Source organism: Coregonus lavaretus (genome assembly GCF_964263955.1).
Source record: "Coregonus lavaretus genome assembly, chromosome: 15".
Taxonomy (NCBI): domain Eukaryota; kingdom Metazoa; phylum Chordata; class Actinopteri; order Salmoniformes; family Salmonidae; genus Coregonus; species Coregonus lavaretus.
The window spans coordinates 45,931,044-46,075,222 of NC_140002.1; the positions used below are offsets into that span (position 1 = coordinate 45,931,044).

At 41.9% G+C, this 144,179-nt stretch overlaps 2 protein-coding genes across 2 annotated transcripts; both read left to right on the forward strand.

The window, feature by feature from the left end:
- The first annotated feature begins 8,903 nt into the window (after positions 1-8,903).
- Positions 8,904-79,461, forward strand: LOC311142048 (LHFPL tetraspan subfamily member 6 protein). The gene is made up of 4 exons (XM_084177596.1): positions 8,904-9,172; positions 9,903-10,443; positions 78,228-78,326; positions 78,548-79,461. The coding sequence occupies exons 2-4, from the start codon at positions 10,059-10,061 to the stop codon at positions 78,664-78,666; spliced, it is 603 nt and encodes a 200-aa protein (XP_084033722.1). The 5' UTR covers positions 8,904-9,172; positions 9,903-10,058; the 3' UTR covers positions 78,667-79,461.
- Positions 79,462-123,724: 44,263 nt separating this feature from the next.
- Positions 123,725-126,833, forward strand: LOC311142049 (uncharacterized protein). The gene is made up of 4 exons (XM_084177597.1): positions 123,725-123,788; positions 124,848-124,897; positions 125,363-125,686; positions 125,983-126,833. The coding sequence occupies exons 2-4, from the start codon at positions 124,864-124,866 to the stop codon at positions 126,063-126,065; spliced, it is 441 nt and encodes a 146-aa protein (XP_084033723.1). The 5' UTR covers positions 123,725-123,788; positions 124,848-124,863; the 3' UTR covers positions 126,066-126,833.
- Positions 126,834-144,179: the final 17,346 nt, after the last annotated feature.

Here is a 144,179-nt window from a genome sequence, read left to right on the forward strand (position 1 = left end):
TTTTGTATGAATTATTTTTAATAAAATATTTGTATGTAGTTGTCATGTATTCATTATCGTATTAATGCCATGTTTCTAGCTAAACAGGTGGGGCTCTGCACCCGCCACTGGTCATGGACCTTGCATAGCCACGGGGCAGGGGACAGGGGTTTGGGTAAAGCCACTTCTGAGACAGTAATTTTACGTTCCATTTTTATAACCTAACAGCCAACAGGTCTAGCCACTAGCCTCTACAAGGTGAACAAGTGGTAGCCTAAATTAGCGTAACCTATAATGGAGACGATGCATCTTTTGGGATAACCTATGCATCCTTCATTCCCATCCTTGAAGACATCACCATGTGAAAGGATTTTTATGGTAGGCTACCAACCAAGTCATGTTAGATCAGTGATTATTTATTTATAACCTACAGTGGGGAGAACAAGTATTTGATACACTGCCGATTTTGCAGGTTTTCCTACTTACAAAGCATGTAGAGGTCTGTAATTTTTATCATAGGTACACTTCAACTGAGAGACGGAATCTAAAACAAAAATCCAGAAAATCACATTGTATGATTTTTAAGTAATTAATTTGCATTTTATTGCATGACATAAGTATTTGATCACCTACCAACCAGTAAGAATTCCGGCTCTCACAGACCTATTAGTTTTTCTTTAAGAAGCCTTCCTGTTCTCCACTCATTACCTGTATTAACTGCACCTGTTTGAACTCGTTACCTGTATAAAAGACACCTGTCCACACACTCAATCAAACAGACTCCAACCTCTCCACAATGGCCAAGACTAGAGAGCTGTGTAAGGACATCAGGGATAAAATTGTAGACCTGCACAAGGCTGGGATGGGCTACAGGACAATAGGCAAGCAGCTTGGTGAGAAGGCAACAACTGTTGGTACAATTATTAGAAAATGGAAGAAGTTCAAGATGACGGTCAATCACCCTCGGTCTGGGGCTCCATGTAAGATCTCACCTCGTGGGGCATCAATGATCATGAGGAAGGTGAGGGATCAGCCCAGAACTACACGGCAGGACCTGGTCAATGACCTGAAGAGAGCTGGGACCACAGTCTCAAAGAGAACCATTAGTAACACACTACGCCGTCATGGATTAAAATCCTGCAGCGCACACAAGGTCCCCCTGCTCAAGCCAGCGCATGTCCAGGCCCGTCTGAAGTTTGCCAATGACCATCTGGATGATCCAGAGGAGGAATGGGAGAAGGTCATGTGGTCTGATGAGACAAAAATAGAGCTTTTTGGTCTAAACTCCTGACACCATTCAAGGCAAGTCTATTCTCAGGGAGCTCACAATGGCCAACAACGAATGGGACTCTCCCTTGCCTCCAGAAATTGAGGAGCCATGGGTTGCATGGAGAGAGTCTTTGAAAGGGCTATGCAACCTCCATATCCTTAGGGCTTACACTAAGGTCTCACCCCCAGAAGCGAGACGAAGAGATCTATGCATATTCTCGGATGCATCCACGAAGGCAATAGCCGCAGTTGCCTACCTCAAAGTGACAGACGTCAAAGGAGACAGTCACATGGGCTTTGTTATGGGTAAAGCTAAACTGGCGCCACGCCCAGAATACATGATTTGAACTCTGCGCAGCAGTCTTGGCAGTCAAGTTGGCTGAGCTCATCACCTCAAGAATAGACATTGAGCTTGATGATACAACCTTCCACACAGACAGCAACAATGAGGTTACATCAACAACGAGACCCGGCGCTTCTACGTCTATGTCAGCAATCGAGTCCATTGGATAAGGAGATCTACTCGTCCAGAACAGTGGCGCTATGCACCTATAGATCAGATCCCTGCAGATCATGCGACGAGATTCATCCCTGCAGCTTACCTCTGACACAACCTGGCTCTCTGGCCCAGCGTTTCTGACACGCCAGTCTCTGTCTTGAAAGGGACGCTTTTGAGCTCATCAATCCCTCCTCAGATGCCAACGTTCGCCCCCAAGTGTCCACACTGAAGACAACAACTTCACCCAAGCAGCTTGGATCCTTATGCTTTTCAAGGTTCTCCACGTGGAAGTCGCTGACTCGTGCCATCACTCACATCATTCACATCGCTCGTCTCTTCAACAACACTACAGCGGCAAAAGACAGCAACCGTACGGGCTGGCACTACTGTCAGACAGATTTTCTCAGTCAAAGGATATCATCATACGGACAGTCCAAGAGGAAACCTACAGTTGAAGTCGGAAGTTTACATACACTTAGGATGGAGTCATTAAAACTCGTTTTTTAACCACTCCACAAATGTCTTGTTAACAAACTATGGTTTTGGCATGACACAAGTAATTTTTCCAATAATTGTTTATAGACAGATTATTTCACTTATAATTCACTGTATCACAATTCCAGTGGGTCAGAAGTTTACATACACTAAGTTGACTGTGCCTTTAAACAGCTTGGAAAATTCCAGAAAATGATGTCATGGCTTTAGAAGCTTCTGATAGGCTAATTGACATCATTTGAGTCAATTGGAGGTTTACCTGTGGATGTATTTCAAGGCCTACCTTCAATCTCAGTGCCTCTTTGCTTGACATCATGGGAAAATCAAAAGAAATCAGCCAAAAATTGTAGACCTCCACAAGTCTGGTTCATCCTTGGGAGCAATTTCCAAACACCTGAAGGTACCACGTTCATCTGTACAAACAATAGTATGCAAGTATAAACACCATGGGACTATGCAGCCGTCATACCGCTCAGGAAGGAGACGCGTTCTGTCTCCTAGAGATGAACGTACTTTGGTGCGAAAAGTGCAAATCAATCCCAGAACAACAGCAAAGGACCTTGTGAAGATGCTGGAGGAAACCGGTACAAAAATATCTATATCCACAGTAAAACGAGTCCTATATCCAAATAACCTGAAAGGCCGCTCAGCAAGGAAGAAGCCACTGCTCCAAAACCGCCATAAAAAAGCCAGAGTACGGTTTGCAACTGCACATGGGGACAAAGATTGTACTTTTTGGAGAAATGTCCTCTGTTCTGATTAAACAAAAATAGAACTGTTTGGCCATAATGACCATCGTTATGTTTGGAGGAAAAAGGGGAACACTTGTAAGCCGAAGAACACCATCCCAACCGTGAAGCACGGGGGTGGCAGCATCATGCTGTGGGGGTGCTTTGCTGCAGGAGGGACTGGTGCACTTCACAAAATAGATGGCATCATGAGGAACGTAAATTATGTGGATATATTGAAGCAACATCTCAAGACATCAGTCAGGAAGTTAAAGCTTGGTCGCAAATGGGTCTTCCAAATGGACAATGACCCCAAGCATACTTCCAAAGTTGTGGCAAAATGGCTTAAGGACAACAAAGTCAAGGTATTGGAGTGGCCATCACAAAGCCCTGACCTCAATCCTATAGGAAATGTGTGGGCAGAACTGAAAAAGCGTGTGCGAGCAAGGAGGCCTACAAACCTGACTCAGTTACACCAGCCCTGTCAGGAGGAATGGGCCAAAATTCACCCAATTTATTGTGGGAAGCTTGTGGAAGGCTATCCGAAACGTTTGACCCAAGTTAAACAATTTAAAGGCAATGCTACCAAAAACGAATTGAGTGTATGTAAACTTCTGACCCACTGGGAATGTGATTGAAGGAAATAAAAGCTGTAATAAATCATTCTCTCTACCATTATTCTGACATTTCACATTCTTAAAATAAAGTGGTGATCCTAACTGACCTAAAACAGGGAATTTTTACTAGGATTAAATGTCAGAAATTGTGAAAAACAGAGTTTAAATGTATTTGGCTTAGGTGTATGTAAAAGTGTATTTTCAAGTTGTTTTACAAGATCTGTAAGGTGTTCCTGTGAGAGGATAACAGATCATGGTGAAATTAAGAGCGTGTTAGATAATCAAATGTGAGATATAAAGCAGCAACAGAGTAGTAAGGAAGAGTATTGGGGCCAATTATTTTTTTTTTTTAAGTAATGGGTGGTGGTACTTCGATTTATTACTTTTTTTGCATGGATAGTACTTAAAGTGGCAATATTTCGAGAAAAAGTCAAATTTGTTTTAATAAAGTTGACATTTTGACAATAAAGTCGCAGTTATGTTTCAAGATTAAAGTAGGGGATTTTGTTAACTGCATCACTCCCTGGCTCCCTGTTGATGTGTGCGCCACCGTTGAAATGCCTGCAGTTAGATGACCTGGTGAAACTATACTTTAGAGTTAATTGGATTTAGTAACAAGGAAATTCTTTCTCTTTTAGCACATCATAACCATATTTTTTATAAATAGGGCTATTAGGACCTGGAAGAGGTTGTGCCACAGATTCTTTTCAGGAGGAAGCTCATGGACTCCGATGAGGTATTTCATCCAAGTCTGTGTGGTTACATGAAACAATCTCAGACTCAATTCGTGCAAATATGTACAAAACGTATTACAGCAGATTTCGTGTGTGTTTGTCCGTTTTTGTGTGGCATAACTCGTGCGAAAATACACCTTTTTGTGTGACTTCATTATACATTTTTGGGAGGCAAACTTCGGAAAACTCTTTTGAAAGTTATTAGAGGAATGCATGATGGGCAATGGTGTTCTACACTGCCTTTTTTTTGTGTCCCACATTTATTTATATAAAAATACAAATGCGTTAACAACCCAATATTGTTAATGAACCAGGTTGTCACCTAAATAATTATAATATAATAGTAGCCTTATGTTGTTTTTTTATTTTTTATTAATGCCAATACTGTTTTCTATGCTTGTTTTCGCTTAATACTTTGGGATACTGGTGCGCTTGTAGTCAGAAAGGCCCTTTTTTCGTGTAGACAACAGTAGGCCTACACGATTTTCTTCATAAGGCATTTCATATTTCGTGGAGTCTACATTACAAAAATTTATTCATAATGCATTTAATACAAGGCTCCACTTTTTCGTGTACATTACACCATTTCTTTCATAATGCATTTTATACAAGGCCATGTCAAATGCTATGAGGGTTGCCAGATTGGGTATCGATGAAGGTATTTGATTGGGGAATGGGGATACATTTTTATGATGGGAAGTTATAATCACACCATAATACATGCACACAAACAATTAAACACATATACACACACTCACTCATGTTATAGCCAACTCTTGACTTTTGTATGAATTATTTTTAATAAAATATTTGTATGTAGTTGTCATGTATTCATTATCGTATTAATGCCATGTTTCTAGCTAAACAGGTGGGGCTCTGCACCCGCCACTGGTCATGGACCTTGCATAGCCACGGGGCAGGGGACAGGGGTTTGGGTAAAGCCACTTCTGAGACAGTAATTTTACGTTCCATTTTTATAACCTAACAGCCAACAGGTCTAGCCACTAGCCTCTACAAGGTGAACAAGTGGTAGCCTAAATTAGCGTAACCTATAATGGAGACGATGCATCTTTTGGGATAACCTATGCATCCTTCATTCCCATCCTTGAAGACATCACCATGTGAAAGGATTTTTATGGTAGGCTACCAACCAAGTCATGTTAGATCAGTGATTATTTATTTATAACCTACAGTGGGGAGAACAAGTATTTGATACACTGCCGATTTTGCAGGTTTTCCTACTTACAAAGCATGTAGAGGTCTGTAATTTTTATCATAGGTACACTTCAACTGAGAGACGGAATCTAAAACAAAAATCCAGAAAATCACATTGTATGATTTTTAAGTAATTAATTTGCATTTTATTGCATGACATAAGTATTTGATCACCTACCAACCAGTAAGAATTCCGGCTCTCACAGACCTATTAGTTTTTCTTTAAGAAGCCTTCCTGTTCTCCACTCATTACCTGTATTAACTGCACCTGTTTGAACTCGTTACCTGTATAAAAGACACCTGTCCACACACTCAATCAAACAGACTCCAACCTCTCCACAATGGCCAAGACTAGAGAGCTGTGTAAGGACATCAGGGATAAAATTGTAGACCTGCACAAGGCTGGGATGGGCTACAGGACAATAGGCAAGCAGCTTGGTGAGAAGGCAACAACTGTTGGTACAATTATTAGAAAATGGAAGAAGTTCAAGATGACGGTCAATCACCCTCGGTCTGGGGCTCCATGTAAGATCTCACCTCGTGGGGCATCAATGATCATGAGGAAGGTGAGGGATCAGCCCAGAACTACACGGCAGGACCTGGTCAATGACCTGAAGAGAGCTGGGACCACAGTCTCAAAGAGAACCATTAGTAACACACTACGCCGTCATGGATTAAAATCCTGCAGCGCACACAAGGTCCCCCTGCTCAAGCCAGCGCATGTCCAGGCCCGTCTGAAGTTTGCCAATGACCATCTGGATGATCCAGAGGAGGAATGGGAGAAGGTCATGTGGTCTGATGAGACAAAAATAGAGCTTTTTGGTCTAAACTCCACTCGCCGTGTTAGGAGAAAGAAGAAGGATGAGTACAACCCCAAGAACACCATCCCAACCATGAAGCATGGAGGTGGATACATCATTCTTTGGTGATGCTTTTCTGCAAAGGGGACAGGACGACTGCACCGTATTGAGGGGAGGATGGATGGGGCCATGTATTGCGAGATCTTGGCCAACAACCTCCTTCCCTCAGTAAGAGCATTGAAGAGGCTGGGTCTTCCAGCATGACAACGACCCGAAACACACAGCCAGGGCAACTAAGGAGTGGCTCCGTAAGAAGCATCTCAAGGTACTGGAGTGGCCTAGCCAGTCTCCAGACCTGAACCCAATAGAAAATCTTTGGAGGGAGCTGAAAGTCCGTATTGCCCAGCGACAGCCCCGAAACCTGAAGGATCTGGAGAAGGTCTGTATGGAGGAGTGGGCCAAAATCCCTGCTGCAGTGTGTGCAAACCTGGTCAAGACCTACAGGAAATGTATGATCTCTATAATTGCAAACAAAGGTTTCTGTACCAAATATTAAGTTCTGATTTTCTGATGTATCAAATACTTATGTCATGCAATAAAATGCAAATTAATTACTTAAAAATCATACAATGTGATTTTCTGGATTTTTGTTTTAGATTCCGTCTCTCACAGTTGAAGTGTACCTATGATAAAAATTACAGACCTCTACATGCTTTGTAAGTAGGAAAACTTGCAAAATCGGCAGTGTATCAAATACTTGTTCTCCCCACTGTATATAGCCTATCTTAATTTATCTACTAGGCCTATATTTAGATCAATGATTATTTCAAGAGAGGGAGAATCCACCCATGAATATATTCAAACAGCGCCTCATATTAGCTGCTTTGCGCATGCAGGAGTGGTCCTCAGTTGCCTCTCCTCCCACAGACACTTTTGCGTAAAACCCCTGCTTCATTGTTTATTCCTACGCAGACGTTGGATAGGCCTATAATTTACTTTCACTTGCTTACGGTGCAATGTACGATTAGCCTACAGGTTAGGGTACTCAATCTAGTGGGCCGCTATAGGTTTATAATGGGCTGCAAAATAGCGGTGTTGTAGCGAATTTGGAGAGCAGTTTGACATGCGACACATGCACACGCATAGCCCTCTGTCTCCACCAGGATGCCAAGATAATTCGCTTTATTGGGTGTGCTCACGCAGCCTACTAGCCTATAGTCGTTAGAAAGATAGTTGCAATAAGGGGGAAATACTACTGTTAGTAAAGCCCAATGGATAAGTTATTTAATAGTTGCCATTATGCACAGATTAATTACAAAGTGTTCGCATAGGCTATGCAGAAGAAGGTTGTATAGCGAATTCGGAGGCAGACTGACAGGGACTCAACCCTAGTTATTTTCGCTTTCAGTGACCGTCCCAAAAAAGTGTTTTGTTTGTGCTCATAACCAACCATGGCAGTTAGACGAGTGTATGCCTATAGTCTGACATTAAGAGTGGGAAACTTGGTGTGTGCGTGCGAGTTACTGGATCATTAGATTGATACGCGTGAGTGCGCAGTGATGCCTGTTTGAACGAGCGTATTAGATCTTTAGATTGATGGCCATTAGTTTTTTTTTGCCCCTACTTTCAGCCTTGGCTCATAGACTAGACGTAACATAGTAAAAGTTAAGGCGAGAACTAAAATAAACATAATGTGCTATGTTTGGTATGGTTACATAACACAGATGGTTACTTAAGGCAAAACGAAAGTAGAGTGGTTGGTCGGGCGTATAACGTGAACATCAAACAACCCAAAGGTTTGCGAGTTCGAATCTCGTCACGGACAACTTTAGCATTTTTCTAATTAGCAACTTTTCAACTACTTACTACTTTTTAGATACTTTGCAACTACTTAGCATGTTAGTTAACCCTTCCCCTAACCCTAACCCTAACCCTAACCTTAACTTTTTAACCTAACTCCTAAACTTAACCATGACTCCTAATCCCTAGCCTAGCTAATGTTAGCCAGCTAGCTAGAATATCATATCATACGTTTTGCAAATTAGGAAGATATTGTACATCTTGCAAATTGGTAACATATAATACGAATTGTAATTCGTAACAAATACAAAAATATCATACAAATGGGTGATAGACAGCCACATTAATACATATCATACGAAATGTAACAAATCATACTAAATTAAGTGTCTCGGATTTACATACAGAATAATAAGAAATGCTCTGGGACCAGATTGCGACCAACCACCCTCCTTTCGTTTTTGCCTTAACTAACCTTCTGTCTTATGTAACCATACCAAACATAACATATTATATTAATTTGATTATCCCGGATTTACTTTACTATGCTACGTCTAGTGTATGAGACCAGGCTGTTCGTTTTTGCCTTAAGTAACCTTCTGTCTTATGTAACCATACCAAATCTAGCATATCATACTAATTTGATTGTTCCAGATTTCGTTTCTATGTTATGTCTAGTCTATGAGACCAAGCTGCAACCGCGGTAGGCAAACAGGAACCAACCCACATTCTGCTGCTCACAGAATAATTTTATTCAAGCCAACGCCGTCATCGCTCACTTCGAAGCCAAGGAATGTTGCTCTGGTCGCTGCGTTGGGACAGAGGTGTTTTCCCGTTATAGGTCTTCTTCCAGATGGACCGTGTTGCCTACAGTAACTGAGCGAGTTTGACATATTGGATATTTTTTTCGATAAACGAGTGTTGTACCGACAGCGGGCACTTTATTGAGGTCTTGTTGCTCTGCTTTCTCAATTACATTGAACTTTGAAATCCAGCTATCACCTACAGGTTCGGGATCACGTTGAGGAATTTAAACGTAAGATTTCTGAAAACTTTCCCTTGCATTACTAGAATAGAATAGAATGCTCGACACAATGTCTATTTGCTTCGAAATGAAGCACCTATGGTGCCGAGATTAAAGGAAATAGGAACTATCTATGAACACTCGGACATCTATGCATGAGAGTTAATTATTTTTTACTTTTGATATGGAAACAAACTGCAGACTTGTCAGGCCACTACATTCTAAAAATAGCCTTGATCGCCTTGGGTTATTATTAGTAGGCTAAGGCTTAGCACATGTGAATTTTATAGCTCATATGCAGTATTCTAATTATATAGGAAGCTATTATAATTATTACCTATGTAAATAATTACATTTATGTATTGTTCAAATTAATCACCAGTTGAAATGAAGGGCCACTTGCATTATTTAATAGCACTGTAAGTCTTAGCCCAAATGGTAAAGATGTTTCACAATTGTGTGGTCCATAGTTTATGATCCCTTAATCTGATGTTATCCCCCATGCGGTACTAACTTTAATGTATCCAGTGACAGTACAGTTGTTTTTCCTGTCTGTACCTCATAAATCCAACTCTCTCACTTTTGCATTTCTCTCTCTCTCTCTCTCTCTCTCTCTCTCTCTCTCTCTCTCTCTCTCTCTCTCTCTCTCTCTCTCTCTCTCTCTCTCTCTCTCTCTCTCTCTCTCTCTCTCTCTCTCTCTCTCTCTCTCTCTCTCTCTCTCTCTCTCTCTCTCTCTCACCAGGGGTCACTGAACAGAGAAGAGGCAGGACGAGGAACACTGCTGGTGCTAACCTGGACATTATTCATCAACAACAGAGCTGCTGATAAAAAGCAAAGAACTTCCGTGGGATATATTTTTTTTTTTTATCATTGTGGCTGGTCACTGATATACTGAGATATGGGTTCTAGCCTGACATGTGCGGGCGTGGTGTGGGCTCTGCTCTCCTTCCTGTGTGCGGCGGCCTCCTGTGTGGGTTTCTTTATGCCATACTGGCTCCTAGGGTCCCAGATGGGTAAACCGGTCTCCTTCGGGACCTTCCGGCGGTGCTCGTACCCGGTGCGTGATGAGGTTCGCCAGGCCACGGTGATGCTGGAGCAGTGTGGGCGTTACGCCTCCTTTCAGGGTATCCCCAGTTTGGAGTGGAGGATCTGTACGGTAGTGACGGGGGTGGGCTGTGGCCTGCTGCTCCTGGTGTCCCTCACGGCCCTAATGGGCTGCTGTGTGTCTGACCTCATCTCCAGGACCATCGGACGCGTGGCCGGGGGCATCCAGTTTGTAGGGGGTAAGTTAAAATCATTAAGTGCTGTTGGTATTTAAGTGATTTGAAGATTGGATTGTGATAGATGGGTGGAAGGATAGATGGATGGTTTGATGGATAAAATAATGAGTAGACTGACTCCTCATTGAATGATGAATAGAATGAAGCTGGGCTGAACAACAACTCCACAACGTTATATTTGGTTTCACTCTTTGTCTTATTTATCTGACCTTTGGGGTCTGAGGAGAGAGAGAAATTAGGTGGTGATGGTGGGGGCTTCCTTATCCAGATGCTTCCTGGTGTAACACACTCGACGTGTGGTGTGTAGTCCTAGTTGTGTGTGTCCTCTAAAGAAAAATGCCTCTTATAGAGGGAGGGCCTCAGCCTTCTCTTTCCACTCATGCGCTCATCCCCCTCTCCTCTCCTCCCTCTGTATAAAGACTTTGACCGCTCTTTTTATTCAGCCAGTGTGGGGGACTAGGGTTGATTAAGTGTGACCTCTTCATGCTTGCACAGCAGGGCCTCTGAGTCTTCTCTCTCGCTCTCTCTCTCCCTCAAATTCTAATTCAATATGCTTTAATGGCATGAATGACGAGGTCAATGTCGCCAAAGCGAAGTGATACACATAAAAAGTATGAAAATAACAGGGAGAACAATGAGAATAGTAGCTATAATACTAAATATACAGGTTACTGCCAAAATAATGGAAACACCAACATGAAGTGTCTTAATAGGGTGTTGGGCCACCACGAGCCAGAACAGCTTCAATGCGCCTTGGCATAGATTCTACAAGTGTCTGGAACTCTTCCACAATAAATTCCATCATTTGGTGTTTTTTTATGGTGGTGGAAAATGCTGTCCAGAATCTCCCATAAGTGTTCAATTGGGTTAAGACAGCGAGGAAGAGGCCAAGCGAGAGGTTTTACTCCACCCAAAATCTGTCCACAAAAATAAGCCCACAAAGTGAGGAATTTTTGTATGGAGGTCAATGAGAAAGTGTTGAATTTGGTCAACAAAGAAACGTTAAAAACAAAATATTTTTATCTGGGAGTTATGCCTGTTGTCATAGAGATAGATAGAGGACTCATCATGGATAGAACCCTTTTTAGCATGGACATTGCCATTGAGGGCTTCCACCATTTTAAAGTAGTCAACTGGGTGGGGATTCCTATGAGTTGGGAGCAATCAGCCAATGAAGAAGAAGAAGATAGTATGGGCAGCGCCATTGAGGCTGTCGCAGATGCTATAATGGCACAGATACAAATATGGCCTGTTGTTCACACGTGTATCTGTCCTTTCATTGGCTAGAATGGTCCCACCTGATCTCGCCTCCTCCTGCCTGCCTTCCATCTTTGAGGACATGTATTTCCATTGTTAGAACTGTCACTTGACTATCTTGTCAATATAATAGACAATCATTGGTTGAGATCTGGTGACTGAGATGGCAATGGCATATGGTTTACATGGTTTTCATGCTCATCAAACCATTCGTGACCACTCGTGCCCTGTGGATGGGGCATTGCCATCCTATTTTCTAAACAGTTTACCCAATATGGATGGAAATACCCTCAAATTAAAGCTGATAGTTTAACCTTATAATCATTGTATCATCTCAAATCCAAAGTGCTGGAGTACAGAGCCAAAACAACAACAAATGTGTCACTGTCTAAATACATTTGGACCTCACTGTTTACATAGACACATCTGAAATCAGGCTACCTGATGGGACTTAAATAAATGCAGAAAATTGCCAATCAAAATAAACATTCTACCAAAGCAACCATGTTATTTTTGCAAAGCCTATTTGATTCTGAGTTCGGACATATAAAGTTTGTTTGTGAAAACTATTTCTAAGATGCATACTTTCAGTTTTTCCGAACTCACTTCACTCGTGCAAAAGAAGGAGGCTTGCACCACTGGTGCTGGCACATGCACAGATCAAATACACTGCTGGAACTCTGATTAAGCTGTTTACATGTCCTAATAATTAGAAAGATTGCTCAGAAAACCAGGTGTTTTAATCGGCATATGCTTACTTTGATTTCGACCTCACGCCAATCAAGATAGTCATGTAAACACTTTACTCTGCTTATTGCCATACTCGGCTTAATGCCATAATCAGTTTAATATTGAATTATTAGTGTGCATGTAAACATACTGTATCTCTCCCCTCTCTCAGGAGTCCACTGGCCATTTCATGCACGATAAATATCTCCTGACATTTTTCTCTCTGAGATGACACAGTGTCCGTTTATTAATGAAAGAGGAGGGAGACTGTTTATCCTCCTACATTCTATGGTCTGTTCTAAATTCTGGTTCTATGGTCCATGCAGTGGTTCTTACACGCTCAGAAATACACTTCCATTAGGTAATGGCTATAATGCCAGCAGGGGGGATTTTTTGAGATCCTCACTTATGATATCATACAATATTTTATCTCAATTTTTATGGAAATTGTATTGCAATTTTCATGCAAATTCACTTGTTAAGTAACTAATACAGAGTTGCTCTGTATTCAGTTCCTATCAACAAAGTACTGAGTAAAGGGTCTGAATACTTACACTACCGTTCAAAAGTTTGGGGTCACTTAGAAATGTCCTTGTTTTTGAAAGAAAAGCAATTTTTTTGTCCATTAAAATAACATCACATTTATCAGAAATACAATGTAGACATTGTTAATGTTGTAAATGGCTATTGTAGCTGGAAACGGCTGATTTTTAATGGAATATCTACATAGGCATACAGAGGCCCATTATCAGCAACCATCAGTCCTGTGTTCCAATGGCACGTTGTGTTTGCTAATCCAAGTTTATCATTTTAAAAGGCTAATTGATCATTAGAAAACCCTTTTGCAATTATGTTAGCACAGCTGAAAACTGTTGTGCTGATGAGGAAGCAATAAAACTGGCCTTCTTGAGACAAGTTGAGTATCTGGAGCATCAGCAATTGTGTGTTCGAATACAGGCTCAAAATGGCCAGAAACAAATAACTTTCTTCTGAAACTCGTCAGTCTATTCTTGTTCTGAGAAATGAAGGCTATTCCATGCGGGAAATTGCCAAGAAACTGAAGATCTCATACAACGCTGTGTACTACTCCCTTCACAGAACAGCACAAACTGGCTCTAACCAGAATAGAAAGAGGAGAGGGAGGCCCCGGTGCACAACTGAGCAAGAGGACAAATACATTAGTGTCTAGTTTGAGAAACAGATGCTTCACAGGTCCTCAACTGGCAGCTTCATTAAATAGTACCCACAAAACACCAGTCTCAACGTCAACAGTGAAGTGTCGACTCCAGGATGCTGACCTTCTAGGCAGAGTTGCATAGAAAAAGCCATATCTCAGACTGGCCAATAAAAATAAAAGATTAAGATGGGCAAAAGAACACAGACACTGGACAGAGGAAGATTGGAAAAAAGTGTTATGGACAGACAAATCGAAGTTTGAGGTGTTCGGATCACAAAGAAGAACATTTGTGAGATGCAGACCAAATGAAAAGATGCTGAAGGAGTGCTTGATGCCATCTGTCAAGCATGGTGGAGGCAATGTGATGGTCTGGGGGTGCTTTGGTTGTGGTAAAGTGGGAGATTTCTACAGGGTAAAAGGGATCTTGAAGAAGGAAGGCTATCACTCCATTTTGCAACGCCATGCCATACCCTGTGGATGGCGCTTGATTGGAGCCAATTTCCTACTACAACAGGACAATGACCCAAAGCACAGCTCCAAACTATGCAATAACTATTTAGGGAAGAAGCAGTCAGCTGGTATTCTGTCTATAATGGAGTGGCCAGCACAGTCACCAGATCTCAACCCTATTGAGCTGTTGTGGGAGCAGCTTGACCGTATGGTATGTAAGAAGTGCCCATCAAGCCAATCCAATTTATGGGAGGTGCTTCAGGAAGCATGGGGTGAAATCTCTTCAGATTACCTCAACAAATTGACAACTAGAATGCCAAAGGTCTGCAAGGCTGTAATTGCTGTAAATGGAGGATTCTTTGACGAAAGCAAAGTTTGAAGGACACAATTAGTATTTCAATTAAAAATCATTATTTCTAACCTTGTCAATGACTACATTTCCTATGCATTTTGCTATATTTCCTATTCAAACTCATTTCATGTATGTTTTCATGGAAAACAAGGACATTTCTAAGTGACCCCAAACTTTTGAACGGTAGTGTATGTAAATGTGATATTTTAAATTTTAAATAAATGTGCAAACATGCATGCATTTGTAGTCTACCTGTGTGCTGCTGCTATAGCCCCTTGCTTTAGCTACTGTCATGGCGTTCGCTAAATATTTTCATAAAGAAACTGATAAAACACACAGGTGCAAAATCAAGGTGACTTACATAGATGAGGACCAAGAGCAAGAGAGGGAGTGCGGTGATGCAGTGTCCACAACTACAGAATCATTGTGGAATCTGAAAAGACACGTATCCCGAAAGCGTGATGGTGTACTTACTACACGCACATGCTAAAAGAAAGGAACAAGGTGGGTAGATAAGTGTGTCGTTGTAGCAAAGTATTTATAAACAACAAAAACTGATCTCTTAAACGTTTCGTTCATTTTTGTAGGCCATAATTGATTTTGGCCCAGTAGGCATGGTATATTCCCATGTTCAAGAAGCTTTCCGTTTTGATTGTTTTTTTTTGCCTAAAAACCTTTAGGCCTACCTATAAAAAATAATAATAATAATCTGCATCTGCAAGTGTGGAGAGGATATTCTCCACTGCTGGCCTGCTCTCCAGGCACCATCGCATGAGCCTGAAGCCACAGATTGGCCAAACTGGTGTTTCTAAAAAGGAATTCAAAAATGAATTCAAAGGCACTAATAAGTCATCTTTAGTTTAATTTGTATTTAATTATAAGTAAGCCACAGCCTAAATGTATAGACTATAATGATTTAATACAACAAAATGTTGTTTAAATGCTGCACGCTTTATGTCCCTACCAGACTATTGTGTCGCACTCGCAAATTCTTCACAATGTATTTCTTTGTAGGCTATACCCTTGAAATAATATAGCCTAAATAATTCATTTTCATTCCTTCTAAGGCTCCCTGTCTGGCTCTTGACTTATTTAAAGTGTTTATATGCTGTTTAATATGACATGTAGCCTATTTGAAATGATGTGCGCTTCTTACATTAACCTTTTCATGTTTATTAGAATACTTTTCATTCAAATCATATGGTTTGGTTTCAATACTTCAAAACCAAGTAGCTAACATATTCATGCTTCGCCTATTCCTCTCTGATTTAGAAGATAGCGTTGCACAAACAACATGCTGGCCTACACCAGTACTGTTCTGAGGCTGTATTAGCTAGCTATGTTTGCTCTGACTCAGTACATTTATTAGCTAGCTAGCCAGCTAACTAGCGATTAACATAAGCGGCTAACACAATTTATTTTAGCAACTTGCTAAGACAAACTAGCTGTTTGCAGACAGTAAGATACACAAACTAATAGTGTAATTATGGAACACTTGTGGATTTATATTAGCAAGCAAAGTGGAAAGTTGCATCGTTGTCATCAACATATTGTTGCATCTGCTGCATTCATGCAGACTAAAGAGCGAGCGGTCGGCAAATGATCTCATGGTCGAGCAACATCAACTGCAATCATTGAGTGACAGGGGGCGGGGCTTGGTGAGAGAAGGAGAGAGCCGACGCAAGTAGTACAGTCAAATACCGTCAAAAATTTGAAATATATATTTTGGCCATATCGCACAGCACAGCACAGCACAGCACAGCACAGCACAACACAACACAACACAGCACAACACAACACAACACAACACAACACAACACAACACAACACAACACAACACAACACAACACAACACAACACAACACAACACAACACAACACAACACAACACAACACAACACAACACAACACAACACAACACAACACAACACAACACAACACAACACAACACAACACAACACAACACAACACAACACAACACAACACAACACAACACACTGAGCACTACTATGTCTGGACAGGTTAGGGCTATATGTTCTGTTCTGTTCTGCATGGTTTAACTCCTAGTATGAAGGATGAGGTTCAGATGGAGCCTTGCATAGGTAACATTCACTGTTTCAGACGATTTACGAGTTATCCAAATATCCAGAATCCAACAGCAAAAGCTAAACCAAAGCTGTGAAATTGATCCTATTCGCTTGAGAGGCTATATCATTGTATGGTAAAGCACAAAATGTGTGCTCTTGGAAGTATTTCTGCTCTTGGAAGTGAGAGAGAGAACAAATAATAATATTCTTCTGTTTATTTTCATTTCACTGTTTATTGACAGTCTCTCTGTTAGTCTGTTCTTCTATCAATCTATTGCATCATACATATCTACAGGTGCCAGGTGGTACTTGACTGTGCATCTCACACCCAATCCCTCTTGTTCCTTCTCCTAGGTCTCTAAACTCTGGTCTTTTGAAGTATAATACTGTTCTCTCTGCAATCAATCTCCCATTCATTTCCCACACAGGGCCCCATACCTCCAGTCTCCCTAATGTAGTTCATCAAAAGAGCGAGAGATAGGTAGGGGAGGAGAGAGGGAGGGAGGGAGTAGAGAGAGGGAGGGGGGAGTAGAGAGAGGGAGGGGGGAGTAGAGAGAGGAGGGGAGTAGAGAGAGGAGGAAAGAGACAGGAGGACAGAGAGGGGGAAGGAGCGAGGGAGGTAGAGGGAGAAAGAGAAAAGAATGAGAGAGAGAGCATGGAGGAATAGCAGTAGAGGGAATCCGTGACCTGAAGACAGGATGGACTGGATTGGGTCAAAGTTTGGTTCCACAAATAGAGGCTGAACGTGCTGCTGTGGAAATTATACCCTTCTCAACTGGAGACTCACTCATGTAAATATGTCAATTATCCTCCAAGAGAGGTCCTCCTGTCAAAACAATGGGAGATTTGAAAGAAAACAGCAATTTTCACATTCATTGCTAAAACAACAAACACGAGTTTCTTTCCCAATAACCAGATCTGTGCCTTGTTTTGGTGAGAGCTGGCCTGAGTCCAAACTGATCGGGCAAAAGCCACAGTACAGTCATGGTCAAAAGTATTGTCTCCACAAAGTTTGCTGCCTCAGTGTTGATGATGGCAATTTGCATACACTACAGAATGTCATGAAGAGTGATCAGATGAATTGCAATTAATTGCAAAGTCCCTCTTTGCCATGAAAATGAACTTAATCCCAAAATAAAATTTCCACTGCATTTCAGCCCTGCCACAAAAGGACCAGCTGCCATCATGTCAGTGATTGTCTCGTTAACACAGGTGAGAGTGTTGACGAGGACAAGGCTGGAGATCACTCTGTCATGCTGATTGAGTCAGAATAACAGACTGGAAGCTTTAAAAGGAGGGTGGTGCTTGAAATCATTGTTCTTCCTCTGTTAAACATGGTTACCTGCAAGGAAACACATGCCATCATCATTGCTTTGCACAAAAAGGGATTCACAGGCAAGGATATTGCTGCTAGTAAGATTGCACCTAAATCAACCATTTATCGGATCATCAAGAACTTCAAGGAGAGGTTCAATTGTTGTGAAGAAGGCGTCAGGGCGCCCAAGAAAGTCCAGCAAGCGCCAGGACCATATCCTAAAGTTGATTCAGCTGCGGGATCGGGGCACCACCAGTACAGAGCTTGCTCAGGAATGGCAGCAGGCAGGTGTGAGTGCATCTGCACGCACAGTGAGGCGAAGACTTTTGGAGGATGGCCTGGTGTCAAGAAGGGCAGCAGAGAAGCCACTTCTCTCCAGGAAAAACATCAGGGACAGACTGGTATTCTGCAAAAGGTACAGGGATTGGACTGCTGATGACTGGGGTAGAGTCATTTTCTCTGATGAATCCCCTTTCTGATTGTTTGGGCCATCCGGAAAACACCTTGTCCGGAGAAGACAAGGTGAGCGCTACCATCAGTCCTGTGTCATGCCAACAGTAAAGCATTCTGAGACCATTCATGTGTGGGGTTGCTTCTCAGCCAAGGGCGTGGGCTCACTCACAATTTTGCCTAAGAACAGAGCCATGAATAAAGAATGGTACCAACACATCCTCCGAGAGGAACTTCTCCCAACCATCCAAGAACAGTTTGGTGACGACCAATGCCTTTTCCAGCATGATGGAGCACCTTGCCATGAGGCAAAAGTGATAACTAAGTGGCTCGGGGAACAAAACATCGACATTTTGGGTCCATGGCCAGGAAACTCCCCAGACCTTAATCCCATTGAGAACTTGTGGTCAATCCTCAAGAGGCGGGTGGACAAACAAAAACCCACAACTTCTAACAAACTCCAAGCATTGATTAATCAAGAATGGGCTGCCATCAGTCAGGATGTGGCCCAGAAGTTAATTGACAGCATGCCAGGGTGGATTGCAGAGGTCTTGAAAAAGAAGGGTCAACACTGCAAATATTGACTCTTTGCATAAACTGAATGTCATTGTCAATGAAAGCCTTTGACACTTATGGAATACTTGTAATTATACTTCAGTGTACCATAGTAACTACTGACATAAAGATCTAAGAACACTGAAGCAGCAAAGTTTGTGAAGACCAATGCTTGTGTCATTCTCAAAACTTTTGACCACGACTATATATATTAAAGGAGCAGTGCAGTGCGTGATTTTCATGTATTTTTTTTGTAAATTTATTTCCACATTGAGGTCGAAATAACACAGAAATTGTGAAAATGATGATTTTGGCCTTTTAGTGTAAGAGCTTTTTGAAAGAAAGTAAAAAAGGCCTGGAATTTCAGCCTGTTCAGGTGGGATGTTGTTTTTGGCCCACAGCATGACATCACAATCTGATCTGGTTATTCTGACTAATGACCAGTAATCTTTAATTTGTATATGTATCCTCCTTCTTTGAATGGGTAAGCGGGGTAGGTCTAGTCTAGACGATCCTATCCGCCAATCATGGCTTTTTATGTAAATATATACATATTTCTATTAACACGCCCACACGATCAGACTGAGCATTTCAATGGCAAAAGGAGGCTCAGTGAAGTAAATTATATATATTTTTTTCATGAAATAAACACACACAGTGATTTATTAGACATACATTGATGATTTAAAAAATAATTACTGCATGGGGCTTTAAACATCCAGGGCAGTCAAAACGTGATTTTCCTCTGATTGTTTTCCATTAAAATGCTCAAAAAGAAACAAAAATGGCTACTTAGCAAAGTTTCTCAAGCAAGAATTTTGCCAGGACTGTCTGGGAGTGGTCTGAGTGGGGAGGGGAAAACTGAAAACTAGCTGTTATTGGCAGAGAGGTTTGGAATGTTATTTTGGAACGTTCTTTCTTATTGGTCTGTTAACTAATTTAAGTTCTTAAAGAGCCTTACAACGTAAATATTGTAGATTTCTTTAGGGTGTGTTTTTTTAAGGCCCAGTGCAGTCAAAAACTTGATTTTCCTGTATTTTATATATACTGTATATCCACACTATGAGGTTGGAATAATACTGCGAAATTGTGAAAATGCCGGTAAATTAGTTAGCAGACCAATAAGAAAGAGCGTTGTAGATGCAAAAGGAGACTTGGTGTTACCAGATTGAAGAGCTGGCAGTTTACTGTACACATGTTTGAGGGATTGTATATACTGTAGTAAATGGTATACAGTGCCTTTGCAAAAGTATTCATCCCCCTTGGCGTTTTTCCTATTTTGTTGCAGTACAACCTGTAATTTAAATGGATTTTTATGTGGATTTCATGTAATGGACATACACAAAATAGTCCAAATTGGTGAAGTGGAATGAAATAAATAACTTATTAAAAATATTCTAAAAAGTAAATAACGGAAAAGTGGTGCATGCATATGTATTCACCCCCTTTGCTATGAAGCCCCTAAATAAGATCTGATGCAACCAATTACCTTCAGAAGTCACATAATTAGTTAAATAAAGTCCACCTGTGTGAAATCTAAGTGTCACATGATCTGTCACATGATCTCAGTATATATACACCTGTTCTGAAAAGCCCCAGAGTCTGCAACACCACTAAGCAAGAGGCACCACCAAGCAAGCAGCACCATGAAGACCAAGGAGCTCTCCAAACAGATCAGGGACAAAGTTGTGGAGAAGTACTGATCAGGTTTGGGTTATAAAACAATACCCAAAACTTTGAACATCCCATGGAGCACCATTTAAATCCATTATAGAATATGGCACCATAAGAATATGGCACCACAACAAACCTGCCAAGAGAGGGCCGCCCACCAAAACTCACGGACCAGGCAAGGAGGGCATTAATCAGAGCGGCAACAAAGAGACCAAAGATAACCCTGAAGGAGCTGCAAAGCTCCACAGCAGAGATTGGAGTATCTGTCCATAGGACCACTTTAAGTTGTACACTCCACAGAGCTGGGCTTTACGGAAGAGTGGCCAGAAAATAGCCATTGCTTAAAGAAAAAAATAAGCAAACACATTTGGTGTTCGCCAAAAGGCATGTGGGAGACTCCCCAAACATATGGAAGAAGGTACTCTGGTCAGACTAAAATTGAGCTTTTTGGCCATCAAGGAAAACGCTATGTCTGGCGTAAACCCAACACCTCTCATCACCCCGAGAACACCAACCCCACAGTGAAGCATGGTGGTGGCAGCATCATGCTGTGGGGATGTTTTTCATCGGCAGGGACTGGTAAAATGGTTTTGAAGGAATGATGGATGACACTAAATACAGGGAAATTCTTGAGGGAAACCTGTTTCTTCTTGAGGGAAACCTATTTCAATCTTCCAGAGATTTGCGACTGGGACGGAGGTTCACCTTCCAGCAGGACAATGACCCTAAGCATACTGCTAAAGCAACACTCGAGTAGTTTAAGGGGAAACATTTAAATGTCTTGGAATGGCCTAGACAAAGCCAAGACCTCCATCCAATTGAGAATATGTGGTATGACTTAAGGATTGCTGTACACCAGTGGAACCCATCCAACTTAAAGGAGCTGGAGCAGTTTTGCCTTGAAGAATGGGCAAAAATCCCAGTTGCTAGATGTGCCAAGCTTATAGAGACATACCCCAAGATACTTGCAGCTGTAATTGCTGCAAAAGGTGGCTCTACAAAGTATTGACTTTGGGGGCGGGGGTGAATAGTTATGCACGCTCAAGTTTTCTGTTTTTTTGTCTTATTTCTTGTTTGTTTCACAATAAAAAATATTTTGTGTCTTCAAAGTGGTAGGCATGTTGTGTAAATCAAGTGATACAAACCCCCCAAAAAATCAATTTTAATTCCAGGTTGTAAGGCAACATAATAGGAAAAATGCCAAGGGGGGTGAATACTTTCGCAAGCCACTGTATATCTAGGAGATATAAGACATCTCAGGAAATAAAACAATATATATATATATATATATATATATATATATATATATATATATATATATATATATATATATATTAGTTTTTTACACATTTAACCCTTTTTTGGGGTAGGCACAAAACTACCTTCACACTTACATTCATTTTTTAAATGAATTTTACTTTTTTTTTTGCACGGGATTGTATATACTGTAGTAAATGGTGTATATATACAGTATCTGTATGCTTGCTCATATCTCCATGTGTCATGTATTTAACAGTTCATACATGTCACTATCTCGTGGGTGGCTGAAACGTATGTCCATTAACGTATAATCTATCTGAGTGTGTAACTTTTCCTGTTGGAGGCGGCTTGGTTGAGTGGGTCTAAGTGTGTGTATAAGTATGTGTATAATAGGCTTGGCCAGTAAACCGTATATACTGTATACTGGGGTATTTGGAAAAAAACAAAGGATGGCTTATCAATACCGTTTAAACTATTTCTTAGAATATTTTTCATAAATGTGAATATTTGTATCTACTTTTTAAGTAAATACCTGCAGTCAACTTGTGCAATACGTTAGGAGATCAAGAACATTGCCTTCTTCATTTCACCTGTCACATTATTATGTAACTTACGGTAGTCCCCAGTCACGTGTCACGTGGCGTTTGTTTACAAGCACACAACGACTCACTGTCATGCAGCGTGCACCAGGTGATCTAATTACAGTATAGAATTCACAACTAAATGTTTGCCAACTTGATATCTTATAACTATTAAGTTAACTGTCTATAATTTGTTAAATGCTCTGCAGTTGTGCATTTGGTTAGCTAATTTAGTAGCTATTTAGCTATCTAGCTAAGTGGTTAGCTTCTTCCAAAATCAAGCAATCACTTGGTAACAGCAGAGAATCCCGTCTTGGATCAAGAGCCTTGCTGGCTAATATTTGTTTTGTGCGTGCAGCAGTAGCATTTTGAGTGCATTTTTATGGTGAAAATTATCTTAGCCTATAGGCAAGTCGGAAAGAAAAAAGGCATTGTTTCTTATGCTGGGCATCATTCACAAGTGATAATATATAATTCACAAGTGATAGGCTAATATTGTCACCCATCAGACTATTCTTGATTGAATCTTGTCTTTACATATACTAAATAATATGTGTGACTTTTGATTTAGAATGGACCATTATCATGCAGGAAAAAATACATGTAATCTATGCACTTAAATAGCGAATGGAGGACACTTTTTCCCATGGTTTATTTTCATGCCAGCCAGGTAGGCTATACTCCTGTTGTAAATATAAGCAATGTGCTTAATATTAGGAAAGTGGAGAAATAAATATAGTAGACCTAGCCTATAGAAAGACGATGTTATCCTCCTCTTTTAATTAGCCACCATCACTCTGTTTTCTCCCGCAATTGCATAGCTTATAGAAATGTTGCGCAACATGAGCTCATGGGCTCTCGTGAAGTGTTTGATTAGATTTTCGAAGACATTTGCATTGACGTCAGAGTGATTAGAGGGACAATAGAGTGCTGAGTACCAGGCAGTTAGCAAGTTTGGTAGGCTACTAATGACCAGCAGCAGCATCAGAGCTTGGAGAAGCCTAATTACCATGACTAAACGGTCATGTGGAATTTGACTGCCTTCATGACTCGTGACCGCCGGTGTGGCGGTAATACGGTCACCGCAATAGCCCTACAACCATCTCTGCAGCATTCCACCAATCACGTCTTTATGGTAGAGTGGTCAGACGGAAGCCACTCCTCAGTAAAAGGCATATGACAGCCCGCTTAGAGTTGCCAAAAGGCACCTAAAGGACTCTCAGACCATGAGAAACAAGATTCTCTGGTCTGATGAAACCAAGATTGAACTCTTTGGCCTGAATGCCAAGCGTCACGTCTGGAGGAAACCTGGCACCATCTCTACGGTGAAGCATGGTGGTGGCAGCATCATGCTGTGGGGATGTTTTTCAGTGGCAGGGACTGGGAAACTAGTCAGGATTGAGGAAAAGATGAACAGCGCAAAGTACAGAGAGATCATTGATGAAAACCTGCTCAGGAACTCAGACTGGGGCGAAGGTTCACCTTCCAACAGGACAACAACCCTAAGCACACAGCCAACGCATGAGTGGCTTCGGGACAAGTCTCTGAATGCCCTTGAGTGGCCCAGCCAGAGCCTGGACTTGAACCCAATCGAACATCTCTGGAGAGACCTGAAAATAGCTGTACAGCAACGCTCCCCATCCAACCTGACAGAGCTTGAGAGGATCTGCAGAGAAGAATGGGAGAAACTCCCCAAATACAGGTGTGCCAATCTTGTAGCGTCTACCCAAGAAGACTCAAGGCTGTAATTGCTGCCAAAGGTGCTTCAACAAAGTACTGAGTAAAGGGTCTGAATACTTATGTAAATGTAATATTTCAGTTTTTTCTTTTAAATAAAACAACTGTTTTTGCTTCGTCATAATGGGGTATTGTGTGTAGATTGATGTTGAAAAATATATATTTAATCAATTTTAGAATAAAGCTGTAATGTAACAAAATATGGAAAACGTTAAGGGGTCTGAATACTTTCCGAATGCACTGTATGCATGTGTGTCATGGTGTCACTCTCCGTTCCATTCTTGTGGGTTTTGGAGAGCGTGTCAGGAGCCTCTGAGTCTGCCTACAGAATGTTTGGAATGCTTTGGAATTCACTTAGAATGTCAGAGTGCAGGACATTCTAAACCCTCCCCGCTTCCCCCACCACCTCATCACTCCAGAATATAAAGCCACCTACAGCTGCCACTTTCTATGGCAACATAATAGGTTCTGCTCCCTTGCTGTGTGGCTGTGAGGGCAGGCCATGCTCCAGTGCTTAGGGTGGGCTTCAGTATACTGGTCTGGTTGGCTGCTGCCTGCCACCGCTCTCATTTTCACTATCAGACATGAGATCTTGTCAATTCATTCATGTGTGCAGGGAAAGCTGATGTATCTATGGGTACACTCACAATACCGCATCCGCAAAAGATTTAGCTTTGCAGTTTTTAGCGTTCAGTTGGCAAGAAGAAACGGATCTGCTGTGCTGATAAGATCTTCCATTATAGGTTTTTATATCCCTGTGATTTTGCCGTGTTTTTCACTCTTGAGTGTTTCCCTGCCTCATTCTGGTTCTGTTTAATCTGAACATATCCCCCAGACAACATCTTGCGTTTGCTAATACCCTCATTCCTGAGCTGAATTACTGTAGCAGCAGGCAGACTGTGTGAAAGTCTGAAGATAGAAGATATAATCGATACACAAACAAACACCCAAGGTTTAGACAAAGATTCCAATCCACCCTTTTATCAACAGTCTATATAGGAATACATCAGCAATGAGGCCAACTTGTAGCAATCATGGAAATGTGAGATTCTGAGATGTTCTTATATTCCATCATCACCCTTTGCTTAAATCCCAGTTACTTGCCGATAATTAAACAAACATCACACGTTTGGACATTTAGAACCATCTTAACAAGTAAAAGACACAGTAAAAGGGAGAATGGCAAATGTATTGGGACCAGTCTGTTTAGTCCACGGGCACAGTAGGGTTACAGGCAGGCTGGACACAGCCCAGAGGGAGACCTTTGAAAGCTACACAGTCTCCTTTGTTCTCCAGCCTCACGGACGTGCCAGTGGCATTATGCCTCCTCTGAACAAACAACTTCTATGAAAAATCTATTGGCTTTCATTATATTATAGCCAATAAATACAGACAAAACTTTACTTCACTTGATCCCTTTCTCTCTATAACTGTCAAGGTTAGTCTCAGACAAGGAGGTAAGTCTCAGACATCGTTCAGAGCCCTAACCCCGTACACACGCACGCAAGCGAAACGGACAAACACACACCCGCATGCACACGCACACGAAGGCACGCACGCACACACACCACAGTACAGTCATTTAGACATCCAATCCAATATGGAGTAAATCACTGCCTCTCAGGCAGGTTGTTAAATATGCAGAGCGGGTGCGTTGCATAATTAACAGCTGTAAATTGCCTCGTGACCAGCTTTCTCATTTCCCCTCATTTGAAAACCATGCTGCCTGGCGGACTCTGTCTGTCTGCCTGTCTGTCTGCCTGTCTGTCAACACTGCTACTGCACACACTGTCCTGCTTTTAGAAGTCAACCACAGTAGATGTTTTATTATCCTTGGTTATAACAGCTTGGTTGGTGACTGGCTGAAGTTCTTTACTCTGTGGTCAGGGTTCTGTAGGTGTAAGGGTTCTAGAAGGCCAAATGGAATGGTGCTGGGTTGGTTGACTGCTATTCTTACTGTGTGGTAATGGACAGAGTAGGTGTAGGGGTGGGTTGGTTGACTTCTGTGCTGTTCTGACTGTGTGACCATTGGTCAGGGTGGGTGTAGGTGGGTCGTTCAACTAATACATTTTGTACACTTTGCGTCCCTTTGATATTTTAAGTGGAAATTGTGCACCAATATTGCGTGTTAAAAGCCTGTTATATTAGATGAAGTGCCCTTTAATATAGGCCACATGGAAAATTCAATCAATCAGATTGAAGACTTCCTAAAGTGCCAAGAATCTGCATTTTGACACGTTCCTTGTCATGTTTTTACGACTTCTAGGAAGGTTTTAATCCACTTAACCCACACATTTCTAAACTTTACAGTGATGGTGAAAACGTGATGTTCTTGCTTTGACAAGTCATTTCTGAAGATTATTTTTTATTTCATGTGATTAGTGATGAATTTACATCTGTCCCTCAACCCTGTTACGTGAACTGAACTCTCGTTTTAATACGGTGAAATGATTCCTTTTTAAAGAATAGCCAAATCATAGTGTAGGCAGGTGAGCTAGTTCTACTCTTTTTGTACATGTTCTGTTGTTTTGTGGTGGAAAACGAACTGAGTACTTTGAGAATAACACGTCAACCCTGTTGAGCATAGATAGATAGGTAGAAATGTTTAAACAATTTAAATAAAGTGAAGCTTGCATTTAATTGCCCCTCCCTGTTGCACACAAGAAGCTTCCGTTACCCCTGTCACAAGGGCATTTATGGCTGATTTAAGATGAAAACCTCATCCCTTTTACATTAATGGCACTTTATTGGCACTTGCTATAGGCATTTTTTTTATTTAACCCCTTGAGATGGGAAATCATGTTTTTTTATTAAGTTGAACATGTGCTCTTTCTGAAAATGTATATATATATATTTTTTATTTACAAAGTTACACTACGCAAAATGTACTCTTCGTGGAATGACCCAGGTGTTCTAGAAGGCCAAATGTACTGGTGCCACCATGACATCCTGGCTCTGAACATACACAGTCACCACAGACAACACAGACATTAAAGGTATCCGCATACATAGGTTCGGTTTGCGCCTAGCAGAACTTGGCTAGGAGAAGCGACCGTATGTGCTCGCATACTCCCTAAAGATCTTTGCTTGAAAAACTTGAAAAAATAAACGGCAATATTACTGTTGTTTATCTCTCTTGAGCCACCGTGCAACATCATAGCCAGTAATACTTCCTCAAAATAATCAGAATTCATCAATTATAAATCAAGAAATCTGTAGTAAATGTTGACATTTTTGCAGAGGATGTCTTAGTTGCACAATTTTACATCTAGCTAAGATATTTGGTGCAGTATTTCATGAAAACTAGTAGCGCACTGCAGACAGTAGGGCCTAGCTGCTGCTGTGCTCTCTCGTTAAATGACAACAAATACTTAATTGAAGAATCCCGTCCATAGTTCCCACCCCTACTGTTGACCAATCACAGATGAAGGGGCGTAGACTTCGGCTACCGAACGTAGACTTTCCTCAAGTAAAAATGTTGTGTGCGCGAATAGCCGAAAAAAAGAACATGCCTAACACCAAAACGAACAAAAATGTCATCATAATTTAAATGCTCAAACAGTTTCGACTGGGATGCATGCGACAGGCTTTACACAAACGTAGCACACGTTTGCTGTTTTTCTTCCTATGGTTTCTCCTCCCACTTCTGATTTCTCTAAAGCTCATCTTTTGCAGTCTTTTTAATCCCACATAATGAATATCCCTCACTCACTCTTAAACCCACAACCATAAGTCTATATTGCTCACTTTTTCTTACTCTCTGCTCCTTAAAGACCCAGTGGAGTCAAAAACATGATTTTCCTGTGTTTTATATACAGTGTGTATACCAAACATTAGGAACACCTTCCTAATACAGCCTCAATTCGTCGGGGCATGGACTCTACAAGGTGTTGAAAGCATTCCACTGTGATGCTGGCCCATGTTGACTCCAATGATTCCCACAGTTGTGTCAAGTTGGCTGGGTGTCCTTTGGGTGGTGGACCATTCTTGATACACATGGGAAACTGTTGAGCGTGAGAAACCCAGCAGCGTTGCAGTTCTTGAAACAAACCGGTGCGCCTGGCACCTACTACCATACCTCGTTCAAAGGCACTTACAGTAAATCTTTTGCATCTTCTGAATGGCAAACATACACAATCCATGTCTCAATTGTTTCAAGGCTTAAAAATACGTATTTAACCGGTCTCCTCCCCTTCATCTATACTGATTGAAGTGGATTTAACAAATTACATCAATAAGGGATCATAGCTTTCACCTGGATTCACCTGGTCAGTCTATGCCATGGAAAGAGCAGGTGTCCTAAATGTTTTGTACACTTAGTGTATATTTGGAATAACACTGTAAAATTTGAAAAAATTATGACGGTGCCCTTTTAGTTTAAGAGCTGTTTGAAAAGACCACCTGAAATGTCAGTCTTTTATGGTGGGATGGAGTTTTGGCCTGCCTGGTGACATCACCATGCAGTAAATTAGTTAATATACCAATAAGAATGAGAGTTCCAAACTTCTCTGCCAATAGCAGCTAGTTTTCCCCTCCCCAATCAGACTAGTTCCAGACAGTCCTAGCAAAATAATTTCTTAAGAAATGGCTCTTTACTAAGAAGCTATTTTTGTTTCTTTTTAAGAATTTTTAATTGAAAACAATCACAGTAAGGTACTTAATTGTTACCCAGAAATGATTTTATATTGAGATAAAAATGGCTGCTTTGAACCTTTTTTAAAGTGTGCCATGCTTGTGCAGCTCAAGACTTTCTATTCCAAGCTAAATGATGATGAGCTGAAAGCTGATCTTACACTGACTAAGGTACAGTGAATAAATCAACATATGAAGCTGTAACTTAGCTCATTCCTGCCTGCCTAAATGCCCAATGTAGCCATTTTTATATCAATATAAAATAATTTCTGGGTAGTACCTTACTGTAGGGGAGAGTGGGGTAAGTTGAGCCAAAGGGGTAAGTTGAGCACCCTTGTTTCTAGGAAACCATACACAAAATTAGTCATTTGACCAAATATTTAAGAAGTGGCCATCATTTCATGGAGTTTGTGAAGGAAGAAACCACAGGTGCAAAGTGGTAAGCAGGTTAGGTCCAAAAAACGTATTTTTACCAAGTCAAATCAATGTGTGTTAGAGGTTTGATGATGCTTGTATCTAAACCAAAGTAGATAATTAAATATGGTTCTATACATCAGTTAGGGTCTCTATGAGGTCCTAAACCTAGCATGAAAGTGCATCCTTGTAGCTGTGTCAGCTAATATAGTCAGAATGTTTGCCTTGGGTTGAGTTGAGCCAATGGTTGAGCAAGTGGCAAGTTGAGAAAATGTAATTGTTTTCTTCCCAGGCATAATGCAAGGCATTACTGCTGGAATATGATGCAACAACAGGGCCTGGCCTATGTTAAAATTGTTTAAAAAAGTACAAAGTGTTTGTTAGGTGTTAAGCCTGTGTTAAAAGATGCGTAGAATGATTAAAAGAAAAAAAAGCGATTGTAATTGTGTTTAGATTGATTTTAGGAAATAAATGTAGACATGGTTTTAAAAAGGTAGTGGTAATATTTAATTCAGTATATACATTTGTAGGTGGCTTAACTTACCCTGTCCCGTGGCTCAATTTAAGCCTACCCCATACCCGAGAGCACTTTCTTTGGACAAGCTATGTTTTCAAACTGTAATGTTTACATGAATTCTGATTATTTCCAGGGATACACAACATCCTGAAATATATGTAGATATCTTTGTTAGAAAGAATACTATATTTCCCTTGACGGATTGATGCTGAATGTAAAAAAAAATGGCTCATCTTACCCTACCCTGCCCTACTGCTTTTTGTCTAAACTTTAAGTCCCGGCCTCCACCCAAAGTGTTTAAGGAAATGTGATGTCTAGTTCACTTGACTGCCAATGAGCTGTGCAACATACCAGGAGAACCTCTGCTTCAAGCCCACACTTGGAATTAACTAAACATCCCAATCAGACACAGTGTTTGTAATTGTATTATCTGCAAGTGCAGTAACTCCAATACGTTCTGTTTTGAACAACAGTTGTGCAATGTGCTGGAATGTCCAAAGCATTTGATACATCTAGGATCACAAGAATGCTGAATATTATTTGGTTTATGTAAGTTGTATATACAATATGTTCCTATGTTCCAAATCAGAACAGTCCAGACATTGTTTACTTGATGGATATCCTGTGTTGTAGCAACACTATCTAACGTTGTAAATATGTTGAATCATCCTCCACGGTATGATATGAGATAGTCTTTCTCATACAATCATCTAGTATTGTTATTCCCATGAAGCCCTTTATTAAGAATTTTGCAGCTTTGAAATGAATTCATTAACATGCTTGAACACACACGTGCGCTCTCGCATTCACTCACACATCCCACTGTCTCAATCTGAGCTCAGTGGAGTGATTGAGAAGACTATTCTGCAGTGCCTCTGTCTCTCTCAGACTGGCCTTATTGGGGCCTGCTGACAACTGTGATGCTCCTAATCACCTAACATGGACAGATCGATACCAAGGAGCTGAACGCTCCAGTCTAACACAGACGAGTCAATCATAGTCACAACCATACTGCATGATGCTGTAGTCATAGTGCCTGGATTTTGCTTTCTGCATGCAGGCAGTTAAGCCTTACACCAAAGATGTGGTCATATCCCAAAAGCAGACCCCCATCCACACTCAAAAATGTCCCTTTATTATAATTGATCATGCTGAGAAAAAAGGGACATGTGATCGCAGAATCCAGGGAATCAGCAGTGTGTTGCATCTCCAAGGCATAGGAGAGGAGGTGGGGGAGAGAGGAAACGTAAGGTGAGCCAAGACTGTGAGTAGGAGGAGGTTTTTTACATATCATTCATATCAAGTCTTTGGTAGGATTTTAAACCACAACTAGAACAGCAGACTTAATACTCAGTGGAGACAGTATCAATGTCAAATGAGCATAGGGATTGCTGCAAAGGAGGAGAGAGATACTGCAATGGAGGAGAGAGACACTGCAATGGAGGAGAGAGACACTGCAATGGAGGAGAGAGACACTGCAATGGGGGAGAGAGGCACCACCATGGGGGAGAGAGGCACCACCATGGGGGAGAGAGGCACGGCCATGGGGGAGAGAGGCACCGCAAAGGGGGAGAAAGGTACTACAATGGGGGAGAGCAGCCTGGTCTCATAGACTAGACGTAACATAGTAAATGTAAATCCGGGACACGAAAATTAGTATGATATGTTACTTTTGGTATGGTTACATAAGACAGATGGTTACTTAAGTCAAAAACGAAAGTAGGGTGGTTGGTTGGGCATATAACGCGAACGTCTAGCTACCCAAAGGTTGCGAGTTAGAATCTCATCACGGACAACCTTAGCATTTTAGATCATTTGCAACTTTTCAACTACTTACTAATTATTTGCTACTTAGCATCTTAGCTAACCTTTCCCCTAACCTTAACCCTAACTTTAACCCTTTTAGATAATTCTAACCCTAACCTTAACCCTTTAACCTAACTCCTGAACTTAACCCTAACCCCTAGCCTAGCTAACATTAGCCAGCTAGCTAACATTAGCCACTAGTTAGAATTCGTAACATACCATACATTTTGCAAATTCGTAACATATAGTACGTTTCGCAAATTCGTAACATAATGTACATTTTGCAAATTCGTAACATACAGTATAAAATTATAAACGCAACATGCAACAATTTCAACTATTTTTACTGAGTTACAGTTCATATAAGGAAATCAGTCAATTGAAATGCATTCAATAGGCCCTAATCTATGGATTTCACATGACTGAGCAGGGGCGCAGCCATGGGTGGGCCTGGGAGGGCATAGGCCCAGCTACTTGGAGCCAGGCCCACCCAATGGGGAGCCAGGCCCAGCCAATCAGAATGAGTATTTCCCCACAAAAGGGCTTTATTGTAGACAGAAATACTCCTCAGTTTCATCAGCTGTCCAGGTGGCCATGGTTAAACGTGGTCTGCGGTTGTGAGGCTGGTTGGACGTACTGCCAAGTTATCTAAAACAATGTTGGAGGTGGCTTATGGTACAGAAATGAACATTGAATTCTCTGGCAACAGCTCTGGTGGACATTCCTGAGACATCTGTGGCATTGTGTTGTGTGACAAAACTGCACATTTTAGAGTGGCCTTTTATTGTCCCCAGCACAAGGTGCACCTGTGTAATGATCATTCTGTTTAATCAGCTCTGAGACCAGATTGGCGAGAGAGGCACTGCAAAGGAGGAGATGTCAATTCAGACCAGGAGGAAGAAACCCAATTACACACTAAGGGCATGGTTTGAAGATTAAAGATGCTCTATCCAAATCACCCTCCCTATGTGGCTTAGAAACCTATCTGTTCTTCCAATGCTTTTAGGGTTTTGTTGTTCAACCAACATCAGACTGGAGTTGATACCAGTTGAAGCAGTCTCCCTCTTCTTCTTCCTCTTCTCCATGTAAAGAGCTGAGCTTTACAATACAACAACAACCTCTGACAAACAAACAGGTAAAAGCAAGACGCCTCCCTACTTTCATCTGAGCAGCAGACTGACAATTTCAGAATACAACTTCAAAGACTCGCCGAAGGGTGTGAGAAAGAAAGAAAGAATAATGAATATGTATGAGTCATGGTGTTGAGACCTCTAGAGGCACAATAATTAAGAATCCTCGCAGGGGGTGTCCTAATTAAAACAGAACTGTGCGTACTAGATGAGAGTACCTCAACATTGTTTTGACAGACGAGAGGAGTTATGGCTACCTGACTGACTGAAGGACATCTCTTATTATACTCCACTCAGTATTAAACCTGCAACTACATGTTATTCAGTGTTTAGTATTTATGTCGGGATACAATCCCATCGTGCCGTGTTGCGCGCTGGACATTGGATTGAATCCTGCTCTTAGTGTTAGGTTAGTGTTGTGTATACAGTACCCATAACTGGAGTGAGACGAGATAAAGAGAGAATGCTTTAGTAAAAAGGATACCATCCCCATATGATAGTGTAAGAAGTCTTAAACAGTGCCGGATGTAAACACAGAATTTTCTCCTGGCACTTATTTTGCTGTTGTGTTGTGGCCTATGGCACGTCAGAGGTTTGTAAAATATAAGACATCAACACATGCTGTGCTCTGTAGTGCTGCTGCTCAGTTCAGTCAGTCAGTCTTGACCTAATTCTCCCACTCACACGTATCAAACCCAGCCTCTATTACCATAGACTCACTGTATACATCACACTACATTTCCTTTCAGCATAATTACTCTCTCTCTCTCCCTCTCCCATACCTCCTAATCTATGAATACCTCATTATCAGTACAAACTCCCACTCAACACAATCTCCTCCTCACTGCTCTCTCTGGCACGTTGTTTTGATCTTTTCCAGGAGGACAAGGACACAGTCAAACTCCTTCCCAGTAAGTTTTTAAACCAAAATATCTCAATTTTGGTTTGGAAGTTAAACTGTTTACGTACGTCTGATTTCATTATAACTGAAACAGGATACAAGTGGAAAATATAAAGATCCAGTCCATTAAATAAATTGGAGGCCCCTTACACTTCAGTGTTGTGATGCAAAAATGTTAGCAAAATGTATAACGAATAGAATGAAAAAGGTATTGTTGGACATTATTCATTCTAATCAGACAGGTTTTTTACATGGAAGATACATTGGAGATAATATAAGGCAAGTACTGGAAACAATAGAACACTATGAAAAATCTGGGAAACCAGGCCTGCTATTCATAGCTGACTCCGAAAAGGCATTTGATAAAGTACGACTTTCAATTTTGGAGAATCTCTTATAAATTGGGTTAAAATCATGTATAGTAACCCTAGGTGTAAAATAGTAACTTTCTCCGAAAGTTTTAAACTGTCGAGGAATGAAACAAGGTTGTCCACTATCGGCATATTACATTTACATTTTAGTCATTTAGCAGACGCTCTTATCCAGAGCGACTTACAGTTAGTGAGTGCATACATTTTTCATACTGGCCCCCGTGGGAATCGAACCCACAACCCTGGCATTGCAAGCGCCATGCTCTACCAACTGAGCTACAGGAGGCCTACATATCTATTTATTATGGCCATCGAGATGTTAGCTATTAAAATCAAATCCAACAATAATATCAAGGGATTAGAAATCCAGGGCTTAAAAACAAAGGTGTCATTGTACGCTGATGATTCATGTTTTCTTTTAAATCCACAACTTTAATCCCTCCACAGCCTCATAGAGGATCTAGATACATTTTCTAACCTCTCTGGATTACAACCAAATTATGATAAATGTACTATATTACGTATTGGATCACTAAAAAATTAAAAAATTACATTACCATGTAGTTTACCAATAAAATGGTCTGATGGTGATGTGGATATACTCGGAATACATATCCCAAATGAAATAAATGATCTCACTCCAATACATTTTAATAGAAAGTTAGCAAACATAGATAAGATCTTGCTACCATGGAAAGGTAAATACCTGTCTATTTGTGGAAAAATCACCCTGATGAACTCTTTAGTATTATCCCAGTTTACCTATTTGCTTATGGTCTTGCCTACGCCTAGCGAACAGTTTTCTAAATTATATGAGAAAAAAAGATTCCATTTTATTTGGAACGGCAAGCCAGACAAAATTAAACTATTTATATAATGAATATGAATTCGGGGGACAGAAATTATTAAATATTAAAGCATTAGACCTATCACTAAAAGCTTCAGTCATACAAAAGTTATACTTAAATCTGAACTGGTTCTCTAGCAAATTAGTAAGATTGTCTCACCCAATGTTCAAGAATGGCCTTTTTCCCTTTATTCAGATTACAACCTCTCACTTTCAGGTATTTGAAAAGGAAATAATCTCCCAAATATCATTATTTCTAAAACAAGCCATAGAAAGTTGGTTGCAATTTCAATTTAATCCTCCAGAAACGACAGAACAAATAATGCAACAAATATTGTGGTTAAACTCAAATATAGGAATTGATTAAAAAAAACATGTTTTACTTATTTACTTATTTCCCTCATTAAAATGCAAATCAATTCATAACATTTTTGACATGTGTTTTTCTGGATTTTTTTGTTGTTGTTCTGTCTCTCACTGTTCAAATAAACCTACCATTAAAATTATAGACTGATCATGTCTTTGTCAGTGGGCAAACGTACAAAATCAGCAGGGGATCAAATACTTTTTTCCCTCACTGTATAGGTAGGAATAAAGTGACTAGGCAACAGGATAGATAATAAACAGTAGCAAGAGTTAGTGCAAAAAAGGTCAATGCAGATAGTCCGTGCTGTAGAACCTTTTGAGGATTTGAAGGACCATGCCAAATCTTTTCAGCCTCCTGACGGGGAAGAGGTGTTGTCGTGCCTTCTTCATGACTGTGTTGGTGTGTGTGGACCATAATAATTCCTTAGTGATGTGGACACCAAGGAACTTGAAGCTCTCGCATTTTTCTATTAATTCTATAAAACAATGCAAATGCTAATGGCGTCAAATAAGTATTACCTTGTGCTGTATCCTGAAGCTGCTCAGGCTGGCCTTATCATTACCATTGCATTGGCCTGTATTTGGCCTGCATAGCTCTGGCCTGCCCAAAGGTGGCTTTGCACTCCAGACTAGGACTCATCAAAGCCAACTGCAGGGCCAGGAGAGGTGAAATGGCTGGAGGCCTTCCAGCTACCGCAGACCTACTGTACTTCACCCACTGTTGTTCTGCCTACATCATTTGAGGAGCCCCACCGACAGTGGGGCTCCTCACTGTCACTGTCAGAATCAGATTCCTTACGTTCTTACTCAGAATCATTGTAAGAATTTACAAAAATCTCTAGAATTTCTGAATTTGTGAGTTGTCTCCTTTTGAAATACATTGCTATTGCTACAGCTTAGCCCACTAGCACATACATAAACAACAACACTGAATGGCTCCAAGTGAGTGTCAGGGGTGACGTGATTGGCTGCTGGTGTGGTGATACTGATGATTTGTCTCCACAGATGGCAGGTTAGGATAATTAACGTGACAGGTTAGGAGAACGAACACAGCAGGTTAGGTGAATTAACGTAGGAGGTTAAGAGAATGAGGTTATGGTTAGGAAAAGGGTTGGACTTAGCTACAACGCTACAGTTGTCAACAATTGTTGTCCCCGACATGACCACTAGTAGGAGCTGTTGTAGGCCTAAGTCATCAGTTATCATAACACCTGGACGTGCCACTTGTATCAATAAATAACTATCAGAAAATGGTTTGTGTGGTAATCATTTATTTATTTACTGTTTTATTCATATTTTCAAGTACTCTTGACCAATCATGCATTTTGATTTTTGCATAGATTGTAAAGGATAGTAATGGACACTTTTTTGAATGTTGTACTGATTATGATGAGCTAATGCTAAGCTATTTTCCAGCTATGTGTGAAGCCATGTTTGTTGACATCATTCAATGCATTCTGGCTGTCACGTAAATGTCTGTCAGACCAAAGACATTATAGCAAAACGAGGTGAAGGGATGGTTCACTCGTCTTTCAAGTAAACTTCCAGAAAGTAATGAGGGGAAGTGAATGAAGGTAGACAACACACACCCTTCGCCTTCAACATGCATACTGCAAACAAACCCAACTCATCTTGTCACCTCTTCTCATCTTTGATTGACGAAGAAAAACAAACATGGTGGTGTGCATAAACTACCCCACCGCACTTTAAACTTTTAGCAAGTGTTTTATTCAAATATTTTGATCACTGGTGAGCTCACCCGTGATGTGATGAATTGTAAATAGTAATTGCTATAAGCTAATTCATATTATGGTTTCTATCAGCCGAGAGTTGGCTAAATATGACCGCTTGTGTTAGCGCACTTTTTACTCGGTTAGGACTAATGTAGCCTACATTTATTTCAGATTTGGATGAGACTTGTGTTTTGCTGTTGCTACTTCTGTGAATGTCTGAACATTGCATCCAAAAATAAACTGTTCACATTGAGGACATAACGTTTATGTGTAAAAACAGTGTGGCCAGCTCAGACGCTGACTGTTGCGTCAATCGTAACTAGACGTTTTAATGAAGTGTTCTAATCACACCGGTTTGAGCGTACGCTACAGGGACCACTGTAGAATGATCACACCTGTGTGTTCGTACGTGTCAACGGGTTAAAGGTCTTACTCACATCGGAGGTCGTAGCTGGATTTCTTATAAGCGTCCAGATTAGTGTCCCACTCCTTGAAAACGGCAACTCTAGCCTTTAGCTCAGTGCGGATGTTGCCTGTAATCCATGGCTTCTGGTTGTTATATGTACGTACGGTCACTGTGGGGACGTCGTCGTCGATGCACTTATTAATGAAGCCGGTGACTGATGTGGTAAAATCCTCAATGTTATCGGATGAATCCCGGAACATATTCCAGTCTGTGCTAGCAAAACAGTCCTGTAGCTTAGCATCCACTTCATCGGACCAATTCCGTATTGAGTGCGTCACTGGTAATTCCTGTTTTGAGTTTTTGCTTGTAAGCAGGAGTTAGGAGGATATAGTTATGGTCAGATTTGCCAAATGGAGGGTGAGGGAGAGCTTTGTATGCATTTCTGTGTGTGGAGTAAAGGTGATCTAGTTTTTTGGAAGCATTTGGGACGCATCCTCGACAGGCTCTGGCTGACTGGCTGCTCTTCTGTGAACGTATGGCCTCCCAGCTTCATGCCTCAATATTGATGAGGCGAGGGAAGGGGGGATGAATATTACCTTATCTGAGCCTGTCTCTTTCCCCTGGTCCTCTGCTTCCACTGCTCAGTCAGGCCAGCAGGGTTAGGATGTGGGGGCTGCAGCCACAGAGTCATTGCATGTCACTTCAGCAAGTCATTACACCCAAGATCTCAGAATGTTCCGAAATTATTTCTGTAGTTAGGAACAGGTAAGATTGGCATTCCTGAAACACTATTTTGTTGAAATTGATTGCACCCAAATTGGCCATTTTCATTTATAGGATTCAGATCATATTCAATAAATATAGCACCGAACATCCAATTTGGATCCAACTTCTTCCTACCAATGAGTAAGACATGAGGAATCCCCCACATCCCATGCCAATCCCAACCCAACAACCAGTATACAGTATCAGTTCTCTGTGTTTGACAAGTTGTATGCCATTCCTGTTCATTATCTTAAGTTTAGATACTGCATTTAATTTAGCAGAGTTTTTAATTTGCACATTCTTCTAGAATATTCAGAATATTTATTACATATTATAATAATTTATACAACCATATGGCATAATAAGGTATACCACCTTATTGCATCCCAACAATGGGATTTACATAGGCTTTTAGGGAACTCAAACACTTCTGTAAATGTCATTGAAGCTCAACCTTAGTTCAAACTTAACATGTGATAACTATACAACAGAACAGGAATGACATTTACTCTCACAGGTGGCTAAAAATAACTACCTGAAAGCCACACCCCTACTAAACTATGCCTTCAGTCTTCTGATCTGACCCACTGAGTCATATCTCAAAAACCTGGCACCAATAACCCAGCATCAATAACCCAAGCGTGCTCTTTTTAAAGAAAACAACTCAACTAAAGGCTTTCACATGCGACACATCAGATGGAGTCTTTTACAATTATTACATGTCACAATGTGCGACGTTACCAAATAAAAATCTTGATATCAACCTGTCCAGATTGTACGATTTGCTTCAGTTCTGTCATGACATTCTGCGATTGGCTTGGGAGGCTACGTCAGCCGACGTACGCTATATAAACTGCAGCAGTGTATTTGATCTGCGCATGTGTCAGCACCAGCAGTGCAAGCCTCCTTCTATGCTTATGCACGAGTGAAGTGAGTTTGTAAAAACTGAAAGCATGCATCTTAGAAACAGTTTTCACTTACAAACTTCATATTTCCGAACCATATAGGCTTCCCAAAAATAACATGGTTGCTGTGGTAGAATGTTTATTTTGATTGGCGATTTTGTGGTAGGAATGCTGGTGTGGTTAGCTTGCTTTCCAGCAAGCTAGCCACCATCAGCTAGCTAGTTAGAAGCCTCGCAGCTAATGCTAGCTAGGGTTAGCACAGTGTAAACACTACTGCCATGAAGCTATTATTGTGGGCAAGGTATGCTGTAGCTAGCATAGTGCTAGCCAAAGGGAACTGCGTGGGGGCAGTATTCGTAAGGCTAACCAGTCGGTCTAGTTAACATGAATGAGTCAACGTAGGTTTAAACTAGATGCGAGAAGGGAGCTAGCAATAGTACCACAAATATATTTATAACTAACCCAAGATAGTTCATCTGTGTCGTTTTCAATGGGAGAAAATTAAGCATAGTGGCCAAAACAAGCAAGGAGGTAGGCAGAGCCAAACACGAGCTAGCGAGATCCTATTGGCACATTCTAGCATGTATTTGCATATTTCCGTTAGGGAACGCCTTGTCTTTGAAGTGCACATATTCAATAACTCAATTCGCCCTTGCACACCTTCTAAACAACACAATTCTTTTGAAACTTTGACAAAGGGTCACGTCTACAAAAGTTATTGCACTCTGTTCGTATGTTTTGGGAACAGACAAATGTATTGAGATGTGGCTTTTCTTCAATGAGAAAATCAGCAGAATGTTGGCCCAGTTCCATCTTGGTCCATACTCTCCCACAGCTGGCCACTGGGCTTCCTCTCCTCACCATATTTGGTGGGAAGTGGAAATTCCAACCAGATGCTTCAGATTTCTACATGCGGTGAAACATCTGGCTCCTTGTTCTATCTGTGAGTACCATGTTGAATGTAGTAATGTTGGTGTGGTTAGCTTGCTATGCAGCCAGCTAGCCAGGTTAGCTTAAGGCTAGGATATTTTTTTCCCTTAACTATATAAAAAGCAACTTTTACCAGTTTTCTGTAGACACAAATAACACACTTTTGTATAAAAATGTATTTTAGAAATATTGTATACAAATACGCACATGAGGCCATCTCTCATTAAATATGTGCAAATTTGCACATCACGCAAATCAATTTCGCTGAACAATGGATGAATTCAGCCTAAATATTTAGGTTTCATTTTGTTAAGACACTCCAAGACCGGACTTGTCCAGAGAAGCTTGTGGATAAATACTTTTTTCATCTTTCTATCTGTAAAATAATAAATACATTTTTGGCCCATATTTCCAAATAAAATGTTATTTAGAATAGAAAATTGACAACATATCAACAATTCCCTCTGGGCAAATCTGGAGAATATATCTAAGAATAACCACACAATTTGGTGAAAGTGAATGCAGATGCTTCTGAAACTGAGAAAAATGTGTTGGCGTGTGTGAAGAGTTTGACTTTCTGGAAATGGCAGTTAAAGACAAGTACATGGAATTTAGACTACAAAACTACAAATGCCAATTTAGACCCAATCACCATCTCTTCAAAGTAAGTTACTAAATATAGTCCAGTTAGTAACATTCTCTATGAAAAGAGACTTTAAATTATGTGTAATTCAATGTAATGAGCTTTAAATTGATTGATGTACTGTATGTCCATTTTAAGGGGTTAAAATTAATTAACATTTGGATAATGGTAGTATGATAAACTAAAGAAAATATACATTTTCATAAAGGTTTTGACAGTTTTATGTTTACTTTATGAAAATACCAACAAATCTCAAAATTGATAGGTAGATGCAAAAATGTAATTTCAGTCTGTGGTGCCTGGTCTTAATCCTTGCGGCCGGAGCTATCCCTTTGTTAGTGTGTTTAGCGATCTTTGCAGTTATTTAGCCAAGTTAGCCAAAGCCTTATGGCGTGGGCTAACCTAGTTAGCTAATGCCTTGCGGCGAAGACTAACCGAGTCTTGGTAGCTAGCCGTGTGACGCTAGCTATAACCTGAGACTGAACGATTAGAAAATTAAATTTACTCTAAACAAAACGTTCCTTTCGGTTAGTAATCCTTTCCTTTCGGTCAATGGCTTCTGCTACCTAGCATGAGGACGAAAAGGAAAGTTTTCCGAAAAACTAGCAGTCGTTCAATCTTATCGGCGGAACAGTTGGGATAATGGGGCGATTCGGAGTACAACGCATTTCTCATCCCTGGATTGGGTATGTTTTCTGAGGAATATCGTGCGCCAGCTCTGCAGTATCTTAATCTACACAAGAAGTCTGTCCGATCCTAGTGCAGCTGTAAGCAAGCGGGGTCAGATCTGCTGGCTACACTTCCTGTATCTGTGAAATGGCTGGGCCTGGCAGGAAAGTCTATGTTGGCACGGGACGCTGCGTTGTTCTTGTATCCAACGTTTCCATTTGAGCAGGACGGATTGGGCAATTGCGCGCGCCCGTGTGTGTAGATTGGGAAAATACTGGCATCCTGTTTACACACAGTTTGAATCAAAACAACTTCCTCAGTCTCCATTTGTAATCACATTGTTATGTGTAAAAAGATAAACAGTGGCGTGTCAAAGTCAGAGCCAGTTATTGAAGATAAGCCTAAATTCTCTCTTTTCAAAGACACTGATTTTTAATTTGTGATGCAGAGTTCAGATGATGGAAAACAACTGCCAGACCCTGGCCCCCAGAGCAGAGCTTGCTCTCTGGTTGCAGATGGAGTTACCAATGGTTTACTGACTCTTGTATGTGAGTTTCAAACAGGATATTTGCTCAAAAAGTTCAGCAGAGGACCAACAGAGTGAACAGAGAGGGGATCCAGGCTCTGTCGTAGCCGGCCGCGACCGGGAGACCCATGGGGCGGCGCACAATTGGCCCAGCGTCGTCCAGGGTAGGGGAGGGAATGGCCGGCAGGGATGTAGCTCAGTTGGTAGAGCATGCCGTTTGCAACGCCAGGTTTGTGGGTTCGATTCCCACGGGGGGCCAGTATGAAAAAAATATATGTATGCACTCACTAACTGTAAGTCGCTCTGGATAAGAGCGTCTGCTAAATGACTAAAATGTAAATGTAATGAAGTCACAAACAAATAAACATAAAAACTGTCTGACTCACTGCTTACTGGGCCATGAATGACAGCAGGGGTTCCCAAACACACACACACACACACACACATACTGTTTTGCTGAGCCAAACAAGTCTGAGAGGAGGACTAGGTAATGAGTGTAAACAGGAACAGGTGGTAGGAAGACGGCAACCATGTGTACATATGCAGTACAAAGACCTGTTTGCAGTGTGTGTGTGAGTGTGTGATTGGAGGGACATGAGATGACATTATGAGTCTTAAACTATAAGGTGCTTTTTTTTAGCTCCCCTAGCTGTGCCATTGAGGAACTAGAGCAAGCACATTTGTAGTTGTTTTGTTTGGAAGACAACCCTTCATCCCCGCCATCACACAATTCTGTTGTTGTTCACGCGATCCAAAAACAGTCCATTATAAATCGCAATCTGGGTCAGGTGAGCATCATTTGAAAGCTTGTTCTATAGCCAACATGACTAGCTAAGTAATAAAATGCGATCTTAGTGTTAGGCTTTCACAAGGCAATTCAGAGAAACATATTGTAATTTTGTTTTGCATAGAAAGGAGTCATGAGTGCAGCAAGTGCGTGTTCCGCGGCAAATGTTCTTCACAATAGACAAACAAGCTCATTCTGTTCAGAACAACCCAGGGTATGACGCCATGTCATCTTGTAACTGTACATCAAACATAATGATCATAAACGTTGACACTGTATATAAAATTAGTTTTATAATATGGAAATGTGAAGTGCACATTTGGACTCACAGGTGTTTGGCTTGTTTGTTTGACATCAAAGCGGTATTTATTATAATCCTCAACGTCTCATCTTTCAAAATACAAGAGTTTTCTTAAATTACAGCATTTCCCTCTCTCGGACAACAAAAAATGTTGCCCAATTAGCGGGAGGGATGGGGGCAACTTCTTGTCATGTGCGGTCCTGAAGTTTAGAACGGCTGTCAGTCAAAACCCAAACAGTGGTGTGAAGCGCAGAGCCTAAGCTCTGACATAATTCATAGCATGTTATTGTACAGCCACTGAGTTCCAATTTAGGCGGTAATCAGTGCCCAAATCTGCCATTTTCAACCCGTATACGGCTACAAGTGTAAAGCATTAAATAAACATTTACCAGAATTGAATAGGCTATAGGCTGCAAAAATTGCTTATGTTTATTCAGTAGGCTATTGGCTACTCAAACTTTTACCAGCAGCATAGGTTTAAACTTTGTCTCGATTGCAACGAAAAGGCAGAACTTAACCTAATCTTGCAGGTTACCACTGGATATCTTAAAACACTACTAACGGGAGATTACATGCACCTGCGGGCTAAACTAAACTAAACTTGATTACAATGAAAAAACTGCGGAATAAAACTAGTAGACCAACTGATCTGACGCTGTTACGGTGTCAAGTCGGCTTCATACTAGACAGCGGAAATGGCATGGGAAATCGTCATTCTATGCGTTCAATACTCCCGCCCTAATGAAATAACATCCTACCAGGAACACGAAATCCAAAAAGATAACTGGAAGAATATGACATTAACTATTACAACTGAAATAAAATGATTGGACTGGAAATGTAGCCTATGTCAATTATGATGATTTAGTCAACACCTATTTATTGCAGACTTATTACTTAGCCAAATGATGCCTACATCGAGGCTACTCTTCTGCGAAAATAAAGTTATTGAAGACCAACTTTTAATGAATTAACGCATTGTAAATTAAAGGGATCTGGAATGCAGCAACATGTGTGATAGACAATTTAAATATACTATAAAACGAAGCACTTTGCATATGTTTCTTTGGTTAAGATAACTTCCAAATAATAAGAAGGTACTCTCCCTACCACATTTCTTTCCAATTCAGACATGTTTCTTCAATAATGTACAATGTGCCACAGTAGGCCTCCTGGCCTTGTAGTCCTGTAAGAAAATATAAAGGTTCACTATTGAGTGTTATTCTACAAATAAATAAATAATCTCCACTACCCACACAACATAGGAAATCTTAGACTACTCTTATACCAGGCTAACCACGAACGCGATAATAAAACATAATTATAATATAATTTGTGCAACTATAAATAACTTTATCAGAATACAATATAATTTGATTCAAAATACAACACAATCACTATTTAATTTCAAATGTCAAATGTGAAGCCTACAGTTCAGCAATATTTCATTTTCCCCTCTTGATAAGAAATGGCCATATTCGATTCAGAAAAAAAATTCATGAATGGATTAGGCTTACATAAATTGGAAATGATTCCTACACCATGATTTTTCCATTCATGCAATGTGTTGGTTAGGCTGGTAAACGAGGAAATGAAATACTTTATTTCAGTTGTACAGAAAGATTGTTAAATAGATGAATCGCCCTTAGTCAGGTAAAATTGCTGGATCAAATTGTTCCGATGAAAATACCAACCAAAGGGCGACATTTTATTGAACAATTTGGTTGCAATAGCTAGGTTTCTGACAACAGATTTTAATGCAAATATTCTAGAATCTGCATAAAGAAAATATGTGCATTTTCCCACCAGTGGTATGTTTTCACCAAATGGAAGTAGTGCACACAATGTACTTTTTCATGTACAAATAAAAGTCTAAAGTTGAATATGTTTCCATCGCATTTTCAACTCTACCGATAGTTTTGTCACAACAACTGTTGCGTTAAATAGAAAATCTGCCTACTCTGGTCCTGGCACCTGAGCTCTAGCCAACAGCTCGCAGATACAGTGTGGGTAGGCTCTTCGGGTTGTCTAGTCTACATTAAGAGATTATTATGAATAAGAGCGAGGAATATTTTCGTTTGTCAAATGGTAGACAAGCATCGATCATCATGTCACCAGAATAAGACCTTAGATATTTATTGGAAAGCAGCATCAAGCTCATCACCGTGCACCTTCACCACCCTGTCAAGTTCATAAATTATTTAATCTGTTGCCTAATAAACTGCATGGTTTCCCGAGTCATAGTGGGAGTTTCACACACCATATCATCGCGTGACTCCAAATGTACTTAGATATAATAATAATAATATGCCATTTAGCAGACGCTTTTATCCAAAGCGACTTACAGTCATGTGTGCATTTTATAAATGTCGACAGATAATTTGTTCATTCGACATGGCGGGATCTTTTTGTCGGTAAAATGTAACATACGGGAAATGGCGGTGGAAACGCCTTCATGCGTAAGTATTGATATAATAACCTTCATATCATGAAGCGCGTAGTGCGTAAAAATCACGCTTCACGATCTGGCAGTCTGACGGACGAATCTGGGTTTGGTGGATGCCAGGAGAACGCGATCTGCCTGAATGCATAGTGCCAACCGTAAAGTTTGGTGGAGGACGAATAATGGTCTGGGGCTGTTTTTCATGGTTGGGGCTAGGCCCTTTAGTTCCAGTGAAGGGAAATCTTAACGCTACTGCATACAATTACATTCTAAACAATTCTGTGCTTCCAACTTTGCGGCAACAGTTTGGAGGAGGCCCTTTCCTGTTTCAACATAACAATGCCCTCGTGCACAAAGCGAGGTCCGTACAGAAATGGTTTGTCGATATCGGTGTGGAAGAACTTGACTGGCCTCCACAGAACCCTACCTAACCCCCATCGAACACATTTGAGATGAATTGGAACACCAACTGCGAGCCAGGCCTAATCTCCCAACATCAGTGCCCGACCTCACTAATGCTCTTGTGGCTGAATGGAAGCAAGTCCACGCAGCAATGTTCCAACATCTAGTGGAAAGCCTTCCCAAAAGAGTGGAGGCTGTTATAGCAGCAAAGGGGGGACCAAATCCATATTAATGCCCATGATTTTTGAATGAGATGTTCGACCAACAGGTGTCCACATACCTTTGTTCATGTAGTGTATGTCAGCATCTGTTTTCATTGAGTCCGACAATCAGTGAGACTCTTCTTACAACTGCAGGCTTCCCCACTCTTCTCCTTCTATCAATGTGTTTCTAGTTGTGGTGCTTTTGGCTGCACTATCTATATTGTGCGAAGTTAGAGCTTGAGTGTGTCCAGATTTTCAGATGGCTTTTTTTTAAAGAGAAGGAGGCATTGTCCCCCATACAGAGAAGGCCAAGCTACTTTCTAGGTGTGGTGCTTTTGGCTGCACCCCCACGTGTGTTGAAGCTCAAGTATGTCCAGTTGTGGGTTTCTATAGGTACTGGTGGTAAATTAAAGCATTGTACCCCATCATCAAATCAAATCAAATTGTATTTGTCACATACACATGTTTAGCAGATGTTATAGCGGGTGTAGCGAAATGCTTGTGCTTCTAGCTCCGACAGTGCAGTAATTCCTAACAAGTAATATCTAACAAAACTAGTAAGGAATGGGATTTAAGAATATATACATATATGGACAAGCAATGACAGAGCGGCATGGACTAAGATACAGTAGAATATTATAGAATACAGTATATACAGTGGGGGGGGGGGGGGGAGTATTTAGTCAGCCACCAATTGTGCAAGTTCTCCCACTTAAAAAGATGAGAGAGGCCTGTAATTTTCATCATAGGTACACGTCAATTATGACAGACAAAATGAGAAAAAGAAATCCAGAAAATCACATTGTAGGATTTTTAATGAATTTATTTGCAAATTATGGTGGGAAATAAGTATTTGGTCACCTACAAACAAGCAAGATTTCTGGCTCTCACAGACCTGTAACTTCTTCTTTAAGAGGCTCCTCTGTCCTCCACTCGTTACCTGTATTAATGGCACCTGTTTGAACTTGTTATCAGTATAAAAGACACCTGTCCACAACCTCAAACAGTCACACTCCAAACTCCACTATGGCCAAGACCAAAGAGCTGTCAAAGGACACCAGAAACAAAATTGTAGACCTGCACCAGGCTGGGAAGACTGAATCTGCAATAGGTAAGCAGCTTGGTTTGAAGAAATCAACTGTGGGAGCAATTATTAGGAAATGGAAGACATACAAGACCACTGATAATCTCCCTCGATCTGGGGCTCCACGCAAGATCTCACCCTCCACGCAAGATCCCAGAACCACACGGGGGGACCTAGTGAATGACCTGCAGAGAGCTGGGACCAAAGTAACAAAGCCTACCATCAGTAACACACTACGCCGCCAGGGACTCAAATCCTGCAGTGCCAGACGTGCCCCCCTGCTTAAGTCAGTACATGTCCAGGCCCGTCTGAAGTTTGCTAGAGTGCATTTGGATGATCCAGAAGAGGATTGGGAGAATGTCATATGGTCAGATGAAACCAAAATAGAACTTTTTGGTAAAAACTCAACTCGTCGTGTTTGGAGGACAAAGAATGCTGAGTTGCATCCAAAGAACACCATACCTACTGTGAAGCATGGGGGTGGAAACATCATGCTTTGGGTCTGTTTTTCTGCAAAGGGACCAGGACGACTGATCCGTGGAAAGGAAAGAATGAATGGGGCCATGTATTTTGAGATTTTGAGTGAAAACCTCCTTCCATCAGCAAGGGCATTGAAGATGAAACGTGGCTGGGTCTTTCAGCATGACAATGATCCCAAACACACCGCCCGGGCAACGAAGGAGTGGCTTCGTAAGAAGCATTTCAAGGTCCTGGAGTGGCCTAGCCAGTCTCCAGATCTCAACCCAATAGAAAATCTTTGGAGGGAGTTGAAAGTCTGTGTTGCCCAGCGACAGCCCCAAAACATCACTGCTCTAGAGGAGATCTGCATGGAGGAATGGGCCAAAATATCAGCAACGGTGTGTGAAAACCTTGTGAAGACTTACAGAAAACGTTTGACCTGTGTAATTGCCAACAAAGGGTATATAACAAAGTATTGAGAAACTTTTGTTATTGACCAAATACTTATTTTCCACCATAATTTGCAAATAAATTCATGAAAAATCCTACAATGTGATTTTCTGGATATTTTTTTCTCATTTTGTCTGTCATAGTTGACGTGTACCTATGATGAAAATTACAGGCCTCTCTCATCTTTTTAAGTGGGAGAACTTGCACAATTGGTGGCTGACTAAATACTTTTTTTCCCCACTGTACATATGAGATGAGTAGTGCAAGATGTGTAAACATTATTATAGTGACTAGTGTTCCATTTCTTAAAGTGGCCAGTGATTTCAATAGGCAGCAGCAGCCTCTAATGTGTTAGTGATGGCTATTTAACAGTCTGATGGCCTTGAGATAGAAGCTGTTTTTCATTCTCTCGGTCCCAGCTTTGATGCACCTGTACTGACCTCGCCTTATGGATGATAGCGGGGTGAACAGGCAGTGGCTCGGGTGGTTGATGTCATTGATTATATTTTTGGCCTTCCTGTGACATTGGGTGCTGTAGGTGTCCTGGAGGGCAGGTAGTTTGCCCCCGGTAATGCGTTCGGCAAACCGCACCACCCTCTGGAGAGCCCTGCGGTTGTGGGCGGTGCAGTTGCCGTACCAGGCGGTGATACAGCCCGACAGGATGCTCTCAATTGTGCATCTGTAAAAGTTATCCCAGTACCAGAGAGCCTGGCTGTGAGGATCCTTCATGTCTAGTATGGGTAACTCTACCTGCTGCTCAGTGCTCACTGGAGACATACTGTACACTGAGTTAAGAACACCTTCCTAATATTGAGTTGCACCCCCATTTTTGTCCTCAGAACATCCTCAATTCGTCGGGGCATGGACTCTACAAGGTGTCGAAAGCGTTCCACATGAATGCTGGCCCATGTTGACTCCAATGCTTCCCATAGTTTTGTCAATTTGGCTGGATGTCTTTTGTGTGGTGGATCATTCCTGATACACACAGGAAACTGTTGAGAGTTAAAAGCAGCGTTGAAATTCTTGACACAAACCGGTGCACATGGCACCTAATACCATACCTTGTTCAAAGGGTACTTACATTTTTTGTCTGGCCCATTCACCCTCTGAATGGCACACATACACACAATCCATTACTTAATTGTCTCAAGGCTTAGAAATCCTTCTTTAACCTGTCTCCTCCCCTTCATTTACACTGTCTGAAGTGGATTTAACAAGTGACATCAATAAGGGATCATAGCGTTCACCTGGATTCACCTGGTCAGTCTATGTCATGGAAAGAGCAGATGTTCATAATGTTTTGTACACTCAGTGTATACAGACTTCACAGAGAGACATACACAGACATCAGAAATACTGTTCTGTTCACAGAGGCCATCAACATCTGTCTGGGGAGTCTCTTGAAGGCTCAAGTCTACTTTACAGCTGAGTTCTATTTGTGTCATATTCCGTTTCTGAGGGGAAAGCTTTATTTCTGTGGTATTCTAAGGGAGAGAGTGAGTGGTCTTTTGCGAAATTATTTTAATCACAATATTTTTGTGGTAGACTACTTTATGCTTCAATCTCACACACTCTAGTAACACCTCATTATGTAGAAATAGCTACAGTACTGTCTATATTTACAGAAATATACACAGAAGGTGCTTACACTCAATTTCAGGGGGAGGCAGTTTGTGGATGATGTAAAATCCCAACTTGGTTTCAAACTGGAATGCAGCAGTGAATTTATCACAATCTTTTCCCTCACTATCCTTACTTTACATGGCAACAATGTCGGGATTTGTAAGACAGACACAGGAAAGATTGTGATATCCAAGTCATGACAAACAAATGCACTTTCACTACGTTTTATTATCAAGACTGTTCTTTAAAGGGATAGTGGGCCATTTTTGGCAATCAAGCCCTTTTTCTATTTACCCAGAGTAAGATGAACTTATGGATACCATTTTTATGCCTCTGCTTGCAGTTTAAAGGACGTTGAAGGTAGTTTCTGAAGCCATTACTAACTATCATTAGAGCAATGCCTGGAAGTCTACAGGAACAGCTAGCCTGCTATCCCTTTAATAATGCAGTCTTGTAACTTGAGAAGCATTCCAGAATAGAGGTATTCTACCGCTTAATTTGATGGTTTGAATTCACCACATTTTAAAGCAATCGATGGCCCTCTGTGAAATGAGATAGCTTGCATTCTATTTCAGTTCTAACTGTCTGAACAATCTATTGATAGGTACTTGTATGGAGTCAAATCTGATTAAAAAGTTGAATGTGCACGAGATGGCGCACACAAGCAAGATGAAACATTGCTTGAGCAGACACTGCATCGAAAGAGAATTGGTCGAGCGAACGGAGGACGGGTCCCACGAGTGCACAGGCGGGTCGAGAGCGCAAATTAAACATCAGAGCTTGGAAGTGTGACTTTGAGCAAGCAGAACATAATTGTCATAGATCAAAAATAAACATTTCTTAAACAGAACATATAGAACTGTAAGCAAAAAACGTGATTGAAACGTGTAAAAAATGTATTTGAACGCATTCAATTGTCCACCAACAATGGTCACTTGTCATTGTCAAGTTTTCGCTCTAAATTTCTTAAATTGCTCTCTCTCTCTCAAGTCTTGGCACCTTAGGGTTTGGATTTCAGGCTGAAACCTGAAAACCTAGAAACCTTAGATTGGTCACATTCACTGGAGTGTTGGACGAGCTAACAAATTCCCACCCTTGTCCAGTGTTATGATTGGCTATTACAAGCCTTCTGTTTACGATGCACTGTAGAGCCGTCTGTTTAGGTAGCTAGCCGGCTTGAGCATAGTGCAGAGTGCAAAGTCTATGGATGAGAGGATCATCGTGGACAAAGTGGCCAGTTGGTGAGGGCCACGGCGCGGGGGAAGAAACCGTTCAGGTTGTGGGAGGTTTTTGTTGTGATTGACCTGAACCGTTTGCCAGAGGGGAGTCTTTGGAAGAGGGGGTGGAAGGGGTTGGCGATGGAGGGCAGGTTGCAGTCAAGGAGGACCTCAATGGAGGGCAGGTGGCAGTCAAGGACCCTCTCAGCAGACCGGACAATCTGTTGCTGTGATCAAGGAGGTGAGGATGGACACAGCATTCAAGGAGGTATGAGGACAAAACAATACCATGCACTTACTAAACATTGCACTGAGGAAAACATATTTGTTTTATAGTAATTGTCTGATTGGGATCTACCATTTTCTATCAATTACAGAATCCCAAATTATTTCAATTTGGCATTGGAAGTTTTATTGAATACAGTCAATAATACAAGAGTCAAATCACATAGGGAGTCTCATCAGATTAGATATCAGCAAGCCAGAGGCATCTATGGAAAGAGCACAAGTAGAACAAATATATACATACGTTTCCACCTAAAACAATGACATAACCTCTGTCCCAATTAATCTCTGCTCAACTCCTCACATCCTCTCTACTCGCATCCTTCTCAAAACCTATTGGAGGAGGTCAGAGGCGAGGAACCTTGGGTCGTCTCCTCCAATGGGGTTTTAGAAGGAGGCGTGATGGTCAGTCCTTGCATCCATAGCTCTGTCTATGAATTTGAGAATGTTTACATTTCTCCAGCACCATCCCTCAGCTTTTACCAAAACAGGGGTGAGGTTTGGCTTTGTTTTTGTTTCAACTGCTGATTTCCGCTTTAAGAAACACATAAATGAGCATACAAGTATGTTTAAGTATACATGACTGTTGGGAGTGCGGTGTCATACATTTACATTACATTTACATTTTAGTCATTTAGCAGACGCTCTTAACCAGAGCGACTTACAGGAGCAATTAGGGTTAAGTGCCTTGCTCAAGGGCACATTAACGTCATTTAGCAGACGCTCTTAGCCAGAGCGACTCACAAATTGGTGCGTTCACCCTATAGCCAGTGGGATAACCACTTTACAATTTGGGGGGGGGGGGGGGGGGGGGGGGGTTAGAAGGAATACTTTATCCTATCCCAGGTATTCCTTAAAGAGGTGGGGTTTCAAATGTCTCCGGAAGGTGGTGAGTGACTCCGCTGTCCTGGCGTCGTGAGGGAGCTTGTTCCACCATTGGGGTGCCAGAGCAGCGAACAGTTTTGACTGGGCTGAGCGGGAGCTGTGCTTCCGCAGAGGAAGGGGAGCCAGCAGGCCAGAGGTGGATGAACGCAATGTCCTCGTTTGGGTGTAGGGACTGATCAGAGCCTGAAGGTACAGAGGTGCCGTTCCCCTCACTGCTCCATAGGCAAGCACCATGGTCTTGTAGCGGACGCGAGCTTCAACTGGAAGCCAGTGGAGTGTGCGGAGGAGGGGGGTGACGTGAGAGAACTTGGGAAGGTTGAACACCATACCTTTAGCTCCCAGGTGCAGCGGAGCTGACACACTAAAGATGAAGTTGTGGCAGATGTCTTGATCACCCTCTGGCTGTTCTCTAGACAGCGGTAGTGCTGGAAGGTGTCCCAGGCACTGTTTGTGGCCACGTCACCTCCCTCACAACCAGTGAAGATCTCCATGTTCTTACGGTGGAGCATCAGCATAATCTATAGAGAGGGCAGAACAATACAGGAGATGGAATTAGATTTAGCATGGAGTCGAAGTCCCAATTTAAAATCCTTGTACAATCCATAGACATTGGTAAAAAGGTAAACAAAAGTAGGGCACTGGAGTTTGAGGAAGGTGGAGCGATGCATATTTGCTGAGTTGTTTAAGGCATAAGATGAGTTGGTGACTCACTGGTCCAAACTTGAGGTCCTCTGCCTCATTTTACATTTTTACATTTTTAGTCATTTTGCAGACGCTCTTATCCAGAGCGACTTACAGTTAGTGAGTGCATACATTTTTCATACTGGTGTAGTGGTCCAGGGCGATGAAGTAGAAGCCTGACTCCACCTGGTCAAAAGTGTTCTCTACACACACTGACCTGTCTCCTGAGAACAACTGGAGTGAAAGAGAGGAAAATAAGAGGTCAGGAAATGGCACAGACAGAGTTCAATTGGAGTTAAAATGTTTTAACATCTTAATGTTGCATTCAAGGTAACAGTCCATTTTAAGAATGCTGTGGCTGTATCAAAAGAGGCAACTATAGATAATAGTTTAGCCAAATAAGTGATAAAACACGATGTGGAACTGAGCTGTAGGGCAATTCCACAATAACAGAGTGATAATGAATTTTACTTTAAAATGTATGCCAAACAAAAACCAATGATTGAAACAAACCATACAAGGACTACTGTTAACAATTTGCAATCATTGGTTTGTTTGACATACATTTTAAAGTGAAAAATCTGAGTCTCAGCATCACTCTATTTTCATGGAATTGCCCTGTACCAATCTACGCCACTTGTCAGTCAACAAGGCTCAGTATTAAACAGCCTGCTGTAATTTTATGCCCAACCCACCTTGTGGAGAGCTATCCTCCTATAGATTTTCTCTTCATCCCTTACCTACACTACACATATTGTTTAGCAATGACTATCACATACATTCAGTATAGAACCATCCTCTGTATAGAACCATCTTTCTAACCAATAGACAGCAGCTGGTCATCATCATCTCTACATGACAAATGTCCTATACACAATACCTTCATAAAGATTGTGGGGGCTGTTTTGTTAGACTTCAGTGCGGCTTTTTACATTTTGGATCATAGTCTGCTGCTGGAAAAACGTATGTGTTATGGCTTTACACCCCCTGCTATATTATGGATAAAGAGTTACATGTCTAACAGAACACAGAGGGTGTTCTTTAATGGAAGCCTCTCCAACATAATCCAGGTAGAATCAGGAATTCCCCAGGGCAGCTGTCTAGGCCCCTTACTTTTTTCAATCTTTACTAACGACATGCCACTGGCTTTGAGTAAAGCCAGTGTGTCTATGTATGCGAATGACTCAACACTATACAAGTCAGCTACTACAGCGACTGAAATGACAACTACACCTAACAAAGAGCTGCAGTTAGTTTCAGAATGGGTGGCAAGGAATAAGTTAGCCCTAAATATTTAAAAAACTAAAAGCATTGTATTTGGGACAAATCATTAACAAAACCCTAAACCTCAACTAAATATTGTAGTAAATAATGTGGAAATTGAGCAAGTTAGGTGACTAAACTGCTTGGAGTAAACCTGGATTGTGAACTGTCAGGGTCAAAACATATTGTTACAACAGTAGCTAAGATGGGGAGAAGTCTGTCCATAATAAATCACTGCTCTACCTTCTTAACAGCACTATCAACAAGGCAGGTCCTACAGGCTCTAGTTTTGTCACACCTGGACTACTGTTCAGTCGTATGGTCAGGTGCCACAAAGAGGGAATGCAATTGGCTCAGAACAGGGCAGCACGGCTGGCCCTTGGATGTACACAGAGAGCAAACATTAATAATATGCATGTCAATCTCTCCTGGCTCAATGTGGAGGAGAGATTGACTTCATCACTACTTGTATTTGTGAGAGGTATTGACATGTTGAAAGCACCGAGCTGTCTGTTTAAACAATTAGCACACAGCTCAGACACCCATGTATACCCAACAAGACATTCTACCAGAGGTCTCTTCACAGTCCCCAAGTCCAGAACAGACAATGGGAGGCGCACAGTACTACATAGAGCCATGACTACATGGAACTCTATTCCACATCAGGTAACTGATGCAAGCAGTTGAATCAGATTTAAAAAACAGATAAAAATACACCTTATGGAACAGCGGGGACTGTGAAGCAACACAAACATAGGCACAGACACATGCATACACACACATGATAACGCATGGATTTTGTGTTGTAGATATGTGGTAGTGGAGTAGGGCCCTGGGGGCACACACTTAGTGTGTTGTGAAATCTGCTGTGAATGTATTGTAATGTTTTAAAAATTGTATAACTTCCTTAATTTTGTCAGACCCCTGGAAGAGTAGCTGCTGCCTTGGCAGAAGCTAATGGGGATCCATAATAAATACAAATACAGCGTCAAAGAAATGAGAGGAACTCTCAGTACCACTAATGATAAAGTTACAAGGATGATTGGTGGGTGGCATGGTTACCTGCAGGAAGTCCCCAGAGTGCTGTGCATAGAGGAGGGCCAATGTAACCTACTTGGAACAGAATGGACTCCTGTAGCTCCTGTCTCTGTCAGCTGAGCAGAGAAAAAAGTAACCACCACATATTAGTGACAGTGGACCTGCATGGAAAGACGGATGGAGAGAGAGAAATGATTTGAGGTCATTTTCATTTATTGTAACTGCACAAAAACTGACAGAGTAAAAGTTATCAAATCTTTATTTGGTTCGGAGCTTGACCTCTCTTGGCTCCCCCTCCTCAATCACTGACCTCTTCCCCAGTGAGGGTCTTCACTGTCTGTTCTCACCCTGCCTCTCCCCCCTCATCTGCCACCCAGTCATGCTGGTCTTCCAAGTCCTCCTCCTCTACTAAACCTCTCCTCGACTTAGCTACAATGCTTTTAGTTAAACCAGAGAAGGAATAGAAACGAAACCACCGTGGCTTTGGTTAAACCAGATAGTTAAACCTTAGCTAGTTAGCCAATGTTAGTTAGCTTCCTAGCTAGCTGACGTTAACCTAGCTTGCCTCATCAATAGCTTGCTTTAAGAACAGAAGACCAAATCGCTACCTACGTAAATTTCAGTATTGAAATCCTAGTTGGTTAACTAGCTAGTTCGTTGTTTAGCTAGTTTCTCTACTGAAAACGATCAAACTTACTTACTTTATTGTCAGCCATCATTCACCTTTCACCGTCCCCTTTCATCTGTGGTGAAACAAAATCTGGTTAGAGAGCAGTCAAGCCGTGATTGGTCCAAAAACCTGACCAATAGTGTTTCAGTAGACTGCTACAGGCTATGTTCGTTGGCTAGAATTTTCCCGTTCTAAAATTATAGTAAGCAGTTGCGAGGGAAAAATTGATTTTGGAGAACAAATTGGAAAATTGGTGTGATAGGGAGAGGAGACATTGTGTGGGGACGTGGTGTATTTGTGAGAGTTCAGTAATTTCTGAGTCTTGACTTTTTTTACTTTTTCAGGGGAACAAAAATCTCTGCTCTCAAATTAATTTACTGCATGCAGCAATGCAGTTCTGCTCATTCAAAGTCACACTTGCGAGGTCTGAAGTTTAATTTGCTTGCTCTAACACATTTATTTTCTCTCGACTCAAGTGTTTGCTCTGGCAATTATGTTTAATCTTGCTCGCACGCGCCATCTCGCGTCCGTTCAACTTTTTAAATGACTCCATACACTTGTACTACTCTTACTGTATTTGGAAAACAGTATACCTATGCCCTTGCTCTTTAAGGAATGACTTAGCATTTATTTTTTCTCGTTGTTGAGGACGTGGACCTGTCCTATTTATTGAAGAATCCGGAAACTTTAGAAACTTTTTGAAGCGCATCGGGTTTAAAAAAAAGTACTTTTGACAACCCTAAAGGTGTCGCCTCTCCCTTAATAGTCTTTGTTTTAATGCAGCTATCTGCAGCTGCTTGGGTACGTGAGCCAGTGTTTCACAGGTGTCTGGTAATGAATAATGAGAAGGGTAGCAGGACACAAGACTCCCTAGCCTGTTGAAAGGAGTCATATTCAAAAGTTCCCGAAAACTAAATACATTTACATTACATTTACATTTACATCATTTAGCAGACGCTTTTATCCAGAGCGACTTACAAATTGGTGCATAGCCAGTGGGATAACCACTTTACAATATGTATTTTTTATTTTTTATTTGGGGTGGGGTAAGGGGGGGGTAGACGGATTACTTTATCCTATCCCAGGTATTCCTTAAAGAGGTGGGGTTTCAAGTGTCTCCGGAAGGTGGTGAGTGACTCCGCTGTCCTTGCGTCGTGAGGGAGCTTGTTCCACCATTGGGGTGCCAGAGCAGCGAACAGTTTTGACTAGGCTGAGAGGGAACTATGTTTCCGCAGAAGTAGGGGGGCCAGCAGGCCAGAGGTGGATGAACGCAATGCCCTCGTTTGGGTGTAGGGACTGATCAGAGCCTGAAGTTACGGAGGTGCCGTTCCCCTCACAGCTCCGTAGGCAAGCACCATGGTCTTGTAGCAGATGCGAGCTTCAACTGGAAGCCAGTGGAGTGTGCGGAGGAGCGGGGTGACGTGAGAGAACTTGGGAAGGTTGAACACCAGACGGGCTGCGGCATTCTGGATGAGTTGTAGGGGTTTAATGGCACAGGCAGGGAGCCCAGCCAACAGCGAGTTGCAGTAATCCAGACGGGAGTTGACAAGTGCCTGGATTAGGACCTGTGCCGCTTCCTGTGTAAGGCAGGGTCATACTCTCCGAATGTTGTAGAGCATGAACCTACAGGATCGGGTCACCGCCTTGATGTTAGCGGAGAACGACAGGCTGCTGTCCAGGGTCACGCCAAGGCTCTTCGCACTCTGGGAGGAGGACACAACGGAGTTGTCAACCGTGATGGCGAGATCATGGAACGGGCAGTCCTTCCCCGGGAGGAAGAGCAGCTCCGTCTTGCCGAGGTTCAGCTTGAGGTGGTGATCCGAAAGGGATTGGAGCCAGTATGACTGATACTACTACAACTTTTTTTGGGCCCTTTGTGTTTGTCTTTGGCTGATTGAGTGGTATTCAAAAAAAGCCTCAGTCGTTGACTGCTGTTGTAGTGTTTTAGAGGCTTTGTCATGGAAAATTCAGTTGATGGATGATCTTTGTGTATTGCCTAAGAAGGGAAAGGCTCTGAAAAGGGTAGACAAAGAGAGATACTTTGGTGTTACCGCTTTGACCTGAGGCTCTACATTCACTCCTATATAGAAATGGGTAAAACAATCACTTCAACATAACAAAGACAAGGAATTGTAGGTCAGTGGCACTAGAATTCCACACTTGATCTTTTGAGCAGAAAGACATTTCTGTTGTGACGTGAGCAAGCAGGTGTGGAGTTGAGGCCTCACCTATCTAATCTAAAGGGTGTGTGCTCTGCTCTGTGACCGGAACAATTTATGTTTTTGCGGCTGGCAATATACCTCCCTCCCTCATCCCCCCTCCCTCACTCCAATGGGGTGAGATCACCAGGTTCTGAGACAATAGCAAGGTAGGAAGTGAGCTGTTTCGACTGTTCCAGGTCAGCTTGAGGTTAAGGTTGGGCAACAGTAAAGGGTTGCTGCAGCTCCTCTGTGCCCTCCGAATTGTAATGACTTCATGCTTTGTTGGGGGCAGTTCAGTTAGCACGCACAAACACTAAGGTTATCGTAGGTGAGGGTTTGTGAAGTTCAATGTGTCCGAGAAGCACTGTCCTCAGGCCTGTTTTAAAGTAAAACGTCTTTGTAGTCTTTGTTTTAATGCAGCCATCTGAAGTGAGCTGCATTAACAAATGTTGTTATTGTGAATTAGGAGAGAACACAACTGTGCTGTTATTGTGAAACTTACCTCAGTTCTGCTGAATGTATAGAATGTCGCTAATCAAAACAGGCTGGAATTGGAATCCGCAAAGGGAGTTGCTAAGCAGTTAAAATACACATAAGAGCAAGTTAAAAGACTAAGAATGTCACTGGGTATCTTATTCCATTAAGACAAGGTCCTCTTCCTGGAGCCAAAAATAGCATTTGGCAGCTTCAAAAAGGTGCAGCATCAGAACAGCTATGACGGCGTATCAGTTCTTTATTTAAGCTGATTCATACAGTAAGCAGATGGCTGTCAGAGAAATGTTATAGCGGGACTAAAGTACTGCCGTTAGGTGCCTTCGGGGTTCTGTGTGAGCAATATTGTGCACTTTTTCTGTAATCATCTTGTCAAGTTTCGCTTAAGAAGCTGCATGATCTATTTCAGGGAAGCAAAATCTTCAAAGTGTTTCACATTGGCACTGGCATACCTGACAGACCTTGTCTGTTATGGCCTGATAAATTGCCAGTAAAGTTTAGTATTTTGTATGCATTTAGCATATTCTTATCAGGTCGAGGAAATAATTAAAAATGTTCTCCTTTGAAGATTTCTTCCTACCAAATTTGGAGCACTATACTTTTCCATCCATTTATAGAATCCATATTGCTTTTGATGTTCAGCTAAACTATTTTTTCCAGACAGAATTGTGGGGGTTGTGTTTTCCTTCCCTACTTTCCAGCCCTTGGCCCAACCTCATTCCATGTCTCTCCATGGTCTCTCCTCCTAGAGTGAAAAGAAGGTAGTGGGAAACAGTATAATAGACTCGTTGCTGCAGGCAATACCAATAGACAATGCCAATTGACCTTTGATTAGTATTTTAGAAAATCACAGTTTGCACATGAGTCTTCAAAGATGAATCAGCCAACGAGAGATTGGTTGTGGGAAATTACTTTTGCAGCGATGTAGCAAAGCTGAAATGTGTCAGACACTGAGGATGGGAAAAGTCTTACCATAATCACAGAAAGTTAGCCCATCTATTATAATCCTTATCCCTCTAGCTAATTTTCTCATTGTTCTCCACCACATGCTCTCAAAGGCATATCCTTGGTTTGTTATTATCATTCACATAGCTGTGCTTAATACAAACACACTGTATCATTCCCTTATCTTTGAGAGGGCAAAGGAAGAATGTAGAAAGTTTAGTCAGAGTTCATGCTGGATGAAGATATGATCTTGTTATATGGTGAAAAAGTTAGCTTGTGTCAAGTTATTAATAATTCAAGTTGTACAGCTGTATTGAGTAAAAATAATGATCTTTCTCCACCCTGTATTGCTCACTGCATACTATGCATACTATTAGTATTGTGAGTAGAGTAGGCCTGTTTGGGTTAGTTTTATGAGAGGAGGGTGTTGTGAAAGTACATAGTTGTAGCATTCTCTGAGAAATGGCCTGCATGTGTTCTTTAAAGCATCGAGAGACGGGATTCTCTAGGGATGACCTGAAGGTCTTGTGCTGAACAGTCTGTGGCCGCCCCTGTCTGACTGTTTGGGAGTACAAGGTGGAGTCGGTGGTCTATGGTAGTGTTTTAAACGACACACAGTTGTCATTCCAGCTGTCTCTGTGGTGTTTGGGGCTCTTGTGTTGAGTGAACAGTTTTAAGGACCTGTCAAGCTAGTCTTCGACAGCGGGGCCTCTTGATGGTGCGGTGCGCCACCTGTTTCTGTAGAGACGTCAAGTTTAGTGAACAGTTTTAAGGTTTGGTTGTCCTGTCGAGCGACTCCGACAGTGGGCTGCCGACAGCATGCCACCTGTTCTGTAGTGAGATCAGAGAGCTGTCGGTAGGAACTCTCTCTGGGACCCAACAACGGCTCGACATTTTGAACACACTCACTGCAGAGAGGGCAGCTGTTCTAGTGGGTGATCAGGCAGTTCTCCTTCCAAGACTATTCTAATGGGTGCACAGATAACGACTTAACTAGAAGGAATGAACTTGCAAGTCGTGAAAACTGTGATGATTGGAAGGAATGTGGTGAAAATCTGGTCAACGTTTCTTCTAAGAGCGAACATAGAAATCTTATAGATTATAGAAGTCTTATCTAGAAGTCTGAGAGCCAAAATGTAGAAGTCTTCTGTTACTCCGTGTGGTGTGTGTGCGTGATCTCCTACAGAGCGGTAGAGCTCAGGACTCCGGTTTATGTGAGAGTCTCTGGCTGGAGTTCTATGTATTTCACCATCCTGATTAGTAGGGAGCTGTAGATAACAATGTTTGCCAAATCACTCAAGAGTCAGTATAATGTTAATTAGGCCTGACTCTCTTTTCCCTAAACGTTCACATTATGCAGAAACCATTTAAAGGGACGCCACCACTTTTTAACTTCCTATCATCTCAAGCACCATACCAGTGGCTACATAAGTAAAAACGTAGTTTTCTACCTTTTGTAGTCCAAAAGATAAGAAAAGGTCCTAAGAAAATGATTGATTAATTAAAATAGTGAAGTGTCCCTTTAATATTCTGTGATTGTTATCACGTGCTAGACGTCTTTCCGTTCTCTCCCCCCCCCCCCCCCCTCTTTCTTCTTCCCACTTTGGTTTTGTTATCTGTATTATCTGGGGACGTTCACAGACGGACCCTATCTCTCTATTGTATCTCCTTGTTCCTTTATGCATCCCTCAGGGCATGATGACCTATAGGTCATGTTCAGGGTGTGGTTTATTCCCAGACAGGCATTTCTCTCCTACTACTCTCTCCTCCTGCTGTCATACACTGCAGTCATTCTGTGGACATTTCACAAAGCCTTTTAACCCAGATGAAAATGCCTTGAATTATTTGGGATTCGATTGTAAAGTGTCTAAAATGACACATAATGGATTTTCTGGGATCGTATTCATAAGAAATGGAGGGAGACACTTAGGCATGTGTGGAATGTCTATAGAAAAGGATTCGATGCATACAGACAAAAGGGGCTTAGAGAAAGACACGATGATATAGTGGGCCTGGGCCGGCATCAAACTAAGAGGATGATTTGAATACAAGATATAAGACATTGCAATGTAGCTATCTATGTATGTGAGTGGTTTCTACTTGTGTCAGCTGGCTGATTTATATTCGGAAAGTTCTTCAGAAGACTCAAATAAAATACCTATGCATGTACCGCTCCATAAGCTCCCAATGAATTTGCTTTTCAATGGGAGTAAAACATAAATTCTTCTTCTAAGGTCAGGGTTTCAGAATATTCAGAATAAAAGCCATTCCCATAACTATATACTTTGTTAGATACAGTTGAAGTCGGAAGTTTAACACATTTCTTGTTAATAAACTATAGTTTTGGCAAGTCGATTAGGACATCTACTTTGTGCATGACCAAGTAAGTTTTCCAACAATTGTTTACAGACAGATTATTTCACTTATAATTCACTGTATCACAATTCCAGTGGGTCAGAAGTTTACATACACTAAGTTGACTGTGCCTTTAAACAGCTTGGAAAATTCCAGAAAATGATGTCATGGCTTTAGAAGCTTCTGATAGGCTAATTGACATCATTTGAGTCAATTGGAGGTGTACCTGTGGATGTATTTCAAGGCATACCTTCAAACTCAGTGCCTCTTTGCTTTACATCATGGGAAAATCAAAAGAACAGCCAAGACCTCAGAAAATAAATTGTAGACCTCCACATGTCTGGTTCATCCTTGGGAGCAATTTCCAAACACCTGAAGGTACCACGTTCATCTGTACAAACAATAGTATGCAAGTATAAACACCATGGGACCATGCAGCCGTCATACCGCTCAGGAAGGAGACGCATTCTGTCTCCTAGAGATGAACATACTTTGGTCTGAAAAGTGCAAATCAATCCCAGAACAACAGCAAAGGACCTTGTGAAGATGCTGGAGGAAACAGGTACAAAAATATCTATATCCACAGTAAAACGAGTCCTATATCGACATAACCTGAAAGGCCGCTCAGCAAGGAAGAAGCCACTGCTCCAAAACCGCCATAAAAAAACCAGACTACGGTTTGCAACTGCACATGGGGACAAAGATTGTATTTTTTGGAGAAATGTCCTCTGATCTGATGAACCAAAAATAGAACTGTTTGGCCATAATGACCATCGTTATGTTTGGAGGAAAAAGGGGGAGGCTTGCAAGCTGAAGAACACCATCCCAACCGTGAAGCACGGGGGTGGCAGCATCATGCTGTGGGGGTGCTTTGATGCAAGAGGGACTGGTGCACTTCACAAAATAGATGGCATCATGAGGAAGGAAAATTATGTGGATATATTGAAGCAACATCTCAAGACATCAGTCAGGAAGTTAAAGCTTGGTCGCAAATGGGTCTTCCAAATGGACAATAGCCCCAAGCATACTTCCAAAGTTGTGGCAAAATGGCTTAAGGACAACAAAGTCAAGGTATTGGGTGGCCATTACAAAGCCCTGACCTCAATCCTATAGGAAATGTGTGGGTAGAACTGAAAAAGCGTGTGCGAGCAAGGAGGCCTACAAACCTGATTCAGTTACACCAGCTCTGTCAGGAGGAATGGGCCAAAATTCACCCAACATATTGTGGGAAGCTTGTGGAAGGCTACCCGAAACGTTTGACCCAAGTTAAACAATTTAAAGGCAATGCTACCAAACACTAATTGACTGTATGTAAACTTCTGACCCACTGGGAATGTGATGAAAGAAATAAAAGCTGAAAGAAATCATTCTCTCTACTATTATTCTGACATTTCACATTCTGAAAATAAAGTGGTGATCCTAACTGACCTAAAACAGGGAATTTTTACTAGGATTAAATGTCAGGAATTGTGAAAAACTGAGTTTAAATGTATTTGGCTTAGGTGTATGTAAACTTCTGACTTCAACTATATAGCTACTGTTGGTGGCACTGCATTCATTCTTTCATCTGGAACTTCTTACAACCTCCCGAACGTAACAGACAGACAGTCAAAGACAAACAGCATATCACCATACAGACTATCTGTGGAGTTTCTATATTTGACTCCAGGTTATAAACCCAAACCACAGTGCCTGTGTGCGTCCCAAATGGCACCCTATTCTCTATAGAGTGCAATACTTTTAAACCAGAGCCCTGATTAAAAGTAGTGCACTATATAAGGAATAAGGTGCTATTTTGGACATAGCCCCACGTCTTCCTGCCACATGCTCCAGTTGCTTGGACCTCCACTATAATCTCGCCCACATCCTCACAACATCACACCTCCAAATCAAAACGTTCAGTCTGGTTTAGCTACTACCATCACCGTGGAAATATACACAGTTAGTTAGTGGGACATTTACTGCACATAAAGTGAGATACAGTGGTGTCCAACTTTTCACGTGTTTTTAAAAGGAAGGAGTTATAGCATTTCACAAAAACAATCCTGACACCTTTCATGTGGTAAAGCGATAAGCTGCAGCTGGCAGGATCATGCACAATGGGGGAGAAGTACAGTGCCTTCAGAAAGCATTCACACCCCTTGATTTATTTCCACATTTTGTTATGTTACAGTCTGAATGTAAAATTGATTAAATTGAGATTTCTTTGTCACTGGCCTACACACCCCAGAATGTCAAAGTGGAATTATGTTTTTAAAGTTTCTTTTACAAATTAATAAAAAATGGAAAGCTCTAAGTCAATAAGTATTCAACCCCTTTGTTATGGCAAGCCTAAATATGTTCAGGAGTAACAATTTGCCTAACAAGTCACATAATAAGGTGCATAGACTCACTCTGTGTGCAATAATATTGTTTAACATGATTTTTGAATGACTACCTCATCTCTGTACCCCACACATTCAATTATCTGTAAGGTCCCACAGTCGAGCAGTGAATTTCAAACATAGATTCTACCACAAAGACCAGGGAGGTTTTCCAATGCCTCGCAAAGAAGGGCACCTATTGGTAAAAACAAAAATCAGACATTGAATATCCATTTGAGCATGGTGAAATTATTAATTACACTCATGATGGTGTATCAATAAATCCAGTTACTACAAAGATACAGGCGTCCTTCCTAACTCAGTTGCCGGAGGGGAAGGAAACCGCTCATGAATGGTGACTTTAAAACAGTTACAGAGTTTAATGGCTGTGATAGGAGAAAACTGAGGATGGATCAGCAAGATTGTTGTTACTCCACAATACTAACCTAATTGACAGTGTGAAAAGAAGGAAGCTTGTATGGAACAAAAATATTCCAAAACATGCATCTGGTTTGCAACAAGGCACTAAAGTAATACTGCAAAAAATGTGGCAAATAATTAACATTTTGTCCTGAATAAAAAGTGTTATGTTTAGAGCAAAACCTAATACAACACATTACTGAGTACAACACTTGCAATTTTCAAGCATAGTGGTGCCTACATCATGTTATGGGTATGCTTGTAATCGTTAAGGACTCTGTAGTTTTTCAGGATAAAAAAGAAATGGAATGGAGCTAAGCACAGGCAAAATCCTAGAGGAAAACTTGTTTCAGTCTGCTTTCCACTAGACATTGGGAGATGAATTCAGCTTTCAACAGGACAATAACCTAAAACACAAAGCCAAATCTAAACTGGAGTTGCTTACCAAGAAGACCGTGAATGACTTAAATCTGCTTGAAAATCTATGGCAATACTTGAAAATGGCTGTCTAGCAATGATCAACAAACAATTTGACAGATATTGTACAATCCAGGTGTGCAAAGCTCTTAGAGATTTACCCAGAAAGACTCACAGCTGTAAATCGCTACCAAAGGTGATTCTAACATGTATTAACTCAGGGGGTTGAATACTTATGTAATCAAGATATTAGTGTTTTATTTTTCATTAATGTTTTACAAATGTTAGAATTTCTCTTCCACTTTGACATTACTGTTTTGTGTGTAGGTTGTTGACAAAAAATTACAATTAAATCAATTTTAATCCCACCTTGTAACACAACAACATGTTAAAAAAGTCAAGGGCTGTGAATACTTTCTGAAGGCACTGTATGTGTATTTCACACTATGTTGAGTATAATGCTTGTATGGATGTCAACCCCAATACATGTTCATGTCATCATCACCAATCAACTGCATTACAGTTCAAAACTACTTTAAGTACCACCACCGATTTCTCTATGCTACCAGCTTATACGAACGGGAGTTAGCATTTAGCAGTCAGTTCTTCTAAACCTGAAAAGGGACACTTCTAAATGTTATTCAGCGAAAACAGCCAAATATATCAAAATCTGACTTTAGTAACCACATGAGGGATTTCACGATTATCCACTTTGTTAGATCAGATTTGTTGAATGTGTGTTGATCTGGCATCCTGCTTCTATCCCTAATCGTCTGCGTTCCCTTGACCTCTTTACCGCATCTATGCTGGCTTCACTTTCGTCAGCATGTTGGTTATGCCAGAGATACTGTCTATAATGACGTGATGGTCTTGTCTCCGCCCTAACAATGGGAGTTATTGTCTCAAAGGCGAGAAGGCAGCCGGTCTGCTTATCAATTTGCTTATTGGACTGCTTATCGTGGACACATTTTGATGGGAGTAAACCCTCTTGCTTCGTCTCTTCCTCTCTGGTTATGCTGTCCAGTGGGAGAGCGTGTGCGGGGACACTCGCAGTCGCTAGCTAGTAAGTTAGTAGTCTTTTGAGGCTAGTGGATACTGTACTGGACATCGTCACACCGGAGAGGTAAGATGGAGAAGTAAGATGCATTTACGGTACGAAGTAGTTTCTTTGTCTGTTGAAACTGTGTCGGTGCGCAAAAGGTTTAATAATGTTAGCCAGCTAGCTAGTGAGCCAGGTAACGTTAGCAACTAACTTAGTTAGCTACAGTGGCTTGCGAAAGTATTCACCCCCCTTGGCATTTTTCCTATTTTGTTGCCTTACAACCTGGAATTAAAATTGATTTTTGGGGGGTTTGTATCATTTGATTTACACAACATGCCAACCACTTTGAAGATGCAAAATATTTGTTATTGTGAAGCAAATAAGACAAAAAAACAGAACTTGAGCGTGCATAACTATTCACCCCCCCAAAGTTTATACTTTGTAGAGCCACCTTTTGCAGCAATTACAGCTGCAAGTCTCTTGGGGTATGTCTCTATAAGCCCATTCTTCAAGGCAAAACTGCTCCAGCTCCTTCAAGTTTGATGGGTTCCGCTGGTGTACAGCAATCTTTAAGTCATACCACAGATTCTCAATTGGATTGAGGTCTGGGCTTTGACTAGGCCATTCCAAGACATTTAAATGTTTCCCCTTAAACCACTCGAGTGTTGCTTTAGCAGTATGCTTAGGGTCATTGTCCTACTGGAAGGTGAACCTCCGTCCCAGTCTCAAATCTCTGGAAGATTGAAATAGGTTTCCCTCAAGAAGAAACAGGTTTCCCTCAAGAATTTCCCTGTATTTAGCGGCATCCATCATTCCTTCAATTCTGACCAGTTTCCCAGTCCCTGCCGATGAAAAACGTACCCACAGCATGATGCTGCCACCACCATGCTTCACTGTGGAGATGGTGTTCTCGGGGTGATGAGAGGTGTTGTGTTTGCGCCAGACATAGCGTTTTCCTTGATGGCCAAAAAGCTCAATTTTAGTCTCATCTGACCAGAGTACCTTCTTCCATATGTTTGGGGAGACTCCCACATGCCTTTTGGCGAACACCAAACGTGTTTGCTTATTTTTTTCTTTAAGCAATGGCTTTTTTCTGGCCACTCTTCCGTAAAGCCCAGCTCTGTGGAGTGTACGGCTTAAATTGGTCCTATAGACAGATACTCCAATCTCTGCTGTGGAGCTTTGCAGCGCCTTCATGGTTATCTTTGGTCTCTTTGTTGCCTCTCTGATTAATGCCCTCCTTGCCTGGTCTGTGAGTTTTGGTGGGCGGCTCTCTCTTGGCAAGTTTGTTGTGGTGCCATATTCTTTCACTTTTTTAATAATGGATTTAAATGGTGCTATGTGGGATGTTCAAAGTTTCTGATATTTTTTTTATAAACCAACCCTGATCTGTACTTCTCTACAACTTTGTCCCTGACCTGTTTGGAAAGCTCCTTGGTCTTCATGGTGCCGCTTGCTTGGTGGTGCCCCTTGCTTAGTGGTGTTGCAGACTCTGGGGCCTTTCAGAACAGGTGTGTATATATACTGAGATCATGTGACAGATCATTTGATTATTATGTGACTTCTGAAGGTAATTGGTTGCACCAGATCTTATTTAGGGGCTTCAGAGCAAATGGGGTGAATACATATGCACGCAGCACTTTTCCGTTATTTATTTTTTTAGAAGTCATTTTTTTCATTTCACTTCACCAATTTGGACTATTAATCAATTTAAATTACAGGTTGTAATGCAACAAAATAGGAAAAACGTCAAGGGGGATGAATACTTTTGCAAGGCACTGTCTTTTGATTTATTCAAGTAGGACACCATTTTAATCACGATAATCTCCTGTTTCTAATTATGTAAGGCTGGGCAGCGTACTCCGTTGTCATCGATCGCTAGAGCAGAAATAGTCAGAAGTTGCCATTTTTTCCTACTTCCTCGTTATGCAGACATAAGCACAGTAACACCATCGATATGTGGATGTTTACTTTCTACACAAGTTGTTATTTTTCAGTTTCTTCCTAAGAACATATTTTAGTGGTAATATGACAAGGTATAAATGTTTTGGTGCCATTTAGGCGAAATGAAATTCTAAGCATCAATGTAGGCTCTGCGAACGTTCGATTCAATTCATTTGCTATGGGCTCGCACTAGTGTTCCAGCTTAGCCCACGTTCTGTTGCCGTTTCTCAGCCTTGGGTGAATTTTGACTCGTTCTATGGTCCAGCTTAGTTCAATACTTTCAACTTGTGCGTTGCTTTGCTTTACAATGCGGTGGTAAAACGGAAGTACACACACTCCCAACTAGCTAGTTTTTAGCTAGTTAAAAAGCGAAGCACGTGCGTCACGTTCGGAAAATGTGGGCTAGACATCCGGCAAAAAACCCTGCATATGCATCTGGTGGACACGGACAGTGTCATTGCGTTTTGGTTCACCAGAAGTATACGTTACGCTTGTTTACACTGAACTGCACTGGGGTCAGAACGCCATCATAGTTAGATTAAGACACTGCGAGATATGGCTTAGAAAACCAGGGACTCCAACATCGTCCCATTATCCCAACTGTTATACCGGGAAGATTGAACAACTGATAGTTTTCCCGGAAATCTCCCCTTTTCGTCGTCATGCTAGCTAGCAGTAGCCACAGCAGCCATTATGGAATGACACGTTACGTTTAACAAAAAATGGTCTGATTGGCTGACACTGTCATTCCAACATGGCGGCGGTGGCTACTGCTAAACAAAAAGGGTAGTTTTCCGGAGAAACTTGCAATATTTCTATCTTCTCTATCTATTAGTTTGGATATAGGTAACATTTGGAGTACAGTGGCACATCCCATCCCTGCATTGAAGTACGTTTTCTGACCCATATTGCGCGCCGGCTCCGCTGTGTCTTAATCTAACCATGATTGCGTTCCGACCCCAGTGAGGCTCAGTGTAAACACGCATAACGGTACGGTCAGAATCTGCTGGCTAGCTAGCTAACTAGCCCAAACAATGTGGACATTGATAGCCAGCTAGCTAACTATTTAATAAGATATAAAATTCACGTTATAACATTAGCTAGCTAGCCAACACAAAACAGACATCGTTAACAACTGTAGGCTTGCTAGTTAGCCTCACGTCTTTCTGCTAGCTAGCTTGTCAGTGAACGTTAACTAACTTAGCATTAAAGTTAACATTAGCTAGCTAGCTAGCTATACATTGCTTTGACCTTGCTAGCCAATGTTATCAACTAGAGAGACATTCAGCTCGTAAAAATCCTAGCTAGCTTGTCTTAGCTGTAACCTGGGGTGTATTCATTATGCGATTCTGTTGCATTTTGCAACAGAAAACGTTTACTCCAAATTGAAAACGTTTTGCAATGAAAACAATATTTTTTATTGGACAAACTCAGGCGTGTATTCATTATGACTTGCAATGAAATACTTTTACAGTTTAAGAACCAAACAGAAGCAAACTGAACAAATGGAAATAAACGGGGAGAGACCTACCTGAATTTGTCCAATACAAACTCTCGTTTACGTTGCAAAACATTTTCCGTTTGGAGTAAATGGTTTCTGTTGCAAAAGATGGGCATTTTGTAGGTCCAGGCCCCAGATCACTCTGTCCGGTTCAAATAACACCAATTTATAATTGAAGGGGGCCTCTCTTGGCATACAGGGACGAATCCATTTTGTTTGTCCACCTGGAATGACAATGTCACGTCTGCCTGCTGTAAGCAAGCATTCCTTAGTGTACTCTGAGTGGTAAATCAGATTGAGTAGTCTTTGCCTTGCCCTGTCCTATTTCTTGTTACTTTTTGTTTTTACTATTTCTTAAATTGCATTAAACCCAATGATTGGTTTCTCCAGTGGACTAATTTGTGTGTGTGGCATTTGCCGTCTTCTCCATTCCTCACTTATGATGGATACCTGAGCCCCTGTGTCCCATAGTGCTTGCGTCTTTACGCCCTGCATATAACACCACACTTGACATTATTTTCCAATGAGCTGTGCTACGTTACCATGTCCTGGGGTAGCTGGAGTAGTTGGCCCCCACTCTCTCTTTGTCATGGGACCAGATTAGTTGTGGTCTTTCATTTTGCGGTCAGTCTTACATGTACTGTAGGTCGGTCCTGTTTCCTATGATCCTGTTGGCACACTTTGGAACTATGGGCAGTTTTATGGCACAATTAACACAATTTAAACTCTGAGGTTTTCTCTACCTTTGCACTGCAGCCGCTGCAACACTGGATGGAACTAGATGTAGCTGAGGTCACTCCCCGTTCCATGGTTGTGACCCCCAGGCGTTTCCCGATGGCTGTGTGTTGCCCCTGATTCTACATGCTACTGCCCAATGGATATCACTGCTGCATTTGTAGAAATGCTGGCAAGTCTGTTGACCAGGCTCATAACTTTTGCATTTTATTTTCTCTCTGTTGGTTGTACTTGGTTTTCTGAACTGTCACCCTGGCCCTGCACTCTACTAATGATTCTACCTGACAGGTCAGTTCTTTGATTGCTTCATTGCTCACATCAATTTTACTCAGGAGGGGATTGTATTTATTTTGTTTTCGGACTGTGGACTGTGGGGGCTCTGACAGTGCACATTCCTCTCCACTATCCGCATTATCCTCACTCTGTACTGCGTTCACACGTGGGTGTGAACTTACATGAAATCCTGGCCTTTTCAATGCGTTCGCTGTCACGATCGTTGAGAGACGGGTCAGACCAAGGTGCAGCGTGAAAAGCGTACATGTTTTTTAACTAAATAAACATAACACAAAAACAAGAAACGAAGTAATAGATATACATACACGCCTAACAGGAACAAGATCCCACAACTAAGGTAGGCAACGAGGCTACCTAAGTATGATCCCAAATCAGAGACAACGAGCGACAGCTGCCTCTGATTGGGAATCATACCCGGCCATACATAGAAATAGAACCTAGCACTGCAACATAGAAATAGACTAACTAGATCATAAACATAGAATATATAACATAGAAACTCACGCCCTGACCAAACCAACTAAAGACAACAGGCCTCTCAAGGCCAGGGCGTTACAGTACCCCCCCCAAAGGTGCGTACTCCGGCCGCACCAACCTGACTCATTAGGGGAGGGTCCGGGTGGGCTTTCAGCCTCGGAGGTGGATCAGGCTCCGGGCGTGACAACCTCTTCCTCTCTGCCTTCCCGTTGTGCCCCTGGTCTGGTCTGGACCTCGGCGCGATGCTTCCCCTCTCCTTCCTTCCACCATTTACCAAGCCCTGTCTGGACCCTGGTGTGGGAGACCCCGAACCTGGAGAGGGGCTGACGTCTGGGCCTGGATCGGCAATCCCCCCACGATGCACCAAGCCCTGTCTGAACCCTGGTGTGGGAGACCCTGAACCTGGAGAGGGGCTGACGTCTGGGCCTGGATCGGCAATCCCCCCACGATGCACCAAGCCCTGTCTGGACCCTGGTGTGGGAGACCCCGGACCTGGAGAGGGGCTGACGTTTGGGCCTGGATCGGCAATCCTCCCGCGATGCACCAAGCCCTGTCTGGACCCTGGTGTGGGAGGCCCCGAACCTGGAGAGGGGCTGACTTCTGGGTCTGAAGTGGAGTCGCTGACCGGAGCTGAACTGGACCCCGGTGGAGCGGACTGCTCTGGCTCCGGAGTGGAACCGCTGACCGGAGCTGGACTGGAAACCGGTGGAGTGGACTGCTCTGTCTCCCAAATGGATCCGCTGACCGGAGCTGGACTGGGCACCGGTGGAGCCGACTGCTCTGGCTCCGGAGTGGAGCCGCTGACCGGAGCTGAACTGGACCCCGGTGGAGCGGACTGCTCTGACTCCGGAGTGGAGCCACTGACCGGAGCTGGACTGGGCACCGGTGGAACAGGCCGGACAGGGGACATGCACCACTGGTCTGGTGCGATGAGCAGGAACGGGCCCGGCCGGACTGGAGACACGCACCACAGGTCTGGTGCGAGGAGCAGGAACAGGCCTGACCGGACTGGGGACACGCACCACAGGTCTGGTGCGAGGAGCAGGTACGGGGCGTACCAGGCTGGCGACACGCACCACTGGTTTGGTGCGAGGAGCAGGAACGGGCCGGGCCGGACTGGGAAAACTGATTTTTTTTTTTATGGGGCTGTCTCTCGGGCTTCCTCCTCGGCCGGCGTCGTCGGTGTCGCCGTTGCTCCTCTCTAACCCAGGCTTCCTCTGTCTGTTCCCAAGGACGGCGATCCATCCCAGCCTGGATCTCCTCCCATGTCCAAGATCCCTTACCATCCAGGATATCCTCCCATGTCCAGGATGTCTGCTCCTGGCCACGCTGCTTGGTCCTCGTTTGATGGGATCTTTTGTCACGATCGCTGAGAGACGGGTCAGACCAAGGTGCAGCGTGAAAAGCGTACATATTTTTTAACTAAATAAACATAACACAAAAACAAGAAACAAAGTAACATGAAGTCCTCAGGCTATACACATACACGCCTAACAGGAACAAGATCCCACAACTAAGGTAGGCAACGAGGCTACCTAAGTATGATCCCCAATCAGAGACAACGAGTGACAGCTGCCTCTGATTGGGAATCATACCCGGCCAGACATAGAAATAGAACCTAGCACTGCAACATAGAAATAGACTAACTAGATCAAAACTCCTGAGTGGCGCAGTGGTCTAAGGCACTGCATCGCAGTGCTAGCTGTGCCACTAGAGATCCTGGTTCGAGTCCAGGCTCTGTCGCAGCCGGCCGCGACGTGAGACCCATGGGCGGCGCACAATTGGTCCAGCGTCGTCCAAGGTAGGGGAGGGTTTGGCCGGCAGGGATGTGGGTTCGTATCCCATGGGGGGCCAGTATGAAAAAAAAAAAAAAAAAAAACATGTATGCATTTACTAACTGTAAGTCGCTCTGGATAAGAGCGTCTGCTAAATGACTCAAATGTAAATGTAAATCATAAACATAGAATATATAACATAGCAACTCACGCCCTGACCAAACCAACTAAAGACAACAAGCCTCTCAAGGCCAGGGCGTGACATTCGCTTGCATTGCCCTGGGCAATTTGCATTTTCTCAAGCAACAGTTAATCATTGGTGTTAATATTCTGGAGATGCACTCTCATCTCTGCCATGACGTTATCATTTGTTAATCCCGTTACAATGGCCTGCAGGCATTGGCTCTTCACTAACTCTGTTTCATATTTCAGTCCTGGTTGGGCACGAGCTGAGGCTGATAACACTTTCTGTCTCGGGTCAAAAACTCAGACTAGGAAGTCAAGGCGGACTCTCCCGGCTCTTGTGGTGCCTTAGTCAACTTGTGATACAGTTCAGTGGCGTCTTTCTCTGCATAATGTGCCCTCGAGATTTGCCTGTGTGTATAGTCGTGGTCAAAAGTTTTGAGAATGACACAAGTTTGCTGCTTCAATGTTTTTAGATATTTTTGTCAGATGTTACTATGGTATACTGAAGTATAATTACAAGCATTTCATGAGTGTCAAAGGCTTTTATTGACAATTACATAAAGTTTATGCAAAGAGTCAATATTTGCAGCATTGACCCTTCTTTTTCAAGACCTCTGCAATCCGCTCTGGCATGCTGTCAATTAACTTCTGGGCCACATCCTGACTGATGGCAGCCCATTCTTGCATAATCAATGCTTGGAGTTTGTCAGAATTTGTGGGTTTTTGTTTTTCCACCTGTCTCTTGAGGATTGACCCCAGTCCTCAGCAGTCCAATCCCTGTACCTTTTGCACAATATCAGTCTGTCCCTGATATTTTTCTTGGAGAGAAGTGGCTTCCTCGCTGCCCTTCTTGACACCAGGCCATCCTCCAAAAGTCTTCGCCTCACTGTGCGTGCAGATGCACTCACACCTGCCTGCTGCCTTTCCTGAGCAAGCTCTGCACTGGTGGTGCCCTGATCCCACAGCTGAATCAACTTTAGGAGACAGTCCTGGCACTTGCTGGACTTTCTTGGGCGCCCTGAAGCCTTCTTCACAACAATTGAACCTCTCTCCTTGAAGTTCTTGATGATCCGATAAATGGTTGACTTAGGTGCAATCTTACTAGCAGCAATATCCTTGCTTGTGAAGCCAGGTAACCATGGTTAATAGAGGAAGAACAATGATTTCAAGCACCACCGTCCTTTTAAAGCTTCCTGTCTGTTATTTGTTGTGGAAAATAATCACTATACTTTATTAAAAATCAAAGTTCTTGCAGAGTTTTTGTAGAATCGAGATTGACTTTATTTACAATTTCAACAAAGCCAGGCTAGTCTGCAGATTACCCCCCCTCTCTCTTTCTGGCCCCCATCTATATAGTCCCATTCACACACAACCTAACTTAAAATCCCTCCCTCTAAAGTTTCCCGCTCTTTATGGCTCCGCCCACTTCCTTTGTCTATGATGGCAGCTAAATTCGACTTTCATTCAGTTCAGAATCAATAGTAATACAATCAATCAATCCCTTATCTTGCAAAAACACTCATGTTTAGTTTAAACTCCGTTCAACCCCGGCTCTCCCTCCACTTTGTTTGAGGAGAGAGGCAAAAGGCCACAGTCTGGTTTCAGTCTGATAAGGTAGGACAGCCATGGATTTAAGTAAGAGCGAGCAATTCGACCCTAGGTCAGATTCCCACTTCACCCACACACACACAGTGAAATGACCCAATTAAGTTCTTGCCTAGCAACAGAGAATTCTAACTATATGTTTGTGATTAACTCATTTTTATCTCATAGTCCACTAAAAAATATCCCTCATATTCTAACTCAATCAGCATGACAGAGTGATCTCCAGCCTTGTCCTCGTCAACACTCTCACCTGTGTTAACGAGAGAATCACTGACATGATGTCAGCTGGTCCTTTTGTGGCAGGGCTGAAATGCAGTGGATATGTTTTTTCGGGATTAAGTTAATTTTCATGGCAAAGAGTAACTTTTCAATTAATTGCAATTCATCTGATCACTCTTCATAACATTCTGGAGTATATGCAAATTGCCATCATAAAAACTGAGGCAACAGACTTTGTGAAATTAATATTTGTGTCATTCTCAAAACTTTTGACCACGACTGTAGAGTGTCATGTCTGTTTTTCTGTTTTTTCTTTCAGCTCTGATTACGTCTTCTATGATTTCTAATTCACTGCATCCTTTTCTCATTCCATTTTCAATATGATGTTCTAGGCTGCTGAAGCTGGGCTTATCTTTCTTATTCTGATCTACTATCTGTCCATGAATGTTAAAGTCTTTATGACTGGGCATACTCCCTCCACTCTCTCTCTGTGGTGTTTGCTTTCTGCAGCTGGGCCGACCTCTCTGCTGGGCTGAGGGGAGCCCCTCCCTCCTCTTTTCATCCTGCCGCCACTCCTGCCCCTCCGCTGGGTTCACTGTCCACTTGCGTCGTTGACGCCGACTGGCTGGGACTTGTAGGCAGACTTTTCGCAGCATCCACTGAGTCCGATATTCCTTTGATTTCGTCTTTCAGTTGAAGTAGCAAAGACATTCCCTCAATCTCTGATTCCATTCAATCCTCCTTCTTACAGTAATTCTCAATCAGTTTGCACCTCAATGTGCGATGGCTCGTTCCTTTTCCTTCATAGTCATTTACAGCAAAGTCCATAAACGTCTGATGAAACCAAGATTGAAGTCTTTGGCCTGAATGTCAAGCGTCACGTCTGGAGGAAACCTGGCACCATCCCTACGGTGAGGCATGGTGGTGGCAGCATCATGCTGTGGGGATATTTTTCAGCGGCAGGGACTGGGAGACTAGTCAGGATCGACGGAAAGATGAACGGAGCAAAGTACAGAGAGATCCTTGATGAAAACCTGCTCCAGAGCGCTCAGGACCTCAGACTGAGGCGAAGGTTCACCTTCCAACAGGACAACGACCCTAAGCACACAGCCAAGACAACGCTGGAGTGGCTTCGGGATAAGTCTCTGAATGTCCTTGACTGGCTCAGCCAGAGGCCGGACTTGAACCCGATCGAACATCTCTGGAGAGACTTGAAAATAGCTGTGCAACGACGCTCCGCAACCAACCTGACAGAGCTTAAGAGGATCTGCAGAGAAGAATGGGAGAAACTCCCCAAATACAGTTGTGCCAAGCTTGTAGAGTCATACCCAAGAAGACTCGTGGCTGTAATCTCTGCCAAAGGTGCTTCCACAAAGTATTGAGTAAAAGGTCTGAATACTTAAGTAAATGTAATATTAGTTTTAATTGTTAATAAATTTGCAAAAAAAATAATAATAAAAATGATTTTGCTTTGTCAGTATGGGGTATCGTGTGTAGATTGATGAGGGAAATAAACCATTTAATACATTTTAGAATAAGGCTGTAATGTAACAAAATGTGGAAAAAGTCAAGGGGTCTGAATGCACTGTATGTACCTGTTTGAGTTCCTGTTAGACAGATTCGACTTGGTCTGCTGATTTCATGCCATTACGACTCCTACAAGGTCCCTATTTTACAATTACATAATCGAAATGTGTTGAAGCCAAAATAATGGAAAGGGCTGTCTGGTAGCCTCAATAAATAGACATATTTTTTGTGGTTGAACAAGTTATTGCACTACTATATGTACATATCTACTGGTACCCCATGTATATAGTCAAGTTGCTCATTGTGTATTTTTTCCTTGTGTTACATTTTCTTTCTATATGTATATTTTTGTAAGTATTGTGTTCTGCATTGATGGGAAGGGCCCGTAAGTAAGAATGTCATTGTTAGTCCACACCTGTTGTTTACGAAGCATGTGGCAATAAAAATTTGATTAGCGTGTATAGATTTTTCTTTTTACTTGACTTGAGACTTGACTTGAAAAACGTGTGTCTTGACTTGCTCTTAGAATGCACAACTTGGACTTGACTCAACCCGTTCTACTTGGGACTCAACTTGAGACTCGGAGCTTGTGACTTGAGACTTGCTTGTTACTCGAATAATAGTGACTTGGTCCCACCTCTGCTACAGACCATCAGTAACATTTCAACTAACTATCTAACAAAGGAGCTTGTGAACAAAGTAATGAATTTAATTAAATAACAAACCTGATGGACATCTGTCCTCCCGCTCCCTCTGGTCTGGGCTGCTTACTACAGTTCCTCTTCAGCATGTGGAAGGTGGAAAGTATACCTCTGTCAGTGTGGGGTCCAATGCTGGGGTGGGCGAGGAGGCATGCACCCTCCTCAATCTCTGCTAGCAGTCCCTGCCCCTGTACACACTCCTGACAGCAGAGGCATTCCTCCTCTGTGGCCATCACCGGTTAGAGAGGTAGCTATGGCTATAATGTGACTAGCTAGTTGTTGGTCGCTGGGAAGGGACATTCAACTCTGGAGCCTGCTAGCCAACAGCATTTAGCTAGCTAGCTAGCTACCTAGCTACAACATAAGCTAACAGAAACATATTCAATTAAAGCATTCTGATTTGAATTCAATTGTGAATATTGCTAAGAATTGAACAAAATATATTGAGTGCCATTTAGTGTAGACAGGAGAACGACGTCACAGCCCTCAACATAGATCAAATAGATTTCCAATCAAGACATTCTACATTCTCACGTTGGCTGATCTATAAACCTATTTATGTCTATCTTTTCTGTTTCTCCTCCAACAAAAATTAATTATTAGCTTTTAGCATTTGCGTTTCCCCATGTAATTATATTTTTTAAATGGAAAAGATAGCAGAGAAAATATTTGTTTTAATTACATAAACTTTCTTGGATATTCAAACGGAAGGCACTTCTGATATTTAATCTTTCTCTGTGATTTTTTACATAATTTCTTAAATGTCTCCTGAGATCTCGCTTATTGGATAATGATAATATTTCAACCCCCCTTCTTGAAAGAAAACTAGCAAACGGACGTGGCACAATCGGCTGACCATTTAGGGAATGGAGTTCTCAGCTGAGGTGCCAAAGTTTGTTCAGGAATATGGAGTATTGACGGAAAAAAGAGGAAGTGAAAAACTCACTTTAATTAAGATGCATTGCCAATCAAAACATATCGTCACGTCTATAGTAAAAGTGATTCCAAAATGACACTACATTATTTACCATTCATTTCTATTGGGCACAACATAATCCGAAACACAACCAAAACAAACTGCAAATGCATCCAACAAGTTTGTAGTCACAAGCTTGATGTAGTCATTGCGTGCTTGGAATATGGGACCAAATGCTACACTTTTGACTAAATGTAATACACTAATAAGTGTAGTCCAAATCCTTATGAGACCTTCAAATGGGGGGACTAGATAAATAAAGTGCATTCATTTGTAAATGGTAAAACAGATATGTATGAAAATACCCTCAAATAAAAGGTGACATTCTGTACTGGGTCCTCATATAAAATATTTGATCTCAAATCCAAAATGCTGGAGGATAGAGCCAAATTAAAAGTTTTGCCTTCACTGCCCAAATAAATACGTAGGGAAGTGTACGTAAGCTCTTGATGAAAGTACCATTTCAGGAAATCATGTGACATAGTAGAATGTGTTATCTTTTTAGCTTAAGTACATTGAATGTGGTTTTGAATAATGCAAGCTCCACTATTCACTGTATGATGGGTTTGTTATGACATAGCTTAGCACACGCATGCTGTAAATCATTTCTAATGAGACTCTCTCTCTCTCTGTACAGCATTGCTGATTGGGTCGGGGTGTGCACTCTACCCTCTAGGTTGGGACAGTGAGGAAGTCCGACAGACGTGCAGCAACAGATCCAACCAGTTTGAGCTTGGTACGGGTCAAACATCTACACACAGTCGCATCCACATGATAATCAACAAGACATTCAATTTGGTCACAACTCATATTATGCTATGTTAGCTCTGATTCTAATTCACTGTGTGTGTCTGTGTATCTATGTGTCTGTGTGTGTGTGTGTGTGTGTGTGTGTGTGTGTGTGTGTGTGTGTGTGTGTGTGTGTGTGTGTGTGTGTGTGTGTGTGTGTGTATCCAGGTTCTTGTGAGATTGGCTGGGCGTTCTACTGCACGGGAGCAGGGGCAGCAGCAGCCATGATGTTATGTACCTGGATGGCCTGCTTCGCTGGGAAGAGACAGAAGCAGTACCCGTACTGATGGCATCAAGGCAGGATGGCCATGATGACCACCTGAAACAACACTTGTCATCACCAAACATTTGAGACTCAGAGCAAGGGAGAATATCAGGGGGACAGAGTCTGTAGGCTAGCTATGCACTCTGTCATAACGAAAAGTAAACGAGGGGACCACCTTGTGCTGTATTTAATGCTGCAGTAGAAAGCAATACACAACACACGTAATGAGACACTCCATCGTTCTGCAGTGCACTTCAAAGAGTGGAGTCTACATACTTGGTCGTCATTGACAACAAGAGCAAAAACATGTGTTTCCATCTCTCTTCTCTATTTTCCATGTGTTGGTTGCTCCTCTATTCCCCCTCTAGTCTGTCATGTTCCAGACCCTGTACTATAACTCTTCATGGTAACTGAAGTAATGGCACAACCTGTGGTAAAGAGAAATGACTCTACTTTTGATGTTACTTTGTTATTGTGAGTATTTGATATCCTGTATTTAATTAATATGTTATGTACCCCCAAGTTGGCTTAGTGTTGCCTTAAATATATAAACCTTTACTGGTAACTTGCTATAATTTTGAACTGTTATGTCTATTTACAGTATATCTATAAACAGGGATTATTGAAGTCCCTAACCATGTACATCTGTCAAATATGAATGATGTATGTTTTTGTGTATTATGTTTATTGTATTATAATAACATATTCGCACCTTTTGTGTGAAACACTGTCTTATTTGACCTGGTTTTGTAAATACATTGTAAATAAATATTGTTACTTTAAAGTCATAATTAATTAATAAAACGTTCAGCAGTGGAGAAGTTGTAGTTCCACTGTAGTGCCACTTTATCTGAATTGAAGCACTTGGCATGAGCCTATTACTCTTTCTTAAAACTGAAACAGCAATTTTGGTGATTATGGTGATTCAGATGCTTAGTTAATCTTGGTTAGAATCATCTGTCGTGTTTATCTTTATTGATTCAGTGGCTGTTATGAGCTCTGTTGGAGTTTAAAATCAGGCTTTACTATGAACAGCAGGGCAGGAGGGGAATTAACCATTCAACAAATGCTTCTGGAGGTAAATCATTAGTAAGGGTTAACACACACCACTTCACTAGTCCCACAAACCGCTGCTCATGCTCTTTGCAATACGCCTGGCTATTTAGTGAAAAAGTCAACAGTAAATTGGGGGTTAAGGGATTTTCACAGATGGCTTTAAAATTGTTCTATATCACCAAACTGTCTAGAGAGTGTGATGTCATTGGTCCACTGCCAGACCTTTAGTAAACACACGGTTTCATTGAAGGACACAGCCTGCAGCTAAAAGCAATAGAAAATCAATACAACACATGGTCAGTTCAGTCTCTCAATGTCTTATTTTTCACTTCAAATGGTAATTTGGTTAATTGGTACTGTGTTATTTGACTTTCCCTCAGCCTTTTGATGGACAGTGATTACTTTCAGAGCTCACTTTTAGAAAGAGAGAGTAGGGGTTGATAAAGAAAGGGAGGGCACATGTGCTCTCGACAAGGATGGCTGTGTAGTTGAGGACCTTTGACGAACTCGACAGTAAATTGATTTTGACAACGATATTTAGCCATTTTTGGCGCATAATTATACTCATACAAGTGAAAGGCAGCTTTGTTACAAAAAATAACACATTTATATCCGGGATAGCCGTAAATCAAAGCGCGCAAAGGATTCACTGCTGACACAACCACCCAAGTTTAGCAAGAAAATGGACGCTCCTCACAGGCCAGATAGGCCAGCCAAGCCAGATACTGCCACTGGCAAGCCCACACTGAGCATTCTTGCCTCAGAAATTGGAGCAATTTGTGTGTCCCTGCAAAATATTGAACACGAATTGTCAAAAATTAAGACCACAATGGAGAAAATAGAGGGGAAAATGTATACGCTGAGCAACCGCGTTCGTAAAGCAAAGGACCGTATAGCAACATTGGAAAATGTCGCCATCACAACGAAAGAACAGATAGAAGAAATCCAGACGCAAATGCAAAAATTACAGGACCATATGAATAATTTGGATATTAAAATCTTGGGCGGTCCTTAGATGGCAGAAAACAAGGACAGGATACAGTTCCTACAGGAGATTCCGACCATGCTGGAACACCATGGTCAACATGCTGCGTTAGGTGAAGAAGGAGATAACAGATTATTTGAAGGTAGATAAATAACATGTTTCAACAACATTGCTAGCTTAGTTTAACTGTTTTGAACACCAAGCACAGGTAGGACACATGGAAATTAATTTCCTTAGGCATTAATCATGCAACAAAACAAAAGTAATAATATTGTGGTACAGCATCAGTGAGATTTGAACCTATTATCTTCTGTTCTCTATCGTTTGGAATTAGTCCACTGCGTCACCAGGATGGAGCTAATGTGCTATGTTTTATAACTCATACAAAGTTGATCATTTTAGTCTATTCAAACAGAACCCATTTCAAAGGAAATAAGCACTCATTAAGACCAATTAGTAGGAGCGGCCAACACACTTGAACACACTTAACAAGATAGAGGATAGAGAGAGTTTTGTTGATGCCGAGATCGGAATGTATATGTTTTTTAGTTTTTGGGGGGTGGGGGGTGGAGTGAAAGACAGTCTAGGCATACTTTTCCCCTTTCATTTCCTCTGAGTTGTTTATACATATCTGAAGACTAAGTGTATAGTGACATATAAATCAATGCAAATGCCATTGTTCACCAGTAGGCTGTGACAAAGCAGCTATACAATGCTATTTATAGCCTTCTAGTAGGGCCCTGTGTTTTGGTTGATCATTACATGACATGGATTTCAGCGTTTATTTTAAGCCTTTTCCAGAAATGAGAATTAGACCAAAAATGAAAGCAATTGTCTGAGGATGGTGCAGGGCCATCTGTCATATAAAGAAAAGGGGCAAATTTGATGAAAAAGCTTTAAATAAAGTTTAAAATACAGGTCATGTGACATGATCAACCAAAATACAGGGCTACTTATAGGTGACAGAAAGCCTTAAAAAAGCCTACTATAACTCAAATGAATATTACAGTTGCATAGTGTTGGGTTGTCGGAGAGTCAAATTCAGGTGACTCTCTTAAATGTATCAATTCCATTTACAGTGCATTCAGAAAGTATTCAGACCCCTTTCCTTTTTTCACATTTTGTTACGTAAAAAAAAATCCTCTCATCAATCTACACACAATACCCCATAATGACAAAGCAACATTTTTTTTTACATATGTACATTAAAAAAAAATTACATTTGAAATGCTTCATGGTGCCAGGTGTCCTCCAGACGTGACGCTTGGCATTCAGGACAAAGTGTTCAATCTTGGTTTCATCAGACCAGAGAATCTTGTTTCTCATGGTCTGAGAGTCTTTAGGTGCCTTTTGGCAAACTCCAAGCGGGCTTTCATGTGCCTTTTACTGAGGAGTGGCTTCCGTCTGGCCACTGTACCATAAAGGCCGGATTGGTGGAGTGCTGCAGAGATGGTTGTCCTTCTGGAAGGTTCTCCCATCTCCACAGAAGAACTCTGGAGCTCTGTCAGAGTGACCATCGGGTTCTTGGTCACCTTCCTGACCAAGGCCCTTCTCCCCCAATTGCTAAGTTTGGCCGGGCGGCCAGCTTCTTCCATTTAAGAATGATGGAGGCCACTATGTTCTTGGGGACCTTCAATGTTGAAGACATTTTTTGGTACCTTTCTCCAGATCTGTGCCTCGACAAAATCCTGTCTCGGAGCTCTATGGGCAATTCCTTCGACCTCATGGCTTGGTTTTTGCTCTGACATGCACTGTCAACTTTGGGACCTTATATAGACAGGTGTGTGCCTTTCCAAATCATGTCCAATCAATTGAATTGATCACATTTGGACTCCAATCAAGTTGTAGAAACATCTCAAGTATAATCAATGGAAACAGGATGCATTTGAGCTCAATTTCTAGTCTCATAGCAAAGGGTGTGAATATTAATGTAAATATGGTATTTCTGTTTTTTATGTGTAATACATTTCAGAGAATAAAATTACAAACCTGTTTTCGCTTTGTCATTATGGGGAATTGTGTGTAGATTGACGAGGAAAACAATGTATTTAATCCATTTTAGAATAAGGCTGTAACATAACAAAATGTGGAAAAAGTCAAGGGGTCTGAATACTTTCTGAATGCACTGGATGGCTTGGTTTGTGTTGTTTCTCCCCAGCTCCTTAGGTTTGGCTGGGACTTTACTTAGTTTTACTGCTGGATATGTGTACGTTATTATAAGTATTTTCTTATATTTTCTGAAGTACTCGTATCCTGTACAGATAGAACAAATGATTAAAATGACCTCTTTATAACTCAATAATCAGGTTTCCATCCAACCTTTTTATGCGAGTAAAGGGCATGTCGGATAAAAAATGTCATGACAGGGTTGATGGAAACATAGCATTTTTAGGTAAACTGTACAAACGTCGACAAAACAAAATACTTTAAACAAGCTGGGATCTTTTGTGTCTGTAAAATTAATGATGTGCAAAATGTCGGTGGAAATGCTTTTATGCGCAAATATTGATATAATAACCATAATATGGAAGTAAACTTGGAGTCACGCGATGACATGTTGTGTGGTCCTCCACTACGACTCATCGGGAAAGCATGTTTATTAGGCTTAGGTGGTGATTTATTAGGTTTACATGGTGGTGAAACTGCAAGGTGATGAGCTTGATGCTCCTTTCCAGTCAATATCGAGGGTCTTATTCTTATTCTGGTGACAAATGCCGTTTGACAAATAAAAAAATCTTGCTCTTTTGTCCATAATAAACTCATCATGTAGGCTATACGTGCGCTGCAGCCAACAGCATGCAGACACATTACTGTATCTGCGCCCTGCGGGCTGTTGGCACACTCGCTATATAACGCAACATTTGTAGTGAGAAAACCATCAGTAGAGTTGAAAATGCGATGGAAACACATTTAACTTGTATTCTGTATTCGGTAAATGGGAATTTAACCGCAACATACATTTTTATCTGCACTACGTCATCACGCACAGCTTCTTATCTGCAACAAGTCAATTTGATGGAAATACATCTCTGTTGGGAAAATGTGCATGTTGTTTTTATGCAGATGTTTAAATATTTGCAGGAAAATTTGTTGCCATTTGGATAGAAACCTAGCTATTGACAGACAGCTGAATAAAAAAATAGCCAGCTGGAATCTTAAAAAGGGTTAACCATATAATCAAGAAATAGAAAACGTTAGCATATCTCAATTAATCTAAAGCGGATATAGCTTTTGTCCAGGAGACACATTTGAATAAAAGGGAATCGGAAAAACTAAAATGTTCCTGTGTGGGAAAGGCTTTCTCTAGCCCAGGTACAGGTAAAAGCAGGTGGTATCTGTTCTCATACACAAGACTGTCAACTTTACCGAAACTAATGTGTTAACTGAGACGGTCTCTATATAGTAGTGTGTGGGCTCTAGATGGGAACATCAGTTGTTCTATGAAACATACAATACCAGTCAAAAGTTTGAACACACCTACTCATTCAAGGGTTTTTCTTCATTTTTACTGTTTTCTACATTGTAGAATAATAATGAATACATAAAAACGATGAAATAACACATGGAATCATGTAGTAACCAAAAAAGTGTTAAACAAATCAAAATATATTTTATATTTGAGATTCTTCAAATAGCCACCCTTTGCCCTGATGACAGCTTTGCACACTCTTGGCATTCTCTCAACCAGCTTCATGAGATAGTCACCTGGAATGCATTTTAATTAACAGGTGTGCCTTCTTAAAAGTTCATCTTTGGAATTTATTTATTTCTTAATGCATTTGAGCCAATCAGTTGTGTTGTGACAAAGTAGGGGTGGTATACAGAAGATTGCCCTATTTGGTAAAAGACCAAGTCCATATTATGGCAAGAACAGCTCAAATAAGCAAACAGAAACGACAGTCCATCATTACTTTAAGACATGAAGGTCAGTCAATTCGGAAAATGTCAAGAACTTTGAAAGTTTCGTCAAGAGCAGTCGCAAAAACCATAAAGCGCTATGATGAAACTGGCTCTCATGAGGACCGCCACAGGAAAGGAAGACCCAGAGTTACCTCTGCTGCAGAGGATAAGTTCATTAGAGTGACCAGCCTCAGATTTCAGCCCAAATAAATGCTTCACAGAGTTCAAGTTACAGACACATCTCAACATCAACTGTTCAGAGGGGACTGTGTGAGTCAGGCCTTCATGGTCGAATTGCTGCAAAGAAAACACTACTAAAGGACACCTATAAGAAGAAGAGACCTGCTTGGGCCAAGAAACACGAGCAATGGACATTAGACCGGTGGAAATGTGTCCTTTGGTCTGGAGTCCAAATTGGAGATTTTTGGTTCCAACCTCCGTCTCTTTGTGAGACATGGTGTGGGTGAACGGATGATCTCCGCATGTGTAGTTCCCACCGTAAAGCATGGAGGAGGAGGTGTTATGGTGTGGGGGTGCTTTGCTTGTGACACTGTCTGTGACACTGTTATTTATAATTCATGGCGTATCACTGCATTCTGCAGTGATATGCCATCCCATCTGGTTTGGGCTTAGTGGGACTATCATTTGTTTTTCAACAGGACAATGACACAAAACACACCTCCAGGCTGTGTAAGGCCTATTTTACCAAGAAGGAGAGTGATGGAGTGCTGCATCAGATGACCTGGCCTCCACAATCCCCCGACCGCAACCCAATTGAGATGGTTTGGGATGAGTCGGATGGCAGAGTGAAGGAAAAGCAGCCAACAAGTGCTCAGCATATGTGGGAACTCCTTCAAGACTGTCAGATGCCGAGCAGTTGCCATACCAGGCGGTGATGCAACCGGTCAGGATGCTCTCGATGGTGCAACTGTATAACCTTTTGAGGATCTGGGGACCCATGCCAAATCTTTTCAGTCTCCTGAGGGGGAGAAGGTGTTGTCGTGCCCTCTTCAAAACTGTCTTGGTGTGTTTGGACCATGATAGTTAGTTGGTGTTGTGGACACCAAGGAACTTGAAACTCTCGACCCGCTCCACTTCAGCCCCATCGATGCCTGTTTGGCCCTCCTTTTCCTGTAGTCCACGATCAGCTCCTTTTTCTTGCTCACATTGAGGGAGAGGTTGTTGTCCTGGCACCACACTGCCAGGTCTCTGACCTCCTCCCTATAGGCTGTCTCATCGTTGTCAGTGATCAGGCCTACCACCGTTGTGTCGTCAGCAAACTTAATGATGGTGTTGGAGTCGAACTTGCCCACGCAGTTGTGGGTGAACAGGGAGTACAGGAGGGGACTAAGCACGCACCCCTGAGGGGCCCCCATGTTGAGGATCAGCATGGCAGATGTGTTGTTGCCTGCCCTTCCCACTATGGTGTTGAACGCTGAGCTGTAGTCAATGAACAGCATTCTCACATAGGTGTTCCTTTTGTCCAGGTGGGAAAGCGCAGTGTGGAGCGCAATTGAGATTGTGTCATCTGTGGATCTGTTGGGGTGGTATGCGAATTGGAGTGGGTCTAGGTTTTCCAGCATGATGGTGTTGATGTGAGCCATAACCAGCCTTTCAAAGCACTTCATGGCTACCGACATGAGGGCTCAGCGCGGTAATCATTTAGGCAGGTTACCTTCGCTTTCTTGGGCACATGGACTATGGTGGTCTGTTTGAAACAGGTAGGTATTACAGACTCGGTAAGGGAGAGGTTGAAAATGTCAGTGAAGACACTTGCCAGTAGGTCAGCGCATGCTTTGAGTACACGTCCTGGTAATCCATCTGGCCCCGCGGCATTGTGAATGTTGACCTGTTTAAAGGTCCGGAACAGCTGGTGCTCTCATGCATGCTTCAGTGTTGCTTGCCTCGAAGTGAGCATAAAAGGCATTTAGCTTGTCTGGTAGGCTCGCGTCACTGGGCAGCTCGCGGCTGGTTTTCCCTTTGTAGTCTGTGATATTTTTCAAGCCTTGCCACATCCGACGAGTATCAGAGCCAGTGTATTAGGATTCAATCTTAGTCCTGTATTGACGCTTTGCCTGTTTGATGGTTCGTCTGAGGGCATAGCGGGATTTCTTATAAGCATCCGGATTAGTGTCCCGCTCCTTGAAAGCGGCAGGTCTAGCCTTTAGCTAGGTGCGGATGTTGCCTGTAATCCATGACTTCTGGTTGGGAAAAGTACGTACGGTCACTGTGGGGACTTCGGCGTTGATGCACTTATTGATGAAGCCGGTGACTGAGGTGGTTTACTCCACAATGCCATTGGATGAATCCCGGAACATATTCCAGTCTGTGCTAGCAAATTAGTCCTGTAGCATCTGACCACTTCCGTATTGAGTGAGTCACTGGTACTTCCTGCTTTAGTTTTTTATTGTAAGCAGGAATCAGGAGGATATAATTATGGTCAGATTTGCCAAATGGAGGGTGAGGGAGAGCTTTGTATACGTTTCTGTGTGTGGAGTAAAGGTGGTCTAGAGTTTTTTTTCCTCTGGTTGCACATGTGACATGCTGGTAGAAATGAGTTAAAACTGATTTAAATTTGCCTGTATTAAAGTCCCCGGCCAATAGGAGCGCCGCTTCTGGATGAGCATTTTCTTGTTTGCTTATGGCCTTATACAGCTCGTTCAGTGCGCTCTTAGTGCCAGCATCGGTTTGTGGTGGTAAATAGATAGCTACGAATAATATAGAAGAGAACTTCTTTAATATTAGACATTGCGCACCAGCAGTTATTGAAAAATAGACACACACCCCCGCCCCTCGTCTTACCAGACGTAGCTGCTCTGTCCTGCCGATACACGGAGAAGCCAGCCAGCTCTATATTATCCGTCGTTCAGCCACGTCTCGTTGAAACACAAGATATTACCGTTTTTATGTCCCATTGGTAGGAATGTCTTAGTCGTAGATCGTCCAGTTTGTTTTCCAATGATTGCATGTTGGCCAATAATACGGAGGGAAGTGGTGGTTTACCTACTCGTCGGCTAATTCTTACAAGGCACCCCGCCCTCCTCCCCCTTTTCCTCTGTCTTTTCTTCACGGATTTGGGCCTTGTCTTGACAGAGCAGTATATCCTTCGCGTCAGACTCGTTAAAGAATCTTCGTCCAGTTCGAGGTGAGTAATCGCTGTTCTGATGTCCAGAAGCTCTTTTCGGTCATAAGAGACGGTAGCAGCAACATTATGTACAAAATGAGTTACAAAAATTGCGAAAAAACTAACAAAATAGCACAGTAAAACGGCACCCATCCCCTCCGGCGCCATTACCACAAAGCTTGAATGACTATGTATGCGGATGATTCCCCACACTACGTCAGCACCCAAAACCAGTGAGCTTACAGACATTCTAAATACGACGTTTCAGTTAGTATCAGAATGTGTGATTAATAATAAACTGGTCTTATATACATCTAAAACTAAAAGCATTGTATTTGGTTGAAAACATTCTCTAAACCTCAACTGCAGTTGTGCATAAAAGGTGTGACCATTGAGCAAGTTGAGGAAGCTAAACTCCTAGGTACAGTATAACATTGGATGGTCAATTATCATGGTCAAGTCATAATGACAAAGTTGTTGTTAAGATGGGGAGGGGTATGTCTGCCTCTCTTCTAGTTTTCATGAGAAATATATATGAACATTCCAGATTGTCTGCATAATCAAAAAACTTTCTGCTCAGACACCCATACATACCCCACAAGATATGCCACCAGGGGTCTCTTCACAGTCCCCAAGTCCAAAACGAATTCACGGCAATACACAGTATTATACAGAGCCATGATTGCATGGAACTCCCTTCCATCTCCAATTATTCAAGCGAACAGCAAAATTACCTTTAAAAAACGGATTAAACAACATCTCAATGAACGGCGAGGGGACACACACAAACACACGCACACAGACACACTCTAACACACACATCATTTTTGTTGTTGTATTGTTTGTGTTCTTTTTTGTTGTTGTATTTTTTGTATATCGTTGTATTTTACATTTGTATATCAGTGTTTTGTTACTTGTCATGTTTTGTATTCTGCAAAATCTAATAGAGATCCAAATAAACAAATTACCTGTCCCATAGTCAGCCCGATTGAAGAATTACTAACCAAGCCATTAAAACCCCCTTGAGTCGATTCACACATAATAAAAAAAATCCCCATCAAAATCTCAGTTTAAGCTAGAGATATCAGTTTTTTGCAATGGATGTGTCTCAATCCATCACATCCGCCTATGTCGCACTTCCACATCTGTGGTGAAAGGTGGCAGAGCTAGAGCGGTTTTGTCAGACCATGAGACATCCCGAAAAATTGGGTTTCTCACCAAAACGTCTGTAGCATCAGAATGGTTTGACCTACAAACTATTATGACCACTCTATGGAAAGGGGAGACTCTCACGAACACAATGGTGCATTTTGCTCTACGACCCCAACAAGTGTCAGGAGACTCGTCTGAAGTCAGTATCGTTGATGTGCCAACTTCTGTTTGTAGCGTCCAAACCGTTTGGGCTACAAACTAATGTGACCCCACTGTGGAAAGGGGAGATTCTCACAAACACAATGGTGTTCTCCGTTTTGCTCTACAACTGTCAGGGGACTCGTCTGAAGGTAACAGGTTTACATTTTTTTATTGAAGTACGAAGATAGTTTTGTGCCTACCCAAAAAAGGGTTTAAATATGTGTAAAAAAAAACAAGATGTTTACATACACTAGGTTGACTGTGCCTTTAAACAGCTTGGAAAATTCCAGAAAATGATGTCATGGCTTTAGAAGCTTCTGATAGGCTAATTGACATCATTTGAGTCAATTGGAGGTGTACCTGTGGATGTATTTCAAGGCCTACCTTCAAACTCTTTGCTTGATATCATGGGAAAATCAAAGAAATCAGCCAAGACCTCAGAAAAATAATTGTAGACCTCCACAAGTCTGGTTCATCCTTGGGAACAATTTCCAAACGCCTGAAGGTACCACGTTAATCTGTACACACAATAGTATGCAAGTATAAACACCATGGGACATCGCAGCCTTCATACCACTCAGGAAGGAGACGCGTTCTGTCTCCTAGAGATTAATGTACTTTGGTGCGAAAAGTTAAACTCAATCCCAGAACAACAGCAATTTTCCAACAGCCAGCTCTAGGAAGAGTCTTGGTGGTTCCAAACTTCTTCCACTTAAGAATGATGGAGGCCACTGTGTTCTTGGGGACCTTCAATGCTGCAGAAATATTTTTGGTACCTTTCCCCAGATCTGTGCCTTGACACAATCCTGTCTCAGATCTCTACGGACAATTCCTTCGACCTCATGACTTGGTTTTTGCTCTGGCATGTACTGTCAACTATGGGACCTTATATAGACAGGTGCGTGCCTTTCCAAATCATGTCCAATTAATTGAATTTAGGTGGACTCCAATCAAGTTGTAGAAACATCTCAAGGATGATCAATGGAAACAGGATGCACCTGAGCTCAATTTCGAGTCTCATAGCAAAGGGTCTGAATACTTATGTAAATAAGGTATTTCAGTTATTTATTTATTATTCATTTGCAAAAAAATCTAAAAACCAGTTTTCGCTTTGTCATTATGTGTGTAGATTGATGATGACAAAAATGTATTTAATCCATTTTAGAATAAGTCTGTAATGTAACAGAATTTCGAAAAAGGGAAGGGGTCTGCATACTTTCCGAATGCACATAGGGTCTACAGTCGTGGCCAAAAGTTTTGAGAATGACACAAATATTAATTTTCACAAAGTCTGCTGCCTCAGTTTTTATGATGGCAATTTGCATATACTCCAGAATGTTATGAAGAGTGATCAGATGAATTGCAATTAATTGTAAAGTCCCTCTTTGCCATGAAAATGAACTTAATCCCAAAACAACATTTCCACTGCATTTCAGCCCTGCCACAAAAGGACCAGCTGACATCATGTCAGTGATTCTCTCGTTAACACAGGTGACAGTGTTGACGAGGACAAGGCTGGAGATCACTCTGTCATGCTGATTGAGTTAGAATAACAGACTGGAAGCTTTAAAAGGAGGGTGGTGCTTGAAATCATTGTTCTTCCTCTGTTAAACATGGTTACCTGCAAGGAAACAGGTGCCGTCATCATTGATTTGCACAAAAAGGGCTTCACAGGCAAGGATATTGCTGCTAGTAAGATTGCACCTAAATCAACCATTTATAGGCTCATCAAGAACTTCAAGGAGAGAGGTTCAATTGTTGTGAAGAAGGCTTCAGGGCGCCCAAGAAAGTCCAGCAAGCGCCAGGACCGTCTCCTAAAGTTGATTCAGCTGCGGGATCGGGGCACCACCAGTGCAGAGCTTGCTCAGGAATGGCAGCAGGCAGGTGTGAGTGCATCTGCACGCACAGTGAGGCGAAGACTTTTGGAGGTTGGCCTGGTGTCAAGAAGGGCAGCGAGGAAGCCACTTCTCTTCAGGAAAAACATCAGGGACAGACTGATATTCTGCAAAAGGTACAGGGATTGGACTGCTGAGGACTGGGGTAAAGTCATTTTCTCTGATGAATCCCCTTTCCGATTGTTTGGGGCATCCGGAAAAAAGCTTGTCCGGAGAAGACAAGGTGAGCGCTACCATCAGTCCTGTGTCATGCCAACAGTAAAGCATCCTGAGACCATTCCTGTGTGGGGTTGCTTCTCAGCCAAGGGAGTGGGCTCACTCACAATTTTGCCTAAGAACACAGCCATGAATAAAGAATGGTACCAACACATCCTCCGAGAGCAACTTCTCCCAACCATCCAAGAACAGTTTTGTGACGAACAATGCCTTTTCCAGCATGATGGAGCACCTTGCCATAAGGCAAAAGTGATAACTAAGTGGCTCGGGGAACAAAACATCGACATTTTGGGTCCATGGCCAGGAAACTCCCCAGACCTTAATCCCATTGAGAACTTGTGGTCAATCCTCAAGAGGCGGGTGGACAAATAAAAACCCACAACTTCTGACAAACTCCCAGCATTGATTATGCAAGAATGGGCTGCCATCAGTCAGGATGTGGCCCAGAAGTTAATTGACAGCATGCCAGGGCGGATTGCAGAGGTCTTGAAAAAGAAGGGTCAACACTGCAAATATTGACTCTTTGCATAAACTTAATGTAATTGTCAATAAAAGCCTTTGACACTTATGGAATGCTTGTAATTATACTTCAGTATACCATAGTAACATCTGACAAAAATATCTAAAAACACTGAAGCAGCAAACTTTGTGAAGACCAATATTTGTGTCATTCTCAAAACTTTTGACCACGACTGTACAATGGCACTATTCTCAATACTATTTTCAACCATGTTTATTCTCATGATATTGGACCGCCATCTAGTGGCATAAGGTCTGCTCCAACTCTTCTACCGAGACACAGGCAGTAACCTCAGCTCCCTAAGCTGATACAGAAACATATTGTTTTGGCCCACAGCAAAGATGCTCTCCTCTTCTCTAGTGTCAGACTGCACTGTCACAGTACTGGAGCCCTGAGGCATGGGCCCCAGGGACGAGAACAAACATGATGATGTTCCAAAGAGAGATTAATGATTCTATAATAACTTCCTCCAAAATCTGATATGAATGTATATCAACACCAAACTTACCAATAGCATATATACAGTAGATTGTCTGTGAACGTCATGGAAATAAAGTGAAGATGCTGAAATGTGAACAAGACAAAAATACAATTTTTACTGTCATACCTTTATTTCTTGCTATTGCATTTTGTACACATTCAGTGGCAAGAAAGAATGGAGAGAAAGCACTGGTTTGGCAAATGGATGTGTACTAATCACATTCACAAATTCCACTTTGCAAAGCAGTCAAACTACAATGAGATTTCAGTGCATGGAAGACTAGACTATTATTACAGTGATAAAAACAAAAAGGCACAGCACATAGGATAATGCTAAGTAAGGTGTGCCGTATAAGAGAACCAGAATTGTCAGCAAGGACACAGCATCTGATATGAACAATAATAACGCAGCATTCAAAAAGCCTAGGCACTTAAAGCATGTGCAAATAGCTAGTGCAGTGCCAGTGTGAGCTGTGCGTGGGAGCATTGAGAGCATTAGAATGAAAAATAAAGAGACTAGAAGCAGCTAATGACATCTTCAACTAGACATATTTAACCCATCTTTCATTCTGCACATACTATAAACTAACATCAACAAACTATCAACTTACTAACTACTATCAGGACACGTGGTGGTAGTGTGTTTCAGAGACCCTGGTCCATTTCAAGTGCTAATTTCAGTCAGTCATTCTTTGTCCAGAAACATTTAGTTAGTTATGGTAGTAAATCAAATTAACTATCTCATTCATTCACCATCTGATCTGATTATCTAAAGAGCTTTTCTGTAATTTGGGCTTGTCTTAAAACAGCCTCAATTTCAGCGTGGTCATTCTAGACTCTGATCTCATTCACAGTGATTGGAGGTTTTTGAGGACAAAGATCTAGAATGACCTCCATGATGAGTCCCCCCAAAAATTGCTACAATAATTATTACATCTGCAAAGCATATGAAATACTTTTACTTATAATAACCTATATAATTATTTCCTAAATAATGCTATGGTGCAGTGAAAGTACAATTTGGCAAGAGATTAAGATACATCTGTAAGCAATTCCACTTAATCATTTTCTAAAAAATAACATTACCAAATGTTGAATATAATTGTTGCCTATGGATTTAATGCATTATTACAATAACTAATAATGTGCCATGTGAAGCTGAGTATCAAAACATTTAACACAGTAATGGCATGTCTTGAACTCTCAATGGCTAATCAGCAATCGGTAATTATGCAATACAGGGGACATCACTAAGTGTAATGTTTCCTTTGATATACAATTTAGCTAAGCTCAAACTTCTACTGTATGAAACGTATAAGAACATGTGGGGATGACAAAATGTAAACAAAACTTTCAAACTAGAGAGAGCATCAGATTTCTTTGCATCTATGAAAGGTTTCTTAATACTTTGAGATTGGTCCTCTGTAGCTCAATTGGTAGAGCACGGCGCTTGTAACGCCAGGGTAGTGGGTTCGATCCCAGGGACCACCCATACGTAAAAATGTATGCACACATGACTGTAAGTCGCTTTGGATAAAAGTGTCTGCTAAATGGCATATTATTATTATTAAATAATAGGCTCCTGAGAGTTGATCATTAACCAATTATTGAATAGTTACAACATACCACCAGACTTGTAAATATCTTAAGCCAATCAATAGCCTGGGATTGTCAACTTCCAGCTTTCATTTCCATTTAATCCATTATCTTAATGGTAATTCAGAGGAATCTCTAAAGGTGCAATAGGCAGAAATCGCTCCGCCATTTCCTGGTTGCAAAAATTCTAATAGTTCACCTAATTTCAGTTTATGTGCCAAAACAAGCAGTGTTGAGAATCATTGTACCATCTAAAACGCGGTGAAATATGTTTTCAATAATAACAAATATTGTATAATCAGCTGTTTATAGCTGGTGTACAAAACCGAAAATAAAAGATACAAAAAGAAACGTAAGCACGGGAAGCATAGAAATAGTGCACATAGAACAGATCCACAGTTTCTTAGACTTGCTTTTAATGAGAATGGCAGATCTATAACTCACATTTCTATGTGAATGTGGTTGGGTCACCCAAAACGTTACATACAGTTTTGCAGCTTTAAGTGCCTCTGAATCAGGGACTGTGAGCCAAATACAGGGGCTTTGGCCTTACTATTCACCCCCCACTATCTCCTCAATGCTACAGGGTTGCTAATATGGGAATGGGTGGTCATGTCCTAAAGAGATTCACAAAGGCTGCGTTTGCGAACTTGTCTGTCGCCCCTTCATTAAAGACCAAAATTGGTTATTGAAAATTGTGACAAATAAAAAAGTATACCAGTTTCATTTACAGACCCAAAAAATGTACAGCTGTGCCATATACACTGAACAAATATATAAACACAACATGTAAAGTGTTGGTCCCATGTTTCATTAGCTGAAATAAAAGATCCCATAAATGTTCCATATGCACAAAAAGCTTATTTCTCTCAAATGTTGTGCACAAATTTGTTTACATTTCTATTAGTGAGCATTTCTCCTTTGCAAAGATAATCCATCCACCTGACAGGTGTGGCATATCAAGAAGCTGATTAAACAGCATGATCATTACACAGGTGCACCTTGTGCTGGGGACAATAAAAGGCCACTCTAAAATGTGCAGTTTTGTCACACAACAGAATGCCACAGATGTCTCAAGTTTTGAAGGAGCGTGCAATTGGCATGCTGACTGCAGGAATGTCCACCAGAGCTGTTGCCAGAGAATTGAACGTTAATTGAACATAAACCGCCTAAAACGTCACTTTAGAGAATTTGGCAGTACGTCCAACAGACCAGTCTCACAAACGCACACCACGTGTAACCATGCCAGCAGGGACCTCCACATCCGGCTTCTTCACCTGTGCAATCATCTGAGACCAGCCACCCGGACAGCTGATGAAACTGAGGAGTATTTCTGTCTGTAATAAAGCCCTTTTGTTGGGCCTGGCTCCCCAGTGGGTGGGCCTGGCTCCCAAGTGGGTGGGCCTATGTCCTCCCATGGCTGTGCACCTGCCTAAACATGTGAATTCCATAGTAGAAGGCATAATGAATGTATTTCAATTGACTGATTTCCTTATATGAACTGTAACAGTAAAATCTTTGAAATTGTTGCATGTTGCATTTATATTTTTGTTCAGTATATTTTGGGAAGAGATTTTCGATGTACCGATTCCATGGTTTATGAACTGATACATAAAATTACGCTGGATTCAAAACTTAGTTTAAAATTGAAATGATTATACAACCATCCCAGCTCTGCAGATTTTGCTGTGAAGAGTCAGAATCATTAGATCATTTGTTTTGGTACTGTCCATATGTAGCTTGTTTTCAGTCGCAGGTTCAGGAATGGCTGAAGAATTGCAACATTTACCTGGAGTTAACTCTGCAAATAACACTGCTGGGTGATTTGAAAAGTCATAGTCAATCGATCAATAATATAATAATACTCTTAGCAAAAACGTTTATCTTTAATTTACAATCTTTAAAACTATGATAATAGAAAGGTTCAGAACTTTTGTGAAACATCACAGCTGAAATAACTATGGCAAAACGTTATCAAAACCTGAGGGTGTTCAGAGATAGATGGGATGGGTTGAATGGAGCTGAAGGGTGGTACTAAAAACAACATAACTAATGTAAAATATACTGTGTCCGTAAAATGTATATAGGTTCAGAAAAATAAAGGAAAATATATACAAAAATATATATATATGGGGGATTGGAAATGATGCAGACAATTACATTGACGGAAGCCACAATCTATCAGCAATATTAAGGCTGTGTTTACACAGGGAGCCCAATTCTGAAATGTTGCCCAATTATTGACAAAATAGCTAATCTGATTGTTTAAAAAAACAGATTAGTGGAAAAATATCAAAATTGGTCTGCCTGTGTAAACAGCCTTTGTGAATCTCTTTAGGACATGACCACCCATTCCCGTACTAGCATCCCTGTAGCCAAAGGGCTGATAATAGCCTGAAAGTCTGGAAATTCTGAAAGTTAGACTGATATAAATAAGTTGTTTTCATAGGATTCTTACCTGATACTCCAAAAGCAAAGCCTAAATTATAGAGAATAGATAATACAAAATAAGATCTAGTCTGATGGATCAGTTTTTAAGTGATCATTGAAGTGGTCAGAAAACAGTGAATATGGAGCCACAGCCCTCCAATGTACCACTGTTGTGTTTCACACTCATTACACTTGTGAACATGCATACCGTACAATCTTAGTAAATTGTAGTTATTATTGTGTACTATAATAATGATATGAAAATCTGTCTAAAAACATGTAATTACATCTAGCTATCTGTACACTGAAAGGAGGTCAGGGAGAGAGGAGCCCTGTAGTTACAGGAAGTGACATCACAAGGGACAGAAGAAATAGCCCGGTATGGAACATCACGCTGAGGGCTGAGCAGATTGGAAGAATTCCTAGACAGACAAAAACAGACCATCAGATTTAAACACTTGTACACAAACACAACAAATGAACCCATGCAACAAAGAAAATTGCATTTAGAAAAATGTGAATATTGTCAAATATGTATCTTTTTTTATGTGTATAGGTCTACCAAATCAAGAGTGTCATTATTGAAAGATCATGTCATCACACTTATCTTTCAATTATACTTACCTATTAGTTTTTGATTTCATACTTATTTTCCATACTTTTTATAATTATTCAAAATTCTTTCAAAACACACATATGGTTCTTCATCTGTATGGATGTGTAATAACACAAGAACAAATAGGTCTTCATGTATACAAAGAGATAATCCTGTGGTTTTTGCTTGGAAATAATTTCATAATTCCATTCTATCCTACTACATATTTGATAGAGTATATTCATATCTTAGGGCAACCCACTGAACAACTCCAATGCTGTATATATGTTTGCATTGATAACCATCAACTACATTGACTCCCCTTCCCACTCCTATCTCAGTTGTCCCTCCTCCTGCTCATCCCTGTACCCATGATGACTCACGCTGGTGTACAGCCATGCTGTTCTCCTTCCAGGTAGACCCCTGGTACACCCTGCAGGTGTAGGTGTAGGGCTTCTCGTCCGCCATCGGAGCCCAGGTGAGGCGACACACGGTGGGGTTGACCAAGCTCACGTTGGCCCTCCTTCGGTTGTCTGTCGACACCAGGGACACAGCGTTGGGGTAGGTGCTGCCCACCTATTGTAAATTAGATTTTTTTCTTAATTTACTTGCTTCAGTGTTCCACTAGGATTCTTTTCAGCAGCGGTGGCAATGTTAGCATGGTAGTGGGCATTTTAAATCAAATTTCTTGCAATTCTACACATTTTGCCATGGGGTGTAGAGAACATTTTATAGTTTCAAAGCTAATTTCCTGTAATTCTACAAATTTTGCCATGGGGCAGAGAGAACATTTTACAGTTTCAAAGCTAATTTCCTGCAATTTTACAAAATTTGCCATGGATAATGCCATGTTCTTATGCTATCTGAGTGACTCAAACATTATAACAAAATCAATGGGGAATGAAACTGTTGAACGTGAAAAACCCAGCAGCGTTGCAGTTCTTGACACACTCAAACCAGTACGTGCGCCTGGCACCTACTAACATACCCCGTTCAAAGGCACTTCAATATTTTGTCTTGCTCATTCACCCTCTGAATGGCACACATACACAATCCATGTCTCAATTGTCTAAAAAATCATTCTTTAACCTGTCTCCTCCCCTTCATCTACACTGATTTAAAGTGGATTTAACTAGTGACATGTATAAGGGAGCATAGCTTTCACCTAGATTCACCTGGTCAGTCTATGTCATGGAAAGAGCAGGTGTTCCTCATGTTTTTACACTCAGTGTATACATAAGTAAAGAAAGAAAGAAAGAGAAAATAGCAAAGACTGAAAATCTGTCAAAAACAATCAAATCCCACCAGTCGGCTGTCCTGCTTGTACTCGCAGTAGGGGCCTAGGTGTGCAGGGTTGTCTTCCACAGGGAACTCACAGTCCACCCGCAGGTTGTGCTCCATGTAGGTGAGGCAGGGGTACATCTGAGGCCCCCGGGGAGTCCAGAAGAACCCAGATGTTGTAGAGACCAATGCTAGGACACACAGAACAAGAGGCAATAAGAGACATCCTTGAGAATCATGTCACAGGATGTAATGATAAGAAACGTAAACAATAATACAGAGGAAATAGTTCATAGCCAAAGGGAGATTAAAACGCAGGAAATTGGCAACCTCTCTCTGTATGGTGGTGTGAATCACTTTACACAACAATTCCATCTGCCTAATAGTAGCACATGCCAATATGAAATACTGTAAATGCCAAAATGCAATGAATAATGATCCTAAGAACAATACCTGTAGATCCCCCATCATGCATTAAAGAAAACGAGTGGTTTCCTCCTAAAAGGTTTTGTAGACAACAATAATATGCCATTTAGCAGACGCTTTTATCCAAAGCGACTTACAGTCATGCGTGCATACATTTTTGTGTATGGGTGGTCCCGGGGATCGAACCCACTACCTTGGCGTTACAAGCGCAACAAACCCATGTCCTTCAGAGATATAAAACATTTTTAAAGTATTGATAATGACTCCTCTTGAATAATATTGATTACAAAGGTAAGGATTGCCTAATGTAGTCTATTCACCGTCTGTTGGTTGCCATGCAGAGTGAGTGCATTACCTAGGAGGAGATATGCGGTGGTGGAGAGATGCGACTCCATGGCGCCTGCTGGCTCGTGCGTGCTCGGCCCGGTAAACTTAAGAACGTTCAGATGCTCTGCGTGACAAATTTCAACAAAGACCACTCTGAATAGTGCTATATACTACATCCCTACTAAGAACCAGAAGTGCCATAAAAATACCTAAACATTGCATGCCTTATCAAGAGCACACTTCTTCCATGATGATCCAAAGAGGAGAAAAACTCCGCATTGTAGCCATAAGGACAGTGGACATATATTTTGTAGAGTAGGCTAAAGAGCCCAAACAGCCAGCCCAATCCACATAATATTTTCACCTAAACGGGACCCACATAAATCCAAAGAGGCTGCAGGGAGACAAGCCTACGCCCATGCGGTCTAACCTTAAATTACACTGCACCAAACCGGCTTCTATGAAACCGCACGTTTACAGCATAGCTTAATATAGTTTAGCTAGAGGACAGCTTGGAAGCGTCTCGAAAAGGGCGATTTGCTAGAGCCTACTATTTTCGATGGTGCATTACACCCAATTGCAGAATGACAGCATATAACATTATCAAATAGTAAATCAAATAAATCCGTCGCATTTACCTGATGGAACTGGGTAACTCGTGCTCCTTTGCCCTAGGTCAAAACCGTGACGTCCTGTCCTGATACAGCATAGGCTACCCGGCAAGGAGATGCGAAATAGCCTAGCGTGCTGATACCTTCATATATACAGGCATTGGCTGATACAGTCTCAGAGTAGGGAGGGCGTGGGCGATTTCATGGCTGCTGCGCCTGGTCTCATAGATTAGAGGTAACAAAGTAATAATACATACAAGACACTCAAATTAGGGGGGGCAAATATACTTCTCCCATAGGCAAAGAACCTCAAAAGGGGTGATGATATTAATTAACAGTAATTTCGATCCAAATGTGCAAATTGTCCAAACAGATCCGCAAGGTAGATGGATGATTTTTAAATATGTTATTGGACCATAAACAGATATGGCTCATTAACCTCTATGGACCAAATAATGATGATCCACACTTCTCTGACAATATATATAATAAAGTATCAACCCTGCAAGCAATACAATACTTTATTATTATGGTTGGAGATTATAATAGTGTTTTAAATAGCTCAATGGACCGTAAAGGAAATCACACTACAAACTATCACCCTCATGCTCTTAAGGAAATCGAAATCATGAATGTCATGGATACATTAGAATTAGTAGATATATGGAGGCTTAAATATCCTGACCTAGTGAAATATACATGGTGGAGACTCAGTCAAGCTAGTCGTCTTGAATTCTTTCTTATGTCATTCTCGTTGGCACCAAAAGTTTAACAAGTGTTGATAGGGGAAAGAATGCGGTCAGACCATCATATAAGTAGCATATACAGTTGTAGCATATACAGTTGAAGTCGGAAGTTTACATTTACTTAGGTTGGAGTCATTAAAACTCGTTTTTCAACCACTACACAATTTTCTTGTTAACAAACTATAGTTTTGTCAAGTCGGTTAGGACATCTACTTTGTGCATTACACAAGTAATTTTTCCAACAATTGTTTACAGACAGATTATTTAACTTATAATTCACTGTATCACAATTCCAGTGGGTCAGAGGTTTACATACACTAAGTTGACTGTGCCTTTAAACAGCTTGGAAAATTCCAGCAAATGATGGCATGGCTTTAGAAGCTTCTGATAGGCTAATTGACATAATTTGAGTCAATTGGAGGTGTACCTGTGGATGTATTTCAAGGCCTACCTTCAAACTCAGTGCCTCTTTGCTTGAAATCATGGGAAAATCAAAAGAAATCAGCCAAGACCTCAGAAAAGAAATTGTAGACCTCCACAAGTTTGGTTCACCCTTGGGAGCAATTTCCAAATGCCTGAAGGTACCACGTTCATCTGTACAAACAATAGTACGGAAGTATAAACACCATGGGACCACGCAGCCATCATACCGCTCTGGAAGGAGACGCATTCGGTCTCCTAGAGATGAACATACTTTGGTGCGAAAAGTGCAAATCAATTCCAGAACAACAGCAAAGGACCTTGTGAAGATGCTGGAGGAAACAGGTACAAAAATATCTATATCCACAGTAAAACGAGTCCTATATCGACATAACCTGAAAGGCCGCTCAGCAAGGAAGAAGCCACTGCTCCAAAACCACCATAAAATAGCCAGACTACAGTTTGCAACTGCACATGGGGACAAAGATCGTACTTTTTGGAGAAATGTCCTCTGGTCTGATGAAACAAAAATAGAACTGTTTGGCCATAATGACCATCGTTATGTTTGGAGGAAAAAGGGGGTAGCTTGCAAGCCGAAGAACACCATCCCAACCTTGAAGCACGGGGGTGGCAGCATCATGCTGTGGGGGTGCTTTGCTGCAGGAGGGACTGGTGCACTTCACAAAATAGATGGTATCATGAGGAAGGGAAATTACGTGGATATATTGAAGCAACATCTCAAGACATCAGTCAGGAAGTTAAAGCTTGGTTGCAAATGGGTCTTCCAAATGAACAATGACCGCAAGCATACTTCCAAAGTTGTGGCAAAATGGCTTAAGGACAACAAAGTCAAGGTATTGTAGTGGCCATCACAAAGTCCTGACCTCAATCCTATAGAAAATGTGTGGGCAGAGCTGAAAAAGCGTGTGCGAGCAAGGAGGCCTACAAACCTGATTCAGTTACACCAGCTCTGTCAGGAGGAATGGGCCAAAATTCACCCAACTTATTGTGGGAAGCTTTTGGAAGGCTACCCGAAATGTTTAACCCAAGTTAAACAATTTAAAGGCAATGCTACCAAATACTAATTGAGTGTATGTAAACTTCTGACCCACTGGGAATGTGATGAAATAAATAAAAGCTGAAAGAAATCATTCTCTCTACTATTATTCTGACATTTCACATTCTTAAAATAAAGTGGTGATCTAACTGACCTAAAACAGGGAATTTTTACTAGGATTAAATGTCAGAAATTGTGAAAACTGAGTTCAAATATATTTGGCTAATGGGTATGTAAACTTCCGACTTCAACTGTACATTACTTTTACTGAATTTCCACGTGGGCGAGGATATTAGAAATGTAATCAAAACCTATTGGATGATAACTTGTTTCTAACTAGGGCAGAGGAATTCATAACTGATTTCTTCTGACATAACATAGGTCCTGTCACGCCCTGGCTCTGGGGACTCTAATATGTTGAGCCAGGGTGTGTAAAGTCTATGTGTTTTGTTCTAGGTTTCACTTTCTAGTATTGTTCTACGTTGGCCAGTGTGGTTCTCAATCAGAGGCAACGGGATTCAGCTGTTGCTTGTTGTCTCTGATTGAGAACCATACTTTAGCAGCCTGTTTCCCCACAGAGTTTGTGGGATCTTGTTTCTAGTCTGTTTATGTTAGACCGTGATCTGTCACGTATCGTTTGTTGTTTTTGATCGTGTCTCTAATTAAAGAGTATGTTTGCCTGCAACGCTGCGCCTTGGTCCTCATCTCTGTTCGACGAGCGTGACAGAAGATCCCACCAAGACTGGACCAAGCAGCAAGTCCAGGAGCCATCGCCTGAGAGATCTCTAGCGGATCTCCTTCGCCTCCTCGACTGGGTCAAGCCATGTGAGGAAGAGAGGGGCTTGACGTGGAGGCAGAAGGGCGAAAGGCTGGCGAGAAGCATGGAGACCTGGTCCACGGGTAGGAGTGAAGCCCATACATTTTTTAGGGGGGGGCTAACGCCGTGGACGACGGGGCAGCAGGAGGCCGCCAGGTTACGGGAGTCACTGGTCACCAGGGGGAAGGAGGATGTAGAGGCACGGCGAGAGGTACTGGCGTGTGTTGCCAGTCCGGTCCGGCCTGTTCCTGATCCCCACGTAGGGCCAGTGGTGTGTGTTCCCAGTACGGTCCGGCCTGTTCCTGCCACTCGCACCAAGTCTACGGTGCGCGTCGCCAGCCCAGTCCGGCCCGTTCCTGCTCCCCGCACCAAGTCTGTGGTGCGTTTCGTCAGCCCTGTCCGGCCCATTCCTGCTCCCCGCACCAAGTCAGTGGTGCGCGTTGTCAGCCCTGTCCGGCCCGTTCCTGCTCCCCGCACCAAGTCTGTGGTGCGTTTCGTCAGCCCTGTCCGGCCCATTCCTGCTCCCCGCACCAAGTCAGTGGTGCGCGTTGTCAGCCCTGTCCGGCCCGTTCCTGCTCCCCGCACCAAGTCAGTGGTGCGTTTCGTCAGCCCAGCTCGGCCCGTTCCTGCTCCCCGCACCAAGTCAGTGGTGCGCTTCGTCAGCCCGGCACGGCCCGTTCCTGCTCCCCGCACCAAGTCAGTGGTGCACTTCGTCAGCCCGGTCCGGCCCGCTCCTGCTCCCCGCACCAAGTCAGTGGTGCGTTTCGTCAGCCCGGCTCGGCCCGCTCCTGCTCCCCACACCAAGCCAGTGGTGTGCGTCGTCAGTCCGGCACGGCCCGTGCCTGTTCCACCGGTGGCTGGTCCGGCACCGGTCAGATGCTTCACGCCGGAGCTAGAGCAATCCGCTCCACCAGTGTGCAGTCCAGCTCCGGCCAGCGGGGCCAGACCGGACCAGGGGTACTTTGGGGGGTTGGAGAGGGAGCGGGGATCAGGCCCGGAGCCGGATCCGCCGCCTAAGCGGAGTGCCCACCCGGTCCCTCCCCTGTGGTATTTGGTGGGCGCGGTCGGAGTCCGCGCCTTTAGGGGTGGGGTACTGTCACGCCCTGGCTCTGGGGACTCTAATATGTTGAGCCAGGGTGTGTAAAGTCTATGTGTTTTGTTCTAGGTTTCACTTTCTAGTATTGTTCTATGTTGGCCAGTGTGGTTCTCAATCAGAGGCAACGGGATTCAGCTGTTGCTTGTTGTCTCTGATTGAGAACCATACTTTAGCAGCCTGTTTCCCCACAGAGTTTGTGGGATCTTGTTTCTAGTCTGTTTATGTTAGACCGTGAACTGTCACGTATCGTTTGTTGATTTTGATCGTGTCTCTAATTAAAGAGTATGTTTGCCTGCAACGCTGCGCCTTGGTCCTCATCTCTGTTCGACGAGCGTGACAGGTACAGCAAATCCCCTTATTGTATGGGACACTTTTAAATGTGCCTTTAGAGGCCATGCAATTCAGTACTCATCTCGAAAACAAAAGCAATTTAGGTAAAACGAGTCCATACTAACAAAGGAAATAGAAGGTCTAACTTAACAGATATATAGCAATAAAAACTGTAACATAGAGGCTCAGAATAAATTAGAGGAAAAATAAAAAGAAATGGAGAAACTTATTCAAGAAAGATCAAGTGTAAATATTATAAAAAATAAAGCAAACTGGATGGAATATGGGGAAAAATGAACAAAATTCTTTTTTAATCTTCAACATAAAAATGCTACCAAAAATATTTTACTGAAACTGGTTACAAATGATGGAGTCACCCATGATTCACCAAATTATATTTTGAAGGAGGACGCAAAGTACTTTAAGCATATGTTTTCGTTTCAGTCGCCCCCATCTCCTCTAAATGAAGCTAATTGTAGGGATTGTTTTTCTATTGATAATGTAAAATTAAAATTAACAGCCATACAGAAATACTCATGTGAAGGTGAAATTACAGAGGAGGAACTTCTGGATGCAATTAAAGACTTTAAGTCAGAAAACTCCAGGGTTGGATGGCATACCAGTCAAGGTATACCAAACCTTTTTTGATATACTAATAGGACGGTTATTAGCATGTTTTAACCACTCCTATGTAAATGGTGGATTATCAGACACTCAAGAAGAAGGTCTGATTTCATTATTACTGAAACAGGATACAAGTGGGAAATATAAAGATCCAGTCCATTAAAAAAATTGGAGGCCCCTTACACTTCAAATCAAATCAAATCACATTTTATTTGCCACATGCGCCGAATACAACAGGTGTAGACATTACCGTGAAATGCTTACTTACAGCCTTTAACCAACAATGCATTTATTTTTAAATAAAAAAGTAAAATAAAACAACAAAAAAGTGTTGAGAAAAAAAGAGCAGAAGTAAAATAAAATAACAGTAGGGAGGCTATATACAGGGGGGTACTGGTGCAGAGTCAATGTGCGGGGGCACCAGCTAGTTGAGGTAGTTGAGGAAATATGTACATGTGGGTAGAGTTAAACTGACTATGCATAAATAATTAACAGAGTAGCAGCAGCGTAAAAATATTGGGTGGAGGTGGGGGGGGGGGGGGGGGGGGGGGCAGTGTAATTAGTCCAGGTAGCCATGATTAGCTGTCCAGGAGTCTTATGGCTTGGGGGTAGAAGCTGTTGAGAAGCCTTTTGGACCTAGACTTGGCGCTCCGGTACCGCTTGCCGTGCGGTAGCAGAGAGAACAGTCTATAACTAGGGTGGCTGGAGTCTTTGACAATTTTGAGGGCCTTCCTCTGACACTGCCTGGTATAGAGGTCCTGGATGGCAGAAAGCTTGGCCCCAGTGATGTACTGGGCCGTACACACTACCCTCTGTAGTGCCTTGCGGTCGGAGGCTGAGCAGTTGCCATACCAGGCGGTGATGCAACCAGTCAGGATGCTCTCGATGGTGCAGCTGTAGAACTTTTTGAGGATCTGAGGACCCATGCCAAATCTTTTCAGTCTCCTGAGGGGGAATAGGCTTTGTCGTGCCCTCATCACGACTGTCTTGGTGTGTTTGGACCATGATAGTTCGTTGGTGATGTGGAAACCAAGGAACTTGAAGCTCTCAACCTGTTCCACTACAGCCCCATTGATGAGAATGGGGGCGTGCTCAGTCCTCTTTTTTTTCCTGTAGTCCACAATCATCTCCTTTGTCTTGGTCACGTTCAGTGTTGTGATGCAAAAAATTCTAGCAAAATGTATAGCGCATAGAATAAAAAAGGTATTGTCGGACATTATTCATTCTAATCAGACAGGTTTTTTACATGGATAATACATTGGAGATAATATAAGGCAAGTACTGGAAACAATAGAACATTATGAAAAATCTGGGAAACCAGGCCTGCTATTCATAGCAGACTTTGAAAAGGCATTTGATAAAGTGTGACTGCAGTTTATATATAGCTGCCTGGAGCATTTCAATTTTGGAGAATCTCTTATAAAATGGGTTAAAATCATGTATAGTAACTGTTCGGATTTTTCGTTATTTAGCCCTCCGAAAAGGCTCACCAGGAAGCACACAATGTCATGACTCGTGTTTTGTCCTTAATTTTATTTTAAATCAAATGACCACAGGTCATAAACCTGAATTACAACAAACAAATTATGACAATATATTATTCAAATATATAGTAAATATTATTCAAATAATATAATATAATAATAATGTAAATAATGAAAATCAAATAAGCCTACAACACCATCAAAAATGTGGCAAATCTGGCTTAAAACAGCATTGACTACATTACCCAGAACGCCTAGCGCCAGAGGAGCATGCGCACAGTGACTCCGCCGTTGCCACGGATGCTGCCACAGGACACAGAACCCATGCCACCACATGCCTCGTCCAAAGGACCCACACACGCACAAACGCAACACAACGCGGCGCTCCACCATGGATCACGGAACCAAACCACCGCTATCACCACCGCCACCAGAAACCAGCAGAGTGCTCCAAACAATCAGCACAACGCAAATGGCTGATAATGATAGCCTAATGCTATACAGCATCTGGGTCGCTGAGCTACCGCACCCAGCGAGCTACAAGTTACTCTCGGCCAACTAACACCAACACAGTGAGGAAACGTTCAGTGCTCAAACATATAAGTGACTTAAACATTAATGCTAGACTGTGAGTAGTTCGCAGTTACATACCAACGGGCTGTGTGCTCCTGATGATTGTCTGCCGTGAAACAATTACCAGGTGCCATAATTTAAGTCTCTAGTGAAGTTGCGCATGCGCACATAACGTAACATATCCGAGCATCTAAGAAACTTAAAGAAATCACTCGTTCCCCATTTAATTGAACACATCAGACCCATTTGCTTCTCTTTTATCTATTTATATATATATATTTTTATATATTTATTTTCCTGAGTGAGCTAGAAGTCTCAACAGTAACCCTAGGTGTAAAATAGTAAATGATGGCTATTTCTCAGAAAGTTTTAAACTGTCAAAAGGAGTAAAACAAGGTTGTCCACTATCAGCATATCTATTTATTATGGCTATCGAAATGTTAGCTATTAAAATCAGATCCAACAATAACATAAAGGGATTAGAAATCCAGGGTTTAAAACAAAATTGTCATTGTACGCTGATGATTCATGTTTTCTTTTAAATCCAAAACTTGAATCCCTCCACAGCCTCATAGAAGATCTAGATACATGTTCTAACCTCTCTGGATTACAACCAAATTATGATAAATGCACTATATTACGTATTGGATCACTAAAAAATAAAAAATTTACATGACCATGTAGTTTACCAATAAAATGGTCTGATGGTGATGTGGATATACTCGGAATACATATCCCAAATGAAATAAATGATCTCACTCCAATACATTTTAATAGAAAGTTAGCAAAAATAGATAAGATCTTGCTACAATGGAAAAATCTAAATTCTAAATTAAATGAGAAAAAAATGTTCAATTTTATTTGGAACGGCAAGCCAGAAAAACTTAAACGGGCCTATTTATATAATGAATATGAATTCGGAGGACAGAAATTATTAAATATTAAAGCATTAGACCTATCACTAAAAGCTTCAGTCATACAAAAGTTATACTTAAATCCGAAAACTGGTTCTCTAGCAAATTAGTAAGATTGTCTCACCCCATGTTCAAGAATGGCCTTTTCCCCTTAATTCAGATTACAACCTCTCACTTTCAGTTATCTGAAAAGGAAATCATCACCCAAATATCACTATTTCTAAAACAAGCCATAGAAAGTTTATTGCAATTTCAATTTAATCCTCCAGAAACGACAGAACAAATAATGCAACAAATATTGTGGTTAAACTCTAATATACTAATTGATAAAAAGCCAGTATTTTTTAATAAAAAAAAAATATATAGTATAATCTTCGTAAATGATATCATAGGTAGGACTGGTGGAGTTATGTCGTACAGGCAGCTAACAAAAACATATAGAAATGTCTGCTCTACCCAAAATTACAACCAAATAATTTCAGCATTACCGCAAAAAATGGAAGAGGAGAGTGGAAGGGGGAAAAAGTAAGGAACTTGTCTGTCGGCCCTGCATCAAAGAACATAATTGGTTAAAATAAAATTGTGATACATAAAAAAGTATACCGGTTTCATTTAAGAACCAAAGGATTGACAGCTGTCCCATATAGATTGCAAAATAGTTGGGAAGAGAGTTTTGACGTACTGAATCCATGGCATAGTGTTTATGAACTGATACGCAAAACGACGCTGGATTCAAAACTTATAATTTTTCAATGTAAATTATTTTTGCTATCAATGGAATGTTATTTATATGGGGGATACAATCTTCCCAGCTCTGCAGATTTTGCTGCGAAGAGACAGAATCATTAGATCATTTGTTTTGGTACTGTCCATTTGTGGCTTGTTTTTGGACACATGTCCAGGAATGGCTGAAGGATTGCAATTTTTGCCTGGAGCTAACCCTACAGATAGCACTATTGGGTGATCTGAAAAGTCATAGTCAATCGATCAATAATATAATAATACTTTTAGCAAAAATGTTTATTTTCAATTTACAATCTTTAGAAACAACTTGAGTGTTGCTTTAGCAGTATGCTTAGGGGCACTGTCCTGGTGGAAGGTGAACATCCGTCCCAGTCTCAAATCTCTGGAAGACTGAAACAGGTTTCCCTCAAGAATTTCCCTGTATTTAGCGCCATCCATCACTCCTTCAATTCTGACCAGTTTCCCAGTCCCTGCCGGTGAAAAACATCCACCACCATGCTTCACTGTGGGGATGGTGTTCTCGGGGTGATGAGAGGTGTTGGGTTTGCACCAGACATAGAATTTTCCTTGATGGCCAAAAATCTAAATTTTAGTCTCACCTGACCAGAATACCTTCTTCCATATGTTTAGGGAGTCTCCCACATGTCTTTTGGCCAACACCAAACGTGTTTGCTCATTTTCTTTAAGCAATGCCTTTTTTCTGGCCACTATTCCGTAAAGCCCAGCTCTAGGAAGAGTCTTGGTGGTTCCAAACTTCTTCCTTTTAAGAATGATGGAGGCCACTGTGTTCTTGGGGACCTTCAATGCCACATAAATGTTTTGGTACTCTTCCCCAGATCTGTGGCTCTACACAATCCTGTCTCTGAGCTCTACGGACAATTCCTTCGATCTCATGTCTTGGTTTTTGCTCTGACATGCACTGTCAACTGTGGGACCTTATATAGACAGGTGTGTGCCTTTCCAAATCATGTCCTAGCTTGGTGATGAGCTTCAATTGAATTTACCACAGGTGGACTCGAATCAAGTTGTAGAAAAATCTCAAGGATGATCAATGGAAACAGGATGCACCTGAGCTCAATTTCGAGTCTCATAGGAAAGGATCTGAATACTTATGTAAATAAGGTATTTCTGTTTTTTATTTTTAACACATTTCCAAAAATGTCTAAAAACCCTGTTTTCACTTTGTCATTATGGAGAATTGTGTGTAGATTGATGAGAAAAATACATTTTACAATAAGGCTGTAACGTATCAAAATTTGGAAAAAGTCAAAGGGTCTGAATACATTCCGAATGCACTGTATGTACATGAAGGCAGGGTAAAGTGACTAGGCATCAGGATACATAATAATAAGAGTAAAATAAAGAACAGAGTAGCAGCAACAAATGATGAGTGTCAAAGTGTGTGCGAGTCTGCGTGTGTGTGTAATGTGTATGTACTGTATGTGTGTTTGTGTGTGTGTTGTGTGTGTATGTGCGTATGTAGTGTATGTAAATGTCTGTGGGTTTTGTGTGGGAGTGTCAATGTAGTGTGTGTGAGTGTGTGTGTATATGGTGTATAGCTTTTAACCACCTGAGGAACATTGCCAAGGTTTTAAGGTCTCTATGCTGGCTGCCTGTGAGTTTTACAGTATATGTTAAGATTCTTCTATTGGTTTTTAAATCAATACACGATTGGGCACCCCAATACATGTACCCAGTAGGTTCCTCAGGTCCTCTGGCACTGGCCTTTTAACAATCCCAAAGCCTAGGACTAAGAGGCATGGAGAGGCCACCTTAAGTTACTATGTCCCCAGCCTCTGGAATAGCCTGCCAGAGAACCTGAGGGGGGTTGAAACTGTGGAAATTTTTTAAAGAGATCTTAAAACACACCTTTTTAGCTTTGCTTTTCCTTAGGGTGCTTTTTAGTCATTCAGTTTTTTATTATTATTCTTTAGTTTTTTATCCTCTTATGTTTGTTGTGTAGTAAATATTTTTTATTATAATTGTTTTTCTTTTTCTTTTTTTTTTGTAAAGCACATTGTGTTGCATTCCATGTCTGAAATGTGCTGTATAAATAAAGATTGATTTGATTTGATTTATATAGTCTAGTAGTGAGTGTGTGTAGGGTCAGTGCAAGATAGCGTGTGCAGATAGTTCAGGTACCATTAGTTGACTATTTAGCAGTCTGGCTATTTAGCAGTCTTATTGCTTGGGGGTAGAAGCTGTCTCGGAGCCTGTTGGTCCGAGAGCCGACGCTCCGGGACTGTTTGCCGGACGGTATCAGAGTGAACAGCCAATGGCTTGGGTGTCTGGAGTCTTTGGTAATTTTTCGGGCCTTCCTCTGACACCGCCTAGATGAAGGAGGATCTGGATGGCAGGGAGCTCGACCCCATTGATGTACTGGTCTGTCCGCACGACCCTCTGTTGCGCTTTGTGGTCAAGGGCGGTGCATTTGCCATACAAAGTGGTGATGGAGCCAGTCAAGATGCTCTCGATGGTGCGGCTGTAGAATATTCGGAGGATCCGAGGGCCCATGCCAAATCTTTTCAGCCTCCTAAGGGAGAAAAGGAACTGCTGTGCTCTCTTCACGACTGTGCAGGTGTGTGTGGACCTTGTTATGTCCTTAGTGATGTGGACACCAAGGAATTTAACGCTCTCGACCCGGTCCACAACCGGCCCGTCGATGTGGATGGGGGCGTGCTCTCCCCTCTTTCTCCTATAGTCCACGATCAGCTCCTTGGTCTTACTGACATTGAGGGAGCGGTTGTTGTCCTGGCACCACACTGCTAAATCTCTGACCTCCCTGTAGGCTGTCTCATCGCCGTCTGGAATCAGGCCTACCACCGTCGTGTTGTCAGCAAACTTGATGATGGTGTTGGAGTTGTGCGTGGTCAGGCAGTCGTGGGTGAACAGGGAGTACATGAGGGGACTAAGCACACACCAGGATCCAGATGCAGAAGGAGGGGTTCAGTCCCAGGGTCCCTAGCTTGGTGATGAGCTTCGAAGGGTCCATGGTGTTGAACGCTGAGCTGTAGTCTATGAACAGCATTCTCACATAGTAATTTCCCCTCTTGTCCAGGTGGGAGAGGGCAGTGTGAAGTGCGTCATGTGTGGATCTGTTGGGGCGGTATGCGAATTGCAGTGGATCTAGGGTATCTGGGATGATGGTGTAGATATGTGTCATGACCAGCCTTTCAAAGCACTTCATAATTACAGATGTGAGTGCTACAGGGCGATAGTCATTTAGACTCTTGGGAAAAGGGACAATGGTGGTCAGCTTGAAACATGTTGGGATTACAGACTGAGACAAGGAAAGATTAAAAATGTCCATTAAGACACTTGCCAGCTGGTCTGTGCATGCTTAGAGAATGGGCCATGGCATTGCGTCTGGCCCGGCTTTCACACAAGGCACACTGTTATATTCCTTTAAGGGAGCATAAAAGGTATTTCGCTCTGCATCGCTAGGCAACTGATGGCTGGGTTTCCCTTTGTAATCCGTTATCGTCTGCAAGCACTGCCACATACGACTAGCTTTGGAGCTGGGGTAATAGGATTCCACCTTCCTCATATATTGCTATTTTGCATATATGATATATTGTCAGAGGTCGTAGCGGGCTTTATTGTATGCGTCCATGTCCGTGTCCCGTTCCTTGTAAACGGTAGCTCTAGCCTTTAGCCCAGCGTGGATATTGCCATGGTTTTTGGTTTGGATAAATTCTTATAGTCACTGTGGGGACGGCATCATCTATGCACTTATTGATGAAGCCTGTGACTGTTGTGGTAAACTCCTCAATGCTATCGGATGAACCCCGGAACATATTCCAGTCTGTACTAGCAAAACAATGTTGTAGCCTCGCGTCAGCTTTATCCGACCACTTCCGTATTGAGCGCATCACTGGTACTTCCTGTTTGAGCTTTTGTTTGTAAACAGGAAGCAGAAGAATGGAGTCATGGTCAGATTCGCCGAAGGGAGGACAAGGGAGGGCCTTGTATGCGTTTCTGTGGGTAGAATAAAAGTGATTTAGCGCCCCTAGTGGCGCAGGAGACGTGTGGGTAGAAGTGAGTAGGACGGTTTTAAGCCTACCCGCGTTAAAGTCTCCGCCCACCAGAAACGCTGCCTCTGGGTGAGCGGTTTCTTGTTTTCTTATGGCCCTATACAGTTTGTTGAGTGCCAGAGTGGTGTTGGCTTGTGGAGGGATGTAGACAGCCATGATAATTATGGATGAGAACTCTCTTGGTAGATAAAAGGGTCTGCAGCTTACCATGAGGTATTCTATATCAGGTGAGCAAAAGCTTGAGATTTCCTTCACTTGAAGCAGCACACAAGTTTTTATTTAGGAAAAAAACACACTCCTCCTCCTTTCGACTTCCTCGAAGCCGCCGTCCGATCCTGCCGCTGCATGGTGAATCCACTGAGTACTACGTGCATAGCATTATGATCCAGCCACGTTTCAGTAAAGCATACAGTGCCTTCAGAAAGTATTCACACCCCTTTACTTTTTCCACATTTGTTGTGTTACAGCCTGAATTTGAAATTGATAAAATTGAGATTTTATGTCACTGGCCTACACACAATACTCCATAAAGTCAAAGAGGAATTCTTTGGAAAAGGAAAAGCTGAAATGTCTTGAGTCAATAAGTATTCAACACCTTTGTTATGGCCAACCTAAATCAGTTCAGGAGAAAAAATTTGCTTAACAAGACACATAATAAATTGCATGGACTCAGTCTGTGTGCAATAACATGATTTATGAACGAGTACCTCATCTCTGTACCCCACACAAACAATTATCTGTGAGGTCCCTCAGCCGAGTTACAGTTTCACTCCTGAGTGGCCGACTTACAGTTTTGACTTAAATCTGCTTGAAAATCTATGGCAAGACTTTAAAATGGTTAGGCCAGTAGGCCAGTGACAAAAAATATAAATGTAATCCATTTTAAATTCAGGCTGTAACACAACAAAATGTGGAAAAAGTCAATGGGTGTGAATACTTTCTGAAGGCACTGTATATTACGCTACCATCACGATGACACAAGATCGATTGCTTAAAACAGATCAATATCTTTGGTTTTCTGCCTTTGATTTTGTCATATGCGCTGGGGGTCATAGGACTAACGGCCCAGATACACCACGCGTGTCCGTGAGACTTGTGAAATCCATGTCCATGAGACTTGCGTGTTACGGAGTTGATAGAGGCCTACTGTAGTCAATGTTACCTGCTACATCAGCTCATGTGTAAAGCGTATACGTTGCTCAGCTGCTGTAAAATTAGGAATATCTTTCTCGGATCCATGCACGTACACACCATACAAAGTTCCTGAAATAATTTTTGGACAATTAAAAACATATTCACTCAGCTTCATAGTGAAAATGTAATAGAAATATAGTAGGCTACAATACAAAGCAAGTCCTACAGGCTCTAGTTTGATCTTATATTGATTATTGCCCAGTCATGTGATGGGTGATTTGAAGGAGTCAGGCGCAGGAGGGTAAATCACAGAATAACAGAATTTATTCCGGAATACAGAGTTACGCAGTAATGCGTCAAAACAGTCCAGTGCACAAAACAGGCGCACTGGAACCAATAAGGCACACAGGGAAAATAACCCGGCGATACAAAATACAAGGAGCTCAACCGAGCTTCACTATCCTCACAATAAACAATCACACACAAAGACAAGGGGACAGAGGGAACACTTATGCATGTACTGATGAAGGGATATGAACGAGGTGTGTGTAGTAAACAAGACAAAACAAATGGAATGATGAGATGAGGAGCGGCAGTGGCTAGAAGGCCGGTGACGACGAATGCCGAAGCCTGCCCGAACCAGGAGAGGAGGCAGCTTCGGAGGAAGTCGTGACAGACCCGATCACCCGGTACAAAGACCGGGGCCTGCAGTGGTGGTCAGCGTTGGCCTTCTGGCGACGCACAGTGCATTGGAGGTGGACGTGAGCAGCGTTCCACGTCTCCTCCGCACGCCGAAACCAGTCATCCACCGTAGGAGCCTCGATCTGGCTCTGATGCCACTGTGCCAGAACCGGTTGATAACCTAAAACACATTTAAATGGCGATAGGTTAGTGGAGGAGTGACAGAGAGAGTTCTGGGCATATTCGGCCCATGGCAAGAACACCGACCACTCCCCCGGCCGGTCCTGGCAGTAGGACCGCAGGAACCTACCCACATCCTGATTCACCCATTCCACCTGCCCATTAGACTCGGGGTGAAAACCAGAGGTCAGGCTGACCGAGACCCCCAGACGTTCCATGAACGCCTTCCAGATCTTGGATGTGAACTGGGGACCCCAGTCAGACACTATGTCCTCTGGTACCCCGTAGTGCCGGAAGACGTGTGTAAACAGGGTCTCCGCAGTCTGCAGGGCCGTGGGGAGACTGGACAGAGGAAGGTGGCGGCAGGCTTTGGAAAAGCGGTCCACAACAACCAGGATGGTGGTGTTACCTTGAGAGAGGGGAAGATCAGTAAGGAAATCAATACTCAAGTGGGACCATGGCCATTGTGGAACTGGTAAGGGCTGTAACTTACCCGCTGGGAGGTGCCTAGGTGCCTTACTCTGGGCGCACACCGAGCAGGAGGAGACATACACCCTCACGTCCTTAGCCAAGGTAGGCCACCAGTACTTTCCGGTCAAGCAGCGCACTATACGACCGATACCTGGGTGACCAGAGGAGGGGGACGTGTGTGCCCAGTAGATCAGACGGTCACGGACAAGAGCAGGCACGTACTGCAACCCAGCTGGACACTGAGGTGGAGATGGCTCTGTGCGTAACGCCTGCTCTATATCCGTGTCCATCGCCCATACTACCGGCGCCACAATGCAGGAGGCCGGAAGTATGGGGGTGTTGTCCCTGGGTCTCTCCTCTGTGTCGTACAGCCGTGACATTGCGTCTGCCTTCACGTTCTTCGTACCCGGGATGTATGATAGTGTAAAATCAAACCGGGTGAAGAATAGGGCCCACCTGGCCTGGCGAGGGTTCAGCCCCCTCGCTGCCCGGATGTACTCCAGGTTACGGTGGTCCGTCCAGACGAGGAAAGGGTGTTTCACCCCCTCGAGCCAGTGCCTCCACACGGTCAGGGCTCGGACAACAGCCAACAGCTCCCGATCACCAACGTCGTAGTTCTGCTTCGCCGGGCTGAGCTTCTTGGAGAAGATGGCACAGGGGTGGAGCTTGGGTGGCGTGCCCGAGCGTTGAGATAGGACCGTGCCTATCCCTACCTCGGACGCATCCACCTCCACTACGAACGGTAGTGATGGATCGGGGTGGACCAGTACCGGGGCTGAGGTGAACAGACTCCTCAGGTTACTGAAGGCCCTGTCAGCCTCAGCAGATCAACTGAGCCGGGACGGCCCACCCTTCAACAGAGATGTGATGGGAGATGCGACCTTGCCAAAGCACCGGATAAACCTCCGATAGTAGTTGGTAAAGCCAATGAAGCGCTGCACCTCCTTTACCGTGGTTGGAGTTGGCCAATTACGCACGGCTGAAATGCCATCTCCCTCCATCTCCACACCTGAGGTGGTAATGCGGTATCCGAGGAAGGAGACGGACTGTTGAAAAAACAGACACTTTTCTGCATTGGCATAAAGGTCATGTTCCAACAGTCGGGCCATTACTTTGCAAATCAGGGACACATGCTCGGCGCGCGTAGCGGAATACACCAGAATGTCATCGATGTAGACCACTACACCGCAACCAAGCATGTCCCGAAACACCTCGTTCACAAAGGACTGGAAGACGGATGGAGCATTCATCAAACCGTAAGGAATCACCAGGTATTTGTAATGCCCCGTGGTTGTGCTGAATGCTGTCTTCCACTCGTCCCCCTCTTGGACACGCACCAGGTTGTACGCACTCCGGAGATCTAATTTTGTGAAGAAGCGCGCCCCATGCATTGACTCGATCACAGATGGAATGAGGGGTAGAGAATAACTAAATCGTATCATCCCCTTGTTCAGTGATCGGTAATCAATGCAAGGGCACAGACCTCCGTCTTTCTTCTTCACAAAAAAGAAACTCGAGGAGGCTGGCGAAGTGGAGGGACGTATAAACCCCTGCCGCAAGGACTCGGAGACATATGTCTCCATAGCCTCTGTTTCAGCCTGCGGCAGGGGATACACATGACTCCTGGGAGGCACAGCGTCTACCCGGAGGTTTATCGCACAATCCCCCGCCCTATAGGTGGTAATTTGGTCGCCTGTGTTTTGGAAAACGCGTGTGCCAAATTGAGGTATTTGGGGGGAATGCGCACGGTGGCGGTATTGTCTGGACTTTCCACCATGGTTGCACCAACGGAAACACTTAGACACCTACCCTGACACTCTCGCGACCACCCTGTGAGAACCCTCTGCGGCTAAGAGAAGGTGGGGTTGTGGAGTGCTAACCAGGGAAGACCTAACACAACAGGGAAATCAGGAGACTCAATAATAAAAAAGTGACTTGCTCTCGATGAGTCTCGTGCGTAACCATAGTGACTGGTGCTCTAACCTCCCTAACGAACCCGGACCCTAATGGTCGACTGTCAAGTGCTCTTATGGGGAGTAAATGGATAGGGGAACCAATGTAATGCCTAGACTATGTGAAAATGACCTGTCCATAAAGTTCCCAGCTGCGCCTGAATCGACCAGCGCCTAACACTGGGGAACTACAATGTAATCAGGAAAGTGGATGATTAGGGTACAGTGCGCAGCAGAGGGCTCTGAACAAGTGTGGGTGTTCGATTCCTGGGGTGACGCGAGAGTGCTCTGCCTGCCGCCTCCAGACCCAAAAGAATGCTGATGACAGCGTGCAGTGAAATGTCCTCTCGTGCCACCAGAGTGACACTGCCACTGTCGTCCTCTGCACTCCCAGATCGCCGCTCCACCCAGCTCCGTCAGCTTGTGATCCGGGTTGGGGGAGGAACGGGCAGGCCCCCTCCAGGACGTCCTCTGGCCGCCAGCAGATTGTCCAACCGGATGGCCATGTCCACCAGTTGAGTGAAGGACAACATGGTGTCCCGGCATGCTTGCTCCCTTCGGATGTCCTCCCGTAGATGGCACCGGAAGTGGTCGTTGAGGGCCCGCTCGTTCCACCTGGACCCAGCTGCTAGAGTCCGGATCTCCAGGGCGAAGTCCTGCGCGGTCCTCGTCCCCTGCCTCAGGTGGACCAGCCGCTCGCCCGCCTCTCTACTCTCGGGCGGGTGATCGAAGACAGCCCGAAAGAGGCAAGCGAACTCCCCGTAGTTGTCCGCGGCTCCTCCTTCACTCCAGACCACGTTGGCCCACTCCAGGGCTTTCCCCGAGAGGCAGGAGATGAGGGCGGACACCTTCTCCCGCTCCGATGGGGCCGGGCTGATGTTTGAATAGTATAGCTCCAGTTGGAGGAGGAATCCCTGGCAGAGAGCAGCTGTCTCGTCGAATTCCCGTGGTCAGGATATATGGATCCCTCTGGGTGCTGGGGAGTGGGTGGCTGGATCCGGTCACCCAGCTGGTCCTGACAGATCGGGTCCTCTCCTCTCCAGGCATTGGACGACCTGGAGAACCCGATCCATCACTTCTCCCAAGCTGGCTAGCATTGTCGAATGCTCCCGGAGCCATGCCATGACTCCAGGCATGTGCTCCTCTCCTGCTGACTCCATGGCGGGTGTGTGATTCTGTGATGGGTGATTTGAAGGAGTCAGGTGCAGGAGGGTAAATCACAGAATAACATAATTTATTCCGGAATACAGAGTTACGCAGTAATGCATCAAAACAGTCCAGTGTGCAAAACAGGCGCACTGGAACCAACAAGGCACACGGGGAAAATAACCCAGCGATACAAAATACAAGGAGCTCAACCGAGATTCACTATCCTCACAATAAACAATCACACACAAAGACAAGGGGGCAGAGGGAACACTTATACAGGTACTGATGAGGGGATATGAACCAGGTCTGTATAATAAACAAGACAAAACAAATGGAATGATGAGATGAGGAGCGGCAGTGGCTAGAAGACCGGTGACGATGAACGCCGAAGCCTGCCCGAACCAGGAAAGGAGGCAGCTTTGGAGGAAGTTGTGACAAGTCATATGGTCAGGTGCTGCAAAGAAGGACCTAGAAAAACTGCAGTTGGCCCAGAACAGAGCGGCACCTCTTGCTCTTCACTGTAATCAGACTGCTAATATCAATACTATGCATGCCAGTCTCTCTTGGTAAAAAGTAGAGGAGTGACTGACTGCATCACTTCTTGTTCATATAAGAAACATTAATGTGTTGAAAATTCCAAATTGCATGGGACTCCCTTCCATCAAAGATGTGTGACATTTTAAATGTATGTAGTTCTACTCTTGAGCTGTTCTTGTCTATTAATCTTCTGTATTATTTAATGTTTTGTGTGGACCCCAGGGGGTGTCATAGGAAGGCCAAGAAGATCATCAAGGTCTGTTCACCCCACTACCACCTTGAAGGCGGAGACAGTACAGGTGCATCAAAGCTGGGACCGAGAGACTGATAAGCAGTTTCTATCTCAAGGCCATCAGACTGTTAAACAGTCATCTCTAGCCGGCCTCCGCCCAGTAGCCTGCCCAGAACCTTAGACACTGTCACTAACAGGCTACAACCCGATACTCTACCCTGCACCTTAGAAACTGGTGTCCTATGTACATAGAGTCGTTGAACACTGGTGACTTTAATAATGTTTACATACAATTTTACCCACTTTTTATGTAAAGTATACTCAAGCAATGTTTGTGCAATGTCCACATATGGCCTACACCTGTACGGATATTAGTAGTTCTGGGATTTGTCCCCTGGGAAAGATCTAACTGCGGACATAAGAGGAGACGAGACAAAACTAGCCAGTTATAGAACATTGTGTTTTAGGACAGCTGAGCTGACTTAAGACCGGGCATTCAACTCGCAGTTGATACCATTTCCACATTAACATGTCTTTATATGACATGATGGAACTTTGAAACAAAGCTGCAAGGTACTTTCGTAGCAAGGTGTGTCTTACGAAACACATTCCAGACACTGACTCTGGCCATAACTGATTTGACATCCCCAAGCTATGCTAGCTCGCTTCTGTCAGCTTGGCTAAACACATGGTCGGCGCAGGCTTTAGCCTACACATAGAACTGAATTAGCTGACCATCTTGAAATGGCGACTCAGTCAGGAGGGGAGAAGTCCTCAACTTCAAAACTGAATTCTCTCCATAGCAAAGCTAGCTTAGCTTACCTCGCTGTACTCACTACTGCCCTTGTCTGTCGTGATTGAATGGCAAAGACACACCCAAGAATTACCCACATCAAACCACAACCCCAAGACAATGCTCGTCATGGCCGCTACCATTTCTTAATGACCAAGCTTCAAAACAAGGCCAAATCAGGAAATTCAGTCCATCTTTAACTTTTTTCCCAAAATAACTGCCAGGTGTGTGTTTGAAGAGAGTGATGGGTTGTCTGTGTTTACATTTGTTTCTATACTACTGGCTTTCTTGATTGGATTGTCGGTATTTTAGCTCAATGTGCCCCCCTAAACTAATGCACAGCCAGGGATTATTGTCTCTTTGGCCTGTGAGGTAAAGCAACAGCAGTGGTAGAATGGAGGGTAGGGGAAGTCAGGATTTGCCATTGAATTTGATTTGTCTAATGAAAGGCCATGTAAGGTTGGTGTTGACCAGTTGACTAATGGCATTATGCTGCAGATACACAGCCGGGCACGGGTGACTGTCCCACGGTTAGACTCTAGAAATAAGTGGATGTTAGATGCAGCACAACTTTGATCTTGGGGCTTACAATAATGATGACAGCAACTTTCTGTGGTCAATCAGTAGATGTCTACATAGAATGAAAGCAAACAGATGTTTAGCTAGACTGAAACAGGATGATTTTGATAATAGGGAGTTTCATCTTCCTAAAAGATGCGAGATTGTGATGAAGATGACAGTGGTGAAGATGACAGTTGCTTCGTTGGAATTGATATAATCAAAGGTTTTTGGTATCCATTACTGGACGTTACAGGTTTGCCTATACAAAATTCCGTCACAGATTCTTCAGCTAACCTGGTATTGGCGTTATTCTCTTCCTTCTCGATTCTGGAAAACAGTTATCTTATAAATGTTTGTGTCCAGTTGCAGTTGGTTCTACAAACACCAGAGAAGACTCAGAAAGATAGTAAATCCATGTTTTGTACCGTGCAAGGAGGTTCCTTGCCATCTTAGCTGCCGCATATCTAGAATTTCCCAGCACCTTTGCTGGAACTAGTTGTTTCTACTGTATGTGACGCAGCCACGTGTAGAAGTAGATGACAGCGCGTCACACAGTGCGACCAAAACACACATGCAAGAGGCATAGGCTATCTCACTCGATACAAAACATGGATTTACCATCTTTCTGCATTTTCTCTGGTGTATGAATCGTTAGTTCATAAACCATGTGCCATGGAATCGGTACATCAAAAATCTCTTCCCAACTATTTTGCAATCTATATGGCACAGCTGTCAATTTCTTGGTCCTTAAATGAAACTGGTATACTTTTTTATTGATCATAATTTTCTTTGACCAATTTTGGTCTTTAATGCAGGGCCAACAGACAAATTCCTTACTTTTTCCCCCTTCCACTTGCCTCTTCCATAATTTTGGGTAGAGCAGACATTTCCATATATTTTTGATAGCTGCATGTGTGACATAACTCCACCAGTCCTATTTATGATATCATTTACAAAGATTATACTTTTTTTGTGTCTGTGAAAAATAATGGTTTTTTATCAATTAGTATATTTGAGTTTAACCATAATATTTGTTGAATTATTTGTTCTGTCTTTTCGGTTGGATTAAACTGAAATTGCAACCAACTTTCTATGGCTTGTTAAAAAAATTGCGATATTTTGGAGATTATTTCATTTTCAAATAACCGAAAGTGAGAGGTTATAATCTGAATAAAGAGAAAAGGGCCATTCTTGAACATGGGGTGAGACATTTTTACTAATCTGCTAGAGAACCAGTTCTGATTTAAGTATAACTTTTGTATCACTGATGCCTTTAGTGAGAGGTCTAACGCTAATATTGAATCATTTCTGCCCTCTGAATTCATATTCATTATATAAATAGGCCCGTTTAATTTTGTCTGGTTCTCATAAATTTCCCAATCACAAACAATTAGTTATTCTTTGAATTGCTTGGCCTGGCTATAGCAATAAGTAAGATGGCGAACACGACCGAAACTACTAAGGCTAACAAGGCGGGTTCGGGTTCGCAACCATGCCCCAATTAATTAAAATATAGTCATGTTGGTTGTCTTGTATGTCTCGGCGAATGCTCAGGCTGCCCTCGCTCAAATCAGTTTGTGTGTGACAGTAGGGGACAGCTGGCACTGTTCCCCTACTAGTCAGCGGCGCAGGTTCTCGTGGACCATTCTTTAGGGAGCTTTGTGTTTCCGATAGTGACTTCCTCTCCTGGGTGCCTGTACCTCGGCTGTGTTTGAGTGGCGGGACGCAGAGATGGTTTGTGTTGTTGGTCGGGTTGAATGTCTCCCAGCTCCTGTGCACTCTGCCGCCGGTTACGGGAGGCTACTCGAAAAGAGAGGGCAACCAGGTTCTGTGGGTATCCCCCGCTGCCTGCGTCTGCCTTGGTTAAGCACTGCTTGCTTCTCTTTCCAGAAGGGTCCGGGTCCCACCTCGGTGATCCGGTCCTACGTGGACTTTCGAGACCAGACGAGCTAACAAGTGCTGCATAGCGTGCTAGCCAGGTTAGCTATCTCGCCGAGATGACGGAACCTCACCGGGGCCCACCCCCTGGTTGTGCGGTTCCTGAAAGGTATACGTCGTCTCAGACCGCTCACATGGTTTTGGAGGCACTGTTGTGCTGCCCCCTTTGAGCCTCTGGAGTCAGTGGATCTGAAGATCCTCTCCTACAAAACCTCCCTGCTCATGGCTTTGGCCTCTGCTAAACGTGTTGGGGACCTCTACGCGTTTTCTGGTACTCAGTTCGTCCTGGGTGACTCCAAGGTGACATTGGCTATGTCCTACAGGTCCTTAAGCTTTTGAGCTATTTCCCTTTTCGCCTTCTCCTTTTGCTTCTGAAGAGTAACAGCGGTTACATGCCCTGTGTCCGGTGCGAGTTTTATGCATTGAACGGACCAGCTTTTTGACTGTTTTGTAATCCTCCCTAAGCAGCATCTCTCCCACAGGATCTCCCTGTTATATAGCAGCAAAGGGAAAGGGCTATCTAGCCTTGTACACACCCAGTCCACCAGGGGTCTGGCAGCATCCTGGGCGTTGTTTAATGGATTGACTATAGGAGATACAGTGCCTTGCAAAAGTATTCATCCTCCTTGGCGTTTTTCCTATTTTGTTACATTACAACCTGCAATTCAAATGGATTTTTATTTGGATTTCATGTAATGGGCAAACACAAAATAGTCCAAATTGGTGAAGTGAAATGAAAAATATAACTAAACTATAAAGTGGTGCGTGCATATATATTCACCCCCTTTGCTATGAAGCCCCTAAATAAGACCTGGTGCAACCAATTACCTTCAGAAATCACATAATTAGTTAAATAAAGTCCACCTGTGTGCAATCTAAGTGTCACATGATCTGTCACGTGATCTCAGTATATTTCCACCTGTTCTGAAAGGCCCCAGAGTCGCAATACCACTAAGCAAGGGGCACCACCAAGCAAGCGGCACCATGAAGACCAAGGAGCTCTCCAAACAGGTCAGGGACAAAGTTGTGGAGAAGTACAGGTCAGGGTTGGGTTATAAAAAAATATCAGAAACTTTGAAAATCCCTGGAATGCAAACTTAATTTACATTAACTTTTATGTTGCACTTTTCAACATGTTAAATAGAACAATCTGATCTAGTGATGGAGCTTTCAGATATGAAAAGGAAAGGAGTCTATTAACATTGCATCTTGTTTAAAACGTATCAGTAAAGCCTACCATATCTATGCACAAAAGGAACATTTTGGATGGCAAATGAAAACGTCTATGTTGGTTGTCACTAAGCTATACACTTGAACTACCCCATTAGATTCAGGATATTGATTCCAGGAACTATGTGGTGTCTGATAACTAGAGTTGAGTCCCTGTGGGCATACATCATTTCAGGAATGGCCTCTGCAACCACATTATGGAAAAGTAGAAGGCCTTGGTTATAATGACAGTTTACTTCAATAATTTGCTGCACACTCAGGCCAAGTGAGGAAGTTCAGAGAGCTGAAGAGATGGTCAGGGAATTAACATACAATAAGAAAAAATATATATAACAATTGTATTACACAATTCAGGAAATACAGCACAGTCATGTGCTGAATATTTATCACCATGCATGTTGTGGCCAACTGGACATCTAAAATAGATAAATAGACCTCGGTAGACCTGCAGCCTACCAGTGTTCTCCCACAATCCCTCTAGTGTCTAGTCTAAACTCTGCAATGTCATTTTGATAAACGCAGCTGACACACCCCCTGTCCCTCCCTTTTTCTCTGTCTCTCCCACCCCTCTCTCTGCGTCGCATTGAGAGCCGACCTTATCCCCCCCTAACATCACACGACCGAGCAGAGATTCAACTCCTTCAGCTTTAAGGTAAGAGCCATTACTTGTATTATCATCGATTAATAACATCATTAACTCACGTCGGCTAAACCATAATCTGTTTTGTTATATGCTCGAGCACATTGTTGATGTCTGCATTGTATCAAGCAATATTTAACTGAATTAACAATAATAAATTGTTTTCTTTAAAAAACATTTATGAAATGAACAATGCAACTTGGCATAAAAGAAGAATGTAGAAACATTTTGCGTTTTATTCACCTATTACAGTTACTGTAGGTACGAAGTTATGACTTTATACAAGGTTAGAGATGTAATCGAGACCGGGGACAGGCAGAGACTAGTCCATTTTATGGATGGGGAGAAGATGTCATTGGTTGGCTTTTCCCCAAGAATGAAAAATGTATAAAGTTGCACATTGAGATCTACTACACAATATATCTACTACACATATATGTCAACATATTTCTAAAATGGCACATTTGCTCATGGGTGTAATAAAAATATATTGGAACATGTAGGTACCTCTTTTTTGTTTTTATCTATCCTGACCCCACCCTTTGAGGCTTGTGCTACATTTCCACAAACTTTGCTCATACAGACACACACAGATCTCATTTTATCATAACTTGTCGACATAGAGTAGTGAATAGTAGTAGTGAATGAACCTATTGTACATTTACATATTAGTCATTTAGCAGACGCTCTTATCCAGAGCGACTTACAGTAAGTGATTACATATTTTTTTTTATACTGGCCCCCCGTGGGAATCGAACCCACAACCCTGGCGTTGCAAACGCCATGCTCTATCAACTGAGCTATATCCCTGCCGGCCATTCCCTCCCCTACCCTGGACGACGCTGGGCCAATTGTGCGCCGCCCATGAGTCTCCCGGTCGCGACAGAGCCTGGATTCGAACCAGGATCTCTAGTGGCACAGTTAGCACTGCGATGCAGTGCCATAGACCACTGCGCCACTCAGGAGTACCTTGTAATAGGGGAAGTTGTGCATTTAGATGAACATTTGACTAAACTGAACATCTTTTGAGCTTCGATATTCTGCTTTGTATTTATAGTCTTTCTGCTTTAGAGAAGTTGAGAAGATCATGTACATCCTAGCCACAGCTGTCTGCCTGTTGGGTAAGATAACTTTTGATGTTTTCGTCATGAGACTGCAATGCTTTGTCACATGAGATAATAGTTTCCCCTTAATGTCACACTGGTGATATTGAGTCATCATGGATATGATCAATGCTAATATAGGTTATAGCTTTTCTATGCAGTTCTGAGGAAGGTAATCTATGGAAAACAATAGTCCAATTAATATGTTGTTGACATATGATCGAGGGAGAGTTGGAGTGGGAAAGTACAGTATCTGTATGCCATCTCTGTGATTTATGGTTTGCCTTGTCCCAGAAGGTGACTGAGCTGACAAAATAGCCTAAAAGTCAAATGAACATATTGTTGATGATACATTTGAGATAGTTAAAAAACAAGAGTAAAATCTAGGTGCATTGTTGTGCACAGGGTTTCTCTTTATTTATTTTATACATTTGAAAGAGTGTTGGAGTGGTGAAGCATCTTTGTAACATCCTTGTGTTGTAGGTTTTGCCTCAGCCCAGAAGGTGACTTTGCTGAACTCCTGCCTGTCGAAGGAGAACAACCTGAGGATGGACTGTAAATACGAGCTGACAACTGCGTCACCAGTTCCTACTTGCACATACACCCAGGAGAACAATGTGGTGGGAAGCACAGACCCTGCTACGAGTCAGGACCCCACCTTCAAGAACCGTGCTGATGTCGCCATCATGGAAGGCAGCACCACCTGCCGTCTCATCCTCACTGGCTTTTCCGACGACAAGCCCAAGAACTTCACCTGCACCATCAAGCAGAAAGAGATGGTGTCAAAAACCTCCGCTGTGGAAAAGAGTAAGTCTTTTTTCAAAATTATTTCCCTTTCTGCATTCATGAAACGGTGCGTCTACATTGCTATTTGAGAGTAACTGTAAGTTCAGTTTCCTAGTTCCCCTGATATGAAAACAGAAGGGATGATCTATGATGTCATTAGAATGAATGTTTGTGTGGATCATTTGCTTTTCAGAGGAAATAGTGAAGTGATAGGGAAGTAAAAAGGGGCTTTTGATCTAATAGACCAAATATTTGTGTGAGAAAGGCTGCCCCTGTCGAGTCCTCCACTTCAACTTGTGTTTGCTTCTCTCTCTTAGAGCTACTCCAGAAGTGTTCAGCGTGGAGTGTGCATGGCAGCGTGTTGATGTTGACTATGACGTCAATTGTTTTGTTGCTGTGAAGAACCATTATAGAACCATTATAGCTGCTGTTTCCTTTTCCAAAGCTGTTCAACATAATCATGAATAATATATATTATCATTATCTCATTAATGTAGCCTAATTGTACTCACACAGAATTGTGCCTTTTAAATCTAGATCATTAAGAATGCTTAGAATCTGGTCTTGGAATATGGTCTGCTAGTATAGAAGTAAAGAGGTCAATGGAACTCGACCGAAACAATGGCAATGGCAATGGCATGGAAACATGTTAGGGAAACATGCCGTGGGGGAAAGATCCCGAATCTCCTCATTGCCCTCGCCTCTTTACCGCATCTATGGTCTGCAGATATAGGCTAGACGCTTAGAAAAAAGGGTTCCAAAATGGTTCTTAGGTGGTCCCCATGAGAACCCAACAACAGAACTACTAGCATGACGGACCGAGCCTGGACCCTTAGCTCAGTGGTTCTCTCAATTTGTTTTGGTTACTGTACCCCCTATCACATGAATGTACCATTGGGGATTAATAAAGTACTGCCTTACGTTCATTTTATCATTAGACCTATGTTCTTATATTTAGTTTTTTACCCAATACACAATTGTATCTTCTATTTTCAATCAATGTTTGTTGTTTAAGTAAGCATGTTTAATATGTTTAATGCTCTAAAATGTACATTATTTTCATTGTTTAACAGAAGGCTAAATTCAATTAACAGTAATTGAAAGCCACATTCATAATGCTTTTGGTGTAGAGAAAATGTAAGTAAATAAAACAATTGAACGAAGTATAGTTTGTTTCTCAAATCAACATTCTTTCAACGTCAATGAACAGTATTAAAGTGTCAATAGTATAGAAAGATAAATAGTATAAAAAACTGCCCATAAGTGTTTAACAGTAGGCTAAATTCAATTAACAGTAAGTGAAAGCCACATTAACAATGCTTTTGGTGTAGTGCAAACTTAAGTCTTTAAGTACATAGAACTTCAGCTAGTTTAGTCTAGTGACATGGCTGCTGCTGGTGTCTGATGTCCTTTTATGGCCTGGACAAACTGTCCAAATACAGCTTTGAAGCTGATAACCGAGGCGGTCTGGGCCATCTCAGTTGCCCTGGCTGCTGCCTCATGTTTACACTGCTGATTGAAGTGCTGATCCTGCTGCAGAAGCTGGGCCTCACAGTAGGTGGCGGTAATGCGCCATAACGTTGGATGCCGCCGATAAACCCCACCAAAGAAGAAGAAGAAGACGACGCTGGGCCTCAAGTGTCTCCAGGTATGAGGCTTTCGGTCACCCTCATGCAGTTCAGGTATTCGCTGGTTGTGCTCTGAGTGTGTTTTCTCTTCCCTGGGAAAAATATAGGCAGATGTAATGAGATGTACAGTACAGTAATTATAAGGTACAGACTCCATAGCAAACCTGAGTGCAGTTTTGTTCGCCAACCATGGATTGCCTCAGCAAATGTATTAAATGTTATTCAGCAAAGGCCAGTGTGGGACCAACCTGATACACCAATGATGCAAATAATACAGGTCTTGGCTCAGAATATGATTAATTGAATCAGTGTGACAGTTTTATATAAACATTCCTAGATTTTCCTTAAATAATGTTTAGGAACATAACCCTGCCGTGACAAAAGCCCTCTGTTGATAAGATTGCCCAGCCCTGATGAAGACAGGTAAATTGTGTGATTAAGGCTAAACAAGTGAACATGACAATCAATTGACATTAAACTACTTACCAACTGAGAATGGACCCTTGGCTTCACCATTCGGGCACACAGCTTCTTCTGAGTCCGTAAGTACAGGAATGACCTCTGAAAGTATAAGTATGTTTGTTTTTTATATAACGTAAATCGGATACTCTGGCAAACGTCAAACATGTGGCTAAGTCCACGGTGTTGGCCTTCCATGTATGTTTATATGACAAGTTATTGACCCTGGTTCACGTCGCATCTCAGTGCTCACTCTCACACGCTACAGCTAGCTAGCTACACTAAAGACATTGCTAGATAGTAATTTGGCTAAAAACAATGGATTACCGTGCTGATCATCGCTGCTTGGCGACATCATGGCTTTAAATATTGCTGTTGGTTGTGTCGAATCCAGCATCCACAGAATAGACCACTGGTTTGCATCTGTCCTTGTATATTTTGTGACTTTGATTTCAGAGTCAAAACGGAGAATGGAAAAATGGAAAAAGGCTAGTTTTTTGTTTCTGAATTAGAAAAATGTATAGTGTCAAAATTGGACATGTAATAATGGAAAACAAATAACATTTATCAAACAACTGAACAAAGTTGGCTTGCAAGCTAGCACTAGCTGGCTGGCTATTGAATAGCTAGCACTAGCTGGCTGACTATTGAATAGGTAGCACTAGCTGGCTGGCTGTTGACTAGCTAGCACTAGCTGGCTGGCTATTGACTAGCTAGCACTAGCTGGCTGGCTATTGACTAGCTAGCACAAGCTGGCTGGCAATTGACTAGCTTGCAGGCTGGCTAGCCCTACCTGGTTACTGGCTATAGTCATGCTAGCTAGTAGTAGCTAGTGGAAGTAAGTTAGTCCCTCAACCTGCTACAAGATGAGGCTGCCCGGCCAGAGCTACCTCCTGCAGAAAGGTCTGATTTCTCCATTATTTTCTGTAGCTAACTTTGCTCGATCTTCTGTCGGCTGATGGTGTTTATGACTGAGAAATAATGAACATCAGTTACTATAAATGGTTCCCTATCTGGCACTTTGCATAGCTAAATTAGTGATTGCTTACACATACAACAATATGTGATCGACCGGCTCGATTCGGTCTTATGTAGCAAAATTTGAAATTGTGTTTTTTACATTGGATAAAAGTAAAGACTCAGAGCTAGAAAATTGTATATCATACACTACAGTTGAGGAACAATGGAACAGTAATTCTGCTTTGAAAGTTGCTGAACTTGTAACCTCACTTTTGAGAAATGGCCCTTGAATGTTTTGGTACACCTACTGGAGAGCTCTTCTTTGTCTACACCCATTCAACATTGTTCACACCCTCTTAAGCCTTAGCCCCACCCATCTCTTTAAGGATTCACGTGAGGCCATATGCTATACAGAGTGAGTACGGTAGTGTACTAAACAACCAAAGATTTCAAGACTAAAAGCTGGTTTATACTACGTCTATCAACATGTCTGTAGACAGTTGTCACAGTGACATCATGAACATTCTATTGTCGTCCGACATCAAACAGCCTGGTGGTCCAAAATAGCATAAGTGGTGTATTTTAACACCAATAAACCCATCAGTTTAAAAACGAATACAGTATATGTCAATCTAGCAAACCAGGCAACTAAAAGCAACTTTCTAAACAATGTTTTGGTTTGTTTCTAGCTTGTTAGCTGGCTAGCCAGTTCAAATAATGAACAAATCAAATCTTCTACGCATGTACATCAAAGCCAGGGGCATTACTGTTACCCAGAGCATGGAGTTAATTCAATGAAATCTATCGTTATGTGTTCAAAAGGTCCTTCAGGCCTTGGGTGGGCTGACATAGACATTGGAATGCCTCTGCCTGCATTGTTAGTCACACAAATCACACACTTTCCACAAAATTAAAATTGCTCCGCAAAAGCAAAAAATCCAGGAGCAAACCTGTATTCTTACTACCATTACTATTTCCTTTTTTGAAAACCAGGATTCATTTACATCAAGAACACCTTCTCAAATGTTGTACACAGGCCTTCTCTACACAAGGCTCAAAGCATTAACTTTTAAAACGTAGAAGTCTTCACCAGTAGTGCTGTGAAAGCAAAGGTTAGCGGTTACAACACTGCTACAACTAGCAGGCAGACAGAAAATGGTAGTGTTGGAAATCAGCCATATCTCCTTCAGTCAGTACCTTAGTAACAATGCTGTAAAACTACAGTCTACAGCAATTGTAGATCTTATCAAATTTAGGAAGGTCCAAAGGAGTCCACTGAGTTACAACAGTACTTTTATTCATTCCAATACCAAATTAATTCCCCTTAAACAAATGTAATGTACTTCATCAGTCTTAAATAAAACAACAACAGTAAATGTTTTTCAAACAGTGCATTCCCCTTACGAAACAATCATCAAAAGAAATCGCATCATACAAAATAATAATCCAGAGTCGTCAACCGGGCAAACTCTACAGCAACTTTAAACAACTATAACTCTCTAATTTAACCCACAAATTATTGTCCAATTGCAGTCATTACTGCACAACATTGTTAATGCAAATTTTCTGTATAATATATTCAACAAAATCCAATTTGTATCATAATACCTTTGCCATTTATATTATGTCAGGAACTTGGGGAAGGATGGTCACAACGCCCACACGCTTTTTGCGTTTCCTAAACTTTACTTAATCAAGCCAATTCAGTCTGTCATCTTATAATTGTAAATGGAAGTCCACACACCCGCCTAGTTAGTGAGATGTCCGTGTTCAGCTTCCAGGCTTATGTACTTGTCTCGTTAATAATTTAAAGTCTATCTTTCTCTCGGCAACTTCCACTGCTGGCGACCCGGTAAATTTTTATTTTATTTATTTATTTATTATTTTTTTTGGGGGGGGGGATGGATCAGCTTAATATTGCAGATAGATTGTATCTTCTATCAATGTAATTGTCTGCATCACTTCCAATCCCCCATGTTTTTTTTATTTTTTATATATATATTCCCCTTTATTACTTTTCAACCCCACCATCCTTTCCCTACTTGGAGTAAATTAGTGAACAACAACGCCCAGGCCTCTACTTCCGGTCTATACTTACTATCTACACCTTATGGACAGAGTTAATTTTACAATAATTCTATATCTATATATATATATATATATATATATATATATATATATATATATATATATATATATTTATTTATTTTTTTGCTCCTGAACTTCTTCTACTCTCAACCTCTCCGATCATTTTCATGATGTCCATCCGGTTTGCTTCTAAATGCCATATCTTTCTAACTGTGCTCTTTCCCAAAAGCTCCCAACATACAACCTATATACTTATTATGGACACAGTATGCTTACATTATTAGCTATCTTTGTTATTATTTGTTGTTATTTGTTATTAGTCCCATCCTTCAACTCTATTCAATACCTCCCATCTATCTCTTAACACCATCCATATAGGATTTCTATTTGCCATATATATTTCAACCGTACTGTGATGTTTTACAAAAGTTCTGAACCTTTCTATTCTCATTGCTTCTACAGATTGTGAATTAAAAATAAACATTTTTGCTAAAAGTATTATTATATTATTGATTGATTGACTATGACTTTTCAGATCCCCCAGTAATGCTATCTGCAAGGTTAGTTCCAGGTAAATATTGCAATCCTTTAGCCATTCCTGGACCTGTGTCCAAAAACAAGCTACAAATGGACAGAACCAAAACAAATGATCTAATGATTCTATCTCTTCACAGCAAAATCTGCAGAGCTGGGAAGATTGTATCCCCCATATAAATAACATTCTATTGGTAGCAAGAATTTTATATAATAATTTAAATTGAAAGATTCTAATTTTTGAATCCGGTGTCGTTTTGCGTGTCAGTTCATAAACACTATGCCATGGGATCGGTACGTCAAAGATCTCTTCCCAACTATTTTGCAATCTATATGGGACGGCTGTCAATCCTTTGGTCCTTAAGTGAAACTGATATACTTTTTTATTTATCACAGTTTTCCTTAACCAATTATGTTCTTTAATGCAAGGCCGACAGACAAGTTCCTTACTTTCTCCCCCTTCAACTTTCCTCTTCCACTTTTGCGGTAAGGCTGCAATTATTTGGTTGTAATTTTGGGTAGAGCAGACATTTCCATATGTTTTTGTTAGCTGCATGTGCGACATAACTCCACCAGTCCTACCGATGATATCATTTACGAAGATTATACCTTTTTTAAACATTCTGTCAAAAAATAAAGGTTTTTTGTCAATTAGTATATTTGAATTTAACCACAATATTTGTTGCATTATTTGTTCTGTCGTTTCTGGAGGATTAAATTGAAATTGCAACCAACTTTCTATGGCTTGTTTTAGAAATAGTGACATTTGGGAGATTATTTCCTTTTCAAATAACTGAAAGTGAGAGGTTGTAATCTGAATAAAGGGAAAAAGGCCTTTCTTGAACAGTGGGTGAGACAATCTTACTAATTTGCTTGAGAACCAGTTCGGATTTAAGTATAACTTTTGGATGACTGAAGATTTTAGTGATAGGTCTAATGCTTTAATATTTAATAATTTCTGTCCTCCGAATTCAAATTCATTATATAAATATGCTCTTTTAATTTTGTCTGGCTTGCCGTTCCAAATAAAATTGAATATTTTTTTCTCATATAATTTAAAAAACTGTTTGCTAGGCGTAGGCAAGACCATAAGCAAATAGGTAAACTGGGATAATACTAAAGAGTTAATCAGGGTGATTTTTCCACAAATTGACAGGTATTTTCCTTTCCATGGTAGTAAGATCTTATCTATTTTTGCTAACTTTCTATTAAAATTTATTGAAGTGAGATCATTTATTTCCTTTGGGATATGTATTCCGAGTATATCCACATCACCATCAGACCATTTTATTGGTAAACTACATGGTAATGTGAAAATTGTATTTTTTAGTGATCCAATACGTAATATAGTACATTTGTCATAATTTGGTTTTAATCCAGAGAGGTTAGAAAATGTATCTAGATCCTCTATGGGGCTGTGGAGGGATTCTAGTTGTGGATCTAAAAGAAAACATGAATCATCTGCGTACAATGACACCTTTGTTTTTAAGCCCTGTATTTCTAATCCTCTGATATTATTATTGGATCTGATTTTAATAGCTAACATCTCGATGGCCACAATAAATAGATATGCCGATAGTGGACAACCTTGTTTCACTCCTCTTAACAGTTTGAAACTTTCTGAGAAATAGCCATTATTTACTATTTTACACCTAGGGTTACTATACATGATTTTGACCCATTTTATAAGAGATTCTCCAAAATTGAAATGCTCCAGGCATTTATATATAAATTCCAGTCGAACTTTATCAAATGCCTTTTCGAAGTCTGCTATGAATAGCAGGCCTGGTTTCCCATATTTTCCATAGTGTTCTATTGTTTCCAATACTTGCCTTATATTATCTCCAATGTATCTTCCATGTAAAAAACCTGTCTGATTAGAATGAATAATATCCGACAATACCTTTTTAATTCTATGCGCTATACATTTTGCTAGGATTTTTGCATCACAACACTGAAGTGTAAGGGGCCTCCAATTTTGTAAATGGACTGGATCTTTATATTTTCCACTTGTATCCTGTTTCAGTAATAATGAGATCAGACCTTCTTCTTGAGTGTCAGATAATCTACCATTTACATAGGAGTGGTTAAAACATGCTAATAACGGTCCTCTTAGTATATCAAAAAAGGTTTGGTATACCTCGATTGGTATGCCATCCAACCCTGGAGTTTTCCCGGACTTAAAGTCTTTAATTGCATCCAGAAGTTCCTCCTCTGTAATTTCACCTTCACATGAGTCTTTCTGTGTGGCTGTTAATTTGACATTATCAATAGAAAAAAAATCTCTACAATTAGCTTCAGTTAGAGGAGATGGAGGCGACTGAAAAGAAAACAATGCTTAAAATACTTTGTTTCTTCCTTCAAAATATCATTAGGTGAATTATGGGTGACTCCGTCAATTGTAACCAGTTTCATTAAGTTCTTTTTGGTAGCATTCCTATGTTGAAGATTAAAAAAGAATTTTGTGCATTTTTCCCCATATTCCATCCAGTTTGCTTTATTTTTATAATATATTACACTTGATCTTTCTTGAATAAGTTTTTCAATTTCTTTTTGTTTTTCCTCTAATTTATTCTGAGCCTATATGTTACAGTTTTTATTGCCATCTATCTGTTCTGTTAGACTTTCTATTTCCTTTCTTAGTATAAACTCTTTTGACCTAAATTGCTTTTGTTTTCGAGATGAGTACTGAATTGCATGGCCTCTAAAGGCACATTTAAAGGTGTCCCATACAATAAGGGGATTCGCTGTACCTATGTTATGTTGGAAAAAGTCAGTTATAAATTCCTTTGTTCTAATTATAAATAAATTATCATCTAATAGGCTTTGATTAAATTTCCAATATCCTCGCCCACGTGGAAATTCAGTCAGAGTAATGTATATGCCTATTATATGATGGTCCGACCGCATTCTGTCCCCTATCAACACTTTTTTTACTTTTGGTGCCAACGAGAATGAGATAAGAAAGAAGTCAAGACGACTAGCTTGATTCAGTCTCCGCCATGTATATCTCACTAGATCAGCATATTTAAGCCTCCATATATCTACTAGTTCTAATGTATCCATGACATTCACAATTTCCTTAAGAGCATGTGGGTGATTGTTTGTGGTGTGATTTCCTTTTCGGTCCTTTTCGGACCCGGTGCAGTTTCTTCTTTTCCATGTATTAGGCTAACCAGCCCTCTTCCTCACTCATCATGCAACAGTGTAGCCCAAATAATTATATCTTAGGCAAATCCATACCGTCTATTATTTTCTCATTTTATTTTAGGCGCAATTCATGTCAGTCCTTCATACTTTTAGAATCTCCTTCAACCAACTTTCACGTACCATCAATGTCAATGTTTTTCATTTGTCCAGTAGTCTTCAGGCTTTGTGTTCTAAGAGTTCATTTATCCTTCCCCTTTCCTTACAGACATTATTTTAGTATTTTTCTTCAACTGAAATAGTCGGCATCTTCTCTTGTCTATCTTACTACGACGTTCTCCCATTCTTACTCAAGTTCCTTTTTGAATACTTTCCGAATGCATGGTTGCCATGTTCTCAGAATATAAGATACAGTGGGGAGAACAAGTATTTGATACACTGCTGATTTTGCAGGTTTTCCTATTTACAAAGGATGTAGAGGTCTGTAATTTTTATCATACAGTGGGGGAAAAAAGTATTTAGTCAGCCACCAATTGTGCAAGTTCTCCCACTTAAAAAGATGAGAGAGGCCTGTAATTTTCATCATAGGTACACGTCAACTATGACAGACAAATGGAGAATTTTTTTTCCAGAAAATCACATTGTAGGATTTTTTATGAATTTATTTGCAAATTATGGTGGAAAATAAGTATTTGGTCACCTACAAACAAGCAACATTTCTGGCTCTCACAGACCTGTAACTTCTTCTTTAAGAGGCTCCTCTGTCCTCCACTCGTCACCTGTATTAATGGCACCTGTTTGAACTTGTTATCAGTATAAAAGACACCTGTCCACAACCTCAAAAAGTCTCACTCCAAACTCCACTATGGCCAAGACCAAAGAGCTGTCAAAGGACAGCAGAAACAAAATTGTAGACCTGCACCAGGCTGGGAAGACTGAATCTGCAATAGGTAAGCAGCTTGGTTTGAAGAAATCAACTGTGGGAGCAATTATTAGGAAATGGAAGACATACAAGACCACTGATAATCTCCCTCGATCTGGGGCTTCACGCAAGATCTCACCCCGTGGGGTCAAAATGATCACAAGAACGGTGAGCAAAAATCCCAGAACCACACGGGGGCACCTAGTGAATGACCTGCAGAGAGCTGGGACCAAAGTAACAAAGCCTACCATCAGTAACACACTACGCCGCCAGGGACTCAAATCCTGCAGTGCCAGACATGTCCCCCTGCTTAAGCCAGTACATGTCCAGGCCCGTCTGAAGTTTGCTAGAGTGCATTTGGATGATCCAGAAGAGGATTGGGAGAATGTCATATGGTCAGATGAAACCAAAATAGAACTTTTTGGTAAAAACTCAACTCGTCGTGTTTGGAGGACAAAGAATGTTGAGTTGCATCCAAAGAACACCATACCTACTGTGAAGCATGGGGGTGGAAACATCATGCTTTGGGGCTGTTTTTCTGCAAAGGGACCAGGACGACTGATCCGTGTAAAGGAATGAATGAATGGGGCCATGTATCGTGAGATTTTGAGTGAAAACCTCCTTCCATCAGCAAGGGCATTGAAGATGAAACGTGGCTGGGTCTTTCAGCATGACAATGATCCCAAACACACCGCCCGGGCAACGAAGGAGTGGCTTCGTAAGAAGCATTTCAAGGTCCTAGAGTGGCCTTGCCAGTCTCCAGATCTCAACCCCATAGAAAATCTTTGGAGGGAGTTGAAAGTCCGTCTTGCCCAGCGACAGACCCAAAACGTCACTGCTCTAGAGGAGATCTACAGGGAGGAATGGGCCAAAATACCAGCAACAGTGTGTGAAAACCTTGTGAAGACTTACAGAAAACGTTTGACCTGTGTCATTGCCAACAAAGGGTATATAACAAAGTATTGAGAAACTTTTGTTATTGACCAAATACTTATTTTCCAACATCATTTGCAAATAAATTCATAAAAAATCCTACAATGTGATTTTCTGGATTTTCTTTTCTCATTTTGTCTGTCATAGTTGACGTGTACCTATGATGAAAATTACAGGCCTCTCTCATCTTTTTAAGTGGGAGAACTTGCACAATTGGTGGCTGACTAAATACTTTTTTTCCCCACTGTATGTACACTTCAACTGTGAGAGACGGAATCTAATACAAAAATCCAGAAAATCACATTGTATGATTTTTAAGTAATTAATTTGCATTTTATTGGATTACATAAGTACTTGATCACCTACCAACCAGTAAGAATTCCGCCCAGAACTACACGGCAGGACCTGGTCAATGACCTGAAGAGAGCTGGGACCACAGTCTCAAAGAAAACCATTAGTAACACACTACGCCGTCATGGATTAAAATCCTGCAGTGCATGCAAGGTCCCTCTGCTCAAGCCAGCGCATGTCCAGGCCCGTCTGAAGTTTGCCAGTGACCATCTGGATGATCCAGAGGAGGAATGGGAGAAGGTCATGTGGTCTGATGAGACAAAAATAGAGCTTTTTGGTCTAATCTCCACTCGCCGTATTTGGAGGAAGAAGAAGGATGAGTACAACACCAAGAACACCATCCCAACCATGAAGCATGGAGGTGGAAACATCATTCTTTGGGGATGCTTTTCTGCAAAGGGGACAGGACGACTGCACCGTATTGAGGGGAGGATGGATGGGGCCATGTATCGCGAGATCTTGGCCAACAACCTCCTTCGCTCAGTAAAAGCATTGAAGATGGGTCGTGGCTGGGTCTTCCAGCATGACAACGACCCGAAACACACAGCCAGGGCAACTAAGGAGTGGCTCCGTAAGAAGCATCTCAAGGTCCTGGAGTGGCCTAGCCAGTCTCCAGACCTGAACCCAATAGAAAATCTTTGGAGGGAGCTGAAAGTCCGTATTGCCCAGCGACAGCCCCGAAACCTGAAGTATCTGGAGAAGGTCTGTATGGAGGAGTGGGCCAAAATCCCTGCTGCAGTTTGTGCAAACCTGGTCAAGACCTACAGGAAACGTATGATCTCTGTTATTGCAAAAAAAGGTTTCTGTACCAAATATTAAGTTCTGCTTTTCTGATGTATCAAATACTTATGTCATGCAATAAAATGCAAATTAATTACTTAAAAATCATACAATGTGATTTTCTGGATTTTTGTTTTAGATTCCGTCTCTCACAGTTGAAGTGTACCTATGATAAAAATTACAGACCTCCACATGCTTTGTAAGTAGGAAAACCTGCAAAATCGGCAGTGTATCAAATACTTGTTCTCCCCACTGTATATATATATTCTTTTTTTTAGGGGTAGATCAGCTTTACTACTGCAGATAGATTGTAACTTCTATCAATGTAATTGTCTGCATCACTACCAATCCCCCATATTTATTTTTCTCGTCAATATATAGGTACACATCAACTATGACAGACAAAATGAGATTTTTTTTCTCCAGAAAATCACATTGTAGGATTTTTTATGAATTTATTTGCAAATTATGGTGGAAAATAAGTATTTGGTCAATAACAAAAGTTTCTCAATACTTTGTTATATACCCTTTGTTGGCAATGACACAGGTCAAACGTTTTCTGTAAGTCTTCACAAGGTTTTCACACACTGTTGCTGGTATTTTGGCCCATTCCTCCATGCAGATCTCCTCTAGAGCAGTGATGTTTTGGGGCTGTCGCTGGGCAACACAGACTTTCAACTTCCTCCAAATATTTTCTATGGGGTTGAGATCTGGAGACTGGCTAGGCCACTCCAGGACCTTGAAATGCTTCTTACGAAGCCACTCCTTCGTTGCCCGGGCGGTGTGTTTGGGATCATTGTAATGCTGAAAGACCAAGCCACGTTTCATCTTCAATGCCCTTGCTGATGGAAGGAGGTTTTCACTCAAAATCTCACGATACATGGCCCCATTCATTCTTTCCTTTACACGGATCAGTCGTCCTGGTCTCTTTGCAGAAAAACAGCCCCAAAGCATGATGTTTCCACCCCATGCTTCACAGTAGGTATGGTGTTCTTTGGATGCAACTCAGCATTCTTTGTCCTCCAAACACGACGAGTTGAGTTTTTACCAAAAAGTTATATTTTGGTTTCATCTGACCATATGACATTCTCCCAATCCTCTTCTGGATCATCCAAATGCACTCTGGCAAACTTCAGACGGGCCTGGACATGTACTGGCTTAAGCAGGGGGACATGTCTGGCACTGCAGGATTTGAGTCCCTGGCGGCGTAGTGTGTTACTGATGGTAGGCTTTGTTACGTTGGTCCCAGCTCTCTACAGGTCATTCACTAGGTCCCCCCGTGTGGTTCTGGGATTTTTGCTCACCGTTCTTGTGATCATTTTGACCCCACGGGGTGAGATCTTGCGTGGAGCCCCAGATCGAGGGAGATTATCAGTGGTCTTGTATGTCTTCTATTTCCTAATAATTGCTTCCACAGTTGATTTCTTCACACCAAGCTGCTTACCTATTGCAGATTCAGTCTTCCCAGCCTGGTGCAGGTCTACAATTTTGTTTCTGGTGTCCTGTGACAGCTCTTTGGTCTTGGCCATAGTGGAGTTTGGAGTGTGACTGTTTGAGGTTGTGGACAGGTGTCTTTTATACTGATAACAAGTTCAAACAGGTGCCATTAATACAGGTAACGAGTGGAGGACAGAGGAGCCTCTTAAAGAAGAAGTTACAGGTCTGTGAGAGCCAGAAATCTTGCTTGTTTGTAGGTGACCAAATACTTATTTTCCACCATAATTTGCAAATAAATTCATTAAAATCCTACAATGTGATATTCTGGATTTTTTTTCTCAATTTGTCTGTCATAGTTGACGTGTACCTATGATGATTACAGGCCTCTCTCAACTTTTTAAGTGGGAGAACTTGCACAATTGGTGGCTGACTAAATACTTTTTTTCCCCACTGTATATCCAAATCTGACTTTAGTAACCACATGAGGGATTTCACGATTATCCACTTTGTTAGATCAGATTTGTTGAATGTGTGTTGATCTGGCATCCTGCTTCTTCTAAAGTCCATATTGCCCAGCGACAGCCCCGAAACCTGAAGGATCTGGAGAAGGTCTGTATGGAGGAGTGGGCCAAAATCCTGCTGCAGTGTGTGCAAACCTGGTCAAGACCTACAGGAAACGTATGATCTCTGTAATTGCAAACAAAGGTTTCTGTACCAAATATTAAGTTCTGCTTTTCTGATGTATCAAATACTTATGTCATGCAATAAAATGAAAATTAATTACTTAAAAATCATACAATGTGATTTTCTGGATTTTTGTTTTAGATTCCGTCTCTCACAGTTGAAGCGTACCTGTGATAAAAATTACAGACCTCTACATGCTTTGTAAGTAGGAAAACCTGCAAAATCGGCAGTGTATCAAATACTTGTTCTCCCCACTGTATATGTATTGTCACAACTTCCTCCCAAGCTGCCTCCTCTCCTAGTTCGGGCAGGCTTTGGGGTGGCAGCGTCATGCTGTGGGGGTACTTTGCTGTAGGAGGGACTGGTGCACTTCACAAAATAGATGGCATCATGAGGAAGGAAAATTATGTGGATATATTGAAGCAACATCTCAAGACATCAGTCAGGAAGTTAAAGCTTGGTCGCAAATGGGTCTTCCAAATTAACAATGACCCCAAGCATACTTCCAAAGTTGTGGCAAAATGGCTTAAGGAAAACAATGTAAAGGTATTGGAGTGGCCATCACAAAGCCCTGACCTCAATCCTATAGAACATTTGTGGGCAGAACTGAAAAAGCGTGTGCGAGCAAGGAGGCCTACAAACCTGACTCAGTTACACCAGCTCTGTCAGGAGGAATGGGCCAAAATTCACCCAACTTATTGTGGGAAGCTTGTGGAAGGCTACCCGAAATGTTTGACCCAAGTTACACAATTTAAAGGCAATGCTACTGTAGTAACTAAATAATGATACTAATTATGCTGTGAGAACAAGGAGTCCGCTGACACTGTACTTTGATTATAAAGGTTTATTATATCAAAAGATTTCAGCGTCAATTTACAGACATCTGCAGGCATCTGGAGAACAACCGACCCGATCTAATATGTTGTTACTACCCGTCCTTTGTTTTAATCATGGTATTTATAATCTGCGACATGATATGGGTGTTTTCCCTACAGACCAATCCCAGGACTCCATATAACAGACTTCCTCTGTTTTAGGGTTCCCCTATAGAAATTATCTCCAGATGCTTCCCTAAGCTGAGTCAACATCCTCTAAGATACCATTTGCAAACGTTAGCAAAGTCATAAATTGCTTAGACACTACATATTTCCCCCCTTCGAGACTAATTAAGTCTCGAAAACAAAAAGAATAGGATTATGACAAATAACAATTTATCTTATTGAGTAACTTTAACAATAAACCAAAAACAAATTTTTCTATGGAGTGTAAATACATTTCTATGAAATATGAACAAATCTTTATGGAGTGTGAGAGCGAAAAACCTGTCTGGCAGCTTTCTTTCTAAATATCCATCAATCAATCAAGACAGTAAAATTCTCTCACGGCCCCTCTGCCCCAGGCAACCACCTAAGTACTCCAGATCAATTCATACATCTTTATCAATGCATTTTAAACTATGTTGCAATTGAATACACATGAAAGCCTCAGCAAACAAAATACAATCAAAAATGTCTACATTCAGGCTAGTCGACCCATCGGACCCTCCTGTGGATTCTCTCTGTCCCTGCCTGGACCCAATATCCCTAAGCATCCACGAAATAAACAGAAACATCTGAGATCCCCACATGTACCCAACAACAGCAAATATCATTCTTCAAAAATTTATACAGAAAGAATATGATACAAATTATGTATTACACATGCAAATATGTCTATATATCATTGCAGACACTGGAATGTAGTCCACTACACTTCATCTCCTCAGCAGTGTCGACTTTCAATGAAACGTCGATGATGGAATCTGAACATTTCCACACCTTCCTTGTTCCACTTCCTCCAGTCCATTCATATTGTCCATTCATATTGTCCATGTTTGAGTATTTGAATCCCCTCTACACATTCCCCCATATGCTTCTGGAAGAAAAGAAAACACCAACCAGTATCTTTTGCAAAACAACACATTCAAATTAAAACATCAATATAAACAATAATATAAAAATGATATATAAAATGAATCACATTCCATTTCCCCCCTTTGATTCATCACAAAATACTAACTATCACAATAATACGTAAAAACATGTGAAAAATGATCGGATATTCAAAATGGATATCTATCCATCAATACTCCATCCAGTCCCACTTGTTCATCTGTAACAGTTAACAATGGCATCTGAGTGTTTTCTCCAGGCATCACAACTCCAACCCATCTCAATATCATAGCCTTCGCAAAAGTCAACAACAAAGTACAAAAGCAAAACATCACATACAGCGCTATCAGAGCTGCTACTAAAATCTGAACTATCACTGCTCCCACTGGGCCTAACTGATCTTGCAACCAAACCTTCGCTGACCATCCAGCTCCTTCAGATTTATCAAATGCATCCCTTATATTCTTCAATGCATCTATAACACTAGTGATATTATCGGAACTTTCTGTGATCAAAGTATAACAATCATACCCGTCAAATTCATAGCCAAACATAAGCCACCTTATTTTGCTAAAATATAGTCAAGAGCCATGTCATGTTTCAACAGCGTCAGTCTGTGACTTCTTTGAGTATTTGACAGAAGGTTAAACCCTCTTATCGTTTCATTTGCAAAACCCTGCAAAGTATAGGTAATATTATCAATATGATCTGCCAAAAATGTTACACCATACCATGGAAAAAGTCCAAGTCCCCACTTGTCTCCTAGACTTATCCTCCAATGGTAGGCTTCCAGACTATGAAATTTCGCCATTTCCCTTTTCACCCTATTTCCAAACCTAGAATCAGATTTATCTGTGTCCGGTGCTTCCCCTCTTTTAATTGTAAAAACCTCATATGGAAGCTTCAACGTCGACATGTAACAACATCCTGTCCATCCATAGGGTAAGAATATACAGTGGGGAGAACAAGTATTTGATACACTGCCGATTTTGCAGGTTTTCCTACTTACAAAGCATGTAGAGGTCTGTAATTTTTATCACAGGTACACTTCAACTGTGAGAGACGGAATCTAAAACAAAAATCCAGAAAATCACATTGTATGATTTTTAAGTAATTTATTTGCATTTTATTGCATGACATAAGTATTTGATACATCAGAAAAGCAGAACTTAATATTTGGTACAGAAACCTTTGTTTGCAATTACAGAGATCATACGTTTACTGTAGGTCTTCACCAGGTTTGCACACACTGCAGCAGTGATTTTGGCCCACTCCTCCATACAGACCTTCTCCAGATCCTTCAGGTTTCGGGGCTGTTGCTGGGCAATACGGACTTTCAGCTCCCTCCAAAGATGTTCTATTGGGTTCAGGTCTGGAGACTGGCTAGGCCAGTCCAGGACCTTGAGATGCTTCTTACGGAGCCACTCCTTAGTTGCCCTGGCTGTGTGTTTTGGGTCGTTGTCATGCTGGAAGACCCAGCCACGACCCATCTTCAATGCTCTTACTGAGGGAAGGAGGTTGTTGCCCAAGATCTCGCGATACATTGCCCCATCCATCCTCCCCTCAATACGGTGCAGTCGTCCTGTCCCCTTTGCAGAAAAGCATCCCCAAAGAATGATGTTTCCACCTCCATGCTTCATGGTTGGGATGGTGTTCTTGGGGTTGTACTCATCCTTCTTCTTCCTCCAAACACGGCGAGTGGAGTTTAGACCAAAAAGCTCTATATTTGTCTTATCAGACCACATGACCTTCTCCCATTCCTCCTCTGGATCATCCAGATGGTCATTGGCAAACTTCAGACGGGCCTGGACATGCGCTGGCTTGAGCAGGGGGACCTTGCGTGCGCTGCAGGATTTTAATCCATGACGGCGTAGTGTGTTACTAATGGTTTTCTTTGAGACTGTGGTCCCAGCTCTCTTCAGGTCATTGACCAGGTCCTGCCGTGTAGTTCTGGGCTGATCCCTCACCTTCCTCATGATCATTGATGCCCCACAAGGTGAGATCTTGCATGGAGCCCCAGACCGAGGGTGATTGACCGTCATCTTGAACTTCTTCCATTTTCTAATAATTGCGCCAACAGTTGTTGCCTTCTCACCAAGCTGCTTGCCTATTGTCCTGTAGCCCATCCCAGCCTTGTGCAGGTATACAATTTTATCCCTGATGTCTTTACACAGCTCTCTGGTCTTGGCCATTGTGGAGAGGTTGGAGTCTGTTTGATTGAGTGTGTGGACAGGTGTCTTTTATACAGGTAACGAGTTCAAACAGGTGCAGTTAATACAGGTAATGAGTGGAGAACAGGAGGGCTTCTTAAAGAAAAACTAACAGGTCTGTGAGAGCCGGAATTCTTACTGGTTAGTAGGTGATCAAATACTTATGTCATGCATTAAAATGCAAATTAATTACTTAAAAATCATACAGTGTGATTTTCTGGATTTTGTATTAGATTCCGTCTCTCACAGTTGAAGTGTACCTATGATAAAAATTACAGACCTCTACATGCTTTGTAAGTAGGAAAACCTGCAAAATCGGCAGTGTATCAAATACTTGTTTTCCCCACTGTATATGCTTTATCACCACAAACCCACCAAATATCTCTAAAATTCCCAATAGTCACATTACCAGGCAAAAGCTGATCTTTCACCATCAAATTCCTGCTCTTC

Coding starts and splice junctions, on each gene's coding strand:
- LOC311142048 (XM_084177596.1), top strand. CDS start 10,059: ATGGGTTCTAGCCTGACATGTGCGGGCGTGGTGTGGGCTCTGCTCTCC. Junction 10,444..78,227: donor GGGCATCCAGTTTGTAGGGG/GTAAGTTAAAAT, acceptor CTCTCTGTACAG/CATTGCTGATTGGGTCGGGG. Junction 78,327..78,547: donor ATCCAACCAGTTTGAGCTTG/GTACGGGTCAAA, acceptor GTGTGTATCCAG/GTTCTTGTGAGATTGGCTGG.
- LOC311142049 (XM_084177597.1), top strand. CDS start 124,864: ATGTACATCCTAGCCACAGCTGTCTGCCTGTTGG. Junction 124,898..125,362: donor CACAGCTGTCTGCCTGTTGG/GTAAGATAACTT, acceptor CTTGTGTTGTAG/GTTTTGCCTCAGCCCAGAAG. Junction 125,687..125,982: donor AACCTCCGCTGTGGAAAAGA/GTAAGTCTTTTT, acceptor TCTCTCTCTTAG/AGCTACTCCAGAAGTGTTCA.